At 41.9% G+C, this 121844-nt stretch overlaps 9 protein-coding genes across 11 annotated transcripts; 8 read left to right on the forward strand and 1 right to left on the reverse strand.

Moving 5' to 3' along the window:
- Positions 1–1003: 1003 nt before the first annotated feature.
- LOC138208735 (uncharacterized) lies at positions 1004–7058 on the forward strand. The gene is made up of 6 exons (XM_069166827.1): positions 1004–1187; positions 1262–1541; positions 2232–2311; positions 2415–2750; positions 2921–3178; positions 6973–7058. Exons 1-6 carry the CDS (start codon positions 1004–1006, stop codon positions 7056–7058), a joined length of 1224 nt encoding a protein of 407 aa, XP_069022928.1.
- A 2419-nt stretch (positions 7059–9477) lies between these two features.
- Positions 9478–13601, forward strand: LOC138208736 (uncharacterized). Its single transcript, XM_069166828.1, has 8 exons — positions 9478–9532; positions 10182–10415; positions 10751–10855; positions 11030–11233; positions 11337–11672; positions 11843–12191; positions 12293–12350; positions 13073–13601. Exons 1-8 carry the CDS (start codon positions 9478–9480, stop codon positions 13208–13210), a joined length of 1479 nt encoding a protein of 492 aa, XP_069022929.1. The 3' UTR covers positions 13211–13601.
- A 618-nt stretch (positions 13602–14219) lies between these two features.
- LOC138208737 (B-cell receptor CD22-like) lies at positions 14220–19180 on the forward strand. The gene is made up of 9 exons (XM_069166829.1): positions 14220–14771; positions 14856–15089; positions 15167–15271; positions 15452–15667; positions 15871–16197; positions 17123–17468; positions 17552–17609; positions 18146–18332; positions 18519–19180. The coding sequence occupies exons 1-9, from the start codon at positions 14465–14467 to the stop codon at positions 18581–18583; spliced, it is 1845 nt and encodes a 614-aa protein (XP_069022930.1). The 5' UTR covers positions 14220–14464; the 3' UTR covers positions 18584–19180.
- Positions 19181–19319: 139 nt separating this feature from the next.
- On the reverse strand, positions 19320–35222 carry pla2g6 (phospholipase A2, group VI (cytosolic, calcium-independent)). Of its 2 annotated transcripts, XM_069167239.1 has the most exons (19): positions 35182–35222; positions 34360–34580; positions 33753–33962; positions 32808–32988; positions 32413–32600; positions 31320–31416; positions 30888–31070; positions 29642–29750; positions 27556–27672; positions 26780–26870; positions 25941–26104; positions 25710–25860; positions 24107–24243; positions 23715–23792; positions 23051–23205; positions 22902–22953; positions 21465–21580; positions 21231–21304; positions 19320–20588 (listed from the first exon to the last, which is right to left on the reverse strand). In XM_069167239.1, the coding sequence occupies exons 2-19, from the start codon at positions 34572–34574 to the stop codon at positions 20444–20446; spliced, it is 2463 nt and encodes an 820-aa protein (XP_069023340.1). In that variant the 5' UTR covers positions 34575–34580; positions 35182–35222; the 3' UTR covers positions 19320–20443. The 2 variants fall into 2 exon arrangements, with proteins under 2 accessions (XP_069023340.1, XP_069023341.1); XM_069167240.1 differs by lacking the exon at positions 23715–23792.
- A 1353-nt stretch (positions 35223–36575) lies between these two features.
- On the forward strand, positions 36576–46041 carry cbx6a (chromobox homolog 6a). Its single transcript, XM_069167381.1, has 5 exons — positions 36576–36794; positions 37955–37998; positions 38194–38259; positions 38772–38838; positions 40916–46041. Exons 1-5 carry the CDS (start codon positions 36726–36728, stop codon positions 42203–42205), a joined length of 1536 nt encoding a protein of 511 aa, XP_069023482.1. The 5' UTR covers positions 36576–36725; the 3' UTR covers positions 42206–46041.
- Positions 46042–49880: 3839 nt separating this feature from the next.
- Positions 49881–62732, forward strand: nptxrb (neuronal pentraxin receptor b). 2 transcript variants are annotated; one of them, XM_069167033.1, is made up of 6 exons: positions 49881–50090; positions 50314–51050; positions 53738–54140; positions 55041–55282; positions 56695–56874; positions 58712–62732. In XM_069167033.1, the coding sequence occupies exons 2-6, from the start codon at positions 50328–50330 to the stop codon at positions 58955–58957; spliced, it is 1794 nt and encodes a 597-aa protein (XP_069023134.1). In that variant the 5' UTR covers positions 49881–50090; positions 50314–50327; the 3' UTR covers positions 58958–62732. The 2 variants fall into 2 exon arrangements, with proteins under 2 accessions (XP_069023134.1, XP_069023135.1); XM_069167034.1 differs by lacking the exon at positions 49881–50090 and adding an exon at positions 50131–50226.
- An 8020-nt stretch (positions 62733–70752) lies between these two features.
- Positions 70753–74834, forward strand: LOC138209470 (dynein axonemal light chain 4). Its single transcript, XM_069168077.1, has 4 exons — positions 70753–70843; positions 71295–71375; positions 73454–73537; positions 73767–74834. The coding sequence occupies exons 2-4, from the start codon at positions 71304–71306 to the stop codon at positions 73929–73931; spliced, it is 321 nt and encodes a 106-aa protein (XP_069024178.1). The 5' UTR covers positions 70753–70843; positions 71295–71303; the 3' UTR covers positions 73932–74834.
- A 10582-nt stretch (positions 74835–85416) lies between these two features.
- LOC138209097 (extracellular serine/threonine protein kinase FAM20C-like) lies at positions 85417–118544 on the forward strand. Its single transcript, XM_069167458.1, has 11 exons — positions 85417–85716; positions 85789–85922; positions 87587–87762; positions 89059–89137; positions 89368–89460; positions 89663–89778; positions 89965–90145; positions 90275–90384; positions 116866–116947; positions 117067–117126; positions 117481–118544. Exons 1-11 carry the CDS (start codon positions 85417–85419, stop codon positions 117728–117730), a joined length of 1581 nt encoding a protein of 526 aa, XP_069023559.1. The 3' UTR covers positions 117731–118544.
- LOC138208646 (dynein heavy chain domain-containing protein 1) lies at positions 92104–116538 on the forward strand. Its single transcript, XM_069166708.1, has 43 exons — positions 92104–92511; positions 92926–93123; positions 93228–93431; positions 93556–93666; positions 93869–94022; positions 94191–94442; positions 94807–94950; positions 95416–95572; positions 95805–95956; positions 96071–96314; positions 96556–96713; positions 97397–97522; positions 97691–97967; positions 98111–98238; positions 98693–98891; positions 98979–99070; positions 99184–99391; positions 99550–99675; positions 99801–99898; positions 99994–103147; positions 103239–103359; positions 103455–103614; positions 103717–103999; positions 104096–105644; positions 105774–105879; positions 107360–107474; positions 107578–107764; positions 108104–108206; positions 108505–108633; positions 108879–109070; positions 109255–109674; positions 109761–110184; positions 110536–110634; positions 110731–110907; positions 111725–111903; positions 112264–113280; positions 113365–113539; positions 113659–113742; positions 114088–114304; positions 114404–114495; positions 114572–114721; positions 115230–115852; positions 115983–116538. Exons 1-43 carry the CDS (start codon positions 92141–92143, stop codon positions 116409–116411), a joined length of 13584 nt encoding a protein of 4527 aa, XP_069022809.1. The 5' UTR covers positions 92104–92140; the 3' UTR covers positions 116412–116538.
- Positions 118545–121844: the final 3300 nt, after the last annotated feature.

Genomic DNA, 121844 nt, shown 5'->3' on the forward strand with positions numbered 1-121844 from the left:
TCCTCTATTTTTCCTCACTCAAGTGTTTCTGTCTTAACAGAAGTCAAAACTAATTATCTTCACGTAGACAAATACGACAGTAAAGTTTGGTTTAAATAACTCTAAACAAATATGGCATCATAAGTTAGTCCTTTTTCACATACAACCTGCACTGTAGCGTGAAACTGCTCACAGACAAAACAAAGCGCGCACACACACACACACACACACACACACACACACACACACACACACACACACACACACACACACACACACACACACACACACACACACATTGTGACCTTGTCTTGCTTGCAGAAGCTTCCCGCTTTGTCAAAAATGTTATGACTGGGCAGACACATACACAAACGTCTTTTTTCATGTCGAAGTTCATTAGCTATCATAGTGAACAAACAACAACTTAAAGAGGAAGGGATTATGTTGCAACGAAGCTGCATTATGTGTCAATCAACGGAACATTAACCAACAGTCATTTCTGTCCTCCAAACCATTCACCTTTCTGTATGCTTGTAGATATACTGTTAAAGCTGGACTATAACAGTCATGTTGCTGGCTGACCTTCGACAAGTGCTTCTGGGTTTCATCCTCTACATCTCAGGTATGAGTCATTATTTATGCTTTATTACATAAGGATAGTAATAACTTCATAAGATAACTGTATATACTCTGGTATTTCAACGAAGTAGGTGAGTCAATAGAAAATGTAAATTATTAGAAATGGATATAAAAAAAAAACTGATATAAGTTGACAGCACATTACATGTCTGAAGATGATCACTTCCTCGTAATAAAGTACAGTTTAGTATCATTATTCAGGGATTTATGACGGAAAGGTAAAAAAAAAGAAATTTAAATCTGTTTGCTCATGAAAGTTTCTGTTGAAGGGGTGAATGCAGCAGCCATCGTCTGTGCTTTAAAAGGCTCTACAGTGGATCTGCCCTGCTCAGCTCAACCTACCACTTCTAGCAACAAATGGTACACTTTAGACTGGAATGGACCCATGTCTGTTCAGAATGAGTTCCCTGCAGATGGACAACGTGTAACGTACAACACAGCTGAAGAGAATCAACCAAATTTAACAATCAATGATCTCAGAGAGACTGATGCAAGCTATTACTGCTGTAGGAGGACTGCAGACCAACCAGATCGCTGTTGGCTCAATTATATTAAACTCCTCGTTACAGGTACAGTGGATTTCAATAATTTATTACTTTAAAAATGACATCATTCTATAAATTCTCATCCATCATCTTCTCAGACCTGCAGGTAAAAGTGTTTCCCACCACTGAGGGACTGACAGTAACACTGATGTGCAGCACCAGCTGTCCTCTGACTGGAAAGCCTGCAGCCTTCATCTGGTACAAGAACAGAGAGTTTCTCTATGAGGACTGGTCTCCCTGGTACCAAGAGCTGGTCAGCAGTGAGGAGGCAGTCAGATACTCCTGTGCTATCAAAGGCTACGAGGAGCTCAGAGCCCCTGAAGTCTCCGTGGGTGAGTGTCAATGTTCATCAATGTTACAAAACCTGTACCTGAACCAGTGTGTAGGATTTAGTGGATTACAACCAACTGAACACCGGTCGCCTCACCCAGCTCTTCAAAGCTTGGAAGAGAAGCGATGGACACCACAGAACTCACAAAAAATGTGAAAGGCTCTTTCAAGAGCAAGTGTTTGTTTTTTCTAGACTGAGCTACGGTAGAAACATGCTGGGGCTTCATGTCGGGTTCTGTGGAAGAGGACATGCTCCTGATGTAGGAAATATAAAGGACTCATTCTAAGGTCATGAAAACAACAATGTTTAGTTTGAATCTTGTTTTATTTTGTCCAGATTCTGTCTCTTCGACCTGCTTCAGTGTGACCTATGCTAAAGGGAGAATGTGTTCTTACAAGCGGCCATCAGTAGATGAGTCCTGCTCCATCAAGTTTCCCAGAGGTGAAGCTTCCACTGTACAAAAACATCTTCCAACACACCTTTAAAGTCATATTTGGTCATTTTATTATTTTTCTTCTTTCTTTCTAAGCTTAAATATATATACACATTATATAAGGTGTGCTAAGATAACTATATGTCACAGTGACTGATGGTAACTCTCTTTCCTCAATAGCGCTACATGTTCAAAGGACTCCTTCGAACAAATATGTCATACTGACCTGTAACATCAGCTGTCCTCTGACTGACACTCGAACTGCCTTAACGTGGTACAAAAATGGATTTTATTATTACAACAGTCAAAGTATTCCACTCCCTTCAAATGACAGCTTCTCTTGTGCAGCTAAAGGCCTCGAGCATCATCAGTCTGCAGAAGTCTGTGAGTATCACAAAACCTATTGTTAGTTATTTTTCTTAACAATAAACTAAAGTCTAAACATTCAGGATTTTCAACAACTTTTAGTATTTTATCTTTATTTCAGGTGCTGAGGTTCAGAAATGCAGGAGTGTGAATTATGTCAGCAGGAGAATCTGTGCTCTTCAAGGCTCTTCAGTGAACATTTCCAGTAAATACTTTCACCCTGACACACAGCAGCCCACTTCTAAATCGTGGTATAAAAAAAATAGAAGTGGTAAGGAGGAGCTGGTGGAGGCTTCAGGTGATGTGGAGGACTATGATGAGAGGAATAACCACCACCACATCCTGACAATCAAAAACCTGAAGAAGAATGACTCAGCACAATACACGTTCAGACTTCAGAGAGAGGATGGAGGATTAAAAGAGTCTTTTCTCCATGGAGTCCTTTTGACTGTCACAGGTAAATCTTAACTCCTGCTCTTCATGAGCAGCACTCAGCAGACTTCACTAATTCATGTGTGAACAGGAGGACTAAGGGCTCATAGTCTGTGGTCAAGCTTCATTCAAACATGTATAATGTGTCAGACTTATAGGAGGTTGGTGATAAATATTTTTGATTCCCTCGTTCAGACCTGCAGGTGAAGTTTACTCCTTCTGCAGAGGTGACAGAGGGTCAGAGAGTCACACTGACCTGCAGCACCAGCTGTCCTCTCACTGACAACACAAACTACATTTGGTACTTCAACAGTCGACCTCTGACCCTACCAGAACACCAAAACAAACACTTGCTTCTAGACCCAGTCAGCAGTCAGCGTGCAGGAAAATACTCGTGTGCTGTCAGAACCAACAAAAACTTCAACTCAGCTGAAAAGAGTCTCACAGTCCAAAGTATGACGGGAACATCAGCCGCAGCAGCAGCTGCAGGAGTCGCAGCTCTTCTCCTGGTTGTACTGCTCGCTGTCGTCTTGTGGATTAGGTGAGCAATAACAAAGTGTGGTGGAAGGAGGGTGTGGTTAAGAGTTTTGAGGAAGGTGACCAATGTTATTAGTAAGAGTATGACGAGGCCACCTTAGGAATTTCACCTAAAGAATAATTTTTTCCCCACACAGTATCATGGTTCCGTTCCAAACAATTATTCTTTATTGTGACAAACTTCATATTCAACACAGTGGTTCCATAAAATATCATTTTAATCACCAACTACTAATAAAAGAGCCTCAACATATACAATTATTTGACGAAAGGTTCGGGGCTGCGGCTTACCAGTGGAGAGGTGGACCGTTAAAGGTGAGGATCCCAAAAAGAGGAGGCACCCCGATCACACACAAACACACCTGAGGGTTCAGAACCAGGGGTGCACCAAACCACACAGCGCACGAAGGGAGACACCAACACCAGGAGGCACCAACCCCACCACCTTAGGCCCTGCAGCTCCTACAGACACAGAGAACACAATTAACAAGGCTCCACTTCACAGAAAGAAAAATAACAAAAGAGAAAATAAACTAAGCAGACCGTCCAGCACACACTCGGCTGTTAAAGGGTGAACTGCAGGTCTGCAACGTAATACAAACCACAAAATAAGCTACACAAAGCAATATTAACTCAATTAAACAAAATACTCTTCGAAAGAAAAGTGTTAATTTCCAGGCTTAATCAGCCAAATAAACTATCCGATCAGAACAAAGATCAAACGGAAAGAAAATAAACCTGTGGCTATAAATCAGGAACAAGAGAGAAAACAAACCAAACAAAATAATTCACCTTAGCTGATTATCCAGGAGGGATGATCAGACACCCAATGTACTTATACAAAATTCCATGGTGGGCCTAAACCTCCCTTGTCAGATTACACGCACAGTTAAAAACGGCTCAAGCTAAAAGGGGTTTTCTCCATTAAAACAACACCGTGACGCTGACATGAAATAGCTTGAAGCAGGGCTGCAGTGCTGTCGAGATCAAGCAAAGCCCGGCAGACGAGCAGCATCAGGCACCGTAGACAAAGTAACGCGGGGGAAGGCAAAGCCCGGGAGGCAAAACACCCAGCAGGCAAAGCAGCAGTGTTTTTAAGAGTGAGCAGGTTAGCTGGAGCCACTTTCTGGCAAAGTTCAACGCAGACCCCGCCAAAAGTCTCCTGTGATACAGGATGAACAATGAGTTAACAGAATAATAATAATTACCACCAAAGTATATAAAACTAAAATCACCTACCGATCAGGCAACGCACAGTGGTTGGCTAGTAATGGCCTTGTGATAAGGGATAAAACAGGTCCAGAGAGTGAAAGAAGCTCCATTATGCTACGAATTCAATAACATTCAATCACTTGACTGAAATCACATCACATATTTAATTTGATGTTTATTCCCTTTATTAAACAGGAAGAAGAGGACTTCCACTCCTTGTCCTGCAACTGAAGCATCAAACAATCGAGAGCAGGTGAAGATGAAAAGTTGTAAAACGCATCTGCATTAGAAAAACATCCACTTTGCATATTTGATTTGTCCACATTTGGATTGTTATATTTTTACCAGTTGCAGTGATTTTTTTTATTGGCCTATGAATCATCAAAAGAGTAAAATCGTTACATAATGTCATGTTAGGTGTCGTGTCCTGATCAGCTGAACCCTGGTCCAGTGTATGATGACATCTCAGCTCAGCCAGAAGAGGAGGCTGAGCTTCAATATAGCAGAGTCCACTTCAGCAAAAACCACACGGATCCTCTTTATTCCAACGTACGAGCAGATCAGCCCAGAGAAGTGGAGCATGCCCAATACGCCGTCATCAACTTCAGAAACTAAGACAGCCCTGAGCGAGCATCTGCTGTCACTACAAAAGGACTCAGACTCAACTTAAATACTCAGAGTGGTACGCTGTGTTTAACACAAAAACATCCTCACACACTGCACCTGTTGTAGGTATCAAGCCTCATGTCACATATGAGTATCTCCATTTGATACACAGAGAGCAGCGGAAACAGCCGGGCTCCTAATTGCACATCTCACATTTCACATCTGGAAACAGTGGAATATATTACTGTGTACACAACAGGTGGCTGAAAAGGCAACTTGTTAGACAGACTGTACATTCTCATGCAAAGAACATGTATTGCAGTGGTGGCGCCACCTGCAGGACAGACTTCAAACTGCTAGCAGGACAAACAGGAGGGATGCATGTTATTTTGTGTCTTTATGTTTGTTAAAGCTCCAGATGTACCCGGTAGAGGGCCTCCTGTGCTCTCCATTTGAGAACTGTCCCTGATGCTGTTGGTGACGTCACCAGGAAGTTGCTTTCACGTTAAGTGATACTGTAAATCATGTGTAAAGTCATTAAGAGCACAGCAAGAGTGAATTTTAGGGGAAGAAATATAATTGAATAAGAAATTGGTTTAATTTTTTTGCCCTTGCTGTGAGGGAGAGACATGATGTCACCAACGTAAACAGTAAGGGTGTGAACAGACATGCTGAACATCATCAGTTTGTCACAAATACATTGTCACTTACTGAAACGTATGAACGTTTTTAACTCTAAAGGTGGTATACTTGAACAAAGTTTTCAAAAGGAAAATTCGATTTTTCAATCATTTTTTCAACAAAAATATAAAATTCTTCTGTGAAAAAAACATGTACACTGTTGGCCTGAGGACCAGCTTGTACCCCCTTTAACACAGTGAACTTCTTGTAGGGATTTTGCATATTTAATATTTTTTTGTATTTTTTGTCTATACAGAATTTCAGTCGACCACAAGACATAGAAAAGGTTTAAATACGAGTTGGTCTGTGACTCTGGACCATATTTCCATGTTAAATTTCTTCTGAAACGGATATCTGTCATTTGATCAGTAAAAAATTTATGTTAGCAGCAAAGTACATGTCAGCAATCGATATGATAGATAATAATGTTAGTAATCAGGTAAAGAAAAGTTTGACAGTAAAGTGAGATGAAAACTGTTATTAATTTATTGTACGGTCAGTTTGAAACTCTAAAACTCTATGAAATGCTTTCATGCTTGTATTCAGCAGTCAAGATCCTCTTCAGTTTTAAACTTGTCAAATCAATAAATTTTATCCAACAGCTTTAGTTTTGACCCATCGAGGCATAAACTCTGAAGGAATCCGGTTCTATCAGGCACTAAGACGTTCGAAGCAGATCCTTCAAGTCTTATTTGTACTATACAGTGTTTTTATCATTTTTCCTGTTTCTATTTTTATGTTCTCATGGGACCGACAGATGTACTACTACTCTAATACTCTTGATTACGTGTTTTGTGATGTATTAACAGATCTCTTAAGTTACATCTGCAGCTTTCATCTGTACATGTTTTTTGTTTCTCTTTTTAACCACAAACCAACCAGATAACACACTTTTCTGATTGCTTCACTTCCCGAAGCTCTGACTCTTATCAACATTTTAATGAATTATGTTTTTGCATTTACTTAAACACCAAAACTATGTACAAATAAAAGGAACCGCAAAAGACAAAAGTAAGATGGAGAGTTTTCCCTCAGCAATGTCATTGTTTCCTAACCGCCTGAGCGGTAGTGAGAAATATTTCAGAGCAGTCATGAAACAGTTTGTTTAGAAGAGCAACAGAAAAGTTGCTAATTTGACATAAGTTAGTTATTTAGGTTTGAGGACTTCTGGGTGTCCTTGTTAACATCTACTGACACAAACAATCTTTTAGGCCTCAAAGTGCGGCTGTATCCAGCAGAGGTGGCCGAGGGTCAGAGTCACACTGACCTGCAGCACCGGCTGTCCTCTTTCTGGTAACACAACCTACCTTTGGTACTGTAACAGTCAACTTATGACCCTGCTGCATAGCCAAAACAAGTACCTGGTTCTAGAGCCAGTCAGCAGCCAGCATGCAGGAAACTACTCTTGTGCTGTTGGAAACAACAGAAACGGCTCCAGTTAAAAGACTCTTACTGTGTAAAGTGTGAAAAGGAACCTCAGCTGCAGCAGCTGCAGGAGTCGGTGCTGCTCTCCTGAGCATCACACCTGCCGTTGTCCTCTTCTGGATCAGGTGGGCAACACTGGGTTCTATTGCAGATCAAAGACAATCAATTTCTTATCTGAATCACTATTTCATCTATACTTATCAGTTTATTTTACTAAACCGGAGGAGAACGTCAAGTCAGTCTGAAGAAACTGAAGCAACAGACCCTATATTATAGAGCAGGTTAAGACCAAAAGTTATTGCACAACATTGAAGTCATAATTTCAGGTCCTGACTGCCTTAAGTGGCCAAAAGATCACTACACGCTGTGAGTACAGTGCAAACAAAAACCCAGACATTTAGGATGCTTCTGCTGCATTTGAAAAACTCTCCCACACACATCCTGCGTTCCTTCAGCTGGAGTGACGCTTTAACACAAACATCATTCTACTGACTCAGAAGCAAACCGAGCCACGAGTTATATGAATCCTATTTTTCAATTCAGGATGTAAAATGTCCTCTCCAACAGTGCATATTCCACAGCTACATTATTTTCCCAAAACACTACTAGGCCAATCAGCCATGTGACATCATCACTGATACAATTGTTCTGACCTAATATCTGGCTATAAAAGCTGCTAGAAACTTCACAGTAGTTTTTACTTTAAATACTGATTGAGGCTGTGAACTATCAGTTACTCCTGCCAATGTGCCATGGTATATTTAAATGCCTGTAAAGACACGCCGCCGTTACCTAAGCTGCGAACAGGATTTATGAGATGTGGTGTGATAAAGTTGCCAAAGAGAGAACACACGCAATTTTATCAAATGTATTTATTGTTAAACTGTAGATTCTGGGAACCTTGTGCACGGCTGGGACACTGGGTTGTTCCTTTTGTTCTCCCTGGGAACAAACAAATAGACAAGTGCAGTGAGTAACTGATTGAACAGGCTGATTGCAATAATATCTAATTAGTTATGTGGCAGAACAACAGAGTATATATTGCCAAGCTAAAGATACAAATTTGCTTTAAATATTGCAATAACGTACCTCTATCTGTTTCCTCTTAGCAGGGTGTTTGGGCACCCATTTATAGTTCAAGGAAGTACCAACCACAAGAAGCGGGTAGGGGGGTGTCGAAATATGTGTTGCTCTGTTTATTTATGGAATTATGTATTGATGGTTTCCCAAATTTATAGGGACCGTAAATATTCGTAAATTATTATTGTCATCTTTCGATTGGTGAAATGATGTAAATATTGATTGTACATATGAATTGTTGATATATATACTTACCTTTAGATGGCATGTCTGGGCCAATTAGAGTAATCAGGTGCATATAAGGAGCTCAGCTGTTTGTGGGACTTTATGGTGATGGCAAACCTCTGTTGTGGTGGTTTAATGTAAAAATAAATTAAGCTTCATCTGAAACCCCTTCTGCCCTCCAGATCTGCTCATTTTTCATGTTGCTGGAAGACATTCAACATGTGCTTCTGGGTTTCATCCTCTACATCTCAGGTATGAGTCATTATTTATGCTTTATTACATAAGGATAGTGATGATGATACCATATTACAATGACAGGCATGAGAGTCAAATTATAGAAAAGCTTAACTGAAAATTTCACTTGCAAATGGAGAAAAGAAAATGATTGAAATTACATGACATGTCTGTGGATGATCACTTCCTCATGAAGTACAGTTTATTATCAATATTCAGGAAATAATAATAGGAAGGTAAACATTCTTTTATCTCAGAGAGACTGATGCAAGCTCTAATGGCTTTTACTGGACTTTACTGAGTCACGTTAAAACAGTGTCAGGCTTATAATGGCCTGCTAGTCCTACATGATGCTTCAGCTTTTCAGATGCTAATCTGCATTAAGAGCTGTGATCCATTTTACATTCAAACAAAGCGCACACGCACACACACACACACACACACACACACACACACACACACACACACACACACACACACACATGGTGATCTTGTCTTGCTTGCAGAAGCTTCCCGCTTTGTCAAAAATGTTATGACTGGGCAGACACATACACAAACGTCTTTTTTCATGTCGAAGTTCATTAGATATTATAGTGAACAAACAACAACTTAAAGAGGAAGGGATTATGTTGCAACGAAGCTGCATTATGTGTCAATCAACGGAACATTAACCAACAGTCATTTCTGTCCTCCAAACCATTCACCTTTCTGTATGCTTGTAGATATACTGTTAAAGCTGGACTATAACAGTCATGTTGCTGGCTGACCTTCGACAAGTGCTTCTGGGTTTCATCCTCTACATCTCAGGTATGAGTCATTATTTATGCTTTATTACATAAGGATAGTAATAACTTCATAAGATAATTGTATATACTCTGGTATTTCAACGAAGTAAGTGAGTCAATAGAAAATGTAAATTATTAGAAATGGATAAAAAAAAAAAGATATAAGTTGACAGCACATTACATGTCTGAAGATGATCACTTCCTCGTATAAAGTACAGTTTAGTATCATTATTCAGGGATTTATGACGGAAAGGTAAAAAAAAGAAATTTAAATCTGTTTGCTCATGAAAGTTTCTGTTGAAGGGGCAGCAGCCATCGTCTGTGCTTTAAAAGGCTCTACAGTGGATCTGCCCTGCTCAGCTCAACCTACCACTTCTAGCAACAAATGGTACACTTTAGACTGGAATGGACCCATGTCTGTTCAGAATGAACTCCCTGCAGATGGACAACGTGTAACGTACAACACAGCTGAAGAGAATCAACCAAATTTAACAATCAATGATCTCAGAGAGACTGATGCAAGGTATTACTGCTGTAGGGGGACTGCAGACCAACCAGATCGCTGTTGGGTCAATTATATTAAACTCCTCGTTACAGGTACAGTGGATTTCAATAATTTATTACTTTAAAAATGACATCATTCTATAAATTCTCATCCATCATCTTCTCAGACCTGCAGGTAAAAGTGTTTCCCACCACTGAGGGACTGACAGTAACACTGATGTGCAGCACCAGCTGTCCTCTGACTGAAAAGCCTGCAGCCTTCATCTGGTACAAGAACAGAGAGTTTCTCTATGAGGACTGGTCTCCCTGGTACCAAGAGCTGGTCAGCAGTGAGGAGGCAGTCAGATACTCCTGTGCTATCAAAGGCCACGAGGAGCTCAGAGCCCCTGAAGTCTCCGTGGGTGAGTGTCAATGTTCATCAATGTTACAAAACCTGTACCTGAACCAGTGTGTAGGATTTAGTGGATTACAACCAACTGAACACCGGTCGCCTCACCCAGCTCTTCAAAGCTTGGAAGAGAAGCGATGGACACCACAGAACTCACAAAAAATGTGAAAGGCTCTTTCAAGAGCAAGTGTTTGTTTTTTCTAGACTGAGCTACGGTAGAAACATACTGGGGCTTCATGTCGGGTTCTGTGGAAGAGGACATGCTCCTGATGTAGGAAATATAAAGGACTCATTCTAAGGTCATGAAAACAACAATGTTTAGTTTGAATCTTGTTTTATTTTGTCCAGATTCTGTCTCTTCGACCTGCTTCAGTGTGACCTATGCTAAAGGGAGAATGTGTTCTTACAAGCGGCCATCAGTAGATGAGTCCTGCTCCATCAAGTTTCCCAGAGGTGAAGCTTCCACTGTACAAAAACATCTCCCAACACACCTTTAAAGTCATATTTGGTCATTTTATTAATTTTTTCATCTTTCTTTCTAAGCTTAAATATATATACACATTATATAAGGTGTGCTAAGATAACTATATGTCACAGTGACTGATGGTAACTCTCTTTCCTCAATAGCGCTACATGTTCAAAGGACTCCTTCGAACAAACATGTCAAACTGACCTGTAACATCAGCTGTCCTCTGACTGACACTCGAACTGCCTTAACGTGGTACAAAAACGGATTTCATTATTCCAAGAGTCGAAGTATTCCACTCCCTTCAAATGACAGCTTCTCTTGTGCAGCTAAAGGCCTCGAGCATCATCAGTCTGCAGAAGTCTGTGAGTATCACAAAACCTATTGTTAGTTATTTTTCTTAACAATAAACTAAAGTCTAAACATTCAGGATATTCAACAACTTTTAGTATTTTATCTTTATTTCAGGTGCTGAGGTTCAGAAATGCAGGAGTGTGAATTATGTCAGCAGGAGAATCTGTGCTCTTCAAGGCTCTTCAGTGAACATTTCCAGTAAATACTTTCACCCTGACACACAGCAGCCCACTTCTAAATCGTGGTATAAAAAAAATAGAAGTGGTAAGGAGGAGCTGGTGGAGGCTTCAGGTGATGTGGAGGACTATGATGAGAGGAATAACCACCACCACATCCTGACAATCAAAAACCTGAAGAAGAATGACTCAGCACAATACACGTTCAGACTTCAGAGAGAGGATGGAGGATTAAAAGAGTCTTTTCTCCATGGAGTCCTTTTGACTGTCACAGGTAAATCTTAACTCCTGCTCTTCATGAGCAGCACTCAGCAGACTTCACTAATTCATGTGTGAACAGGAGGACTAAGGGCTCATAGTCTGTGGTCAAGCTTCATTCAAACATGTATAATGTGTCAGACTTATAGGAGGTTGGTGATAAATATTTTTGATTCCCTCGTTCAGACCTGCAGGTGAAGTTTACTCCTTCTGCAGAGGTGACAGAGGGTCAGAGAGTCACACTGACCTGCAGCACCAGCTGTCCTCTCACTGACAACACAAACTACATTTGGTACTTCAACAGTCGACCTCTGACCCTACCAGAACACCAAAACAAACACTTGCTTCTAGACCCAGTCAGCAGCCAGCGTGCAGGAAATTACTCGTGTGCTGTCAGAACCAACAAAAACTTCAACTCAGCTGAAAAGAGTCTCACAGTCCAAAGTATGACGGGAACATCAGCCGCAGCAGCAGCTGCAGGAGTCGCAGCTCTTCTCCTGGTCATCACACCTCTTGTTGTCTTCTTTTGGATCAGGTGAGTATCATGATTCTGTGTTTCAAAGCAACAACATTCAAACTTTGATTCAAAATCTCTAACTAGTTTAAATAATAATTCTTTATTTTTTTCTGAATCAGGAGAAAGAGGACTTTGGGTCAACCTTCAGGAACTGAAACATCAGACAATGTGCATCAGGTACAAAACAGGATTCAGACACTCATGCTGCATCAGAAAAACTTGACACTCATCTATTCTGTTTCTCTTCAGATGTAATGATTATTTATTTCCTGTCAGGACAGAAGCTTCAACTTGTGCCTTCTGCTTTTTCCTGTCACTCAAATTATAACCTCTCATAGCTCTCTCTTTAAGTTTGCTCACCCTGAACACCTGGTTCTATTAAACTCCTCCATGATTTCTCTCAGAGTTGTATTTGTATTGAAACACATCTATATCATGACTATCACTGTGAAGCCACATCAAGAACTACTGTTATTATGTTTTGACAACTTAACACCTGCATATTATCTGATTTTTGTCATGCTGCAGTCAACATTTGGGAGCTGTTTCTTTTTAATAATGATAGGTTAATATCTGCCATTTGTAATTTACTTGATATCAACCAGTCATGTTAATCACCACTGAAAGAAAATAAGTTTCTCCCTGGCTTCAACTACATTTAACAGTTGGTACAATTAAATCACATTTTCTAAATCCAGTATGAGTGACTCCATATATATATATATATTTTTTTTTAATAGGGCTAAAAGATGAAAGCAGTTGTAAAACACTTCAATCAATACACTTAAAAAAGTTTCCTAAACCCTTTCAGTTGAGATTGAGTTGTATTTTATAATGCTCTTCAAGGATAAGCCAAACCTGACTGCAATATAGTAAAATTATTTGTCTCTTCTCCTCAGTTCAACCTTGAGCCCATGTATGAGAACGTGTCAGCTCAATTAGCAGAGCAGGATGACCACCACTACAGCAGACTCCACTTCCCTGAGAACCACACAGCTGATATCTACTCCACCATTGAGCCACTGCCTTCAATCTAAAAGAGGAAACAATTGTTGCCATAGCAATTTGCAAAGGACCCTTCCGTCTGATATGTTCAGATATGAAGAATAAAATTAATATCAGAGCAGGATCAAGTGTAATGTGCAGTGCAAACTCAAGTTCAAGCCTGCATTTATCTTTTTAATGTAACGGCAAACTTTACTGTCTGATCTGGCAGACCTCACTGTTCATGTTTCTGCCAGTTTATTGCAGAAACATGCCAATAAACTGGAGCGCTCTCGGGCACATGTTCAGAAAAGAGCTAAAAGCAGGTAGAGCACAGCATGTAATGTTGCATCAAAAGAAGGTTTTGAAAGCCAATTATGTAAGCCACATTATTTCCATATCAAGCAATATGATGTGGTGATATTATTAAGACCCACTCATCAGTAGGTGGACAAAATAACATATTGTAAATAAATAGACAAGTTTTTAGAATCTGCATGATTTTTATGAGGACATTTTGCTGCTTGTTTTGATGGTTTCATTCAAGACAGAATTCAGGTTTAGAAACCTTTCAGTTTTGAATTGGATTGATTGTTGTTTGTTTGATGGCGAGTGAATCGGCGTCTCAACCAGCGATTGTTACACGTTAAATGAAAATATTTTTTAAACATGAAAGGAAGCAACATGGCATTAATCTGTGTTAACAAAACACAGCACAAACCACAATGAGCTGCAAACTCACCACTGACAGCTTCACATAGTATTACATATATTTATTCAGCACTACATACGTAGATTCGGCAAATGACATCTCTTATTTGATAAAACAATCATGAGGAAGGAAGTCATTTCTGTGGTTGAAGCTGTGTGCAGCTGCTCAAACACACTTACACTGATGAATCAATCATTCTGCCTTCAGCCTTTCCTTTGTAAGAGGACTGCTGCTGATTTTGACCATTCATTCAAGTTTCATAAAATGTCAAATCATAGTCAACTTTTTGATTAGAAGCTGAAGTCTACAACAGCCATGTTCTTGGCAGCAGCTGGATTTGTGTTTGTGGGTTTCATTCTCTACATCTCAGGTATGAATGATTTATTTTCTTCTCTATATTAACGGAAAACTGTGAAAACACGTTTTTTTCTCTGTATTTTATGAGTTTAAGTGTAGATAATAGTTACAAAGTGAATCAAATACAGTTTTGGTATGACGGTACGAGTGTGAGATCCTTGCCAGTATCGTATCATCATCATTTCATAGTACATTAGTATGGAGAGGAATGTGACGAAAATAGTATGAATGCTTGCTAATGACATCTTCTGTTAAAGGGACTCACAACCAGCGGGACTGCATCTGTGCCTTAAAAGGGTCATCAGTTAATCTGTCCTGCTCAGCTCAACATCCCGGTTCAAGCAAGAATTGGTGCACTGTCCACAGGTCCAAGACTGATCACTCTCTGGATGGAAATCATGGAAAGTACAGCATATCAGAAGAGACTAACTTCACTCTGACGGTCAGTGATCAAACAGAGAGGGATGAACGTTTTTACTGCTGCAGAAAACCTACTGCCACACCAGAAGACTGCAGACAAGGCAGTATTCATCTCCATGTTGCAGGTACAGTGGCCGTCACAAATGTATCACCAGGTGATTACAATAATAATCCATGCATAATACTATTTCTATTAACCATCATCACAGACCTGCAGGTAAAAGTGTTTCCCACCACCGAGGGACTGACAGTAACACTGATGTGCAGCACCAGCTGTCCTCTGACTGAAAAGCCTGCAGCCTTCATCTGGTACAAGAACAGAGAGTTTCTCTATGAGGACTGGTCTCCCTGGTACCAAGAGCTGGTCAGCGGTGAGGAGGCAGTCAGATACTCCTGTGCTATCAAAGGCTACGAGGAGCTCAGAGCCCCTGAAGTCTCCGTGGGTGAGTGACAATCATGAACTCATCATCATTAAAATCAGTGTTCACCAGTTAATGAACTAAACGCCTGTTTTGTCCAGGCGAGGTCACACCGGTCTGCTTCAGTGTGACATACGCCAAAGGGAGACGGTGTTCTTACAAACAGACATCATTAGATGAGTCCTGCTCCATCACATATCCCAGAGGTGATGTTTTCACAGACATGTACACTCCTCTCACCTCTAACAGTACATCATCTACTGACATGCAGTCCTACATATTCTGTCTGAAAGTCAGTATTTAATAATGTATTCGCAGTGTATCAAATCATATCTAAATGACATGGCAGAAATGAACTGTTGAAAAATATCTTCATCTCCCAACAGAAATACATGTTCAACAGACTGCTGCTGACATATCACTTTCTGTCAGACTGGCCTGTATCACCAGCTGTAACATGACTCTGATTCCCTTCACATGGTATAAGAACACACACATACAAAGACAGCATGAGGAACAGCAGATTTCTGTTCCGGAAACGATTGCAAACAGCTTCTCTTGTGCTGTGCAAGGTCTTGAGGATCTGCGCTCTGCTGACTTCTGTGAGTGTAAACCAACTGATGGTCTGTTAATAAAGGGAACATTTGTTTTAACGGTCTGCAATAGCTGATGAGAAATCTGATTATTTTAATACTGTATGGTTAAAAAAAAACTATTCATATGGCAAACATGTTGAAGGCTGGCTCGTCCCAATTTTAAATATCTATGTCTAATTAGTTTCAGTTGCCGTTCATTTGTATTCCAGGTGTTGAGGATGGGAACTGCTGGAGCGTGAATTATGTCAGCAGGAGAATCTGTGCCTTCGAGGGCTCCTCTGTAAACATCTCTAGTGAATACTGGCATCCTCCCAACAAGCAGCCAGAGTCCAAACTTTGGTATAAAGAAAAGGGAAATGCTGATGAGGTACAGGTGACTGACAACACAGGGGATGTGAGATATCATGACAACATGAGGAACCAACACACCCTCAGATTAAAAAATGTAAAGGAGAGTGACTCAGCAGAATACAAGTTTCGTATTAAAAAAGCCAGCAAACGATGGAGACAGTCTGGAGTTACTCTGATTGTCACAGGTAATTATAACTTGTGGCCCCGTCTTTATGTGCGAGCAGCAGACAGTAGACTATACTTCGGAAAACTTCCAACTGCGTACACGTCATGGTCACGTTCTCCATACAGAGTACATTATTCAAGGTTTCTTATTTTCTGATGTGGGTATTTTGAAAAGTGAAAAGCTGATACTGTGTTCAGTCCAGAGTCGATTCAGTTCACTCCTTCACAAGACATTGTCGGTATTTGAACTCATATTCACGTTTCAGCATGAAATACCTGAGGTTTAAATGCTTCTTGAACAGACGGGCCTCAAACCAGTTATGTAACATCTGTCACGTTTAAGATGTTGCACTTTTTCCGCCCTACCAATGAGGCCAAACACTTGACACAATGTGAAGAGCCATCATTCAACTATGTTTTAGTGTCTTACATGTGAAATAAGACGTCAAATGGATACACAAACAGATCCCGATCGATGACGCAATCCTTAACCTTGTTAAGAAGATTAACTGATTCAAGTTAATGTCCCAACTGACCAGAACAAGAAGCCTTGCATTCAGTCTACAGCCTCACTCATTGTTTCACACTTTGCATGTTGCTTGTTGTGATAATATACCGTACAAGAGCCAGAAAGATAAGAAAATGTGTCACGCCAACCATTCAAACTAGAATCAATGGTTGGGCTTACATGATTCCATCACACAAGCCTACCGCTCCTGTCTTGCAGTCAAAGTTTGTTTCTATTATCCGTTAAACTGAAAAGTAGGAAGTGCTGTAGTTTAATGTGCCTAATCGTACCTTTCTGAAATGTGGCAGATCAGTAAAAACTTCCTTGTAACAGTGATATGTGTTGTATTGAAAAACAGACAACTAACCCTGTTTTGTTGTTATTTTTTTGTAATGTATGAGAACTCTAATTGTGCTGACCAATCTATCATCTACCAGGCCTGAGAGTGAAGATAACTCCTTCTGCAGAGGTGACAGAGGGTCAGAGAGTCACACTGACCTGCAGCACCAGCTGTCCTCTCACTGACAACACAAACTACATTTGGTACTTCAACAGTCGACCTCTGACCCTGCCAGAACACCAAAACAAACACTTGCTTCTAGACCCAGTCAGCAGCCAGCGTGCAGGAAATTACTCGTGTGCTGTCAGAACCAACAAAAACTTCAGCTCGACTGAAAAGAGTCTCACTGTTCACAGTATCCCAGGAAAATGGGAACCAGCTGCTGCAGGAGTTTCTGCAGCTCTTCTGGTTTTAATACTTCTTGCTGTCTTCTTGTGGATGAGGTGAGCATCACCGTGCTCTGTCACACACACTAATTCACACAAAGTTCCTCCTGACTTTATTAATCACTATTTTTACTAACCAGAAAAAAGAAGACTTCCAGCCAATCCTTCAGAAATGAAACAATGGACAACTTGGAGCAGGTAACAAAAATAATTTAAGTTCTGCTGCAATCAGGTATGATTAGTTCCAATTCATTATTATTATACTTCTGTCTCAATAAATCATAGCATTGTTCTGCCCGACCACTGTTAAAGATTTTCTCACAGGTTCTTAATGGTAAATGCTGTTTATGGTCGAGCAACACAGAAATAGGTTGTTCCAGAAGTTCCATCGGTTCTACAGTTTGCAGTGTAAAACATAAATATTGTTCTACGGCAGCTTTTATTAAAACACGACATACAACCACTCGTTCACCACTTCTATGATGAAATTTACTTCATAAAAGTCTGTAAAATCTCCTGCAGAATTAGGTTTTCCCTGGACAATTTATCTTTGAATTGTATTAACATACTAGCTCACATATTTATAACTCTTCTAGAAGTACTCGAGCCACATAGCAGCTGCTATGTTGTGCCGACCCTCCCACCCAGTTAAAACCAGTTGATATTGCTTTTCTTAGATTGTATCAGTGACACGGTGCACATTAAAATAACGTAATTCCTTCTGTTTCTGTCAGATAAATTCTGTTCCTGAGTGCAACGACATCTCAGCTCAACCAACAGAGCAGGAACTTCATTACAGCCAAGTCCATTTCTCACAGAACCAGACAGTTCCTCTGTACTCCAACGTCCAGCCACTTCAGTCCCAAGAACAAGAGTGCACCGCCTATGCTGTTGTCTCGTTTAGGTCCAACACAACCCCGAGTAAGCATTCATTTTAAGAATTATGTAGCTTATTACAGGTTGTATGATACCTTGGACAAAGTTGAAGGAACTACAGATTGCGCACTTCCTTGAAGGTTTTCAAAATGGTTCTTTGTTATATGTTTGAAATACTTTGCAGCATGTTTAAACCTCATTACATGAATGCATTCTCATCTCTACGTTTAGGCTCAATGACCAGACAGTGGAAAACAGCAAACCAAACACCGGCCAATGTGACGGACAGAACGTAGAAGGTCTTCCCGTCTTGTCTTGTTTTCCAGAGCAGCTAATGTCAACTACTTCCATTTTCTAACAACATTCATTAAGACAGTGACCACGGTGTTGTGAGCAGCGAACCTGAACTAGACCTTTTTCACGGCAGACAGACTAGACACGGTGTATATTGCACAGGTGTGTTGATGATGGTTCAGTTCATTTAAGCGTTCTACAGAAAGTCATGACAGTGAACCAGCATGCATGAGAGCGAGAGCTCCCGCAAGCGGAACGCAGCCGTCAGCAGCACTTCCTCTGCAATGAACCTATTGCTCATATTGGTCTCCTTAAATGGCCACGAGGGGTTTCTATAATGCTTGATCTGCTTTTAATACTACGCATACTTTATTATGAACGTACTGCCATGACGTGAAGATATATCCCTTATACAAATAATGCAATGTTTTTAACAAATATTATTTTCTGCATCTTAAATGACCACCAAAGAAAATACAGATCTGCTTCAGCATCAACATAAACAATGTATTCTGATCTTCCCCTCAATTGAATAAAAAGCAGTGAAAAGATATAAGAAGACTGTTTATTTTTTTATGTTTGTTGTGTTTATTAATACCTTTGAATAAAGCTCACTCTTATAGTCTACTTCTCCTCTGACTTTTTTAATGGCCACATTTTTTGTATCAATAAAATATATTCTATAATAGTCTATAATCTTTGATTAAATAAACTATGGGAAAAAATATCATCGATACATTTTAGGTCAATAATTATATATTTTATTACCATACAAGTATACACTTAATTAATCCAGATTAAAAAAAAACAATAGAAAAGTATTTGTTGCCTCCTGTTAATATTGTGCAAGTAGCAGCTGGTCTTCTGTTCCTTTATTCTTCAAGTAAGTTGATCATTCAAGTTCACTTCCGACTCCAGTTGTAATAGTACATGTTAAGTATGCGTTCAAGACATTTTCACAGCAGACTCAGTGATTGAGTCTACAAGGTGCAAACAATTTATCGACAGGTGTGTGAGGCTAAATGTTGCGACTAATCAGTATAAATAACTTAAAAGGGCAGGAAAATGTGTTGTGAAAAGAAGAAAGGAAACGGTACAAATACGGGTCAGTGACACATAAGGCAGAAGTGGTTCATCATCACCATCACCCAAGCTGCACTACAGTATAATGTAGGCTTTCTGGTGGTATTGCAGACTCCCTTTGATGATTATGGTCTGAGGGAAAATAAAATGCCGCTATCTTACGTGTCTTTGTAGCTGAATGGATAAAAAAAAAAAAGAAAAAAGGAACAAGTAAAGAAGGAATGAAGAGAAGAGTCACAGTTTCATCCCATCCAGTCAGAAATGGATTCAAACAAGTTTGGACTCTATTTGTTACCCAACATAAGTGGAGAGAGGGAGGATGGCAGTTAGCTGACACAGCCGCAGTCGCTGTGTACGCTACATTTTGTTAAAACCACTTCCTTCTCCATTTCTCGAGTGGTCAGACCAAAGAAGACCAGATTTAATATCTCCTTCACTGGTTTCTACACAACCAGTAAACTTGATGAACCACAGTCGTGACAAGATCAGTGATAAGGTCACATCATGCTACATGACTTGCTTTTCAATAGGCGAAAGGAAGTTTCCTGTCTTAGTCTTCAGTTTCCATCTTGGTTCACACGCTTGCTGATGTGTACTTACATTTAAGTGTAAATCATTTTTAAAGAGAAAGCACACGCCAACATAGACATTACAGTCTAGAAGAAGACACATGGCTCAAAAATATGAGTGCCTCGTCCAACCACTCTTGACTCCCTGTTGCCGTCTCCATCTCTTCTCCTCCCATCTTCGCAGCCTCTCCTCATGGTTTTCTTGTGTTCTTATTTGTTCAGGAGCAGTTTTGCCAGAGACTGGAGGACCTCCCTCTTCTCATACAGGTACATCTGGGTTTCCCACAGCATGTCTACCAGGACCGCGTCGCTCACCTCGTCCAGCATCACCTCCTGTGACAGCTGGGGACTCAGTCTGCGCAAAATACAACAAACACACTGACTGTAAGAGGTTTCACAGCAGGGACAAACTTAAAAAAAATAGTTGAAACAAAATGAGTGTATGAAAGGCTGCACAATGGTGTTTTAATGAAAAGGTTTTACATATATTTACCTTGTAATTTCACTTAAAAAGGTTGAGATAATGGGCTGAATAGGGCTTAATGACACAGAATAATGTATCCTTCAAAAACTTTTGTTTTAGCCGAGTCAGGCACTACCAAGATAGAAACCGTCTAGAAATACAGTCTATCTGGGGATTAAACTGCAGTCGTGTCTTGTTTAGGCCGGGCACTTCCTAGACAACTTTTCTGAATCAATGCGTCAACATGCCTCTAAAAGACTGACTCGCAGCACGTTTGACTCCAGTGTTCCCAACCTCATCCAGCACACTGACGACTAGTAGGTAGTCTCACTGTAACTAATATCGTCGCTCGCACCCGAATGTTTACTCGTTGCGACATGCAGGGTTTACTGACACCAGTCAGCTCGCAAAATGTCTTACATAAAACTCGTGTTTTGAAAAACGGCACAGGAAGTGTGATGAATAAGAGACATTACAAAAAGTGGGCTGAGAAAAGATACTTCGCCAGAAAAAGGATGTTCATAGTCAGCTGACCTGTGGTAGATGGTGTCGATCATTTCACACCAGGCTCTGGCCCTGTCCACTGCACAGCCGTCAGAATCTGTACACTGTTCATTCACAGAGGATTTTGAAGAAAAATATGAGTAAACATTTAAAAAAAAAAAAAAGTGGAAGTGACAACTCTGGCTGAATGAATGGGATCAAAACATTGTTTGGACAGTAGAAAATGATGGTCACTGATTGAAATACAAAAAGTGGTGTACTCACGCAGTCCACCAGCATTTTGCCCAGCTCCTTTGCTCCCACAAAGCTCTTGGCCAGCTCCAGAGGGTTGGAGGGCCGGAAAACATCCACAGAGCTCACCACCACCTGAGGAGGTTTACCTGGAGACACACAAGGAGCACATGAACACAACCAAAGTGTATAACCAGTGGTGGCTCTGCAGGAAGAGACAAATAACTGTCTACACACAGCGACTTTCCATCTCAAAATAAGTGTGAATTACTGTAAATACGCTGTATCCTGCTGACACCCTGGGTTAACATCATCCATGAGATGACATACGACAACTTATGGCTGTTCCATGGCACATTTAATCAGAAATAAAAACCCTGACAGAAAGTGTCAGAGACTGAAAGACGGTTTTATTATATATTATATAAAGTGTATATGTATAAACACACAGGACTGTTCATCAGGGTTGTGGAATATTGAACCTGACATTTAAGCCAACTGCTGCGTTGGTTAGCAACATAAACTGAGATAAACCGAGTTCAGTTGGCGCCCAGTTGAGTGTAACTTTATCTCAAAGTGTTCATATGATTGTGTTTGTTTGAAAGAATGCAAAATGGCAATAATTGAATTCCCTGTTTTTCCAGGCGGGACACACGGTTCAGATACTGGCACTGACCACCACGATCGTCCCGGGCAGTGGCAGATTTTAGTTGACTCATTTCTTGTGTTATTCTACACAGAGCCTTTCCACTGCAGTTAATGGCTCACCACTGCCCCCTTTTGGTACCAAGTATTTTTCTGAAATTCCTTTTCCACTTCAGATGGTAATCCCTGAACGCAGTGACGACACATGAAACTGTTGTGACATTATCTTCAAACCGACAGACAGAAACAGTGGAGGAAATGGAGGAGAGGCTGTTCTGGATTCTCCGTATGCGGCTGTTTGTCAAGCAGAGGAACGTCTGCAGCTCCTTAATTGACCACAGTTTGGTTTTGCAGGTTGCCGTTAATGGGGTTTTCCAGTGAATAAAATAAATTGCGGCTGCTATAGTAGCTTGGATGGTTAACAATGGCGGGTTGGTGCAGGATGCAGACCCATGTTGCGACGCTGTGATTGTGATGATTCTTTGACCAATCAGTGGTCCGCAATGTTTTCAAGTCACATTTTAGTGTCAGCTCAGCTCGCTTGGAACCTCAATGACGGTGATACTAAAAATAGCACCGGGTATTGTCCACAACTTTTGTCCAAAGTGAGTCGAGTCGTGCTGATACCGGCCGTGGGAAAGTGGACTTTAGGCACTGTTAGCCTTTATTACTTATATACCTTATAGTTATTGCTCAGTTGTTTTTATTCTCATGTTGTTATCTTATCTCATCCACATACATTATGTGCACAGGCATAATAAAAAAAACGAATATACAAGCAGTCAATGGATACACAACACATTCAGACACATTTAAATGACTTACCTGTTCCAAGAGAAACAACTATATCCAGCTTCTTGATGTCCTCCTTGAGGCCCTGAGAGAAACGGATAAATAAATCATCTAATAAACAATAAAGGACTTACTAATCCATTTAGGTTAGTAGTTTAATGTGCACTTAATGCAAGACCTACCTCTGCTTTCAAGGCCTTGTTGTATTGATGGATTTCTGACATGGCGTCTAGAGTCGGGTTATTGGCCAGCAGCCCTCCATCCAGAAAGCGGCCCATTGGTCGGAAGTAGGTTGGAGCAGCTCCGCTGGAGCGAGCGGCTCTCCACACTAGTTGCTCTGATGTAAAGACGAGGATTTGAGGGTTTAAGACTGCAGGTTTTTTTCAAATAGCGCAAGAGGAAAAAACATATTTATCAATGAGATAAGCCAGATGCAGATTTCAGTACTTCCCAATGGTATATCCCGAAACAATAATTCCACGTGGTTTTTATTAAGACTCTGGGAAGAAGCATGATATGAATGGAAGGGTTAACAAAATAAAAGGGTTTGTTTATTTAATTCTTTGCTAAGATTGACATCCAGTATGAGACGACGAGCTCCCAAACTACAGTTGTTAGCAGCCGTGAAGTGTTAAGGTGCTGAACTGAAATGCACATTGTGGACAAGAAAGAGTATTTAAAACTAAAAATGTTAAACTTTTTAATTCCATCTAAGGTGTGTTTTTGGAGAAAATTAGTTTTACTGACTTTAGTTACACACACACACACACACACGCACGCACACACGCACACACACACACACACACACACACACACACACACACACACACACATACGTCCACACACCTTCATCTGGCACCTTTCTATGCTTTCTGGGTGGCTCCTCTGTGTATCCTACTATCAACACATCCTCATCCTCCCATCCTGTAACAACAACATGGCAGCTGGCACTCAACACAACACAACACAACACAACACAGAACAACACAGAACAACACAATCAGACTTCCTACTGAATGTGATGACATGCCAACTCTGCGTTCACCCACAACCATTTTCAGGTTTCACTGCCTGAATAAACCAAAAACGTGGTTACCACATCCCGCAATTTAAAACCTGCAGTTTCTGAAAACGTCTTACTTTGCCGGCACACAGTGGTATGATCAGTGCGCGCCACTCGCCCTCTCTGGTATTAAAAGACTAGTGCAATAGGTCACAGTGGGTAACAGCTGAAGTACCTTGTGGGATGGTGAGAGGCTTGAACGTAGCAGTGGTGGCATATGGAGGCTCTCTGCGGACGGACGGAGGGTTGTAGTTCCTGAAGATGTGCAGCTCGCCTGGATGTCTGTCTGCCAGAACGCTGGTCACCATCACCCTGTGCAGAAAGAAATAAAGGAGGGGAAAGTGAAAAGCGTAATAGTTAGAGAGAGGAGCGTCGGTTGGTTCAGCATTTGTGTTCATGCTAAAGAAGCTTGATGAGAAATTCTCTTTAAAACCTGAAAACAAGCAACAAATGACACAAAAATGATTTTCAGAATCGGAAAAAATTGTATTAACATTTTTTGAAGTTTGTCAGCAGGATTGCCCCAATTTTCAAGAAACTTTGTGGAATTGTGTCGCATGAATTGAGGAGGAACCCATTCATGTGTGGAGCAGGTTTGAATCACAGGGGTGGATCCACAAACTATTTTTTACATTCATTGTGAAATAGAGCATCTGGCCTCCCAAATTCCATCCATGTTAGTAGTCGGGATCTTGTGTGTCACATTGGACATCACAGTCACCGTGATGTTTCACTTTCCGTTGCGGACGCGCTTTGCTGCTGTTCACAGCGTTCATCCTCGCTCATATAGCTTCGCTCATCTACACAAAACCTCTTTGTGCGGCAGCTGGGCAGCTGATTTCAACTTGTAACACTCATGCAAAATCCTTTGCTAACCTTAAACTTAAATGTGCTATTTCAGTTCCATTTGCTTAACAAGGCTTCTCTGTCTCTCTCTCTCCCTCTGCTTCTCCTTCTGTCTCCTGATCAGTGTGACAGATGTTTAGTTTTTCCTCTGCCTCCTTCAGCGATATTTTGTTTGTCATAAAAGTAAACTTTTTGCAACATTGGAGACGGGGCTCGCTTAATTGGAAGTGCAGCTCCACACCATGGAAAACAACCCATTAGCTGTGGTAGCTGATCAAGACGCTATTAACCGGTGCGGGCCGACCAAATGATTCCCCTGTTAGCCGGCTGGGTAACAGTATGAAGGAAGCAAGGCCCTAAACAGAAGCCTGCGGTAACCAGTCCAGACCGATGGCCGCCTGCCTCTTGAGTCTGGTTCTTTTGGAGGTTTCTTCCTGTTAAAAGGTCTTTTTTTTTTCTTTCCACTGTCACCAAATGCTTGTTCAGGTTGGAATTGTTGGATTTCTCTCCATAATATTGTAGTCTCACCTTTAGCGCCTTGAGGTGACTGAAACTGAACATAACTGACCTAAATTAGACTGAAAAACCCAGCAGATTGAAGGAAAGTTCATAGGTGACAAATAATAAACCATCCTAGAAATATGATGACTTTGTACTTGCTCAAACTTAACACAGAAAGCGAGTCGTTTTGGGTAGTTTAGTCATTTTCCCCCAGTTTTGCTCAGCAGGTTAGAATCAGGTCAAATTTCCAAAAGGCTGACCAATCATAGCAAAGCAGAGGGATATTTAAAACTGGTTGATGACATTGCTACCAACAAGAAACACAGAACAAAATACACAAATTGCCTCCTGCCTACAAAAGACTACTTTACAGGAAAGCATTGGCTATAAACAGCCTGCTGACAAGTGTCACATGTTGACGTCACAGTTACCTGGGGTATCGGACGTCTGTCATCTTGGTGTGTTCTCCAAATTCTTTCTTCAGGAAGTCCTCCAGCGGTGCTGATTCGTAGGGTCTTGATCCCTTGAACACCTGCTCCTTCATCCTAAAGTACAGGCAGCGCAGGTACTCCATGGACTTACCTACACACAAAAGAAAGTTTCATTGTTGTTCTGATCCGTTATAGGAACGCTGAGAAGTGTAAAAGAAAACGCGACCACACCGTGGACGATAGCGAGGGCCAGGATGCCCCCGGTGCTCGTGCCGGCCACCCAGTCGAAGAGCTCTCTGATGGGTCGACCTGCTTCTCTCTCCAGAGCGATCAACATCTGGATCAGCACAAGGCCTTTAATGCCTCCACCATCCAGACACAGCAGTCTGTCTATCCTGCAGCACAGGAAAGACAACAAAAAAAAATGTTGTCTCCAAAACTGTAATAATCATATAAAACATACAAATAAAATGATACAAAAAAAATATTTTGTGCCAGGGAAAGGGATTAATCCTATATTCCGTTTTACAAAAGAAAGAATGCCTTCCCCTTAAATCAAGGTTTTGTACCTTAACAACCTCTTCATCTTAAAATGATATATTTACAGCAAACATGACAAACTGGAGATACGTTTATGGTTATTACATCAATTACAAGTGAACCGGACACATGTGCCAGCTCTATGTCTATGAACGGACTCACAGTGTTTCAATTAAATAAGATGATGCAATATAGCCTGTTAATTATTGTACACCTGTCATACTGATATTTCAAACCACTGTTGTATTTCAAAATTTTAAATTTCCATTAAATATACATGTTTTAAAAAGTGAACAAATTCTACAAATTACCTGTGTAAATCAGTACAAACCAATATAAGTAAATAAATATCTATATAAATCATTAAATCTAAATAATATTAAATATAAATGTGTATAAAAATGAATGTATAAAATGTGTAGAAATCACTTAAACAAATCTGACAGCTCTCTCATTTCCAAATACAAAGAGGACATACAAATATTCTTTGATCTCCTCCCCTTCTAATAATTTTCATATAGTCCACTCACTTCTTTTTCTCCATTTTGAGGCCGTCCACTTCAGATCTGCCTCTACTCATTGCACCGATTGCAGCGCCCACAGACATGATGTCATCAAACCCTGTGAGCCAATCACATGACACATCATCAAATGAATGCATGAAGGACAGAAAAGGAAAGCGGTCACTGGGGTTTCTGATAGCCACATGGGAGTTTTACAAGGAGCAACTCGTGATGGTTTCACAACATCTATAAACACACACATTTCCTTTATTCATCGCTATCATTACACATCACCGCAGACACTCTCTGCCACAGTATGCTGCAAATGGAAAAGGTTTGGGGAGCACGGCAATGCTGCCTCATCAAACTTTTTTGGATCATTGTTGACATGATCAAAATAAAATCCCACCTTCCTGCTCAGGTTTCATTCATTAACATTCTTCAAACTCCTGATTTGAAGTTTTCCAACAGCACTTTGAACTGAAAACATGTTAATCTGTTGAAGATAGTCTTTACACTTTGTAATAAAAGTCATTTCTTACATTATGTTTCAGATTAATTGAAACGGTCCTAAATTAGCACAAATTTTCAGGATTTGCAAAATATGAAATAAATGAATTAAAAATAATGCAGTTATGAGGAAAAAGGAGACATTTAAGTGGAAAACAAACAAACAGAGAACAGTGATATAATTCCTGTAACCTTGAAAGACGTAAAGCTCAAAGGACCTCCTGGTGAAATAAAAGTAGAATAGAAACCAACTCAAATGTGAAGAAGAGGCAGGTGGGGGACGATGGTGTTACCTATGCCTGGAGGCTTGGCCATGGTGGAGATGGGAGGAGGACTGCCGGGGGAGGGAGGGAGGCAGCGCTGGACTCCTACACTACACAGCATGTCCAGCAGTATCTTTCTATTAGAACCTTTCATGTTTAACACACACACACACACACACACACACACACACACACACACACAAGCAAGCCAGCGTGTTAGACATGCACACACAGCAGGAAGAGCTCAAGATGAACAGAGAGAGAGAGAGAGAGAGAGAGAGAGAGAGAGAGAGAGAGAGAGAGAGAGAGAGAGAGAGAGGGAGAGAGGGAGAGAGAGGGAGGGAGAGAGAGGAGGAGAGAACATCTGTAAGCTCTTAGCGATTATCATGCATTTTCAAAATGAATACATAACAGCAGACTTAAATTACCACTATTTCTGCTTCTAGGCATCCAGTGAAAGGTTTCATAAACAACCTATTAATGTGCAAACAACAAATATGCTCATGCGATAAGCCTGTTTGAACAGGAAGTAAAAAGTCAGGAGTAACAATGTTCAGGTCTTTTTATAAGTATTCAAACTAGAGGTTAAAAATATTTTGGCCTTTAAAATGCTCTTCTTTTTAACAGGTGGATTATATTGCTGTCTGTGGTAAAGTCTCAGGTGGAAACACTCTGACAGAGAATCTAGGACAGGGGTGTCAAACATACGGCCTGGGGGCCGGATCCGGCCCGCCAGGGGGTCCGGCTCGGCCCGCCGGATGACTTTGCTAAGTGTGAAAATTACAGAAAGACATAAATTGCATTTCTATGAGAATATGGAGGTTTATGAGTACAAACGTTTTGTAATTGTTTTTTTTAATCGATCCAGTAATTGCTTCAGAAACAGCGTAAATGTGACGTCTGCTCCGGAGGGAGAAGCTGCTGCTCGCTTTGTGACCCGTTAAATCTGCAGAGGAGAGCCGGGGCAGATAAACAGTGGACTGATGTCTGAGATTTTGCTCTTTATGTTTCTAGTTTATTGTAGAAAGACCTTTAAAATAGGGTTTATCATCCAAAAACCGTCACCAATGATTTAAACATAGAGAAATATTGTCGTTATGAATGCGTTATTATGCTATGATTTTACTGGTCTGGCCCACTTGAGATGAAAGTGGGCAGTATGTGGCCCCTTAACTAAAGTGAGTTTGACACCCCTGATCTAGGGCATCATTTGGATGGGCTTTTTGTCACGGCACTACAGATGAGAAATTTATTGTGACAAGGAAGCAGTTTGAATGTCACTACCACAACTGTAGGCCGACAGTTATTGGTCAGAATAATACAAAAAAAAAACTGTAAAGCAACAAACTATGACATTCAAACAATGTTTTATCACTGACACTGTGTACGTTATGAACTTGTGAAGTGAAGGGGCGATGCGAACACTGTACTGACAATCATTTGCTTTATTAACGGATAAAAGGACATTTTCAAATACCACTCACTTGTATTACTGCCCTCCACTATGGAGAACGTGAACATGACAGTAGGGAGTGAAAAGATTAAATAACAGTAATTAAGTATTTTTTTGAACAATTTAGAGACCAGAGAGTGGCTTTCATTTTTATGTATTTTAGTATCTTTCCCACTTTTTTACACTCTCTGAGGATCAATTAAGTCTTGTCTTGTATAATATTACTCTTTAAGGCAGTTAAATATTTCTTATTATACCTTTAAAAAAGGAGTAATGACAGCTCATTGAGCCTCTTAACATTTGTAAAACAATGTAGTCGTTGCATAAAACATTTAAAATATTAATAATTGGCACTGAGGACGGCTTAAAGTGGATTATTTTGTCTAGAATCTCTTGTTAAATACCTCCGTGTGCTCACACAGACGCTCTACAATCTACAGAGGAACACATGCTTTGAAGGAGGACTACATGAGATCAAACAGGTTGGTTAGGTCAGCCACATTTAAAGCTCCCCCCTCCCTCCCTCTCTCCCTCTCCCTCTCTCTCTCCCTCCCTCTCCCTCCCTCTCCCTCCCTCTCCCTCTCTCCCTCTCCCTCCCTCCCTCCCTCCCTCTCTCCCCCCTCCCTCTCCCTCTCCCTCCCTCGCTCCCTCCCTCCCTCTCACCTTTGCTGCTGCGAGCAGCGATGAGTCCGGGCGTTTCTCCCAGGTCGTTGTGGATCTCCACGTCAGCCCCGAACACAATCAGAGCTTTGATCAAGTCCATGTGGTCCATCTGATGAACAGAGTCACACAAAGTGGTCAATATCATTATCTTAAAACCATACGTGTTGTGATTTCGGTTTTTGGATGGATCTATTTCCATTCTGAAGGAGTCACATATCATTGCATAGTTTTTCTGCATTGAGAAAGAACCGAGTTGAGCAGCTCTGTCAAATAACAGCATTTTCTTCTCAGCATTTCCCTCTCTTGCTGCGTTACAACCACTTAGTAAACCCCTTTTTTAATGAAGCGTGTTCAAAAAGTTGAGAGACGGCTCCCGGTGCGCTCCAACAGAGTGCAGCACAGCGATGTGACCTGGCATTGTTTTTTAATCATATTTGTTGTATCTTATATATAGATGTATGTTTCTTCTATTGCTTTTATCTGTGTGAAGCGTACTGAATTGGCCCTGTGTATGAAATGTGCTGCACAAATAAAACTGCTCGCTTGTGGGTTAGAGACTTCTGCATTTTCAATTGTGTGCTGTGAGCGGGAGCGTTGAGATGTTGGAGCCGCAGTTCCACAGTACAGATAGTTTGCAGTGAATGTTTTCCCTCAGAGCATCACAGTGGAACTCGTTGTTGACAGTCTGAGCCTGGTGGACAGATTAACAGCGCACAACCCCCCCCCCCCCCCCCCCCCCCCCCCCCCCGCAAATACCAAAGAAAAGCCAGCTGGCGGCTCCTGACCTGACGCCCTTTCTTCGGTCTTGGACAGTGACATTCTGCCCCTCTTGAAACACAAATGTCGCTCAAAGCACCTCGCCTGGCTCACTGTTTCATTGAAGTGGATTTTCGAAAGCATTTCTCTGATGCTGACTTCTGGAGTTTGGCACAAATGTCTCTGCTCAAGTCAATGATGAAATCGTAAAATGTGCACGAACCAGCGTCCACAAAAACTTGCGTAACTCAGGTGCTGATGTTGATCACGTGATTAAACTTGGAAAACTTGTTCGCGAAGGTCGTTGCTTCTTCCTGCACTGCGCACATCGCTGCACTGTAAGTCATACACAACAGTTGTTTTTGTTTTTTCGATCGGCCCTCCAATATCATCACTCTTTCATTTCTCCGACATTTTGCAAATCAGTAAGAGATTACTTCTTCCACTTGAAAACACGAGACTAACAATACGCTGTGTCTTCTACACGCACCTTCATCGCTAGGTGCAGGGCTGTGTTCCCATGCTGGCCCTTCAGGTTGGCATTCCCCCCGTGGGTGAGCAACACCATGGCCGCCTCGAAGCGGCCCCTCTGGGTCAAAATGTGGAGGGCGCTCTCCCCGGTCTTGCTGAGGTAGTTCACTTCACAGCCGTGCTCCAGCAGCATACAACACATCTGGCACAGAGAGAGCAAGACAGCAAACATGAAGTTAGTCTTTGACGCTTTGCTAATCTTTCAACAGCTGAGCCTTTATGAGGGATTAAAGGTTTTTCGATGTTGCACAGACTCCAAGTGTTTTCTGACAGAGGTCATCCATTTAGGTTTCATCAAAGCCTTTTTCTCTGGATGTATCCTCTCACAATGCAAACATGTGATTCAAACAGCTTCTCATAACCACTAAACACAGGATGTAATGTTTGTAACCTCAGAGGTTTTGGCCCAGTGAAGAGGCGTCCCGCCATACAAAGAGTCCTCAGCCTGGAGCTGACCTGGGTCTGCTTTAAGGATCTCCTCCACACAGCTGACACACAAACACACAACAAAAACACATTTACCATCGAATACATATCAACAGAAGCAGATCATTTAAAATCATTCAGCACAGTTTTTCTCATGTACGATGTCAGTTTCAGTAACCCTTATAAAAGGCCACAGTTTATTTGGGTTTTACTTTTTGTGTGTGTGTGTGTTTGTACAAAGTGTTCCATGTCTTAAAAAGCACCATTAAATGATTTTGTAACAACCTCTACAGTTTCCCTCCCTCAGCATTACTCATTTCAGCAAAATGAAACAACTCACAAAAAATACACTCACTGGCATTTCCAGATTAGGCCCCTTTTTAATTTTATTTTATTCTATCAAGTATTAATTACTGCTCTTGTACATCCATCTGTCATTTTGGCTTAATACCATACCATACCATTGTATCTACTTGGTCTTGTTTTTAGCATAAATAGATCATTTAGTGCTTTCTCAGGCAGATCAGTTCACTAAATTCAATTAAATATCACCTTCCTTGAATTAAATATGCGTTTTGACCTACCTATGTCCTATTTCAAGATGAGTCACCTTCTTTCAAACCAGTATGAAGTCATTTCCACTTGAATTAGTGATTCACTCTCTTCTTCCTTGGCCTTCAGTTTTCTAGTGGGCGAAAGTTAATAATTCAAAACTATTTAATTAAGAACTTTTACTAATAATTAGTTATTTCACTGATTACTGTGCTGTAGAAAGTCTGATCTCAAATAATTTGATCTATAAACCAGCATTAATATTTAGACTGGAACCAGCTTATTTTAAGATTTCTTGTCAAAGTAGAACTAACCAGCTGCATGGACAGATAATTTCACTGGTATTAAGTCGTTATCTCTTCAAAGTCCGTGTGTGGTCCTTGTATTTGGGCCAAGATGTTGATCAGTGGAAGAGTGGAAACGGTTCCTTTCTTCAACACCGTGCCGCTTGAGGAAAACACACCAAAACTGTTCTGTAGCTAAATCTTAGCGCTCGTCCCTCTCACCCCTTCTCGCTGTACTTCATGGCGCTGTGGATGGGGTAGCCTGCACCACCAATGACATCACACTTGGCCCCGCCCTCCAACAGTGCTTTGACGGCCTCCATGCGGCCCAAACGGCACGCCACGTGCAGCGGCGTCTCCCCGTTGTCATTCAGCTCGTTCACCCCCGAGCACAGTCGAGAGCACAGAACCTGCAAGAGGAGAGAGGAGAGCGGGAACATGATGTTCATACGCAGTTCGGAGGATCTAATCAGTTGAGTTTTAAAAACAGTTAAAAAATGGTGTTATGATAAATTCCAGATGAATCAGATGAAACGAGACTGATGTATTGTTTTCCATCTGAATAGAGCATCAACCTTCACACGTGTAACTGAGACTTCACCCCGGCTGAGTCTCACCTGGACGATGACTGGAGACTCCTGCTTGGAGGCGCAGTGCATGGGTGTGTCTCCGTTGCGGTCTCTGATATCGGTACGAGCCTGGCTCTCTTCCAGCAGCTCCTTTACGCACGCCAAGTCGCCTCGCTCGCACGCCAGGTGCAGCGGCGTCTGACCTGATGCATTGCGAGCGTTGATCTGACTGAAGGCGGAAAGACGACAGGTGGTTTTATCTTTGGGAGCTCTGCACGTTTTGCCATAAAACTAATTTTCTTAAGTATAAAGCAGGTTTCAAATCATTTCCCTCTTTCTAGGCAGCAATAAATTTCCGATCGTGTCAGTATAAAAACTGGCTTGCAGAACTTTAGTTTTTTTGGCCACCTTATCTTATCATGCTGTGGTAATGTGATTAAAACAAGGACAGCTTTGAAAAATCGTTGTGCCTTTTAACTCATTCCAGCATAAACTTTTTAACTTTACTTGGAAATTCCTTTTCATGATGTCTGTTCCCTCTTTGTGTCGTTTATATTAAGTGTCCCCACAACACGAGGCTGCCTCAGAGACTTTTGACAAAAATTATAGCAATTAAATGTCCACTGTGATAGATTCACTGTCTCAAGTAGCTTTTACATGTAATAATACGTTTCTTATTATACTGAACTAATGTGAATAAAAAAAACAACTGCTGCATGGAAAAAGCTGTTTATATAAATCAGTCATACATAATTAATAGTATTTGTTACCCTTTATGCATTTAGCTGGCACTCATACTGACTGCTCACACTTCTATAGAAGAGGCTTATACATCCTTATCCTGTCCTCACTCAGTTGTATATAATGCAAATATATATATAAATATGAAGTCATACAACTTCATATAAAACTGATTCAATTAATAATCAACAAGAATAACTTGCAGGTTCACTAAGTCTGACCCACCGCTGGGTAAAACTCAACATGTCCTACCTCTGGACAAAGTTGTGTTTGAGACACTCTCTCAGACTCGTCTCCACGGCGATGTGGGCGGAGCTCCAGTCCGGGTGGTTGCGGATGCAGTCCACGATTGGCTGCACCGTCTCGGCTTTCAGAGGAAGTGTCTCGTAGAAGGGTCGCAGTTTGAGGGCGAACTGCGGGAACCAGTTCATGGCATCCTCCTCTGACACCACCTGAAAGAGCCTTCAGGCAGTCCAGCGGGTACAGAGTCAAGTTTCACTGGAGATACTACCTATAGTACCAAAAACTCTGGTAAAACTACTGCAAATGACAGGTTAGTTAACTAAGAATAAGAATAACTTACTTTTTGCCACTTGGAAAGATAATTACAAAGAGCTGTGAGCCTCAGAGTGTGTTTTATTTCTTGTATTTGGTTTCCTTGTCTATCAAAAAGTTCCTTTTGTTCATTCAATGTCACTATTTACATTACTTTCTACTTGTTGTAATTTACAGACTTCAAAAAAAAAGGTGCATCTTAAAATATGACATCTGCACCTTTGACACTAGTTTGGCGGCTGTATTGCACTACGAATGGCACGTATTATCACACCGCTCTCCCGTTGATGTGATCAACACTGACCTCAGCACAACAGTCGGTGTCTCTGGGCACATGAGGAGACAGTCCCACGACTGACACTGGGTGTTTTTGTACAGGACCAGGCGGCCCTCCTCTTTCAGCAGGACTTTGCCCGCTCCTCCGTAGTCGGACAGCGGCGCATCTCTGACCCGGTAAGGGTTGGTGAAGAGGGTTGACACGGAGGACACGGTGTCCAACAGCCGGCCCAGGAACTGCATTGTCACCTGAAATCACAGAGATGTGGAAAGACTGAAACAGCAGCACAGATAAAACACGCAGTCATGTTTATGGGATTGTTGGGATTGTTGTCAACATTGATGAATGATTCATTTTACCCCCAGGACGGGATGCAACCACTCAAGAAGAGCAACACGACTACTAACCCCGACATTGTGTGTTACAGCTGCTGACAGTTTCTACTTGTGGGTTCCTGCTCTGTCAAAAACAACTTAACGTTATACTATTATTATTATTATTATTATTATTATTATTATTATTATTACACGTGAGGCTAACAGCTGCCAACTCCCCCCTCCCTGTTAAACTCCCAGACCTTCTTGTGTCTGTGATAACCGATAACAAACACGTGTCTCCGTTCATGCTGCTCACGAGTTTCAAGTTATCCTCAATCAACTCGACACGATAGCGGCGCTAAAAACAACAACAACAACAACCCTGATACTGTCAGCGAAACACGCAGTCAGTTTATGCTTTTAACATAAACACCTCAAACTATTTACAGATACAACATTTAGCTTCCCGTCAGCTGATCGCATTAAGTGGTGTAAATATAAAAGCGGCCCGCCGCTGTCTGTCCGAGCTCACCTGCTAGCTGCTCTGCGACGTCGGCCTGACTTCTGACAGCGACGTCAACAATCGCGTCCCGCAACCAACCTTGCTTGCAGATCTTGATTGGCGTGAGCTGGACCAATCAGAGCTCAGGTACGAGATACTTGCTACGTATAAAGGGTGGGACATAACGCTATTGAAGATCGTTTTCTTGTCGATCAAAGACCTTCGTAATTACGTCATCAATTTAGTGGAGCTGCTACGTCATCTTTATTTTAAAACATATTTTCCACTGAGCAACTCGAGAACAATTAAAAATGATAAATAAATAAGTTAGATTTGAGAAAAGAAATTAAAATTGTAGTGACGGTTTTTTTTTTACAGGCACATTAAACATTAAATGAATGGCTCAGTAATTTAGATTTTTAGTTATAAATCAGTCTTTGGTTCAAAAGCCATTGTAAAACACCAATAATACACATGAATGTGTCCCTCATAGTATTTATAGTTTAAGATATGTAAAAGCAGCAACACTACTTATCCCATTTTACTTTACTTACATACATGTTATCCTAGAATATCAAAGTAAGAAGCATCATAAAATCTGATTTTACGTTTTGTGTGTCATATCAAGTCTCCAAAAAAATAGTGGGTCAATATAGTGTAAGAAAAATCTATCGAAGTAAAATATTCAGTCTTAGGAATTAGAGCAGAAATAATAGAAGTAGCTTGAACCCGCAAAATTAAAGTTCATGTAGGCCGACAACAAAACTGCATTGAAGCGAAGTAATCAAACTCAGCCATGAGAACATTATGCAAACTCCAAAATGCCATCCCATCCAAGGTTAGGCCCAATTTTATTTGATTGTCATTTTAAGTCAAAAGCTCCGTTAAATAAAGGTTCACTGAGCTTTATTCTTACAAGATGAGGACTTTCTGGTGTGTACTCATGGGCAGACCGGGACATTGATTGTGCACTGGCCCCACTCTCCCTTTCTAATCCAGCTTCTGAATGCCCAAGCACCACATATGATGCTACGATGCTATTTTTTTTATTATTTTTTTTTTTTTACATGTCGTGGTGGGAAAAATGTAAATATTGATGGTGAAGTAAAATTTTGCAGCCTCTTTTTCATGGTCCTGGGATTGTTGGTGTCTCTCTGTAACACAGGTTAGTGTTATAAGCAACACCTGGGCTTTGTGGTATAATAAAAAAAAAAATCTCAATAAAGTAAATACGAAATAATAAAATTAAATGAATAAAATAGTACAAATATGATGCAGAATGACAGAGATGGTTAAATGCTGAAAGCAGCGCGAGTTTTTTTTTTTAATTTAATTTTTTTTTTTTTTATTCGCATCCTCGTGAATGTCTTCATCGTTGCCAGGGCGACCGAGGGGGCTGACCCCGGCCACGTGACAGAGAGCAGCGCTGGCCGCGCCGCTGCTGTGAAGTGTTGTGCATATGTGTGCGCTGCCTCCTCGCACAGTTTGGCTGTGGTCGACCCGAGCGAGTCAGCGGAGCTCGTCGTCTGGAGAAGAGACGTACAGAGACAGGTAGTTTCGGTCGGGTATGAAACATGGAGTCCTCGGCGACGGGAGATCGCATTTTCGCCGCGGAAGCCGTCCTGAAACGGCGCGTTCGCAAGGTGAGCCACAGCCGCCACCGTCCCGCGTATTTTCTGTTTTTTTTTTTTTTTTTTTTTTTTTTTTTTTCCTTTTTTTTTTTTTTTTTACTGCGTGCAGATGTTTGGCGGCGGTCAGCACGGCGGAGCGCTGCTCCGGTCCAAAGGCTCCGGGTTGTCTGCTTTGCACCTAATGCAACGCTACGGAGGCCTTTATTACTGTGCTAGCCGGAGTTAGCTGGAAGCTACCGAGCGGAGTCTCCCAGACATGGCTCGTATGTTCCCACAGGGCAATAAAAAAAAAACAAAAAAACACAACAACAGCGACACAAAGAAGGGGCGAGTTGCAAAAGAACAAGGCAGCCCAGCCGATGGGGCTTGTGCTATGAAATGGAGGGGCCTGATTTCGTTGCCAGCTAATGGCAGCCGACGCTATACGGTCACAGTGTGCAGTTTTTGCAGCTTGTGAACGAGGTGCACATTAAAGGCTGCTGGAGACTGTTGCTTTCTTCTGCAGGCTGCAGACACGGTTCCCCAAACATTATGTACTGCTCGCACTCGTGTGCTGTTATTGAGGAAAATGAGCTTCCTTCATCAGCTACGGCCGATGAAGGATTTCTAATAGGTTTTTTTTATTTTTTTATTATCGTATATCACCAGTGTTGTAAAGCTCGTATCTGTGGTAGAGACCCTAATAACTGATAAAGGAGTCTGGCACACACACAAGCAAGGCCCATCAGGCCTCCAGTTACTTCTGGACAACTCAGAGTTGCAGCCACTTCTTGTAAAATGTTTGCGATCCAAAAACAAATGTAGGTCTCAGGGGGGAAAAAAGTGCTCCTTCTGTCCTTGGTGGATCAGTGAAGTGTCCCCCTGTCAAATGGGAAGAAATCCAGCTGCAACATAATTCCCTTGTTGGAATCTAATTAACTTCCAACATGACGTTTATTAGACTGATATAGAGCCTGGAGGATCACCAGGACAGAAGCAGGATTAAATTGCTGTTGTTTTGCTTTTCGTGACAAACGTGAATGTTGTTTTTGTTCCTATTTGTTGTGTAAAGGACAGACGATCCTTGTGGAAAGCTGCAAGTGTGTTTTAAGTGATTTAATTTTTATTTTTTTTTAATCTCTGTTCTCACATGATCTCTTTTTGGTAATCCACCATCTGTGTTTTTCTTGTAGGGAAGAATTGAATACCTGGTCAAATGGAAAGGATGGGCAATGAAGTAAGTGCTACTCTTAATGGAAATATCACAACCCTCAAGGTCTTTAAAGTGAAGCATCTGCCAGTGTTGGTTTTAATGTGCTTACTTTCTACTGAAAATGTGGATTAAATCAGATTTGGAGCTAAACTCATTTGTGCTAAATGGTGTCCTTTTGTTGGGTGTTTTTTTTCTCCTTGTTGCTCCGTCCTTGTTCAGGCACAGCACGTGGGAGCCAGAGGAGAATATTCTGGACGACAGGCTGATTTTGGGTTTCGAGCAAAAGTGAGTAAAAGCAGCTCATTCGGACCTCAATGTATCAAGGGTTTGTCATCAAATGGTTAAAGCCGGTCTGTTCATTTTGTTCATTGTCACATGTCCTTATTTCCCACGAATCTTTAATGTAAGTGTTAACTCCAACTTTCACCTCCACTGTTAGTGTCTTTACATTCCTCCTCCTCCTCCTCCTCCTCCTCTTCTTCTCTATCTGATTGTAAAAAGTCTGTGTGAGCTGAACCTCCTTTTGTCTGTTGCCAAGCCACTTGAAAGCCTTGTGCTGCTCAGAGATGTTTACAGGAAACTTAATGGACACGAGAAGACAGAGAATCTGTTCAGACGTGGCTTCAGATGCTCTCTGTGCCCGCTTGCTCTACTTTCCCACAGCTTTCATCGCTGTCATTTCTTTCAGTTCGTTTTATTTGCTCTAGTTGTCTCGTTCTTTTTTTAGTCCGTCTTGACTTTTCTTGTCTGCGCTGTTGTAACTGTCATTGTCTTTTTTTGTCGTCTTTCTTTTTTAGGGAACGGGAAAGAGAAATTCATGGGCCAAAGAAACGGGGACCAAAACCCAAAAACTTTGTTAAAAAGGTACATTGTTTTGATGTTTGTTTTAATGTCTCTGCCGAGAAATGAGCTCCCGTGTTTAATAACTGGCTAAAATCATAAAGTCATTCAATGAATTTGACCAAACCTCAAATACAGTAACTACCTTTGTTCGGGCTGCAGCACCTTCCAGGGGAGCAGAACGGTCTGTTTGTGGTTTCTATGAATAAGGTTAACCTACTTGAAGCAGGCCGTCTTGTCTGTCTGAAGTTTATTTGACTTTTCTGCCTCACAACATTCATCAATCTGCGTGTCTTGTCTTTAGAAAGTAACATGAAAAAAAGTCGGCGCCGCAGTGATGTATTCATTCTGTGCTACTTTCGTTTGTACAAATGAGCCCGGAGCGGCCTCAATGCGGTCAGATAGGTGTTAAAGCCAACGACCTTTGGCCATAGAAAAGTCCTTCTGGGGCTTTAAATAGTTTGGCAACAATATCAAACACGGGCCATGTTTTTGTCATGCAGCCAGTCACAATCAGAGCTGTGTATTGAGCTGCACAAGCCCTTTTAGGATTTATTAGATTAGCAACAACAACTACAGCAACAATAGAGGGATCTATCACATTGATCGAAATTGATTAGAATAATGTATGGAAAGGTTCTCCTCGTAAGCATTGATTTGGCGACTTTTAGATCAAAAGACTATTTTAAAACTAAAACGAGGGTAAATATCAGTTCATTTTGGCTGCAAAGGGTTCAGTTTTACTACATTAGTTGCATGGCGACATTTATCTCCACAGCATTTGAATGACTATACGTGACTCTTAGCCTGTTCACACCTGGCATTAACGTCCCGGGTGATCCGATTACAAGCGGTCAACTGAAAGTAAATGTGTTTAGTTTATTAACTCTGCTTCTGACAGGGACCATGTACAAAATCAGTTCCTTTCAAAAAGAGGAAAGATTGTTTGTACCAGATTCAGCTATTTAATTTCCATCTGGGCGGGTTAGAAGAAGTAATAAAACAAAGAGCAAAACTTTATCTCTACTGCAAATGGACTAACAGCCTATTGATACCCATGCAGCTGTACACAGACACACAACAAAGACACACTGCATAAATAGTTGGTCAAAAGTTCAAACCAATGCTGATAAGTCTGGTGTGTGAACTCGCCCAAGAAGCATTAAGTACACATCGAAACCCCATCTGTCAGATTCAGAAGTGGTCTTTGGTCACATACCTTTAGCAGTGTGAGCGCAGATGCAACTGACCAACTACTCAGCTAATGTTCTCTAAATGTGGACTAGAAATATCCAATAGAAAAAATGTCCTGAAGGATTCTGCCGAGCGCAGCTGAAAAATTACAAAAAGTCGGAGAGATTTGTGTTTACTGAATGGCTGTTTACCTGACGCTTAATTCACCAAACCCTCTGGGTTTAGTGTATTTATGTATTTATTTGATCTTATCTTGTCTGCAATTTCTAACGCACATCAGACCCACAGCTTTAGAAGAACCCCTGCCTGCTTTCACAGTTCATGCGTCCACCGCAGCGCAGAGCCTGACCCTCTCAGACCTGCTGCAATAATCCAATAATCTGAACCTCACCTGACGTGATCGGGTCCCGCTTGACGGGTCAGCTTGTGATTAACAAACTTGAGTATTCAGACATTTACAAATATGAAATACATTATAAATTTGTAATAGATGGCACATTAAAATGAGCCTCCAGAGAACAAAGAGGTGTCATTTTGGTGAGTGCCTGTTAGCCTCAACTCCTCTCTCCTCACGTTTTTTTTTTTTTTTTTTTTTTTTTGTACGTGTTCACGTTTATTTACATGATTCATGAAGTGAGATCCAATCACAACGGGTCACATGATATTACCAGCTATGACAAACAACACAGTTAATACAGTCCACTCGCGATCGGATCACTCGTGTCTGAACAGGCTCCCGGGTCTAACTCCATTATGAGGTTCATTCCTCCAAAACTCTTCAATGGGTTCTCATTTTTTTTAATCAAAAGTTTGTAGTGACCTTGAGATCTTTTGTCTCACACCGACACTGGAAACAAAGTCGGTTATTCTACAAAAGCATTTTTCATCAATTTCTAATTTCCCTCAGGCTCGTGGTCGGAAAGGAGAGAGCAGCACCCGTGCCTCAAGCAGCCGCCAGAACACTTCGTGCTCCTCGTCGTCCACCTCCAGCCGAGCAGCTCCCTCCTCTGCCACACCTCATCAGTTACCGTCGTCGTCCTCCTCCTCCTCCTCCTCCTCCTCCTCCTCAGCTGTGGCGCCCTCTCCTAAACTCAACTCCCTCGCTGCCACCCACAAGCTGAAGAAAGACATCCACCGTTGCCACCGGATGTCCAGGCGCCCTCTGCCTCGCTCCGACCCCATGGGGCCCACCTTCTCCAACCCTGGTGGCTTCCCCTCCCGCATGCACGTCTCCCCCTTCTCTGAGACCGTCCGCATCCTGAACCGTAGAGTTAAACCCCGGGAGGTCAAGAGAGGTCGGATTATCCTCAACCTGAAGGTCATCGACAAACCGGGGAGGGGCGGCACCGCTGCAGGCGGTAGGAATATTACAGCGGGACGCCAAAACATCCCCTCCCGGAATCGCATCATCGGGAAGAAGGGAGAGGCCCCCTACAAACCTTTCCAGCCTCCTCTGAAGATGCTGGGGTTCCCGATGTACGGGAAGCCGTTCGGGCTGCAGTGCGGAGGCCCCGTGTCTTTTCAGTCCCACCCGGGCTCCTGTTCCAGCACTCGAGCCAGGGACAGCCGCACCACCTCCTCCCAGTACCAGTCACCTCCCTTTCCTTCCAGCTCCAGTAGATCTCAAGGAAAATCTCCCACCAAAGCCACGGCTGCACAGTCTCCCAGAGCCTCACCCTCCAGCAAGGACCCCAAGTCCAGTAAACCTCACACAGAGACCCAGAAGGGCCACAGTGCCAAGCTATCAGCTCCTGCCCCGTCCTCCGATGCAAACCCAGCGGCGTCAGCGTTCCCCCTCCTCCCATCCTCTCCCTCCTCTTCCTTGGAAGAGGAAGAGGAGGAGGATGCCCCGGACCGTTCGACACCCTCGGAGGGAAGCAGGAAAAGTCTTCGCCAACGCAAGGCTAAACGCCAGTTGCCCTTCACGCCTCCCTCGGTCTCTCCCGGGGACCAAACCTCAGCCGCTGCTGAGCCCAAGAGGGTGCCCGCTGAGGGCGACCCCAACTGGCACCCTGAAATGGCACCGAGCTGCAAGGATGTAGTGGTGACCGACGTGACCACCAACCTCGTCACCGTCACCATAAAAGAGTTCCCCTCCCCGGCCTCCTGCCCCGCCTCGCCTTCTTCTAACCCTGAAAGCTCCTCCTCCCCTCCTCCTGTCGCCCCCTCCGACAACGCCTCCCCAGTGAAGCCATAGGAGATCACGTTACGAAGTTGAATGATGATAGAAAAAAATATGCCAGTGTTGCCACTTCATCCCTCTCCTACTTTTACCTAAAGGGTATGTCCATACGTGTGAAATGTACCTTCACGCCGCCCAGCCATTGAATAGTTCAAAGAGCTTTTTTTTTTTTTTTTTTTTAAAGATGAAATGTATGAATTCGAAGAAGGGGGCAGCTAATACGCCCCCTTGTCATTCAAATTGCCATATAGTGTCCACTTGCACAGCACTGACTGTCTGAAGCAGACCGAGATGGAGACGTTTTCTCTCACTTGCTTCAGACATGCTGAGTTCAGCTTGTTTGGTGCAATATACAATTTTTTTCCTAAAAGTGGAACCGTCACCCATCTGGTGTTTGGGGTGAACTTTTATCAAGCACACCTGTACGTGACAGAAACACAGTGTTGCGATGCTTCCTCCGCTGCGCCGGCTGTTACCGGCGGCCTATTTCCTGACCCATTAGTCTCATTGGAAGTCCAGCTTGTTAACGATAAATGAGGTGATGCGTTTTTGCACTTAACAAAGTTGGACTCTCGGGTGTCAACACGGCGAGGTAAACGCAATGCACTTGACTGCATCAAAAACACCAACCTATTCTACGTAGATCATCAATTTCCCAAGGCCTTCTCCTCTTTCCCTCTTGAACGCACACGCATATACCAGTACGAGGAAGTATTTATATGCACGCACAACCTTAAAAGCTGCAAACGAAAATACAAAAACGGAAGGTTTGTTTTAAGTTATTGCTGTCCTTGCAGTCTCTCCTTACTTGCCTTGTTTCCTTCACAAACCAACCACCATCTTCGACTCCGTAACGTCCACCAAGACTCTAAACTGGCCTGCAGCTCATTGTGGGATTTTGCCAGAATCGCGCCGCATATAACTTCTCAACCAGTCAAGGTCTCGAAGGTCCATGAGCCGAACACAGTTGAGGCTAAAGCCACCAATAAAGTGCAGCTATAAATAGCAGTTAGTTGAAACTGTGAACTACTTGGCTGGTGTTTCCAGCATGTGGAACATGAAGCCAGGCGGGTTTTGGGTCCCAAAGATCAACAGGGACCGGTCACTTTGTCTGTTTACCTTCCACGTAGGCAGGTGGAACAAACCTTTTGGATGTTACCAGTTAGTCCTTCAGCGATAGAAACTCTTTGTTAGTACGTTCTCAAGTCGTGTCAATAGAAGTGGTTTATGTAGCACGGTTCACAGCGTCTTCTTGCTGCTCACGGGGCCAGTGCAGGAACCGGAGGACACTCGTTCTTCGGTCCCGTGGGGGACCTGGAGTCTGCTCACGCCTGGCAATAACACGCGTCCCGGACGACCCGATCACACGCGGTCAGCTGAAAGTACGGGTGCAAAGACACCGAAGAGGCTTTGAGATTTGACCTGCTCGGATGGACACGTCCTTTCCGTTTGGACCGTGTCGAAGGATCCACCTGCTCAACTGATGTCCTGGGATTAAGCAATATTAAAGGAAGAGAAAAGAGTATCCCGCGTGATTCTGCTGGCGCAAGCCGAGCTCGCGGCCATAAAGCAGCTGTTAAGTGAATCAAATCCAGCTGTTTACCCGATGCTTCTTTCACCCAAACGTGTTTGGAGTCCAGCATGTCGAAGTGAGATCCGATCATACGTGGTCACGCGTGATAATGCCGGGTGTGATCAGACGTCCGTGCAGCGGTCTGCTTGAGATCGGATCACATGTTCACAGCATGTCTGGACGCGGCCCGACATTCACATCCACTTTGCTCCGTGATTGGCCAACAGTGCAGAGGTGAGGAAGGAGCAAGGGATTGAACTTCTCTGTCTCTCCGTCTTCTTGCATACATGGCACAAAGATTGTGTGTTGTTGTTGTTGTTGTTGCTGTTGTTGTTGTTGTTATTATTATTATTATTATTATGCAGTTGCATGTTGCAGGTTCACCACTTGTCAATCATCGCCCATCCTGAAGGAAGACGTAAAACTCATTGTTTTTCATTTCCAGTTGTCTTTGTGAAGTCATCGGAGTAGCTTTGTTTCCGGCTCCTATTTTAGACACCGGGTTGTTGTTGTTGTTGTTTTTGTTTTTGTTTTTTTCTAGACTACACTGTGCCCTTGAGTACACGCAGAGAAATGATGAGGAATTAGACCCAAGGACACCTTGACGTTTCTCTCTCAAACAGGAAAAGCATCCTCTCACGCTGCTGGTTTCTCTGAGGGGACGTAGCTGAAAGACAAACGGTTTGGTCTGTGGCTGATAAACGTATCTTTCCTGAACCTCTGGCTGCTCTACGAGGTGACGGTCGACCATTTTACCTTCAATCATTAGCAAACACGTCTCTGTGCTCTCTTTCGGTGGAATCATATTCCAGTCAGATGGCGTCATTTCGCCTGCCGGTTAGAAAAGATGCTCGACCTCGGATAGTTTGATCCCCTGCCCTTCGTCTTCTTGACCGAGAACCTTTTTCAGCAAACTCCCTGAAAAGCTTGGAAGTGATCAGAGTTGTCGGGTTTTTTTTTTTTACCTTCACGTGCGTCAAAAGTACTTAAAAGGAACCCTTTTATACGCGGGTTCTTTTTCTCTGGTGCTGGCTGCTCTGTGTAGACCTTCCCAGACCTTGGCTCCAACTGTGGTTGTATCTATGTGTCAGAATATAAAAAAAAAAAAACCTTCCGCATGTGTTGCCTTATAGCTGCTCCGTTCACCCTCAGCTGCACTTCCGGCGATGTTTACCTCGTCTCACTTGGCTCAGCTGGAGAAAATATGACTAAACCGTGACTTTAGCTTGGTAACTTCTAACTGTTTCTCTTGACGAGGATGACGTCGCCTCTTCTCCTGTCATGTTACTGGATGGTCCTAGTTGTTGTCAATACTGTTTCAATACTGTTTCAATACTCTCATAGGTTACACATGGGAAGATTTATTCCAAAATGACACATCCATTATATGAAGAAAAGACGCTAATGATATGGTCTCCAGCTCAAATTTCAATTCAGCTATTTTCGATCATTTACGAGTCAAAGTGAAAACGCAGTCGGACTTGTCCTGTATTTTCCAGAAACCTGGTAAACTAAAGGATTATTTTCTTCTTCAAATGGATAAATGGTAGTTATGGAATAGATGTTTTCATCTACTATATCTTTAATATCTCTAAGTGGTGGGTAGAAGTGACAGTTGGTAGATGTGTAAGGTATTAGGCTGCTAAGCGATGTTTTTCCTTCTTTTTCTTTCTCATATGGGGTAGCACAACTCAACTTAGTGGCCTATCTTTCAACCAAATAGGGCTCTTGATTTTATCGTTTGATTGTTTTTGAAGTCTTTTTTCCCCCCTTTTGAATCGTTTGACATTTCTATGTGATGTATTTTGATGTGCTAGATTTATTTGGCACTAATTGGAAAATAAAGGAAGGATCCTAGTTTGGATAAAGCTTAATGAATTTTAAAAAAAAATGTTTTTCATTTGTACTGTACTTTAATACTTTTTTTGAAATATGCATTCAAATTTCAATGTGATGCTGTTTATTTGAACGCCATTTTTGTAATAGTCCAACATGGGTTTGATCAGAAGGAAAAGCTGATCCGACTGATATTTACGTGTCAAGACTGCAGTTTTGTCTGGTTTTATGCTAATATGAATTCTGTACATTGTATTGATGGTGATGAAGATGAGGTGGAGGATGATGATGACGACATTGTAATGTATCTGAAATTATGAAGCATGTTTTGCAAACCCTTATTGTACAGATGATGTATTCAGTGTCATGTTACCTGTTACTGTTGTTGCTTTCTGTGTGTTTTCTTGTACAAGGCTTTTAATTAAAAGCTCTTTCAAAAGCAGTTGGCCTTGTTTTGCTTTTTTACTTGTTGAATCATTTTTATTAATTCTGCTGAGACTGTTTGAATGCAAGAAGCAGAAAATTGACCTTTAGATAGATATATAGATTGACCTTTTGACCTGCCTGGAAGCATGACCGCTAGAGATGTCAGAGAAAATAGTGGGGAAGCAGGAGAGAAATTTTGAGGGAAAGCTCTGCATAATGAAACAAATCAAGGACTGGATGTGATAGATTTTTTTTCAATTAACTAATTTAGTATCAAATGTTTCCTTGGAATTTGATTGATTTCACTGGCTAGACCTCCTTACACACAAAGCGTATGCTCTTTTTGATTCTGTGTTGGTTAAATTAGTGAAATATTCGCTCATATACTTGGTCATAATCGAGACTATTAAGTGACTTTTGTGTTTGTGACGGCCTTTCATTAAATCAGATAATTACTCATTTAATACACTGCATGTTAATTCTCACTTTTGTGTTTTTTTCAATTGTATTAATCTAAACTTTTCTTTCTACCTTCAGTTGCCAGAACTGCAGAATTAGGTGATAATTATACATTTCACGTGACGGTCTTTAGATCAATTATTGATATCAAATATTGTTTATTGCAACTTTAACTTTGTTGGGACCAATATTTTTTTTTGCCGCTCCGTACTTCTGTACTCCGAATTTCCTCATCATCATGTAGAAGGAGACCACAACTATTTGCAGGGATGACAAGCTGTGACTGGCGACAGGCTTTCCTCTAAAAACTACTGCTACTGTTCCTGCTTCAGCCATCCACGGAGCACACGCAATTCCCAAGTATCCCACAGAGAGGCGCTGTTGAGCCGCTTTAGTGCGTTCAGCCTATCAGAGCAGCACCGTGCTCTGATTTCAGAGGAATTGTGAGGGCTGAGGTGATATTGAGGTCATCACGCCTGGTTATTCATCTCTCCGTGTTTTGATGTTGAGATGAATACCTACATGTAGTTCAAACATCTTCATTCTCGTCCACAGGCAGTGTTTTATTTATTCGTCTACCGTTCAGACTGTTGGATGTATAATAGAGAGACAGAGACGTGATACATATGTAGTCTCTCTTTCCTCCCCTGGCAGGAAACCACTGAGCTCATGAGCCGGATGGAACTAAAATAGTCGTTGCGGTTTGATACGAGTGGCAGACGTCTGTTTATGGGAGTGTGTGTATTTCCGCGCGCTGGATCAGTCACCTCTGGAGATTAAAACTCAATCTGAGCTGCTGGTCGCTGCACTGAAGCCTGACTGAACTGGTGTTCAGGCTCCCGGCTGTGGTGGATAATCCATCTTCATTTAAAGCCAATCGAAATATTTCCACCTGCTGTTTTATCCGTACGATTTGACTTGAGGGCGGAAATGTACACTTAGTTCTTTAATTGTAGCAATTTATAGCTGTTGAAGTGTCACTTTTACAACACAGATAACTTGTGAATGTTCAAATGAATAATACCTCATGTTTTAGCGCACACAGAGCAATCAACAGTATACAGTGTAGGAGTCCTTGCACGAGAGATAAAGTGAGAACAGACTGACGAAAGAAGAGCCAGAAAACGGTCTTTTCCGCTTTGTAAACATTACAGCCTATTCACTGAAAAAAAAAAAAAACGTTAGAAATTAAATGCCTGAAACTGAATGACACAATTTTGTTTCACAAGGTTAATTTACAGTAAAACACTCCTGCTAAATCAAAGACAGATGAAACCTTAACTCAAAAATGTTCATGAAATGTGGCTATCATACAAGGACAATGAATCAGAGAATCTGAGGCAGAGAGAGAGATAGATAGATAGATAGATAGATAGATAGACAGACAGACAGACAGACAGATAGATAGATAGATAGATAGATAGATAGATAGATAGATAGATAGATAGATAGATAGATAGATAGATAGATAGATAGATAGATAGATAGATAGATAGATAGACAGATAGATAGATAGATAGATAGATAGATAGATAGATAGATAGATAGATAGACAGACAGACAGACAGACAGACAGACAGACAGACAGACAGACAGACAGACAGACAGACAGACAGACAGACAGACAGATAGATAGATAGATAGATAGATAGATAGATAGATAGATAGATAGATAGATAGATAGACAGATAGATAGATTTACGTTATTGATCACACAAGGAAAATTTGTCACAGCAGCAGAATAATCAACAATTAGTCAAGAGTTACAATAAAATCGCTGCAGATCTGCAGAAAAAACACTGAATTTTGAATAAAGATGAACAACATGAAGAACAGTAATCTTATCTGCACCAACAGGTGCCTCAACTACAGCGTAAAATGCATTGCAGTTCGAAGACATGCTGTGTTTATTATTTGCTTGTCTGCCTTGCTGGTGTAGCTCTAAGGACGGTAGTGACGGCCAACACTTTGTCCAGACTGAAACACGTCACAAGTATTGAATAGATTGACATGGATTTTGGTATAATTGTCGTCCCCCGAGGATGTCAGCTAATGATTTTGGTGAACGCTTGAATGTTCACCAACACCACCAGCAGCAGGCCAAAGTGTTCGGTGAATTAACATAACATTTAGAGTCCAGTAAAGCCAAAACATTCATGGTTTCCAGAGGTTACATCCTACATGTTTTGGTACCAACTTCACCGTCCTCATCAGAGAAAAGATTTAGTTTGTTGGTCTAGTTTACAGAGCTGTAGTCAACCAGAAATATCTTTTTGGTCTGTTGTTGTCACCCAAAGTTGTCGTAAAGTATTTTGGGAAATGTAGGCCACAAAGTGAAAGTTATAGGCTGATGCAAAGTTCACTAACAAATACATTTTGGTCACTTTATCACGAAGCAATGACGACGATTCATGAGGTTGAAAATCTAAGGTTGGATCTTTCCTTTAATCTTTTGCCAACTGGCAGACTGACGTCTCTGGCCGGCCTCAGACCATCTCCTATATGAACCAGAAAAGACCCATCCTCGTTCCATGTCTCCGTTTCATTTGGCCTCATATCAAGAGCAAACTTTCCCAAAGTAGTTTATCCAGCCAGGGAAGAAAAGCTTCTGAGTGAGAATGTTTGCTGAAGAAAGCCTCCGAGGACTATGTGTCAGGCTTGGATCATTTCTGCTGGCATCACTGGTGAGTTTTAGTTTTTGTGCTGCCTCTTCCTCCTACTCAGTCCAAAAAACCTTGAGGTCCTACATTTTTATGTTTTCTCTTCCTCTTCTTCTGTGTGCTTTTTGTTCTTCTAAAGCTCACTATAAACTGACAGAAGGACCTATTTGTCATCACGTCTTATTGTCACGTCTTTTTAAATACATGCGGGCTGCATGACAAAAGACATGTGACTTTCCAGGCATGCGAATTGTGGCATAACATGTAGTAGTGTGGACTGTGATAGCTGAAGTGAGGGTGTTCACTACCCATCGGTGGGCGTTGGTCATCCTTTCTCAAGAAAGATTGGATTTAACTTATTTTTATTTTCTTGTTTTTGTGACACTTTATCATCAAAATATTTATTTCTAAACCAAAATGTGTCAATTTGTCAAAATGTCTTTATTTATGTTTTTCTAAACCACATCAAAACACTGCAGTGCACTCAATCACACACAAATGCCACATTTTATGCTTTACTCTTTTCACTCACCATCTTCTGTCTCTTTACCCCCCCCCCCCTACTCCTCCCTCCCACACACACACACACACACACACGCACACGCACACACACACACACACACACACACACACACACACACACACGCACACGCACACACACACACACACACACACACACAGACACACGTATTGATCCATCACCGCCTTGTTTGTTCGCGCTGCTGCCGGAGCTTCACCTCTGCTCCGACTGACGCATGCCCGCAGCCTCTCGCTCCTCCTCTCCCAGCGGTCTCCATGGTAACGGACGGGAGGAGAGCAGCTTAGCAACACGAAGACGGAGGAGAGGGAGCATCTCCGGTCCAGACAGCGCGGTGCCATCGATATTAGACGGTGGACAAGAAGACAACAGCAGCGTCCTTGGCGAAGCGCCGCGAATCTGCTTTACGTAAGTGCCACATTTCACCTCAAACTGCAGCGTTGTCAGTTATTAGGAGATGTCAGACTGAGACTCCTGTTCATCAACTAAATCGTGATTGTATTGGGGGTCTGGTCTGCAGTCTTCCCGCATGCTGCTGTACGAGGTGATGCTTTGTGTTTCAAACAAAGACATTTTGCAGAGCAGGTTTCTGTGTCTCAACTGTTTTCTGACCTGTAATCTTTTTCTTCAGTCTTCACAGTCATAATGAAGTTCGTGGTGGTGCTTGTGGGAGCGGGCACTCTGGCCTTCCTTGGCGCCGTCATCTGCATCATCGCCAGCGTTTATCCCCGAAAACGCGCCGCGCCTCTCAACGACAACGGCACCCTGACATCGGAGACGCTGCTTCAGCCCCTGGAGTCGGGGTCGGTGGCTCACGCCGGGTCGCTGGGCGCTCTGCACGGCTCCGAGTCCTACGACGGAGGGAACGGACTCGGCGGCATCAGCCTGGAGATGCCCACTCTGAACGAGCTTAATCTCGGGGAGGAGACGGGAGGAGGGTCGGCAAAACAGTTCAGCTTCAGCCGACTGATCTGCACTCCTGTACCGGTCGGAGAATGCAAGACCAAAGACCTGAGGCAGCGGCGGGGCCAGCAGCAGGCGGATGAGCCGCTGTACGGAGCGGGTGATAAGGACCTCCGGACCACCGCGGAGGATCTACGGCAGATGGTCTTGCAGCAGAACGATCAGATCCTCATGGACCAGAGGACCATCCGGGAGCTGACCGGGAAGCTAAGCGAGTGTGAGAGCGGCCTGGAGGACGAGCAGAGCGTCCCGGAGAGGAGCATCGGCGTCTGGAGCGGAAACCGCCGCGTCATGGCCGGGGATGATGTGAGCTCTTCCGCCGCGGCGCAGCTGCAGACGGCGCGAGCCGTGGAGGAGCTGGCCAGGGCCATCATGGACCTCAAGGACCGCATTGAGAAACTCGAGGTAAGCAGAGAGATTGAGCACAGGCTCTACAAACTTTGGCAAAACCTGTTGTTCTTGCTGTTTACCCTCCTGTTTGAGTTTTGTTTGACTGCAGGACATTTGGACAGACACCAAAATTATTCTTTGGCAAGGTGAGTCACTGTTGTCCAGTCTAAATTAGGCCCATTTCTGGTCCATTTAACAGACACTTGGCCCAATAGGTTGATATCCACTGTGCAGTTTAATGCTTCTTTGGTAAAAGTGAATCATCCTGTCAGAATGAACCAAAGTTAGAAGCTTTAGAGGTGAAGTGGCACCGCTCTGCTGCATCATACCAATAATGGCAGAGTCAGTATGTAGTCAGTGGCCTCTCTCTTTCTCTAACTCCTTCCCTCCCCGTCTTTATTCTTCACTCCCTCTTTTATCTTCACCTCGCCTCTCCTCTGACAAGTGACTCGTGACACACAGGCACCTCTCGTGTCTTTTGCGCACGCTCCCCACGGACCCATGGGAAATCTTTCCACCTGCTGGCCCTCACACCCCTCCCCCTCCCCCTCCCCCTCCCCCCCCTCCCCCTCCCCCTCCCTCCCATCTTGTCAGGCGCCTCTACCCTCTACCTCCGCATCCAACAGCAGGATGGAGACATAAATAAAAGATGAAGCTGCTGGACAGAAAAGGAGGTGGTGGTGGTGGTGGGAGGCTCCATGTGTGTGTGTGTGTGTGTGTGTGTGTGTGTGCGCGTGTGTGTGCTGAGATTGAGATGTACTTTTTTACACACACACACACACGCACACACACACACACACACACACACACACACACACACACACACACTCACTACTGCATCACTGCCAGCCCTTTCCGAGCACAGTCAGTTACAAGGTTGACACCGTCACTGTGAATGTATATTGTGGCCATCCAGCTCTGAGTCCTGCCTCAGCAACCTACTTGATATTAAATATTGCCCTCGCAGGCATCTCATCCACAATAACATCTCTCTCTCTCTCTCTCTCTCTCTCTCTCTCTCTCTCTCTCTCTCTCTCTCTCTCTCTCTCTTATTCTTGACTGCTGCTTCACAAACCTTATTTTTTTCCAACTTAAGCTCTGCATACTAACACTGCCGCTGCTTGGGCGACTACAGCAGCTCTCACTTGTGCCACTTTATTATTTTACTGCTTGTGCTGCAGTTTAATTTCAGCTTGATACCACTACAATAACTAACATGAATAGTAGCCACGTTTATGCTGCAATAAAGACAGCAATGGACTTTACTCATTGCCTTTATGTTACACTTCTTCAAGTCTTCTTGGGTGTTACCAGCCCACAACGAAGAAACACAAAAATTCACACAGACGGAGGATTACTGAGAACATTTTATTACACTGTGATGCTCCTGTTTCTGCCTTTTTCAACATGTGTTGACCAGATTATATTATATTGATCCCATCTCGACCAAATACTAGTCAATCAATATTTATCGGCATTACCCAATTGTCTTTCCTTTACCAACATGAGGCAAAATAAACAATCTTTATACAAAATTTTACAAATCAATATGATTATTGGTGATGGACACCTAGACAACAGAGCAAAATTATGTTGTTTTAACAGCTTTTAATTTAATCTTGAGAAAGAAAGACTCTGCACAAATAGATCTAATTCAACTATTTAATTACAAAATTAAGCTTCCGATATTCAGACATGGATCAAAGCAAATGTTTGACAACTCGGGAATGGAAACCTTATAATGATATCAAATAAAGTGCACGTGAAAAACTCCCAAAGTCCAAATATGCGGGAAGCCCCACATATGTGCCATAATCGAAAAGCTGAAGAGGAATCAATAATGAATCAATAATACTGAAAATATTCATCAAAAGTAAAAAAAAAAGTGTTACACATTTTTGGCCCTATAGTGCACCGTTTGCATTGAGCTTGGCTACTACTTCTATTACTACTTTGTACAATAAAAACACATCTGATAAGTAAAAAATACCACATATCAAGAATGCCTAAACTCCCTCCAACAAGCCACTATTACAACTACCAAAATGAATCGTGTTGCTACAGAAATGCTAATTTAATTTTTCTGAGTTCATCCACTACAACAAGAAATGTTACCCTCAAGCGGAATACTAGTCGTTGCCTAAAGATGACAGTACAAAACACGATAAAAACACCAAAGTCACCTTGGATTAATGTTTATCGAAGAACCCCACAGCTCAAATAAGACAAAGGCTCTCAGGCTATATGGTGCAGCAGTATTTTGAGCTTCACATCAACATGCTCACAATGATGAAGTTTACAGGATCACCTCACCCTCAGAGTGGTGATCCACAGTTGTTGAAATATTTCACAAAAAAACTAAAAATTTCATAGTAGAAAAGTCAGTGCATTCATCCCCTGGGGACCTTAAATATCACAGAAATTTATTTGGAACTACATGTTGGAAGGTTTCAGTCTGGGCTTTAGTGGATCAACTACTATTCTTTTTTAATCTCTAAAAAGAAGATATTTTTTGGATCACCAGAACCTTTAAAACGGGCACTATTGAAGCAACAACTGAACACAGTTTTTTTTTTTTTTTTATCCTTGCTGCTAGATCTCTTAAAACAGAAAGTTGCTGATTTCCTCCGACATGTTCTCTCTGTTTATCTTTCTTCGTCAACACTGACACAGACTTTATTCTCTTCACTTCCACTCTGCAGGCAGAGATAGGTCCTGCTGCCTTGAACCTCACCGACTCATCCTCGGGTACAAGTAGCAGCAGCAGCAGCAGCAGTAACACTGGAAGCAGCAGCTCGACCGGCAACACCGGCAAGGCTCCATCTCCACCCACCGGCAGCGCTTCCTCCCCACCTGCAGGGGCTGCCCCAGGGGGCCGCCGTCCCGCTTCCCCGGCCTCACCCGCCCCCAGGCCTCCCACCAAGGTTTCCCCCGGGCGTGGAAAGGGCACCTGGAGGGTGGAGGACCTGGAAGGGGAGCTTGAGAGGAAGATAAAGATGCTGGAGAAGGAGCGACAGGCCATGAGGAAGGACACTCAGGGCCAACACGAGAAGATCAACCAGGGTATCGACACCGTCAACCACCGCGTCACTGAGCTGGAACACAGTGAGTCTGGGGGAGGAAGGGGAGGAAGAGGATGAGGGTACAGACAGAGGGTGGTGGCTGAATCAATGAGAGAAGGCATGTGGGGATAAAGTCATTGCAAGGGGTGGTAAATAATTGCATCATCAAGCTGATGTGCAGGAGAGCTTTGCAAGTGGGTGAACTGGGTCATTGCAGAAGCAGCGAACACACTGTAGATTAAAATAAGATGATTAATGAGTACTGAAGTTGTAGGAGCTGAAACTAAAAACAATACAGGCAAAAAAAAAAGACATGGAAACTCAATTATCTGCTACTTTTACTTGTAAACTTTGAACGATTTAACCTCATTCTTTGTGAGTGACTGTTATTTTATGTTTGTTAGAAATGTATTTTGGAAGCGTTACATTGATATCGAAAGGTCAACTTTCCTGGAGATTTCCCTTGATAAAAACTAAACTACTGGAAAAAGAAGTCAAAGGTGTTTGACGGATAGAACGAGTAGGAAGAGTGGAAGTCTGGAGGCGAGACTGAGAGTTTGCAAGGTGCCAAGAGGAAGGTTAATGAGGAAAGAAAAAGCACTTCTCCATTCTCTTTTTAGCTTTGTCATTCTCCCAACCTTCCCCAACTGTCGCTCCATCTCCGCTTTAAGAGCTGCAGTGTGGCCTCGAGTTAGAGAGGCTGATCATTAAGTGTAACAGTTGAGCTCTTGCCGGGCACTGAGTGTGTGTGTGTGTGTGTGTGTGTCTCTGTTTGTGCGGGCACACACACACCGCCAGGGACAAGTAAGGAGAGAAACAGTGTCCTTCTCTAAATTGGCCATTAACGCATCGTCCTTCGCCATTTTCTCTCTCCTCTTGCCTTCTATCTCCAACTCTCTGTCTGACTGCATTTCTTTATTTCCTTGATCTTGTGTATCCAAAGCTCTAACGGAGCCGTCGTTCCCCGATGGCTTCGTCCTCTCCTTCCCCATGCGGACCAACTACATGTACGGCCTGGTCAGAAAAGAGATAACAGAGATGTATGCCTTCACTGCCTGTGCATGGCTCAAGGCCAAAGAAGGGGGCATCGGGACCCCATTCTCTTACTCTGTGCCGGGGCAGCCCAACGAGCTGGTGCTGCTACAGGGAGTCCACAATCCTGTGGAGCTGCTAATCAATGACAAGGTATGACGGCTTGTCACGCCTAACAGTTGTTTTTTAATTCTCATGGGCTGGGGACTGAAAATGACTCACAGGGAGACAGATTTAGAAAAGCTGGACAGAGTTAAGTGCAATCAAAAACATTTTATGAGGAAATTAATTGTTTCCTAATTATTTAAATGAAATAGCCTGCCAAGGAAATCCTTATTAGCTTATGATGATTATGATAATTGATGGCTTACTTTCATCATCTGATTAAAATGAGTGATGCAAACATACTATTAGTGGTGAAAAACTAAAACATTTACTGCTATCAACAAATGTTTTAGTCAATAGGATGTGATTCACAGTCCATACTAGGTTTAGGTTTGGTACTCTGAAGGCTGAGGTGTACGATTCCCCCTCTAACACCCATTTAATGAGTAGTACGTAGGGTTAAAGACTGGTGGACCCAAATAGAGAACACACAGCAGGTTGTAGAATATCAAGCGATCTTTAATTATCAAGATGCAGCTTCAGAGTTATAAAAAACCCAACAATCTAACAAAACACAGGCAAGATATAACCTGGAAACTTTAATACTGGAAAACAGAGACACCGGGTATTACGCAAGAATAAAAAAACTGATGGTATACGTACAGAGGAGGTTGAGTGGAAACAAGTGAGTGGAGAAGCGGCGAAGATCAGGTGGAGCAATAGGCTGAGATGGCAAAACGGAAACAGGTCAGAGTGGCTGGACTAAAGAAGCAAAAGCCAGGATGAAAGGAAATCAAAATGAATGGAAAGCTAGAGGGCAGAAAAAACTAAATCGTGGCAAAGAAACAAAGAAACAAAACAAAAAAACACTTTGTGAGAGGTAAAACTGAAACAGATGGTGACCTTGAACCACACCAATAAATTCTTAAAACTACCAAAAAGAAATCAACAAATAAAAGCATAAAAATCACAAAGGAACTGAATGTTTCATTTGGAGCAGTGATGTACCAAAAAAAACAAATCAATAGCAAATGACACGTGCATCTGCTCTTTTTCAGAATAGTATAAAAGAGTATAAAAGGCACTGAGGTGCAAGAAAAAGCCATGTCCTGTGTTTATTTGTTCCACTTATAGTGGTGGGACTCACAACAAACATTCGTCATTGAGGAGACACGACAAAGAGGCAAGCTTTTTGCGGCTGTGCATCAGTGTTTACTTTTTTATAATGTTTATGAATATAGTTCTGATGGCAGAGAGGAGTAGAGGTTTGCTGTCATGCCAGGAAGGTTGTCCATATAAGGTGTAGTTTGGCTGAAAGAAACCATCAGTGTATCTGAATCTCTCATCCAATACTCAATCATAATTAAAGCTTGATGTGTCATATGTTAGTGAATTTGAAATGTCCCAATAACTTTGTAACAACAGGCCTGACAACAACCATTGTATTCTCTGACCTGTAGGTGGCACAGCTGCCGCTGTCCCTACCGCAGGATGAGTGGCAGCACATCTGTGTCAGCTGGACCCTGAGGGATGGGGTGTGGAAGGCCTACCAGGGGGGCAAGATGAAGGGGAGAGGAGAGGGACTGGCTGCCTGGCATCCCATCAAACCAGGGGGAGTCCTCATACTGGGACAGGAACAGGTGAGACGGATGGATGGATGGATGGATGGATGGATGGATGGATGGATGGATGGATGGATGGATGGATGGATAGATGGATGGATGGATGGATGGATGGATGGATGGATGGATGGATGGATGGATGGATGGACGGACGAATGGATGGATGGAATGACAGCACGATGGGCAGATGGGTGGATAGAAAGATAGGTGGTTGAATGGAAGGATGATTGGTCGGTGGAAAGACAGCTCAATGGACAGGTGGATGGGTGAATGGATAGATAAGCAAACAGCTGGAGGAAACATGGATGGTGGACAGATGACACATGGATAAACAGGGGGGAGCTATTTTAAATGACCATCATTAGCTTTTCACACATGAACAGACAGAGACCTAATGGTGTTTATGCACACACTGGGTTGCCTGTCCTCCTCATTAGCAAGCCAACTGCATTACATAACCCTTATTAAATCTGACTTTATCCTTTCTCCCCTGTGTTAAAAGAACAACCCAAAGCTCATTCCACAGCCTTTGTTCTTGCATAAAGGATAAAAAGCAGTAAGATGATGCACTGACGCAACAAGACTTAATTTAATGGATAGTTCTTAGAAAAGCAAGTATTATATTAATCTCCATTGAGGATAACTGATGAATTGATGTTACGTGGATGTGTTGACTAGATTTTATGTGAAAAATCCCACTACATCTCCCTCACAAGGGTGCTCTGGGAATAAAGATTTATAATCTTTTATCAGAGTAATCATCTAAACACAATGTTTCTGTGTGTAGCTTAAGTTTATGCTCTAGTGTCATCATTATTGAACCAGGAAAGATGACCACAGTAGTGGACTGTTCCTATTATAGCCCTTAACTGAGTACCAGAACGTCCTCTGAACCAAACTCTCAGGTACTAAAAGATATTTCTGCACATTTCCACTTCACTAGAAAACCCATGAAGGCGATCAAAAAGTCCTGAGACTGCTTCTGTTGCACTCAGACAGAGTGCAGCATAGTGGTGTGCATGAGCATGTGGAAGCCTTGACCTTTCTGAGTAAGTGTTCCAAGGTACACATCGCTTGATCAACATCGTGGACATGAGCAGGAAGAGCACATAAAGTTTTGTGCCAAACTCAAGAAATTGGCAACAGAGAACCTTGACAATGAAACAATGAGCCAGGCGAGTTGTTTTGAATGGTGTACACATTTCAAGAGGGCCAAAACCTCCCTGCCCGAGACTGGAGAAGGCGAATCAAGGGGGGGGGGGGGGCAGGGCAGGGGCAGGAGGGTTTTCTTTGAGATTGGTAGGATTGAGCATCATGAATTTGTCCCCCAGGGTCAGACTGTCAACACAGAAGTCTCCTTTGAACTTCTGTGGTATCTGAGCAGAGACATCTGGTGCAAGTAACCTGAACTGTAGTGGGATGGCACTTGGGTTTTCTAACATAACAACGTGCCCACTTACACACAAGCTTCTTACCTGCATCAACAGGTCGCTCCCCACCTCCACTAGTAATCAGATTTGGCTCCCTGCGACTTCTCTCTGTTTCCCCAAAATTTGAAGCAAAATTAGATGTGTGTGTTTTCTGCTCAAGTTTCCGGTCCATGGTAAAATCACAAATGTGCACATACCAGTGATCCCTGTGCTGTGCTCCCTTCGCACACAACAGGAAGAGTCTTGAACTTTTTAATCGCCCCTCGTTGTTTAATAGACTGATAACAGATTCAAAACATTTTTTTATGGAACACACAGCACAACAAAACAGTTCCAACGTAATCCAAGAAGACCTCGGTCTCTTGGGTCCTCATGTTATCACTCTGACGTCCAACCCTCTGTTTGTGCTCACTCTTCTACCCAAGGATACGTTGGGCGGTCGTTTCGATGCATCCCAGGCCCTGGTCGGGGAGCTCTCCCAGTTCAACCTCTGGGACCGGGTGCTGAAGCATCAGGAGGTGGCGGCTCTGGCCGAGTGCAGCTCCGCAGCATTGGGCAACATCGCCCCCTGGACCGACCATGATGTGGACGTCTACGGCGGTGCCACCAAGGAGTCCATGGACCCGTGCCACGCTGCCCAGAGATCCAGCCCCTCCAGCCCCAAACAGTGAAGGGTGACATCGGCCACGGGCGGTCCTGTTTGATAGGTCAATTTAGGAGTCGATTCAGGAGTTTTGAGGCATATCAAATTTGAGTTTACAGTATATTAGCTTGTTGGGGGAAGGGAAGCTTGCTGGTGGACTGAAAGGTGGCGCTATTAAGTCGTTAAGAGTGGTGTATCTGTTTTGTTCCTTGTGTTGGTGTCCACGCTCGTGTGTTTACTTCTGCAGTGAGATACAGTGAGTTTAGTCACAGAATCACCTTAGTGGAGGCTGCATGGTGGTTCAACTTCTGGCATGAACAGTTTTAATGGAGACTCATAGATTAACGATGGTATCTGGCTAAATACTGGGCTTGTTAAGCACACATGATTATTCAGGCAGGGGGATTGGATGGATGCGAATGCTGTCACGGAATGAGCCTTTAATGATGCCATATCTAAGGGTTTGTTAATTTTACAACACAGTGACACAAAGTTCTGTCTTCTCTCATCTTCCAGTTGGTTGTGTTAAATGCTACAACGGTGACATGCTTTTGTGGAAATATTGATTTTTATCACTCAATGGGAAACAAAATGAGTTTTTTTCATTTTTAGCTGTATATGATCCTGTTGATTCATGTCGGTGTGCTCTTAAGTTTTATATATTGCATACGATGATTTGGTAAAACAGTGGACTTATAAATGTGTAATGTGTAATGTACCTCTGCTAATGTACCAGTCTGCTCCCCCTGCTGCAGCCTCTCACTCTTCACACTCCCGCAAAACAAGGTTGCAGCATTTTGGTTTGCAGCTTAGACGAGGCAGCTCTCTCCACTGACCTATCAAATAAACACTATATGTCGAACTAAGCGCCAATCAGACATCGATCAATCAAAACTGTGCTGCCCCTGAATGTAAAGCAGATGGAATATAAGTGTGTTTGCATGAGTGTTTTCAGCAAAGTCACATCTCCTGTCACTGGAAACTCGAAATGTGATAATTAATACAGTGTTTGTGTCTTCAGACAACCTTACAACTCACAGATGTCTTTTTTGGTGAATCACAACCTCACAGACTGAGAGGGAAGAGGATGAGGTGGATTGATTCCATGATGACCACTGTGCACTTAACAACTGGCTCTGTACAGAAGAGTGATATCAGAAGAATGAGTTCAACCAACTGTTTAGTTTCAATTTGGAGGCAGCACACGCAGAAGTACGTGGATCTGTTATCATTATGGGACCATAAACTCAAGCTTCTGTCGTCCTTTTAGCAAACTAAAGAATAACAAAACAAATAGAGAACAAATTATGCATTTGTAGAGCAGCATCAGTTCAAGTCTGGTGCCATTCTTTTGTCATGATGTTCTCAATTAATTAAATGTGTTGGAAACAGCAGCAGTGACAATTTATTTCTGTTTCCTTTGATTTAAAAGCATCTGGTTCCACATTTATATCATGCAAGCTAATGTATGAGAAAGAGCCTCCATTTGCACATGTAATAAAGAGACAGAGAATTACACAACCAGATATACTTAAATGATTTGGAATCCCCAAATTTGCCACATGGGTGTTGATGTAAACTGTATTTATTAATACTTATACTCTTTCTAACAGCATAATTAAGACCTATAAACTATAGAAACTATGGTTTCACATTAAACATCAGTGTAACTGAAAGGGGTGAACTGTTAAAACATCGGGACAACAGTTATAGTGAACAATGGAGTTTCATCGAGCTCACACGAGTCTGCTGCTACGGGTTTAGCCTGTAAAATCCATCACCTTCTAGTGTGATGCTCTGTGCGCCCCTATCAGTGTGCTTCGTGAAATGATAATATTTATCAGATGCTTAGGATTTGATTGGCATGTTTGTTGGTACCAACATGACAAATGGGATGTGCTTCATGTTCACAGTGGACATCACAGGAATTGAAGGTAGCGCAAGCCACTCCACTAACATTGTATCCAGTCAACACTGTGCAGCAAAATGAACTGTGGTGAAGATACAGTCAGTGCTTCTGTTCACTTATTACCTCAAGACATCAGTCCCACATATACGATTTGACACTGTGTTGTAAAGTGCCTGCTAGGGCTAACATGCCCGCTAAAAAAATGGTCAAATGTTTTTCATGTTTTCCTCTTCTTTTTTGTCTTCTTCTTCTTCTTCTTCTTCTTCTTCTTCTTCTTCTTCTTCTTCTTCTTCTTCTTCTTCTTCTTCTTCTTCTCTGTCACTTTCTCTCTCTCTTGTTTTTGGTTGTTGATGGCTGTGACGGTGTTATGCTTGTCCTTATTTGCATCTTCATGGATCTTCTATGATATTGTGAAATAGATGGATAAAAACTAATAAAAATGGTTATGACAACATGTCTGAAGTTGTGAAATGAAAATGACATCAAAGAGTGTGTGAAACGTGTGTGTAGTTTATTTGGACATTTTTTTGACTTTTTACATGTCAGTTCATCCGAATTAAAACCTCAGCTAATGGAAATGCATTGAGATTTTCATGACCCTCACACACACACACACACACACACACACACACACACACACACACACACACACACACACACACACACACACACACACACACACACACACACACTCCTGTCAGATTAATTTACCTCTGACTTGGGTGTGTGTGTGTGTGTGTGTGTGTGTCAGACAAGTCAGAGGTAAATTAATCTGACAGGAGTGTGTGTGTTTACATGGAGACGGCATTCAGCAACATAGAAAGCCTGAACTTTGATGTAGACATAATAGATTACTCATAAATATAACTAAGACCAGGTTGATTCGTGACTGCTGATCTACCCACACACTCAACATTCCTTCGGCTCTGCTGAACTGTGAGCGGATGTGTAACCTCCCACTGATAACTACTTGTCTCACTTAAGCTCTGTTTCCTCTCTTTTCCTCAGATACATAATTGTAGTTTTATGAGCAAACAAAGTCCTTGCTTTTTTAGCATTAAAGCTACTTGTAAAAATTACACAGCTATAACTTCTGCTGTTACTGACTGCTAATGGGCATCCTTTCTCTCTGAGCCCTGATTGGCCAGGGAACAGCTGCCCATATTGCTGCTTTGGTGGAAGGAACCAAATACAAACAAATCGTAACTCAATTGATTTTCTCAGGAGTTTCTTTCATCTGTCTTTTGGATTAAAAGGTTATTTTGTTGGTATTTAGCAGCGATAAGACCTTCACTGCATGTTTGTTGCCATAACTACAGAAACAAGTAGTATGTATGAGTGGTTTTCCAGGATTAGTGGAAGAATTGGATTCCAGGATGGAAGAAATACAGATTGGTGGTCAATAGGAGGCCTGACAATATTACTACATAATCAACTTGAGAATTGTTTCCATACATCTGTAAAAAACAGCTGGATGAAACAGAAATGTCATATTTCCATCACTGTTTCCGCATTGTTTTCTGTCGTTTGAGGTTTGACCGGTGCTGTTTTAATGATGTAATTTCTTTGTGCCCCTTTCTCTGCTGAGGAACACAAAAAGACAACAAAACTACGAAAAACCAGGCTGTGAGGATGCTGGCCTCTCTCCCCTCTTTGCCCCATGAAGTCTGAACTTTTACACTATGCACCTGTATTTGCACTACATTGGACTTATTTATATTGCAGTTAAACATCACTGTGGTTGTTGTCTGTAATATTGTTTTTTTGTTACTTATTTATACTTTTCTTGTTTTATCTTTTTATTTTGCACACCGTGGGACTGCGAGAAACAATATTTCGATCTCTCTGTATGTCTTGTACATATGGTGGATTGACAATAAAGTTGATTTCACAATTTTTTGTATGGAAATATTCATCATGTCTTTGTTCAAATGGAACTCGTGAGCTCTTGGTTATAACATGGAAGTCGTGTGCACTGTCTGCTTGACGTTCAAGTGTGTAAGTCGTAAAAACACTTTTGCTCGGCAACGGCAACGTGGACGGCATCTAGAAACCACAGAGGAAAACAATTTAGCATGCTAAAAGGCAGATGACGTAATGCAGGAAATGCAAAGGCACAGAAGGAAAACATGAGGCCGTTGGAAAGATCAACATTCCCCTCAGACGTAGGCTATTATCTAAGTTATGAAGACAAACTAAAATTGCAATGAACTTCCATGGCCTCTGCCAGTTCTGGAAACGTCAGCAAACACGTCACAACTCGTTAACTCGAGGCTCATAGAAAATCTTTAGTTCTGATGTTGTGAATACCACTTGAGGGAGGCGTTCATATGAATCCTTCTCATGTACACAGCAAATACGATCCCATTTGAACACAGCACAAGTTTCCGAATCAGCAGTCCTTTGAGGACCAACTGACAGAGATGGGCATGGTTCAGATGTGGTGACAACAGGAAGCATCAGTTCCTTCAGAAGCAACAATGATCTACTTGGTTGAAATTAGCCCATGGTAGACAAATGGTTCATGTCGTCACTGGAGTGTGTTTAGCAAACAGACAGAGGAGCCTAAGCGGCACAAAAAAACCACAGGATCAAACATAAAGGGGACTTTCATGTATTCTGGCGAGAGTGTGATCGGTGGAGGCAGAGTGGAGACTGGAGGTGGATGAAAGCTGAGGGGAACTCCGGTGGTGTAAGGCAGGCCGAGCAGAGTGGGAGTGAAGGCAGACGAGTGATTGGCGTGGGATGAAAAGAAGACTGCAGGAGATAAAGCTGACATGAATAAGCAGCTCCTGGACACAGGGAAACAAATGTTTGTAAGAGCTTGAGGAATATTCCTCAGATACACCTCAAGTATCCAAGAACACGTACTGGCTGACTGAACGATGCGGTGGAGAGATTGGCTGAAGAACCAAAGTATTTAAGCTGAGGAGTCTTGATTAGGTTATTGCCTGCAGGTGTGCCTCTGTGGATCAGGTGAGGTAATCGAGAGCAGGTGAGACGGAGCCGAGACCTACAGGCAGAAACACGAAAGCGCCAGTCCACACAAACATGCTCTGCGTTCCAAAACCCCTACAATCATACTATTTACTGTACCAGGAAAAGATTGAGTATGTCCCAATACGGATGTGAAATGCAGAATGCCAAATATACCAGGATTACCTGCTACATCTGTATTTTGCACTATACAGACCCACAATCTGATCCACAACCCTCTGTGGAAGTGGAATCCGTCACATCAACTGAGCAGCCGAGAGAGTTGGTGGTGCTACTGCCCAGCCCAGTATGAAGAAGGCATTAAAAAGAAGTGTAACTAAATTGCCTTCTTTTTCCTTTTCCTTTTTCTTTTTCCTTCAGATGTTGGATCACAAAGGATATGACCAAGAGGGTCAAAGTTCAAGGAACCTTTTTATGTCTGAGGACTGAGGAGTAAGGGTAGCTGCAGTACAGACTGAAAGTAAAAAGAAAAAACAGGAAAGACAAGGGAGAGATGGAAAAGAGAGCCCACTCAGGCTCAGTAACTATCATACCAGTCACCTGCCAATTATGTTTTCAAGGTGCCTGCTCATTTTTAAAGTGTTTGGATGGTTCTGTATAACAAACCATGTTGCTCCTCAGGTTAACCTTGAGGTTGACATTTGTGGCTTCAACGTAAATCTCTCAAAACCTGTTGGTTAAAGTGAATTGAAATTTGGTAGGCTATACACATTCATGTCCCCTTTAACTGTAAAACCTTGACGAACCTCTGGCTTTCAATCAATTCAAAATGAAACTAGTCCAGTTTTGTAGCTTATGACTAACTGCAAACCTAATGACTTTCCCATCAGCTTAAGCTATATGTTGGGTTTAATTATCAAATATGCTAAATATAAGCAATCATATAGCTGCTAAACATGAGCCTGTTAGCAATGACAAATAGAAGTATGTTTGGGGACGTGTCCAGTTTGATTGACAGGCCTGTGGTGCAGTCAAGTTTCCAGTAAAAAAAAAAAAAAAAAAAAAGGCAACAGTCAAAATGTCAGATTTAAGGCTTCCAAACAGCAGTTCACAAACCAGTGGGTGACGTCATGGTGGGCTGGGACCTCACAGCCGCCACAAGGATGGCTGGAATATGAAGCACATTTTAAAAGCAAAGATATTCATCCTATTTGTACCATAATGTGGCCTTTTGCACTATCGATAGTTCTAAAAACTAGATCATGTTGAAAGTTGTGACGAGACTGATTTGGAACCAGGCGGATCAATCATCATGTGTTAACCATGCCAATAATGTATGAAGTTAAACTGACCTCTCACATGAGACTGCTGCTGTCACTTCATACAAACTCTGTCTTTGGAACTTATTGCAGTCAGCTTAGCAACCTTCAGATGCACACACCTTCAAATACTGGCTGTGATTCAGCATGAAAAAAAAACTCTCAGTCTGGATTTCCCTTGAAAATATGATAAATTAGGAGTCTTTGTAGATCTTTGCAGAATCAAGCAACACTGGTATGAGGATAATAATTGTGGGGTTATAAATTTGCTTCACTTTCTGTCTGAACAGTCTTGTTAGCAGTGAAACAGTCTCTGACGACTCTTCGACAAAGATTTACAACTCAGATGTTTGTGTGAAGCACAACAATCTAATTCAAGAAGTCACAAGAGTGAGTGAGTCAGTTAGCGAGGCACCAGCCAATCACTCAGCTGGAGAATCAGGCAGTCTGTGAGTCATTCAGTCAGTGAATATTTTTCTTCACAGTTTTTTTCTGATTCCTGGCTCCATCTTTGTGTTGATGTCACCTCTGTCATAGCTTGTTAGCAGAGTCACATGGGGTCTTCCTCACCCCCTCCCCAACAATCTGCTTCCTCCGCTGCTGAATTATAGATAGGGTTTCATTACCTCTCTCTGAGGGAGGCATTTTATTATGAAAACTTTCATGTGTCCCACCATCCACCCGCACCTACTCAAATATGAATTTTTTACACCCGATCTTCACCCATTTTTCTCATCCCCTGCAGCACAGACAGAGAGGATGAGGGTGTCAGCCTTCCTCATGACTATGGAAATAGATTGCAAATGGATTTTTATTGTCATTGTAACTCATCGCTTCATTGCTGCAAGCTCTGCAGTCAAGCACTGCGTTCCTGTAATTTCACTGTCGATCAGTCCTTCACATCTTCCATTGTCCAAACCATTTTCTCTTTCTTTATCAAGCCTGCATGACTCTTCGTTTGTGTTGAACTCTGCATTGTCTCATATTTACCGCTGAATATTCACAAAGCGCTTTCTCCTCTTGATGGATACCACCACCTCCTCTCTTTTATCTGCCTATTCGTCTCTTGGCATTTTTGCACCTTGTCAAAAACACCTCCATCTCCTTCTCTCCATCCCTCTGCTCTTTGCTTTGACATTTTTATTTCAGCTTTTACCCACCAGCCCTCTGGCACTGTTCTGTGTGAGTTTCTCACCTGGGTATGAAATGACTGGCCCCCCTCTGTTAGTATTTTTTAAGAAGCTGTTTTTTTACACTTGATCTAAGACAAGTGCACTCAGTATTCATGTTGAATACAAAATTCAAACGTATATACTTCATCGACCATTTTACGTAACTATCATTTTGTGCATACAACCCAACAAACCAAAACTAATGATTTAAGGTGTTCCCTCCAAATGTAACATACATTAATATCCTTTTGTTTTATAATTGTCTTTTTTGTTTGTCATTTGTCTTTCACTTTACTCTTTTCTTCTTGTGTCTTTTTCAGATTTCAGATGATTTCAGTTAATTAAATTGAATCATCAAACAGCCTACAAATGCTGTCTTACAGATATTTCTCCAAATACCCATTAAACAAGACAGAACACAGTTAAAATCCTATTTTCTTACTGTGAGTGATAGCCATGATTTATTAAAGGCTTTCTGAATTATTACCCTCTTGCGTGCCTCAGATGTCTTCAACTCAAACTGTTTGATCCCCAAACTGAAGAGCACTAAGGAAAAACATTTACACACCCGAGCAGCACTGCCGGCAGACAGTTTTTGACACAGTTTAATCATATTTAAAAAAAGGCAAAGAAAAACAAAACAACAACAATAAAAATACAAGTAAAACAAACCTCAGCATGAAAGAACATAAATATTAAAGGTTCAGTGTGTATTTAGGGGGATCTATTGGCAGAAATGGAATATCATATTCAACATTTTGTTTTCATTTGTGTATAAGAATGATGATATACTATACTACTACTACTACTACTAATAATAATAAACTTTATTTGTATAGCACCTTTCATCCAAGAAATGCAGCTCAAAGGGCTTTACAGCAAGAAAATGACATGCAGTGTTTCACATAAAAAAGGAACATTTAAAAATATTGAAAATAAATGAGATGCATAAGAACAGATTAAATGCATAAGAAAAAGATTAAATGCATAAAATTAAACACAAATAGAGTTAAAATATAAAATAAGCGATATGCATTTTAAAGGCGCGGTAGTTCAAGTGCAGTCAGTGCAAGAGAGCTCCGGGAGTAACTAGTTAAAGGCTAATGTAAAGAGATATGTTTTGAGCTTTCTTTTAAAAGTATTTACAGAGATAGCTTCCCTGATATCTGCAGGTAGTTTGTTCCACAGCTTTGGAGCGTAGCTGACAAAAGCTGAATCCCTAATTTTCTTTTGGCTGTTGCTGAGAACCTCCAATAAACCAGCAGCAGATGACCTCAGTGTTCTTGAAGGCTCATAAGTAACCAGAGAGTTAGAGATGTAACTCGGTCCGAGCCCATTCAGAGCTTTGTATGAGGAGGAGGACCTTAAAGTCAATCCAGTGTCTCACAGGCAGCCAGTGCAGAGCAGCCAGAACTGGACTGATGTGTTCTCTCCTCTTGGTTCTGGTTAATACTCGAGCTGCAGAGTTTTGGATGAGCTGAAGTCTCCATGTTGTTTTCTTTGTGAAGCCAATAAAAAGTGCATTTCAGTAGTCTAGTCAGCTAGAAATGAAGGCATGAATCAAGTTTTCGGCATCTGTCTGATTTATAAACGAAACATAGAAACATTGGCGATATTTCTAAGGTTGGAAAAATACATTTCCGTCACCTTATTAATGTGGGACTTGAAACTTAGATCTGAGTCTAAGGTTGCACCCAGACTAGTTACCTCTGCTCGTACCCACGGAGTTGCTCAAGATCATTTTCTGCGATTTCTCTCTTTTTTGGGGGTGGGTGGGACTAGGAGGATTTCTGTTTTATCCTTGTTTAACATTAGGAAATTATTGCTCATCCATTTATTGATTGCTAAAAGATATTCAGTGATGGAGTGCATAGCTGCATCATCATTTGGTTCAGCGGTGATGTACAGTTGTGTATCATCTGCATAACTATGAAAACAAACATTGTGCTGTTTCAGTGCTGTTTCAGTGCTCTGAAGGCTGACTGAAACTCCCCCAGGATGTTGTTTTCTTTAAGAAAGGAGTTTATTTGCACTGAAACTACCTAACTAAGTGAATATATATAATTACCTGAAACTGCAAATCGTGTTTTTCGTGAGCTTAGAATGAGCCCTTTTGTGGCCTCCATAAATGATCTTAGAGTTGGAAGGGAGATGATGGGGAGATATTCAGTTGGTTGCAGTTAACCCACCACTCATGCAACTGAGTTATAAACACTGGTCTTTAAATAAATGGTTTCAGCTATAATGATGTATTTTTGTCAACAAGTTCAAACACACTTTATATGGACTGAATCATGCACCTAATCATGCTCCCATTTCAGTCGACCCATCGCCAATAACAACTGAGCAAACTCATTCCACTGATGAAGACTGTGGGATATGATGGAAAGGTTCATTAAAACCTATTAAATGGACCTTGAGTTGGGATTGTGCTGTCAAACTGCACATATCTGGCTCTCAAACTGATGTTGTAACCCAACTGGGTCAATTAGGCTGATCAAAGACTTTTCCAGACCATTTCATAACATAATGCGCTGCTGTGCAATTACTTAATGGCTCAGTATTCCTGTGAGCCAACACACTACTCAGTGAAGAGGATTAAGAGGAGGTGAGATGAGGTGAGGGGTGAACCGTCAGAGCATACCATATTTTTTCTTCTTGACTCCAGTATGAAAAGGGTGAGGTGACGAGGACAGAAGAGGGAGAGGAGAAGGACAAAGATTATCATGCGATCGGATTTCTTGGCTCTTTAGGGGATTGATTGCTGATCCACTTTAATCCACGAGGGAGTCACTGTTTCAGAGACCAAATTCAGGCAGATGTTCGTGGTGGTATTATTCAGGCAGGGTTATCCCAGCGGCCGTTCGGAGGCTAAATGAACAACGCAGAGTAACAGATGAAATTTGTACGCAGAGACTCTGCAGCTATCTCACTTTTAAAGCTTTGTGTATTTCTCTGAGCGTGGGTTTGGGTTTATGTCTGCTCTGTGTGTGCGTGTGTGTAGAGCAGACTGACAATTCTGGGTCAAAACTCTCCACCTGGGGATTCCACCCAGATGTTTCCAGCTGCATATGGGTCAGAGACAGTAAGAAGGCTGATTAGGAAGGATATAAAAAGGTTTTACTCACAGCCAGTCTAATACAACAGTGGTGGTATTTCAGAACAGACAGTTAAACAGTGGTGACATTAACTTACTCAAGTATTGTACATAAATATAAACTTTTACTGAAACTTCAGTTTGATGCTACTTTGTAGTCCACCACGTGACAAGTATTGTATATTTCACTCAATAATTCACAATTTGACACCTGTACAAATCAAGATTTTACACACAACACATTGTCTTATAAATATTGCATTGTTATAGTATAGAATAGATAATAAAGAAATACAATTAATTTGACTTGACAACATTGACATTAAATTACTTTGTAGTAAATACTGCTTATGTTAATGTAAAAAACTGTATTATGCCACTGACAGGAATAAGTATGCATGAGTAATTTTTCTGCCAACTCTTTTGTACTTTTAGTTAAATAACATTTTGAATGCAGGAGTTTCACTTATAATGGAGTCTTATTTTTAAAGATATAGAAAGAAAGAACGAAAGGAAAAGATAGATAGATAGATAGATAGATAGATAGATAGATAGATAGATAGATAGATAGATAGATAGATAGATAGATAGATAGATAGATAGATAGATAGAAAGATAGATAGATAGATAGATAGATAGATAGATAGATAGAAAGATAGATAGATAGATAGATAGATAGATAGATAGATAGATAGAAAGATAGATAGATAGATAGATAGATAGATAGATAGATAGATAGATAGATAGATAGATAGATAGAAAGATAGATAGATAGATAGATAGATAGAAAGATAGATAGATAGATAGATAGATAGATAGATAGATAGATAGATAGAAAGATAGATAGATAGATAGATAGATAGATAGATAGATAGATAGATAGAAAGATAGATAGATAGATAGAAAGATAGATAGATAGATAGATAGATAGATAGATAGATAGATAGAAAGATAGATAGATAGATAGATAGATAGATAGATAGATAGATAGAAAGATAGATAGATAGATAGATAGATAGATAGATAGATAGATAGATAGATAGATAGATAGAAAGATAGATAGATAGATAGATAGATAGATAGATAGATAGATAGATGGATAGATAGATAGATAGATAGATAGATAGATAGATAGATAGATAGAAAGATAGATAGATAGATAGATAGATAGATAGATAGAAAGATAGATAGATAGATAGAAAGATAGATAGATAGATAGATAGATAGATAGATAGATAGATAGATAGATAGATAGATAGATAGATAGATAGATAGATAGATAGATAGACTGGTCGTGGCCGTCTCGTAAAAGGGGACGGTTTACGATGACGTCATTTGATTGTCAGCCGTTCAACCAATAGAAACGACGCAGGGTAGTGGTGGGCGGGGTTCCCCTGTGCGGATGTCTCTCGTTTAAAATGTCTCCTTAACAACCGAACAGGGAGTCAAACAACAGAAGTTTTCGCCAGACAAACGCTTCGTAAGTAACTCACCTCCGTGTCACTCAGCACTTATTAAGTATCGACGGCACTCTGTAACTCGCGATATTACGACGGTTGATCAGAATAAGTTCACTTCGGGGTAGAAAACATCCAACCGGTAGCATCAGCTGTTTGCTCTGAAAAAACAAGCTAAGCTAATTAGCTCGCCGGTAGACCTGGTTCTCCAGAAACCCGACGCGCTCACACGCGGCCCGGTACGCGTGATAATCTGCCGACACGGTTTAAAGGAGGAACCGTCCGTTTCGGTGACAGTTAGTAGTCGCCGCTAGCTAATAATGTCGTCCAACCTGGTCTCCAGTCGGGTGTTACAGCGTTAGCCGCAGATGGGAGCGAGCAGAGCCGCTCTCCTGAACCGACCCTCGGTCATCAGCGTCTCCGACCGGCTTCGGTTCAAGCACGTCCACGTGTACAACATGTCACGTTTTGCAGGGAGTCGGGATGGCCGGGACTGGCGAGGGAAAGAAAGAAGAGGCCGACTACAAGAGACTGCACAGCTTCCCTCTCATCAGGGTAGGAGAGCTCCGTCCCCTTCACAACAACAACATCAACAACATCATCAACAACAACAACATCAACATTAACATCAACATCAACAACATCATCAACAACAACATTAACAACAACATCAACATCATCAACAACATCAACAACAACAATATCAACATTAACATCAACAACATCAACAACAACATCAACATTAACAACAACATCAACAACATCATCAACATCAACATTAACATCATCATCAACATCAACAACATCATCAACAACAACATCAACAACATTAACATCAACATCATCAACATCAACAACAACATCATCAACAACATCATCAACATTAACATTAACAACATCAACAACAACATCATCAACATCATCAACATTAACAACATCAACAACAACATCATCAACATTAACAACATCAACAACATTAACAACAACATCATCAACATCAACAACAACAAAAACATCAACAACATCAACAACAACAAAAACATCAACATCAACAACAATGTCATCAACATCATCAACAACAACAAAAACATCAACATCAACAACAAAAACATCAACAACAACATCAACAACAACATCATCAACAACAACATCAACAACATCATCAACATCATCAACAACATCAACGAGCTGCTGACTTTAGTGGGCTCAGTTTGAATGAGCAAACTGAACCTGAACTGCAGGTGTTTTGTGACTGAATCTGAATTTTTGGGGACGAAAGACATAAAATGTTCAAGCAAAAACAAAATTGAGTGACTTGAAGTGACTGTTGGGCTTTTTGGAAATATTAAAAAAAAAAAAAAAGCATCCCTGTTACACATTTTAGAGGCGAGCTGAAAGGATTAGTCGCTGTTAAACACACGGTTTCCACAATAATGGTTTTATGACCGCTCTGTAACTTTAGTGTGTGTGTGTGTGTGTATTTATTCTACATATTCCCACATCTCGTAGTTGCCCGTTACAAATTGTGACTTTCGATCATTGACAAGCAAACGCACGTCTTTGAAGGGATCACCGACACATAATACAAGTCGGGCTTCTTGGGAGTTGAATGAATTTACCTTAAAGTGTTGTCTTCCTGTGAGGAAACAAGAGGACACGGGCCGTCAGTCATGACCCAGCGTGGTATTTGAGTGTGTGTCTTCTCTACACACACTTTGTAACATACGACACACACACAGACGTACAGTAGAGGGGTAAAGGAAAACCTCTTTCAAGTGGCACAAACATGAAGTTATCTCTTCTGTAAGATGAGTAAACTGCAGCACAGAGCCGGTAGGCAGCGTTGCACTGTTTTCATTGACTGCTGTAGTGTGAAATGAACCTCATCGCAAGTACATTTCTCATTGTTTCAGCTAATGTGTCTACAGTTGCACATTTGGTCAGAGCACGCTGACTCAGCACCGCCGCCGCCGACGGTGTTACACCATTCGTGTAAAGTTCTCATGAGGATGAATCTGTGGCAGGAACGAGCTGGTTTATCTGACGTGTTGTCTGACTACAGTGTGAATGGGCAGATCACAAAGCCGGCCGTCCGACGGCTGTTTTCCACTGGATACGATGGCGTCGCGTTCCTGGTCGATGCTTGGTGCTCCATCAGACTCGCTGCAGACGCTTTGCTGATGATGCGTGTTCAGTTTTTACAGGAACAGAACGGAGATCCCGGCAAACTACACGGAGCAGAACAGCCGGGCAGGAAGTCGGACAGAAGAAAGCACAGAGCATCTGCTCATTTTTCCAAATAGAGCACCATGTGCAGACTCTCGATTGTATGTTACGTCGATGTCTGAAGAGCAAGAGAGAGCAATTCAGATTTTGAGATGTACTTCCTGGTCACTACCTTGTCTGTGCGACGCATTTAACGACCAACAGGCATTAAGTGATGCCCTGTCGTTTATGTGTTACACTTTACATAAAACACACTTTAAGGCTTCGACTGGGTTTTTGAAATTTATAGTACGTTATCGTCAATGTCTAAAGTCTGTATGTTTATTTCTTGTTTGTCTGTAGCTGTCCGACATACCGTGTGTGTCATCGAGCCAGATGCAGACCCCTAACAGTTTCTTTGTCCTCAGCACACAGACATGCCAGAAGAAATGAGGGTTGAGACCATGGAGCTGTGTGTTACAGCCTGTGAAAAGTTTGCCACCAACAATGAGGTATGTATATTGTGCTCTCAGTCTTTGATATTTATTAGCAAGAATATTCAGAAATACATTTTTGCTTCCACGCCGTGCCGACAGTAACGGCTTCTGTCGGGGATTAAAACACTCTCCGAAGTGTGTCAGGACTTTGACCTGAATCCCAACACCAAGTTCATATTGTTGTTAATCAAACTTTTTTTTGTTGTTTTTGTTGTTTTGTTTTTGTCCTTGCCGACTTTCCTAGAGTGCAGCCAAGATGATCAAAGAGTCCATGGACAAGAAATTTGGCAGCTCGTGGCACGTTGTGATCGGTGAAGGCTTCGGCTTCGAGGTCACGCATGAAGTGAAGAACCTGCTCTACATGTTCTTCGGAGGGAGTCTGGCCGTGTGTGTGTGGAAGTGCTCGTAGCACCTCCTCGCCGTCCTTCCTTGCCTCTGACGTGGTCACTGGGCCGGCAATGAACACCAGCTACCAGCCAGACGCTGGTTCCACTTTGTTTGCCGCAGGTTGGTTTGTCCTCACTACCAGCCTCGGTGGCAGATAAGTTCTTGTTCAGTTTTAACACGTAGTTGGCAGGGAGAACCGTTGAAAGGGAATTATGAGTGTCACTTTGGCTGGTAGGCATTAAAATAGCTTCTTGCCTTGCCTGTCACTATTCTTTTTCTTTGTTTTTCAACCCTCCATCCATCACTCCGGTCCTCTCCATGAACAACGTCCTGAACATTTGTGAGCGTGCATGTGCAGGCAAGTTCAACTTTAACAAAACACTACAGCCAGCCCGGGTCTCCAAAGTCCTTTATCCTCATTCCTCTTCAGGGAGTGCGTGTGCGTGTGTGTGTGTGTGTGTGTGTGTGTGTGTGAGTGAGTTTATATGTTTGTGTGTGCTGGACACACACAGCTTTTTTGAAATATCATCACACCGTCACCTTCAGAAACACGAAGCCGTCCTCGCCATCCGTACCTTTTCACACGTGTCTTTCTCTCTCCGACCGCACTAGTCTTTCAATAAAATTTTTAATATTTTTTATGTGTACATATTTTGATGCGACTTGAAGAACTTCTTTTTGAAGACCAGTGTCATCTTCTTACAACTACAGGCTCAGGGTCTCCTGAGCCAAACACAAAGTCCAATCCACCTTTTCTCCTTTTAAAGGTGTTTGTGATAATCCCTAATAATATCACCCCACTGGGTGATTATAGCAATGTGATTGTTTCATGTTGGTTGTTGGTTCATGTTTTAATGATCCAGTGCAATGGACCATTATGTGTGAACTGACCTGATTGTACAATAAACTGAAATGTGGTGAAATAGGAACTAAAAATGTTCTGCCTTCGTTCTTCATAATGTTTGTTTGTGACTGAAGTGTTCGAGTTACAGCGAATACACGTCAGACTGTTTTAGGTCATATTTATGAACCCAGTGGGGGAAACAAACAGCTTCCCAGGAAGAGGCGATCTGTGGTGAGTGGAGAGCTTATTTTGTGTAAAATGTGTAATACACCCAACAGTCCTCTAGAGGATACTCTGTGTGGACATGAAAAGTAAGGGTGGATTTTAAAGGTCTCTGACACAACATTCGACGAACGCCCTTTGGTCACGACCATCGAAATCACAGAAGTTCCGGACAAAAATGTGTGTAACTCAGGAACTGATCAAGAGACAAAATATGTAACTCTTACTCATTGGGGTTATAGTTTCCTCCTGCTGCTTGCACGTCATGGTGCTGTGCACCGTTGCCGTGCAACAGAGGCAGTCTGTGAACTTTTTGATCCATGTATGGGTGAGCGGGGTCAGTTGGACAGACAAACACAGGACTTTCACCTGGAGGTATGTTTTCAAGTTTGAGAAAGCATAAAAATACTTATTTTAACCCAAACCATGATCTTTTCCTAAATCTAACGCTGGCTTTTTGCTGCCTAAACCGATGGCACCTTAATTTTCAGGCTCTGTGAGGCAAAAACAGAACCCAGACATGGTATAGTATCGTGGGCTGATGAGTTTATGACGAGCATTAGTGTGATAACGAGTTGAAGGGTTGTGATTTGTCCTGGAAAACAATTATGCCACTACAGAGACAGTGGAGACTGCAGCAGCATTGCTAAGAGTTAAATGACATTTCTTTCTCATGTATCCATAACAATTTAATTGGAATGACTGGTTATAAAAAAAAGAAAGTATATGCTTCACACAGAATGACATGTTAGAAGCCTTTTGCACACTGTTTTGGAACAGAAGATCCACAGAGGAGGAGACAAACAAAGATGCTTTAAAAAAAAAATACCCGACAAAGGTTTCTGATCACAAGGAAATAAAAAACAGTGAATGATGGAGTGTTCAGGACTCGTCAGACTGGATGATGAAGACTGAATATGACAGCCTGTCTCTGAGACACTGCGGGTGAGTTGGAAAGATGCTTCTTCACTTTTTCAATGTTATTTCTCCTCCATAGGCACTTGATACATTTAAAGACTTTCGGAAACTCAGTTTTTGCTCAAAAGTCCTTTAAGAGTTCCTTTTTGAAACCCACGCTCGGATTGTTCTGCTCTTTGCTTTCAGTGAGGGATGCTGCAGTTCATATAATATATATATATATATATATAAATGTGCAGAGATGGTGTGTTAAGACTTTAATGTGAGTTTTTAGAAGCTGAAAAGGAACCGTGTGACACGTGTCTGCCTCAGAGAAGGACCTCTCGTAAGAAAGCGTCCCGTGCAGAGAGCAGACAGCACTGTGACCCGTCGGTGGAGGCAGGGTGGCGGCCGTTATTGCTAAATTTGCAGAATCTGGCAGCTTGTGTTTGTGTACCCAAAACAACATGACCCCACATCAGGTCAGTCTGCCCTCCGGCCTCACAAATACAACAACCGCTGCCAACACGTCCTCGCACCACTTACCTTTCGTTCACTGCTGTATTTCTAACTTGTGACAATATTAGTAAATTTCCCCACTGTGGGATTAACAAAGTCAAATCTAATATCCTCACCGTACGCAGGAAATAATTCATTTCTTCTGTCTTGTGTGTCCCCTGATGGTTGAGTAACTAACTGGAACATCAAGATTAGAAATGAAAGAACACATGATTATAATGTTCTGTGTGTCCTTTTGCTGTCTCTGATGTCTCTGGAGAGGCTTTGTCCAGAGTGTCCTCCCACCTCAAAGTCCGTTCACTATCACTTGTCAAAAAAAATTTCAGGTTTCCAAGAGAAAATCCCAACTAGAGGATCTATTTGATTTGGGAACCAATTTTATAGGATAAAATCCAATAGAACATATCTTCTAATATTTATATTATTTTTCCTCTATTTTCTTTACAAAATACACCTAATTATGAAGTATTTTGCTGAAATGCCAGAAATCTTAACATTTTCTTCTGTCGGCTAAAAGAAACCACGTTCAATATACAAGCTTAATAAAAGTTAAGTAAAATTATGCTAAAGAGTTGCTAAGTTTTAAATATTGTTGCAAAAGTCGTCGTGTCGCACCTCTTAAGTTTTTAACTTGTTCAGTTTAATCATACTTCATTGCATATTTATAAATCATTGGACAATGTTCATGCTCCTGCTTCAATTCCTTGATATTTTCCAGCGTTGCTACAACTGTTTGTATCGCTTCATCTAGCTCACCCGCCGCCGAAAACATGTGGTGTGAGTTAACGCAGCGGACATGATTCATTTTAAAATAAGTTTTGGAAGGAAAGGACAAAACAAATCCGTTCTCAGGATTTGCATGTGGAGAAACAGTCCCTGTTTGACTGTCACTGACTGAAGAATCCTTCTTTTTCATTTCTCCAACAACAAAAGGATAAACATCTAAACTTAATGGCACGAGCTGGATTTGAGAGGACTACATCTGGATTTGCTTCGATTGATGGCATCACAATACACTTGATAGCTTTCACCTGGATTTACCGGCTTGGCCTATTTCATGTGGAAGAGCCTGCAATTATTGAAACAGTTGCTCGGATTAATCCGATGGGTCTTGTGTCAGTAAACACGGTGCCACCCTGTGATGCACCTCATTCATTATTGACCCCAGACACTCTTTATATATCTCCTCCCTGTCCTTGTGTCTCCTCGACGTTGTTAAATATTCATCAAGACAGCCGTGGAGTCACACTAAAGACTCGGTTTGCTCAGTTTCAACACTGAAAAGCTTTCCCCAGAGCAGCGGAAGAAGGCTAATTATCCTGCAAGAGGCTCTTTGGAGCTTTTACTGAAGTTACATTTATCTGGGGAAAATGTTAAATGTCATTCACACATCTCCATAATAGCGCACACATGATCTGCATACTGTTTTTTTCACTGCTGATGTTAACAGTCTCTTGTCTCTTTTACAAAATTGCTTGTTTATTGCAGTTTCTAAGGGCCAACTTCAGAGATTTCCCGGGTTCAGTTAAGTCGAGCACACCTGAGTTTCTGCAGATGGTACTCTTTTCTGTTTGTTTAGCTATGACTGTTTTCGTTTGAAATGTGCATTCTTTGAACATTTTTGGCAACCTTTTCTCCTCATGAAGTTATTTGGGAGAATGATCTGGACCTTCAAATTTTTCAGTTTGGTCTGAACCAAATCAGCATGTGTGAAAGGTGCTTTAGACCGCGGTCCGGACCAAAGATCCTACATTTTGATCAACAAGAAACGGGTGGTCTCAATCTGGATCTAACTGAACCATGGTCCGGACTTTTGGACCAATTACAGGAAGTTGAGATAGGCTACCGTCACCCATTAGACAACAGAAAAAGAAAAAGTTCTGTAAAATAAGTCAAAACAAGTAGAGCATGTGGAGGACGCAAAATATTTAATAATTTGATCGGAAAACTAAATCAAATGTCAACTTGAAAACACACATAGAAATCCAGAAATGTATATCTTATTTTCTGATAGTAAATTAAGTGCTGGTAGCAATTCCATAATAATAATAATGGTACAGTGGCATTGAAATTAATCTGTTCATTAATTTGACTTCATTCAAACAGGAAAAACTGCTGGACAAATTGACAACACACTGACATCAGACGCACACCCGTCTGCAAACCAATCAATCACAAGAGGTAGATGCAGCTCTTGTAGGTGATGACAACAGGATGCAGATATGTCATGCAAAGTTCTTTGGTGCACTCGCTAAATTGCAATGTGAAACAAAACTAACCAGATCAAATGTTTACAACGGAGGGAACCCTTTCAGGTGTGAAAAAAGTCTCAAAACAATGATCTGAAAGACACCAAACACAGACCTCACGGAGAATCTTGATGATCTTTGTATGTGTGTTGCCAATTTGCCGAAAACATTGCAGCGTCAGGTTCTTCTTGTCTTCTTCTATTTGTATTTGTTGCAAACAAGTCATAGTTGCTGCAGCTGGCGGTGCATTAGCTTCCCTGAGGACACAGATGTCATGTATTTTCTCTTTTGAATTTTGGAACCGGCAGTGCAGTTTTCATTTTAATATTTAAAGTTGTTCTAGATAGCACACATAATGGATCTCTAAAGGCATTCAGCGTATTTTTTTATAGACCCAATGCCGTTCAAATTTATTATTTTCTGGCTCTTACAAAAGAGAAAATGCATAACAAATAAATCAATTGATTTCACAACATAACTGACAAAAGTTTGTGGAGAAAAGTCTTAGAATGTTAGTTTTTTTAGGTTTTACCATAAATGTCGTACGGAAGTGGTGATGTATGTTGTCAAAGCTTTCATATATCTGGTTACTGCAGCAGCAGGTGGAAAGTTGGCTTTTATTGACATGGAACTACTGACAATTAGTTCTGAAACTGTTGATGTTGAACCTTAAACTGTTTTGTGCCATCACCGTGTCCTCATTCGAAGCATCGCTGTGATGGAAAGGCTCTGTGCTGTATCTTAGCAACCTCCTTCCCACCTGTGATGATGAGTGGAAGTTTAGAGTTTCCCTCTGTGTGTGTGCGTGTGTGTGTGTGTGTGTGTGTGAGATGTCAGACGAGGTAAAAAAGCAAAAGGAATCCTTTGGAGGCTGAAAATAAAGTGACTGACAACTCACAGAATTCAATAGTTGACACGGGAAAATAAGTGATCGAGAAAATATGGATATTTGAGAGTTTAATGAGTGAAAATTTGCAGATTTCAACATTTGTTCAAAGACACAGAGAGTTAGAGGGTGGAGGAGTGAGAGAAGAGCACGCCAGGCGGCTAAAAGTAAGAGACGGACGGCGACAGAGGACAGAAGTAGAGAGCGGGGGGGATGAATCTTTCATCTCAACATCGCCAGTGGGCTTTTCTTTCTTATTGAGAAATGAGAAACACAATTTAATATTAATATGAGTGTGTGTGTGTGTGTGTGTGTGTGTGTGTCTTTCTGCAAGTGTGTGCGTGAGGCAGCTCCCACTTTGACCATCACTCGCAGTGGCTGTGCATTTCATCAGCTCATCTCCAAGCAGAAATAAAAGGGGAACCATGAGTTTTGGGAAAATGGAGGAGGTCGGAGAATTGAAATAAGAGGGAAGAGATAGAGGGGATAAAACACGGGTGAGTGGATGTGCAGATCAAATCTAAAACGGCTTGTTTATAATACATCAGTGAGCGACAGAGAAAAAAAAAAGAGTCACCCAGCGAAAAGTAAAAAGGCCCAGAAGGCTTAGCTGAAGTCAGAAAAACAAAATATCAGAGGGCGAGATGTGAAACTGACAGCTGTGACGCTGCTTGCATTTCTTATCATTGTTTTCTCCCATTTCCTTGAGAAGGTTTTGCAATTTTTTTCAGCAAAGTAAGTAAGTGAAGAAACTACAAATCACAACTTGATAGTGGTTTCGGGCTCCTGAGTCAAGAAATACGATGTGCACTTTAATTTTAGATGGTGCTGGCCTCCTTGAAAATCATATGAAATATAAAACAGTTTTACAAGCTGCAAGGCTGAACAAGGATGGTACCACAGTTCAATAAGCAGGAGGACAAGGATCCGCAGGAAGTTTAATTTAAACAAGCCACAGTTCCATGAGCTGTATAATTCGAGTCATAGCAACATCCGAAAAAAAACAACCCTCCTCTCAGCTCCTCTTAGCTTTTTTTTTTTTTGCTTTTATATTAATCATCCATGGCTTTCATGAGCGGCATTTCAAATTTATTGCATTCTGTTCTCATTCCAGGGCGTCAAATACTGCCGTTATTTCTCAGCCCGCCGTCGTCTCGGAGATACACACAAGGTACCTCAGGTTTGCATGAAAACAACGTGCTTAGGCTTAGAAGGAGATCATAGTGTTGGTAATCCCCCAAAACTCAATGTGACAAAGCCACATATACCTAAAACTACTTGGTTAGGGTTTGGAAAAGCTCATGGTTTGGCTTAAATTTGACTTACATACCTCATGTTATTTTACGTACGTTGCTTGAATAAATTAATGCGGACTTTTGCTCTCTGAAGTTGAACAGTGGTCTCTTGGGTGAAAAGCATGTCCTGTGTTTCTTCCATCCAACCATCCCCAACCTCCTCCTTGTGCAGACTTTATCACTCTTTATCCACTTCATCACTTGACCTTGGTCTTCGACCCTGGTCGTCACAGTGCCGACGCCAGTGTGCTTGTCTCTTTGACACCACCATCTTGGACAAAACAGCTTAGCAAACTATTTGACGTCCTGGGAATGAGAAGCAGCTGGTTCATCATCACTATCATCTTTTATTACAGTTTCCTGGCTCACCGGCGTAGTTTGTAGTTTGTGTGCGAACGTGGACACATTTTGTATTACAACATTATGTCCCAGCAGGAGCCTCTCACTTTTGGAGTGATGAAAGAGTTCAACATTGCGGGTAATTAGAGGGGAGAAAGCATCAAAATGCTGAACTGTCAACTCTGAAGACAGAATATTAATTTTACAACACATACCGAGGAGCAAGTCAGGTCTACGATGTCAAATAAATTGTTAACGGTTATAGGAGTGTCAGATTAAAGAGGTCAGAACTGCCACTTTGTATTTTCAAACACTACCTGTGCAAATGTCAGGCAGTACTGATACCGGCACTTAGTATGCACTATATGGAGACACGCAGAACAAAGCAGTGGTGGAGGAAATATAAACATCTTCTTTACTTGAACAGTACCAATACGGTAATGTAAAAATTAATCCGTTGCAACTTAAAGTACCGCATGAAAAATCCTACTCAAAGCACAAATATCAGCAGCAAAGTGTAATTAAAGCACTAAAGTAACTAATTTGGTCCCTCTGACTGATATACTCTTATTATGAATAGTTAAGTATCAGTGAGTGTGTTTTATAAAATGGCCAACATAGGTTGAGGTTTAAGGGTTCATACCAGACTTGAGATGTTTTCACAGGCTGTGACTTCTCGGCTCTGCATTCGCTTCGTGTTTTCTTCACTTTGTTCTGTGTATTTTAGAGTCATTTAATTGCTGAACTCTTTCGCTGCTCCTTTAGAGAGGCTTTTTCTTACAAGTGTGTGAGCCAGCCTGTCTCTACCACTCTTCCAGGCTAAAACAAGTGACGTGTAATCTGTTCCTCAAACAACAAGGACTAAAATACTGCAGTGAAAACAGCCACAGACAATTTAATTACAGCTTTTGGCTTTATTTAAAAATGCATTCACAGGCAAATGTAATTCACTTCAACCAAACCGTATTGGACAGTTTATAACATGTTTACAGTATATGGCTGCCTGGTTCTGAACACCCTCATCATCATAACACTCAATGAAGGACATCTTTTTAACAGAAGAGTCTCTGGCACTCGACTGGTCTGCCACGGAGCCACGAAGCGGATTGTGAATGCTCAACATCTTACTTTGGTGACTGTGACAACAACAAAGTTACTCTTTTTAGCCATGCCAGCACATGCACAGCTCTGGTGATGGTGAAGGATCCAGACTGAAATATCTCAACAACTGTTGGCTGGATTGCCCTGAAATTTGGTGAAGAATCTTAACTGTGCGTTTGCATACAGCACGAGCTGAATTTTAGACTGTGTCTGCGTGAGTTCAGAAAGTTTTAACTTGAGTAAAAAAATGTATCTTCGTATCCCGGGGATTTATGAATCTATAATATAAATACACAAAGACAGGAGAAAGAAAGGAGCTGCTGGTGGGTTCTCAGATCAGTGAGGCAGAGCTGAACACAGACACACACAGGCTTGCATAGACAACACACATGATCTGTTGCTTCCAGCTGCTGGAGCACTTGTACACCTGGTACTGGGGCTGTTTGGTGAAGCCTGGTGCAAACCAGACCCAAATTCACTGCATTAACATGGGTCTCGTGACAGCGAAGAAGGGGCGCGACAAACGCGTTTAACCACCGACACTTGTTGCTGGTTGGTCCGCCGTTCAGAGTGGCTGTGCAAACGCTAATACGAGCCGAGTTCCCAGACTGGATTCAGAGCAAAGAAAACCGAAGCTGTGAGCGACTCGTCCGGGAGTTTAATTTACGCTGACAACCCAAAAGCCTGACTCCATTTTTTCTGGATGCATGTTAATTACACTGATTTTCATCGTGCTATCATCATGTTAAAAAATAAATAAATACCTGCAAAACCCACGAGACTTCCCCATCAGCTTTAGCTGCATTTGTTTTTTTTATACTAATTAGCTAAAGTAAGCATGGTAACAGTAACTACTGGTGTTAGCATCTCAGTCATCATGCCTTGTGTCTTCAATCTGTTATTCATCTGTAATTTATTGCCCAAATTCAAACCCAGTTGTTGCCCATCTAACTGCAAAAACATTCTTTGAAAACCAGAAATAAACTTTCACCTTCACTTATTAATGACATTTTTTTTTCTCCCTTTGACTCATTCTGTGATCTGGCAGCCGAAATATTGCCGAGCCTATTTTTCAGAGACATAGACTGAGTGTCTCTCATTAAAAGAGACTCATTCTTTAAGAAAATGTGTTCTTCACACATGCAAAAATATAATTTTGGCCCTGCAGCCTTCAGCAACATTCAATCCCATTGTGCTTTTTACAATGTGCATTTTTTTTCTTAATTTGCATTTAGCTCATGTTGTTATCCCAATGTCAATGTTTAATGAGTGCAAATGAATAATACATGAATATGAATAAATAATACCACCTATGAAAATACAGGAATAAAATTGGAACTAAATCTATTTAATCTAATGTGAAATAATCGGATATACAGCAGATGAGTCACGCTGTCATTTATCATCAATACTACACAGTTGGGTGTGACACATTTGGCACGTGGATTGCTATGCGTGAACACACACATATACAACAGAGACTTTAAAATGGCATACTTCACAGGAACAGCGGATCCTGCGGGTCTCTATGAGGCCCGAGGTGCCTGAATCAAAGTCTCGCTGCCAATGCACACGCAGAATATGAAACATCTGTCTCGCCCACCGCCTGGGTGAGAAGCCTGCTTCCATGATATCTCTAGACGACTGAAGATAAATCACTGTGCATCCGTATATGGCATATTTACATTTCCAAACAACACGCTCGTCAGTGCTATGTGCCTCTATTCATAGTCTAAAAGTATTTTTTTTTAAGGTAAAAGCATTTAGGTATCCTGGCTCCACATCTCTGAATCACACCATGCAGCAACCGAGGCACAAATATCCGCTTTTGATACTGTTATTAAAGAGTCTCGCATGATGAAATATTGTACTATCGTATGACATCTCTGCTCTGATTAGACTTTTGTGTGTCTGTATGGTTTGGACAGACGTGTACAGACTTGACAACCAATAATTGTCTACCTGATTCTTCATCTCTACATTGTTATCAGAGGGGCAACTCAAGTGATGTCCTACAGAGGAAAGAGCTAATCTCAAAACCCATATCGCCAAAAGCGTGTAATACACCAGTCGGTCCTTGGCCTGAAAAAAACAACATCACATGGATATGGTTAGGCATCAAAATTACCCTACAAAGACTTTTGCAATTTTGTAAGTTATACTTCCGTCATACATGCGTCTACTTGTCACGCAGAGGCGAGGCAAAACGTGACACTTAAACGGCATCCTTTATTACATGCTCTGGTGTGATACTGGTAAGTGTTGAAATCAAGAACGGAGGTCATTGTACAGCAGTATTGCTAAGTTTTCTCCATGAAAACAAAATCTGGTTTCGTATCGATTTACTCTGAACTGCATCTTTAAAATCCTGATTTCAAATTCAAGCTGTGATCAGTACTGAGAGGATCGCTGTCTTTTTCTTCCCACACTCGATGTAGAGTGCAGATTGTTGGGTGGTCAGGTTTGGTGGGTGGTGACCTTTCTAGAGTTGTGTGTACTAAATGATTTCCTTGCCATACACGTAATGCATATTCACATTTATTGTGTTTCCTTACTCTTGTAGGAGTGTCAGAGTCAAGAGTGAACCCAAACAAAGCCAGACAAATGCAGAATGAAGAAAAAGGGCAGAGTTTAAAAGAGATAAGTAAACACATTGATTTGTGTTCAGATCACTTTAACCTGGCACCATTCCCCACCTGAACTGGGTAGCATGTGGAGGAAAGTGCAAACAACTGGGTGAAGGCTTACTGGACACTGGACAGAGTCTCTTCTTATTCCACTGGGAAAAACAGCAACAACAAGTGAGAGGTGTCAGGAAACATTTAAAAGGTAGGACAGTGTGTGTACATTGGTTTTTGCTTTTCTATCCAAATCTAACCTGATTTGTGCATTGACTAAAGTAAATGGAGAACAAGGTCAGCTGAGGAATGGAACATGTAGGAGTGTACGGACTCAGATTCTATTCAAAAAGCCTCTTTACCAAGACCATGTTTTTCAATATGTCCTCTAAGGTTTGTTTGATGCTGGTACTTTCCTTTTGTTTTACACCATTAAACCAACATATTTTGTACAAATCTTTCATACCGCATTTTTCATTCCCTTTTCTTCCCTTCATGCTTTTGCTTCTCTGACCCCCTCCCTGTCTTTTCAGTTGGATGATGTGGCGTATGTGCCGTCGCTCCAGGACAATCTGTCTGTCCTTGGCCTTCATCACTGTTTTCCTCCACCTCCTCCTGGCGCTTGTCTCGCTTTCCATTTACCACCAGCCCTGTGACCCCCCGCAGACACCCAGGACACACATCCTGCGAGACCTGGCACGCACCAACTCCATCTCCGCGGGGGTCAGAGGTCTAGCTGAGCCACCAACCGATAACGCACAAAGACATTCTTCCAATAAAGATGCCAAAAAGGATGCCAAAGGTCATGTGCAAACACTTTCTGACAAAGGCCTGTCAGTGAAAAATGTCTCACTCAACATGGCAACCATCGCGGGTCGTTTCGGCTCCAACCGAGCTGAACTTTTAAAGTCTGACTTGTCAAAGCTGGAGGCACTGTTTGACCATCCCCTGTATAACATACTCAGCCCTGCTGTCCCTGAGGACGACTGGCTGCTGAAAGTGAAACCAAAGCTCAAGGCCAGTGAGAAGAGCTCCATGATGTGGTCAGTATGCAGTTAATGTACAAAAGACTGTGCATGCGACTGTTTGTGTAAAATCTTTCCTTTGAGCCTCCTTCAGCATCAAAAAGTACCTCCTCAAAACCACTTGTCTCCACCAAACCTACTTAGTTTTGCTTTATTTAACTACTTTCATCATATGTCAGATCATGTTCAATTCTATATAAAGAAATAAAAGCTGTGAGTTAACACAGAATTTACAGCTTGAAGTGTAATTCTGGTGATATTCGACTTACATATTCCTCTGAAAAACATCAGAAGATTTTCACCAGATGGATCAGCCGAGGAGCAGCCTCGGTCTCCTGCTGTCGTGGATGGTTTATACTCATGACAGTGTTGCTGCTTCAGGTTTCTGTGGTTTCTTTTTAGGTGTGTGCAGCTTCTTCAAAAGTGTCAACAAAACTATACAAGCGGGCCACGGGATCATTTAAAATTCCCCTCCCCAATGTAATTTTTATTGCGGCTGCACTTAATAAGTCCTGTTTAATTTGACAACTATTTTTAACATTAATATATTATCATTTGGTTGATTTATTGATATAGAAAACTGCAAATTCTTATATTTGACACACAGGAATCAGTGATTTTTCCCTTCATATGCAGCTTCATAAAGTTATCAAAATTGTTCCCAATTATTTTCACTCTGCACAACATTTTTTATGCAATTTTTGAATGCAGTTTTCTCAGTAATGAGATCAGGTAAATAATCACATGAATCCTGGGGAGTTATATTGTAGTTATGCTCCCTTAGAAAGCTCTGAGATTCAAGGAGGTGTTTTTTTTCTAATCAAAGATGTTATTCATTTCAGATCTTTTCATAAACTAAACCACTTTTTTTAAAACCTACCCGGCACATGGTTTTTCATGCCAAGGCTGAAGCAAAATATGACACTGACAGTATTCTTTATTGGACTGTGTTTTAAATGCTTTGGTGGGTTGTGGGAACCCATATTTCACAAATTTCTTCAAATTAGATTTTGTCAGTCAAAGGTCAACAGTGCAAAACAAAATAATCAGTTTTTTGCATAAAGTTATCCAATTTGCTAAAAACAAATTATTGGTGAACAATACACAGACCACTGTGGGCTGTAGACAACGCCAACACAACAAATATGTTCCCTTTGCAATTGGAGCTCCCAACTCACATGTGGCTTTCGCTACAGACAAAAACTCTCTTTGATACTCTAGCAAGAAAAACAACAAAACACCCCCTGAACTCTCTGCCTATCGCAGACGCGCTACAGTATCTCACGTGGGTCAGTGTCTCCAGTGACTAAAATGACTGACGGGCTTCACTTCTTATGCTTATAACATGTTCAATGGCACTCAATTGAACCAACATTTCAAAACCAACATGTTACCCAGTCCATTACAATAGACTGGAAAAATCTCCGCCGTCACCTCTTTCTGTTTCAATCTTTTCAGAGGTAGGGAGAGCGGGTTGCCCATATTCTCAGGGTTGGTAGTTTGATCACTGGCTCTTCCTGGTTGCTGTTGCAAGACCCCATGTTGCTCCCAATCAGCAGGCCATGGCCTTGCATGAGATTCTGTGTGTGTGAATGGAGGCTAATTGTAAAATGGTTTGCTTGTTAAAGGTAGAAAGGCGGTATGTAAGTGCTGTTTATTTACCAAATGCAGTCTGTTTCCAGGGTGAGTGCTAGCCAGGAAGGCTACGAGGATATCCAGTGGAACAGCAGCAGTACCAGCCACCCTCCGTGGCTGCGCTTCCACCTGGGCATCAACCGCCGGCAGCTCTACCCCCATCGTGACCCCAACATGGAGGCTCTGACTCAGCAGCTTGCCACGCACCGCATCGTCAGTGCAGGTGGGACACGCAGCTTCTGATTTGGGTTTGGGGGGGATAAAGAGCAGAAATGTTGTGATTGTGCGACACCTGAGGTTCAGGGCTGGACATTCAAATGTGGATTCACTTTGAAGTTCTCCTGAAATGAAAGCAACTGTGAAGCTTTGAGGGCCCTCGGAGGCTCAGCAGACTATGGGCAGGAATACATGAGCCACTGGTAGAGCAAACTTCTTGGCGTCAGTCAATCATGCGGGTTTCTTTGCATTTGAAGTTATTCACTATTTTCTCTCAGTAAGGTTTTGGAGGACTTTGAGGATGGCAGTAAAAAAACTTTAGTGGTTCCAGTTAGGTTTGATTTACAAGTGAATAATAAAATGAAACTGTGTTGCTTTGCTTTTGCGCAGCCTCTTTGGCCAAAAGTCACCATTACTGGATAATAACATTAAAACCACTGACAGGTACATTTTTGAGTGTAACACAACAGCCCAACAATAAATTCTCCTTTCCTGTTTGTAGTTATCCAATCTGATTAAAAGCTGTGTTAATTTATTCTAAAATAGATTTGATTTGTGTGAATGTTTAACTGTAACTGGCTTTACTGAGAGGTGTTACTTATTCTGTAAACCACATGAACTCAAATGGAGGGGCCAAAATATTGGGAACACCTCTCATAACAAAGTACAGTTCAACAGCAGTATATCTATATGTAGATATGTGAAATAAACAGGAAAATCCAAATGCAAATTTGAAAGCACTCTCAGATTCTTTGTGCCTTTGTAACTTCAGTTCAGTGTCACTTACGTTTACATTAGTCAGATTTCTTAAGAGCAGATGAACCTTTCAGAAAAAAAAGACTGAAGAGAAGTAACCATATGCACAGAAAAAAGGATGATTGTTAAGGAGCTGTGGCTTAATCTTCTTAACTCCTGATATATAAATGTTTAGTAAGACGTTTAAAAAAAAAAAGAAGACAGTATGCACAGCTAGATAAAATGATAATAAAACTACATTGCACAGCGTAATGTGAATAATAATTCCTCTAGCATATTGTAGCCAATAATAGTGCTATGTTATCCAATGAAGGCTGATATTTACTCAAATAATACCCTCCAAATATAGCATAAGCCACGTGTGTACACAGCACGAGAGCAATAAAAATAGTGCTGTCTGTGCACAAACTGTGCAAATTCTTGGTGATGACGCTGTTACATTGTGCGTGTGTGTTTGAGTGCCACATTAATGGTGTTTGTTCTGCAGCATGCTGCTGCACGCTTTGTGCTTTGTTGCTATGGTAACATTCTGGGTACTGTTTTTCAGTGCAGAAGTCTGGGGGGACGCAACTGAAGCTGGTGATGTCGTTTCCCAACTATGGCCAAGCCATGTTCAAACCTATGAAGTAGGTTGCACACGGAAAAACAAAACACAGTGATTAGATCACAGAGTGGGATTTTTAAGTTTTCAGACAGCTGAGAAATGTGTTGTTTACATAAATACTACGAGGAAAAGTAAACCCCCAGATGTAGATTAGAGGTAGATTAGTGCCACCTTTAGTTGAACGAAATAGACTTTCTATGGTGTACATCTGATGTGAAAGAATGTATTTGTAACTTTGCTCTTCTCTGACAGGCAGCAGAGAGATGAAGAGACCGACTACAACCTCTACTACTTCTCTGACTTTGAGAGACACAATGCAGAGATCGCAGCTTTTCACCTGGACAGGTCCATTTTTTTTTTTATCCAAGAAAACTACAGCACAGCACAGCGAGCACCACGAGTGGCATTGTGGCTAAAAATGGCCACATAATGAATATGTGTTATGTAACATTGTATTAGATTTGTTTTTCTCCTCCCTCTCTGTCCTACTCTTTTATATCTGAACGACTCTGTCTTCGTCTCATACTGTCTCTGACTCTCTCTGCAGGATTTTGGGTTACAGGAGAATCCCCCCTGTGGTTGGGAGGCTGGTGGATGTGGTCAAGGAGATCAAACACGTCACGACCGACCGCAGGCTGGCCCGAACCTTCTTCAACTCCCCTGGTACCGGCAACACACTCCTAATTTATTCATTTGCCCTGCTTTCAATGCCATTGCATGTCAACTGATTATGAATCTATGAATATTCTTCTCATAAAACCTCTTTGATGCCAATTTTTTTCTCTCCCCTCATTCACATGCCTCTTTTGTTGTTGTTGTCCTTCTCTGTGCTCCTCTGGCGCCCCCTAGTGGGGAATGTGTGCTTCTACGGCCAGTGTTCCTACTACTGCTCAACAGAGCATGCAGTGTGTGGCCGACCTCGGGGCCTGGAGGCCTCCTTGGCTGTCATGCTGCCAGATCCCACCCTAGCGGCCCGCAGGAGCTGGAGATCCCCATGGAGGCGCTCCTACAGCCGCAGCAAGCTGGCAAAGTTAGTGCATTCAGGCACAGAGGTCTTTGTATAATCCTCTTTGCTGGGTAGCTAATTTCAAAGCTGATAAATCAGCGGGTCGTCCTGCTGACTTTTGTCTTAGAGGACTTGAACGTGTGTCCGTTTCAGGTGGAAGACAGAACCTGACTACTGTTCGACGGTGAAGAAGACCTCGCCGTACGACCAAGGCACACGACTGGTGGACTTCATAGATCTGGTCATACTGGACTTCCTGATGAGTATGTTTATTGTGTCAGATTTCCAAAAGAGGGATTTCTTGTTCGTCTGTGGCAAACTGTAAACTTTCTTGACACTCTGAAGTGGTATGCAGTAAGGAGAGCTGATGGCATTGTTATTGTCACAGAAAGGGGTTGAGTAGTTTGGGCTTCTTAATAAAACCATTTCGATTGGTACATTTTTCATAGCAGACATCTTGACATGCCACAGCAGAAAAAAAAAAACACACACACATGCATTGTGGGCCTGATTTTCTACTTGCTGACAGTTATTTGGAAATCGCAGACAAAACCCCCAGATCAACTCCCTCAGTGTTTACAAATCAGCCATCAATCGCCATGTGGGACTGTGAAAAGATGAGGAACTTGCAGACGCCCGAAAGATATGAAGCAGGGTAAACATTGGGACCTGTTGGGGAGTCAAAATTCAGGATTGTGAAAACTGTTGTGACCCGTTGTGCAGTGTCCTTCCTCCTGGTGACACGTCTCCTGATTTTAGAGGAGTGTGTCAACAACAACAACAACAACAACTTCAAGATTCGTGATCACAAGACAGCTCTGAAAGTCATCTGGTGTGTCGGTGGCAGTAGGCCAGGTTGTTTCTGCCGTGACACCTGCAGGTGCTTTATAGGCACCTGCAGGATCAGCCATCATTCATTTGATTTATCTCACCTGTGTGTGTGTGTATACAACGTCCACATGTTATTGCATCGAATGTGCACTGACACGTGAACACGTACATATTCTGGGACACTCGTCACTATTAACCACACTTCTTAACAAGCTGTATTAGACAGAAATGCTTGAAAGGTTGAAGGTTAAGAGCAGTTTAAGCCGGTCATACTCGACCTTCCGCAGCAGACAGCTGTTACTGCTCGTTACCGCGGCAACGAGCCGTCGCCCGCGGCAACGAGCCGTTGCCCGTGGTTACAGCTGACAACTTCTTCTCCGTCAGGTAAGAAAGTCCCCGAAAGTTTGTTTCTTGACGCAGTTAACTAGCTAGTCGTTTTAAAAGTACGTATTGAGCTTCAGGACAAGACGCTGGCGTCTGAAGTTCAGCAGGAAGAACACGTGTTCAACCTCAGCGTCGGTTCACCGGTTTCCCGAGTTAACTTCAACAAAGTTAGCACAACTTGCTAACTGGGCAGTACCGCAGTAGTTCCGGGACTGATGTTAAGTTAATGTTAATAAAGAGTAAAAAAAAAAACAACAACAACACCTTATTTAGTTTATTACGTTCATGTTTACGTAGAAATGGTCTTCAGGTGAAAACAAGCCATGTTGGTGTTTGGTTGTTCAGGGTGTGTTTTACATTTGATCTGGAGACTCTTTTACTCACGTTTTAAAGTCTCTGAAAGTGAGTGACTGAACGAGGATGGTACTCAATTAGATACTGTTTTCATCTCATCCAAATGGAAGCTGCATCATATTTAGATGAGAGAAAATACTTGTTTCTATTCAGTCGCTTCCTTGAAAACTGCTCAGAAAAGAGTCTCCTCATGTTGTTCAACTCCTCAGAGTCTCCTGGTAGTTTCGTTTCTATATTAAGTTTTAAAATCCAGCCTTGTTTGTGTAACATAGCGAGTTAACAATACATGTTAAATACTGTAGCATTATACAGTATTCAGGCTGAATTAACACATTTGTTTTGGGTTTTTTTTCTCTCCAGATTTTCCTGTGTAAGTCCTAATGTAGACTGGCAAAGACAGATTTTGTGATCCCCAAACCCGCTGATGTTATACGTAGAGACATAAGCAGCATGTTCGCTGCCTCTTCAAAGGAAAGATCCCATGTTGGGTCTTCTCAGACTTGTGGCAAAGACATTACAAGGCCCGGATCCAAGGTTAAGAAAAAGGCCCATTCTCCAGAGGTGAGTCTTCCTCCTCTGTGCCCGGAGCCGTCTCGCCTGTCGACACCCTGTGCGGCCAGGCCTCTGTTCAGAGATACCTCCATCCTCAAGAGTGAGCGCCCCGACAGACCTTTAACAGTGCTGGATCTACCTGGTCTCGTCGCCCATGTGCAACCCCTGAGAGCCATAGGTCACACAAAATGGACAGAGGGACCTCGACTGATGGCCTCGGCGTCAGGGACCGACATCCCTGTCAGAACTACTCCGTCGACAGCACAGAGGTAGACAATGATAATCATTTCTGAGGTTTGATTTTGGCTTAATACACACATACTATGTGATTTGGGCATGACTGCCATTCCTGATTTAGTTTATGTGAACTGTTGTTGTTATTTATGACATAAATACAATACAGTTGTCACACTCCATCAGAAAATAATGAATATGATGGACATGTGATGGTCTAGGTGAGTCTTAGAAGGCACTTTTGACACAATGCCTGTTGGAAATAAATATTTCACAGACAAAATGTTATACCTGTATATTATAGGAACTCTGTCACCCTGTCTGATGTTTTTATTTAGTTCCCAAAGGTACATAAAGCTGACAGATTTAGCTTTCAACATTTACTCCTCAAGCTTTTTGAACCCCGGAGGAATTTCTTTGTTGTTTATGTTCTGTTATTGTTCTGTCAGTTTTACAGAGAAAGATGAATCAATAAAAGTCCCAACGTGTAAGGACAAAAAGATAATGATCCTGAAAGATGGGAAAGCAGCCGACCCAAATACATTTCCTCTCAGTGGCGCAGAGCTTGTACAAATCTTAGCCCAGAAACGACACCTGGGAGACTCTGAGGTTTATTACCTGAAAGAAGTGGATGGGGATGCTTACAGGTAAAGTTCAATGAGGATCATCATCACCACGACATTTTTTGTCATGTAGTAACATCCTGCAAACAGGTAAGATATGAAATGTCACATGTCTACTTTTTTCATAGACCTTATGACCTGCGAGTGGTCCATCCCAGTGAAGCTGGTTCTGAACACTACATCTTCACCCCTAGTATTGTACTACATGTGACAGAGGCAGGTTATGGTGGACTTGTCAGTGTGGCCCAGTGGTACAGAGAGCATGTCCTGTGGACAGCCTTGCAGAAAGTCCCTTTTTTCAGGGACTTCAGACTGCTGAAAACGTTTGCCCGGTAATAAATATTCACTGTGCTTTATGCCTTGTTCACCAATTACTTATAACTAATATATATAACTGTCCTGTTTTTTTTTAAACTTCTTATTTTACCTCTATTGTGTTTTTTTTTTGTGTGCCAGGTGGCATAAAAACATACATAACATCTGTTTTCAGCGCAAGTGTAAGAATCTTCAGGATGTGCTGCTTATGGCTGTACCTCAATTCAGAAATGCTCTTCATGTGTTCACCAGGTGAGTTCATGCTCACCTCACAGTCACAGCACTAATAGTGCCTGACCAATGTCAAGTGATACGTTATGGTTTAATACTTCAGGAACAAGCAGGCCCGACAGTGGTTTCAGATTTCTTTAGTGATTGGATCTGACTTTGAGATAAAGTCTGGGAATGATGTTCAGCTTCAGATTATTCAGTAATAATACTGTATGTTTTACAGAGTAATTGAAGAGCTAAAAGAGACACACTGGATGCCTCTTGACTCTAAAACCTATACATTGTTGGAATTCAAGAATCTACTGATAACCAAGAATCAAGAGTGTCTGCAGATTCTGGAGAAGTTATCGCAGTATCACACTGTCATCCTGAATACGGTATTTCCTTTTGTTTTTGTCACTGTTGCAACCTCTAACCTTTCTAAAGAGTAATTTAGAAGATCAATTACTGAGCAACTTTGGGAATTTTTCATGACTATAATTTAAACTAAAAAAGAAGTCCGCCATTTTCTGGAATCATCTTCAAAGATACTTTTATTTTCTCAGGTGAAAGAAGGGAGCTATAAAATACACCAGGAGCTGCAGCGACACCTTAAACTTGCTCGAAGACCAAACAGAAGCAATGAACCTATTCACCTGCTCCTGGCTCACCGGCACAAGCTGAAGAAAGAGTTGGCCCGCTCTGAAAGCAACTTGCAGAAACTGGGAAGATTCGCAGCACTTGTCCATCAAATGATTGTGCAGAGTCTCGTCACAATCATCCGACAAGATGCCATTTCTTTTCTCCATCTTCTAAAGGTGTCAAGAGAACATTCATGAACTCTATTAATGGAGCAGTGACCCACTACGGTCACATAGACCTTTCTGCCAGGAAAGATTTGTTGATTTAAGGCAGAAGAGCCTGAACATTTTTGTCTTTAACACATTAATTGGTATTTTTCAATGGTTTTGAAACATTTTTTAAAACATTTGTTTCCAATAGAGAACTGTAACAACCTGTTCTTAAGCTAACCAGAAGAGATAGAAAAATAAACCTGAAATTACCATTTAAAACACAGCTGCTACATAGAATAATAAAGGAAGCATCATTTAAAGCAAACTGACAATGACTTAAATCTATATTTAATGAAATGATTCCTATAAATGTACTTTTGTTTGTTAGAGGAGGACATCTCAGCAGTGCTGTCTCTTCCAAACTGAGCTGTGTTTCAGTGGCAACAGTCAGCTGACTGTGGATCCACCAACACTTCTGTTCCAGGAAGCAGTGAGTGAAGCCCTCCTGACCGCTGGCAGCTCTATCGTTCAGGTAATTTCCACATTTCCACAGCTGCACTTGTTGAACATCACAGTATGTTTCAATTGTTGGCCCTTGATAGTTTTAGTGTCACCGGAAATGTGCCTCATATTTTTGTCATCTGGTCATGGTGAAAAAAAATTATAATGCCATATTTCACTTTTGCAATTCATTATCTAAGCATTCCTTAAAAAGGGGTTTGTATGAATAAAATGACTGGATTAAAACATTTTGAGTGAGAATCTCCAAGAGGTTAATTTGCACCGATGTAAAAACTGATATTAAAGTGATATTGAATACAGCATCGGTAGGAAAATCCAACAGTTATGGATTCATGATGGATTAATCATTATTTCCATTTCATCATGTAAATCTTTTTATGATTATATAATATTATATCTGTTTAATGAAGCAGTGAATTTACAAATTAATGAAGGAATTTATCACCACACTCATGACACCTTCCTTCCCTGGTAGATGTGTGACAGTCATGGATTCTTCCTGGAGATCAGCAACAGTGTGTTCAGCTCTACTCAGGATTTAAAGTCTGACTCCAGCGATACGGAGCGCTCTATAATCACAGGTTTGAAATTAAAACATTTTACTGTTCTGATTCTGTCTAATTTGAGCTTCTGCTGATGGAAACCCGCAGTGTTTGAATGAAAATGTGCCTGAGTCTGGTCTAAATATGTCTGTTGAATGAAAACAGCCAATAAACAGAATATGTTCTGATACCAGAAATTATGTCAAGATCTGATTCATTATGGTTTTGTCATTTATTCCTTTTGAAGACATATTAAAAAAAAAAAAAAATTCATTCCTAGGAGAGAAAAACATTGATGGGATGATTGGTGGATTACTCATAGATACGTCAGCTCGCTGGCTGCTTCTGCCTAATGAGACTTCTCAGATGGTGCACGGCTGCTACTGTCCTCTCTCCAAAGCACAACTCGAGTGGCAGATAAGCATCAACGATGTTACGAAACATGTTGTGAAAGAGCAGGCTAACATCATGCAGGCAAGACTGTCACTTCCAAATCCAATTCGAGCTGATGATAATGCGCAACCAGTAATTGTGTAAAATAATTTGCACACCCGTGACCTGAAGTCATTTTCACTGATGTCTGGACAGGAAGCTGAATTAGAAATCCAGCAGCTGTGTGAGACCTATGGATGGTTGGAGGACGTCCATTTGTTTATTAGTCAGTGGGGTCAAGCCTCTTTGGAATCCATGAAGGGTCAGCCGGCTCTACTGTATGACGAGCACATTAAGAAGGTGCGACACTGGGCTGAAAGAATCAACGCAGCTGACTCATCAATCTTTACCTCCAACCAACTGTTCATCATCCACTTCATCCATGTCAAGGAAACTCAAGGTATGTCTGCATTGTTTGGAAGTTAAAACTCATCTCCAGTATGAACTGAAGACTTGAATTCCTATTCAAGAACCCTTCTTTGGTCAAATCAACACATGCTCAAACCTCAAAGAAAGACTTTTTAATGGTTTTAGAAAGTTATAAATCGCCTCTATGGTCTGTTAATGGGTTGAAAAATCTATTGCTTACTTTCTGGTCTTTCCGATAAATGCTCTTCTCCTCTTTGTATTTGTTTCTCTAGTGCAGCAGCTGAGGCTCATTGAGGAGGACTTGTTCAAGCAGCTAGTTGAACAGAAAAAGCTGCTCTCAGAGAGCCTCACATCAGACTTGGAGAGGGCTACTGATGAACACAAGAAGGAACCGCCAGACTTACATGACTTCTCAATATACGCTCTCAGGGTACGGAAACTCTTTAAAATGACATTTGCATGAAAAAAAGTCAAATAGAAAAAAAACAAATAATGTACAGAAAAGGTAGACAGCTGGTAATGCAAAAGAAATGATACAGCTCAAAGGGTATGAGAAAGATCTCATAAAAGACAATACAGGTTTTCTGTGTTTCACCTTAACAAGCAGGAGCTTTCAGATCCTCTTGAGGCTCCTCTTTTGGTCACACATTCACTTGAACTGAATTATTCATCCCAAACACTCCCTGCCTTGTCAGAGAAAATGTGTTCTGAATATAGATTCCATTATCCAAGAATAACAGGTGATACTCAGCGCATTAAGGTCTCCAGTGCTGTTGTTTGAAAGTGCACAAGTGAAAAGCTCTATAGTGCATACTTGAGCATTCCCATTAGTAAGTACTCTAGTGTGATGATTAGTTGTTATGGTATATTTGAATTAACATACTCAATCAGCCTGTTGGTATTAAAAGGTGTCTTAGTCCTGTTAAATGTTTGATTGTATTAAATAGTCTATGGGACATGAATCTCCCCGAGTACTGAGCTTTTTCATCTCTAAACATCAACATTTGAAGGTACATTCTTTTGGCCCCTGAAACCTTTGGGATTGGATTGGATATATTTTAGATCACTGGTGTGAAAACTGAACAAAAAAACAAATGTTTCTTCTCTCCGTAGGTGAGGGAGTCTGTGAAAACGTTGGCTGACACTCAGAAACGTTTGGAGTACATTCTCTCCCTCCGTGACACCATTTGCGTGAACTATAGGAAGATGACAGAGGACGAGCTCACTTTGGAAGAAAAGGTCTGCAGGCAAACAAGTGAAAATGAGGCCATAAATAACCCCATTATACTGTAGTTGTACACGTCAGTGTTGTGCATAGTTTCTGAACATCACAGCTGTTTTGATCAGATCTCAGTTGGCTATTTTTTCACTGCACTGTTTGTGCTTCTTTTTGTGTTCTATATTTAGATGCTGGCTTTGTGGAATTCCTTTATTCCCCTCTTGAAGCAAGCAGATAGCCTCGTGCGCCACCGCCTTCCTTTTATGGCTGACGCATTGGACACAATGTTCTCATTTTTGGTCTGTGATTTTAAAAGTATGATCTCTAATGCTACATCGGGACCCTTCCTTGACCCGTGCCAGAACGCCACAGAGATGCTCTCCAAACTGAAATACATGTGCTTACGTGTGCACTCTCTCCATGCAAAGATTGAACAACTTCACAGGACAAGTCAAAACATGCAAGGTGAGGGGATGTAAATTGTTGCTATACACTCCAGGCTTAAAATATGTTATTTTACTTTTTTTTTTGTACTTTTGGCTTTAATCACTGCTAGATTGAACAAAAAGAAAATTAATCAGTCAGATTGTTCTGTTGCCTCCCAACAGAGAACACAATGGATTTGACCATTTTGACAACAGATGTTCAGAAGGTCGTCGCCCGTAAAGAGTTGTGGGAGCTGATAACTGTGCACAATACATGGCTGGAAGAATGGAAACAGCTCCATCTTAGTGAGGTAACATGTCAAACCTTCCCCGTTTTTGCTTCATGACAATTTGATTAAATATGTTTGGCATTGAGGCAATGATTTGTATGCATTCATGGGGATGATACATTCACAAATTAGTTTAAATGAAATGGGCTCTCATCTTTATTATTTGCCTTTTTTTATTCCTTTGGGACAAAGAAGTAGATGAATGCATGGTTACTGACAAACACAGTACACCTGATAATACATTACATACATAGATTAAACTTGATGCTCTGATGGATGTGTTAAGAATGTGCATCGTTGTAAAATTTTGAATGTTTTGTGGTTATAACAACCCCTGAGCTATTGCCTGGGTGATCTTAATTAACTCGTGTCATTTTATTTCATGTCAAAAAGGAGAACTTTCTTTCTCTTCATCTGTTTGCTGATCTGTCAGCTTTATTGGGACCACTAATAATTTGAAGTGTCTTCCTGTCAGGTTGTGATGTCACAAGCTCAGGAGAACATCGCTAAGTGGAGGGAGCAGGTTGAATCTTTGAAAAATACCATACCTACCCATGATGCAGTGCTGCAGGAGACTTTAGGGATCCTGGAAAGCTTAAGCCATCAGCTTGTAGTCATGGCCAAGCTGCAGAGCCCCACACTTAAAGAAAAACACTGGAGAGTTATTTTCCAAGGTGAGAGGCTCTCCCCATGTTGAATTATATGCGTACTTTGTTAGCTACGGAGTATTTAAAATGATCAAAATGTATTCTGTCTGGCAGACATGGGCCTACAGTATGTCCCAGAGAAGAAAGTGACTGTTGGTGATCTCATGTCTCGACAACTCGACCTTCACCAGAAAGTAATAAACAAGGTGAGTACAGGAGAGAAGTTATATCCAGAGCATGTTGTTGAAACATTTGCTTGTGAAAACAGGCTCAATAAACAACTGACTTGAGACACTTTCCGCATCTTTTCCTCTGTCAGATATGCAGAGACGCACAAACAGAGTGTTACATGGAGCAGACCTTTCTAAAGCTTTGTCAGAGATGGGAAGACCGACTCTTTCACTTGGATGAATTCACTCTCCCTGTTTGGCAGCACTGTGAGCCAAAAAATGAATTAACAGAGAAAGAGAAGCTAAATGTTCCAACTTTCAGTCAGCGCTGTGACGATGTTCTGTTCACCGTCACCGGTGAGACCAAACAACAACCTAGCAAATGAATCATGTTGATGTCGTCACTGCTACAGTCACTGTTATTCTTACTTTGGCTCCCCTACTAGGAGGAAAATGTATACAAGCAATATCTTCCTCACATATTTCTGGGGTTTGCCATGTGTTTTCTCACTCAGGTCTGGAATCCATCTGTGCTGAGCTAGAGAACGATTTGATGACTCTATCAACCATGTTGGAGTCTCCATACAGTGTTGAGTTTCGCCTGCAGTTGGAGGATTGGATTCAATCACTGAAAGAACTGGGTAAAGCAGTACATAGAGTAGTAATAAGAAATATTTTGTATTTCTTCTCAAGCACAGAAAGAAATTGAACAGACTTGCAAGAATGCAGTGCACTGATTTTTCTCTTTTCCTTTAAATATTTATAGTGAAGCTGCTGGATTTATTTGAAAGATACCAGCAAATGTGGGCTTTCCTGTCTAAGGTGTTTTGTGAAACATCCATCAGTGATCAAAGAGTGGATCTTGTATGTTACTGCACCATTACAAACAAACAGGCTTTAATTTTGATGTAAGTTTAAATGTTAGATTAATGTGAACTTTCTTTTGTATTTTTCTACAGCTGAAGCGTTTTCAACCAGTTGATGAGACATTCAAGGAAATATGGCACTCTATATCAACTCATCCTCATGTTTTGAACTTTGTTTCCACCACGACAAACGACAGATTTCATGGAAATGACCTTTACCAGATTCTCTTTGATGATTTGTCTACAATGGAAGTAATTTCCAACCAGATGGCGGATCTCCTTGATGCCATCCGTAAACGGTGTCCGAGACTGTGGTTCTTGAGTGACAGGGAAGTGATGCAGTTACTCTCTTTTAATCCACCACCTTTTACACTGCAGCCCTTTGTATGCAAATGCTTTAAAGGGGTTCGTGGTCTTGAAATGGACTCTGAAAAGCCATCAAAAACAGAAGATGGAAACAGCTGTGAGGCTACGTCTGAACGCCGCATACAGATGAAGGTGCTCGGTGTTTTTGGCGGCCTCCAGGAACACTTTGCCTTTCTGTCTCCATTGAAACCAAACCTTGACGCCTTGGTTTGGCTTTGTGGTTTTGAGAAACAGTTGATGTCCACCATGGAACAGCTCATTAAACAATGTGCTGCTGTACGAAAGCAGCTTGAACCGTCCTGTGAGGATTTGGCATGTGACAAGAAAGTTAGAAAAATCCGGCGCAACGATGCTGACATGATGAAACATGGACAACCTGCACTGGAGCTACTTTCTCAATATCCTCTCCAGTGTCTCCTGGTGGCTGAGGAGGCAGTGTGGTGCAGTGTTGTTCCACAAGCTTTCCAAGAATCGAATCCAGTGAAGCTGAGCCACATGAAAGCATACAACTCTGCAAAACTAAAAAACCTTGGCAATTGTATAAGGGATGGATTCACAGAGTCTAAAAGGGAATCTCTGGTTTCCAAGTACACAACGATGTGTCTGGGTGCTTTAGTGCAGATGACAATGAAACATGGACAACAACTATCTCGACTCACGAATGTATCGTGTGAGCTGGAATCGTCTTTTGAGTGGCTGAGTTTGATGAAGTATCACGTAAACTCAGAAGATCTGAATCTGAAAGGCAGAGATGATCCATCGTGTTATGTGGATGTTTTGGGCCATCGATACGAATATGGCTTTGAGTATTCTGGTCCAGAAGATTTGATGATGGCGCATACACCTTCCACAGATCAGGCCAGACTGGGAATTCTCCTTGCTCTGAAAAGCTACAGATGTATGTTTGTGAGTGGGCCTTCCATGTCTGGAAAGAAAACGGCTGTGGTCCATTTAGGAAAAGCGATGGGACGACAGGTTGTCGTTGTACAGTGTTACCCAAACATGACCCCTGGTGTTGTTCAGCAGATGCTGCTGGGTGCTCTCCAGACGGGTGCATGGCTTCTGCTCACCTCTGTGGACTTCCTAACACAAGGTGTCCTGTCGTTACTGGGACAACATCTAGCAGACATACACCAGTCTTTCTCTGAGTTAAGAAGTAATCAGAACCAGAGAATAAATGAGGAACCAGAGGATAAAACTGCTGATTGGGTCACAGGTTGCACAAAGGTTGTTGATCCAGAATTCCACATGGTACTTGGAGGGAAAAGCATCTCTACCAGCCTGAGCTATGGATGTGTTCTCATCTCGTCAAAACCTTATTCATCCAAGATTCCAGAGAGTCTGCGATTTGCAACCAGACCCGTCTCCTTAACACACCCAGACTACAGGATTATTGCAGAAGTAATGCTGACCTCCATCGGTTTTGCAGATGCCATGCCGTTAAGTCAGCGTCTGGTGTCCCTCATCAGTCTGGCCAAAGATTCCCTCTGCTTACCTGATCTTTTCACAGATGATCAGTGCTGCTATCTCATTCTCTTGCAAAAGATCATCTCTTCTTCTCAAATACACTTCGAACAAACTGTAAAGCAACGAAAAATTACAAAGGAGGCTAAAGGACCAGCTGCAGAAAACACTGACCTTACAAACTCAACAAATTTGCCTGTCCGCCTTTTTGAGGAGGATGGAAAAGAAACTGAGAAGCTTTCAAAGCTACGCACTTCTCATTTGGTAGTTATACAGAGTTTAATGGAAGAGACAGCCATTGTCAAAGCGATTCTTTCTGTCGTGACACCTGAGCACAAGAGAAACTCCCAGTTCTACAGCCTTTTCAAGGACGCGTTCCCTATATCGTGTCAGTTTCCACTTTTCCAACAATATACCGCAGAAGCAGAAAAGAACCAGCTTCGAGATGCACTTACAAAAGAATTACAACAAAAGCAGTTTTATTGTGACACAGAAATTATTTGCAGTGCTCTTACACTCTACCAGACCATGGAATCCTCTCAGGCATGTATGCTCATAGGCCTCTCCGGTAGTGGAAAGACCACCTGTTACAAGTCTCTAGCTGGAGCATTCAATAATCTGGCTGCCAAGGCAGTGCAATATGGATGCGAAAATGACAATATGATTAAAAGAGATACTCCACAGGCAGACCCACAGATCTCTGCTTCAAACTGGAGCTTTGTTGACACTTTGGTCTTATTCCCTAATGCCATGACCCACGATGAGATGTTTGGCTGCTTCTGTGGAAAGAGAGGATGGCAAGATGGAGCTGTTGCAAAGGTGCTGAGAGATGCTGAACGCCGTGAAGGCAAGTGTGCTGAAGTCTGCAACAATAAGAAGAAAAGTGACGAGACATCAATAGTGACGTGGCTGGTAATGGATGGGGAGCCTGTGGGGCTGCCTGGCTGGTTAGATTACATAACCACACTGTGTAATTCTCAGGATCCATTTCTGTCTCTGGCATCAGGTGAAACACTGCTATCTCGACCACACCTCAAGGTACTGATGGAGATCACTGACTTACGAGAGGCGAGTCCGTCTGCAGTGACCCGCTGCAGCCTTGTTTATTTCACTGGTACTGATTTGTGGAAAGCTGTGTGGAAGAGCGAAATGGATGTTCTCTCTTTTGAACACAAACTGGATCAAGGAATCGTAAAATTGTGGAATCACCTGGCTGACGATCTTTTCTCGAGCACACTTAGTTTTCTTGGGCAGGAGGCTTTAACGTCTGCAGTCCATGTTGAAAGAGGAACTTCCAGAAGCACCACGTACGGACTGCAAGAAATCATGTCATTTGTTCGGATCCTGCGGGCACTCCTACAACATTTTGGGAAGGAAGGAGAAAAATCTGAGGGAATACCACAAATAGACAAAAGAGGTATAACAATTACTCATAGACATAGAAGCTTGTGAGAGTGTTTGTAGTTCTGTCACTTTTATTAAAACTGCATGATTTACTATCCCACCAGGTATACCTGCACACGGAGCAAACACACCAGGCACAGAGGCCCCAAGTAAACCGGAGCTGCTCACCAGGAACCTTTTTCTTGTGGCTTATATTTGGGGATTTGGTGGACATCTGCATTCTCGGTATAGAAATCCCCCAAATATGCAATATTCGTAAATAGTTGCTTTTAATACTAATATCTGTAACCAATGTTCTTCATATTCTGTTTCTACTGCAGCCATTGGCCACAGTTTGACTTGTTAGTCCGCCGAGTGCTGTTTACTTGCAGGTACAAAATTGTGGTTCCAGATGAAGAGAGCGTATTTGAGCACTTTTTTAGCATCGACATTACAGTGTTCCCCAAGAACACACTGTTGACCAACTCCATCATTGCCAAGGTTTGTCCTAATTGTTGTACTTTTTATTGTGAAAATACATTATATGTGGTAATCACTAAATTTAAATATTTCATCTTACTTGTCTTACATGTATTTTAAAAGAATGAGAAATACAGGTATCTTCTGACACTCATGTTGGAGGCAAACCAGCCAGTGTTGCTTGCAGGCGATCCCGGTTCTGGAAAAACCACCCTGTGCAAAATTTTGCAATGTTTTTACAAGCCACACATTCACCTACCAGCCAGTCCTCTCCTGAGCTCCAGAGACCTGCGCACCATACTAAACAGCATCAGCTTCCAGAAGAACTGCGGAGATGCTGTAGGTTCTATGAAAACACAGCCTAGCCTATATCTGTTTGTGGATGATCTGCATGAAGCCCCCTGTGGTGAGTAAGGAAATTTAGCCTCCTATCACTATCGTGAATGAATTTAAATCAGATTTTTTTTTTCATAATGTGAATGTGTATCAATCCTCTTGATAGATGTCTTTGGGAAGGCGTCAATGGCTCTCGAGACACTACGGCAGAGTATTTCAAAGGGAGAGGTTCTAACATTTGACACCTTCAAATCCTGGAGATCTGGAACCATCACCTACATGGCTACATGTTGTGTCTCTGGTTTGGGAAATCGCCACAATAATGTGATATCGTCACGGCTCTCACGACTGTTCTCTGTCTTTGTGCTCCCCGGTCTATCTGTCGACATCATCTTGTCTATCCATTCTCCTTGGTTAAACATGTGGCTCGGAGGAATGCCACTTAAGCACAGTGTTGCGGAAATGTCAAATTGTATCATCACTGCGACTAAAAATCTGTATCATGCAGTATGTGACAAGTTTCAGCCCACTATGCAGAGGCCCTATTTTATATTCTCCCATCGTGACCTTCAGAAGGTGTTTCGGGGGATGAGCCTGTGCCAGTCTGACATCTCAAACACAGGGACCATCCAGAAAAAGGAGAATTCAGAGTCAGGCTTCCCTCCAGTCCCACCTGGGCCTCTAACATCAGCTCGTAACATCATACATCTCTGGATGCATGAATGCATGCGCACTTTCAGTGATCGGTTATGCTCAGATGATGAAAGACAAACTCTTGTGTCACTAATAGCCAAGACAGCAGCAACACACTATGGAAGTAAACTGGTTGATGAAACCCACCCTGACATCTTAGACGGGTCACTCACTGCCACAAGCCTTGCCGTTCACGCAGTACCCATTGACACAACATGTACCTGCCAATCAACAGGTGAGACTGCAGACACTCTAAATCTGCCTCAAGAGCCAAAACCAGCTGGCCAGTCGGAGCTGAAGAAAGCACATACGTTGACTGAACCTTCCTCTGTGTCTGGAAACATTTGCTTAGAGGAGGAAATCCTAAAAACTCACCATCTGCAACCTCTGATTCTTCAGCACATGGAGGACATAATGGCGAGGCTTATATACGGTCCTGACCTCACTGAAGCCCGGAAGTCTACGAATCAGCAATACGATTTTAAATGTAGTTCTTATCTGGAGCAGGACTTTGATGTACTACTGCACGAGATGATAGCACTCATGGGCAGTAAGGAGGAAGATGAAGGACAGAAAGTTGATAATGACTGTAACATTCCAACCAGGTACATGGTACACAGACAGGGACTGAGTCAGCTGACACATATCCTCCGGGCTTTGCTCCTACCAGGAGGTCACGGAGTGCTGATTGGCTCAGACAGAGGAACCGGCCGCAAAACCACTGTGCGTTTGGCTGCTCATCTCGCAGGCTGTCAGTTGATGGAGTTACATTCAGGTAATGAGAACAAGTTGCATGAAATCTTGAAAGAAGCTGGGAATCAAACCAGAGTGGGTGGAGTTAACGTCATCATACTGGTGCATGAGGACATCAGTCAGCCTGCCAGAGAACAGTTACTGGTGGCGATGGCCCAGAGAGTTTACCCGGCGCTCCACACAGAGGACCAGCTGACGAACCTCGTTTGTGAAGTGACACCTGTGAAATACTCAAGAAAATACCTCAGGGACAACTGGATGCTTGAGAAGTAAGATTATCTATCACTCATAATGCTAGAATTCTGTTGGCTAGTTGTGTTGTCACGACTCAACCACATGATTTGGTAGGTCACGTGTTTACATTGTAAACCACATTGGGTCTGATTCTTTTCTTAAAGGTTCTTGAGCCAAGTCCACAAAAATGTCCATGTGTTCCTGCTGATGCCTCTAACAATACCAGACAGCAGTGAAACACCTGCCAACAATGAAACCCAAAGATGGACTGTAAGTATTTTCATTGAATTACTATATAGGCCATTAAAATGGTGTCGTAACACCATACTCGACAACAAAACTGACATTTTTCAATTCACCTTCATAAAAGAAAACAAAAAAAAAAATCTAACAAAAATAGCAACAACCCTTGAAGGAGGCACAGGACCAGGGGTTTGGGTGTAATTTCTAAGGGTGGAGAGCAGTTTCTCAGTTGTGATTCTGAAAGAATCACATTTCAGAATCCAAATCCCATATCAGGCCAACATCTGATGGCGGCACTGAAATCAACCGTAAGCAGAACTTATCTCCTACTTAAAAACCAACAGGCTTAATACTACTGGTAACTTCATCTGTTATCTTATTATCATGACATCAAACTAAATGTTCACACAGTTCAGGAAGATCTGCAACATGCAGCACAAGTAATCCGCCCAAATCAGAGTCGTCTCGTTGTCAGGCAAGAAATCACCTAAAAAGTAAAAAGCCACACTGGAATCAGTGTTTCACATGTGGGGAGGGGATGGATGAGGCACCAACATCACAGGAGTCAGGATCTGGGCTTTAAAACATGCATTTTCAGTCATATCAGTCCCTCCAGGAAATCTTGTGATCGCAGTAATTAATGCAAATGCAACAAATCTCCGCCATAAATGGGGGGGATCTTGAAACTTTGCAGTAATTGTTTGCGCAATAAATATTCTCCATAGGATGTTCTGCAGAAGGTATTACAGCACAAAGTAAACATTTACAAACCAAAGGTATTTTATCAACATACATAACTTTCACAGCAAAGAAGGCTCTTCAACTTCTCCTCTCATCATCAAAACAAACCACATGCTGGTTGACAGGAAAAGGCAGGAAGTGACGGGGTTTCTGGGAAATGTGGTTTTCTCATGAGATGGTTTCCCCAGATCATACATTTAAAGTTTTATAGTGACTATTTCATAATTATTATGAATTACTGAATGTTGAATAGAATGTTTGACACAGCTTTGATTGTCTTGCCCATACATATAAAATACAGCAGCCAAACTAAAAAGTCTCTTTAAACACCAGACAGAATGTTGCGATTCTTCAGAGGAAATTACATATGTCTTTTTTACTTTCACTGAAAATGAAGATGCAGCAACAGTTGTGGTTCATCCTGAGCATTGCCTGTTAGTGCCAAATAATTTCAGTGGATAAACTTGAAATATGCATCCAATATCCCACCTGTTAACTGTGCAGAAAAGCTGTTAGATTAATATCACATTCAGGTAGGATTGCAATGACGAATCAGAAGGTACTGATCATGAAGTTACTTCTGCTACACTACATGCAGAAGTTGCACACATCCCCTCTCTTAGGGGTCAGCATGAGACAGCCAAAACACAAATAACAGAATCAATGTGCACCACATTTGGATTTTAGACCATGGTCTTTTGAATACACAGTTGTGCATATTCACTGCACCATTCAGGATGTAATTTTGTCTCTTTTTATGATCCAGGCGCAGATGGCTAAGGCCCTGAGGCTGAGCTGCTGCGTGGAGGTGTACAAGCCGTGGTCCAACCATTCTCTGGTGGAAGTTGCTGCTCAATGCCTCAAAACCATCACTAGTAAAAGTAAGTCAACACTCACTTTGTTTTAACCACTGTTTATCGGCAGTGCTTTTTTTTTTCCGAGACTCTACAAAGACATTTCCTTTTTGCTTTTCTTTTTATGAAGTGACTCTACAGGCCTCAGAGGCCAGCCTGACCGTGGCCATGGCAGGAATCCATCAGTCTGCATGTCAGTATGCTTCTGTCCGTCTGAGAGCTCACCCGTTCAACCCCAGGACTTATATGGAGTTCATGTCACACTTTGGTTGCCTGTGCAACCACCTGCACAAGCAGTGGCAGAGCAAAATCAACAGGTAGTTCTTTTTAAGCCAGTAAGGTTGATTTTTGTCCTCTTTTCCTGCCTGTATCTCCAGGATTTCCCATCCTGATGAGCACGTACCAACACATATTTATGACGATATGTCTCTGAGCTAGTGTTATCTGATGTTGACCCTAAAATATACTTACAGAAAACACAAACGTGTTGGATACACTGTAATTTATCATCCTGTCCAACACAGCTGCAACACAAATTGAACACAGTAACCATTCCAGTGGACTGTACAGATCTAAATGATATTTTCTTGACACCCTATTATGTGTAAAATAGAAATACACATGCCTGTCTGCAATTGTACAATTTTCTTTTTCAGACTTGCCAGTGTTTTGTCTCATCTGCATGTCCTGAAAAACACAGCTTTCCAGCTTAAACAGTACTTAATGAAACTGCAAAAGAAATTTGCTGAGACGCAGGAGGTAATGTATGCTGAATGCTCTGTAAGTCTTTCACGAGAGGTTGTTTTTCACAGTCAAAAAGGATCGAAACAACTTTCAGAGGCTTAAAGATGCTGAAGAATCGACTGTGATCCAAGGAATAGTGTTGATTTTAAACTAAGAAACTCTTAAACAATATATTTTTTAAAGAATCAATCATTTTAAAGTAATCCTGTATGTGTAGCCTTCAGTTGAATATTCAGTGCTGTAACATATTTGTGAAAATTACTTATTTAGACATCCTCATGAAGGGTATGTCTCCCTCCTCTGTATCCTGCAGCTTGAGAAAGAGCTCCTCAGAGTTGTAGATGATCTCAAGAAGCTGTTTCAGGACGCCTGTGACGAATGTGCACTCGAAGAGAAGAAACTTCGTTACATTGAAGAGCAGATTGATATTGCCGAGATACAGGTAAGCTGTTTTTCTTTGTCTCTAAATGTACACATCCAAAATCCTGTAAATACTATACATCATATACTTAGAAGAAGCAACACACATTTGTGAACAGATTTCATTATTTATTTGACCTAATTAGCATTTATATTATCCCATCTGAGGTTGTTTGTTCGGGTATGTGTCGGCTAGTCACATCCTGTAAAACACTTCAGAACATAATTTAATAGAAATGTGACCAAAAAAAATACTTTTTTCCCCAGATGGAACCTCTGTTCATGGCCTGCCGCAACCTTCTTAAGTGTTTGAATGCATCTGACCTGGAGGAGGTGCGCCACTACAGAGATCCACCTGACGGAGTGGTGAAAATCATGGATGCCATTTGTTTGCTGTTTGATCGACCACCTGGCTGGGAGAGTGCTAAACAACTACTTGGGCAAGTCAACTTTTTCCAGGTGTGTGAACAAATATGTTTTCAGTGCATTAAATAAATAAAGTATTACATGCAAGCTAACAGGGTTCTGAAGTTGAGTCATCTTTAATCATCATCATTACTTTGGCACTGTGTTTTGAGTTCTTTATAAATTGAGAGGCTGTTTTGGTGCTTGCTCTCTTGCTAATATATCTTCTTTTTCCCAGGAGCTGGAATTTTTTGACCGCTACAGCCTGACGGATGAGCAGCTGCAGCAGCTTGGAGAGATAGTTCACAGTCCCCTGTTTGTACCAGAGTTTGTGCGAGAGATCAGTAAGGCCTGCGAGTCCCTGTGCCGATGGGTCCAGGCTGTGTATGAGTGCTGCTGTCTGCGGCACCAACTGCTGGTCAAGCAGCAGTGGGAGATGCTGGCTGTACAGGTGCGAGGTCGATGGGACCGGGCCGAGGAGCGCAAGAAGCAGGCATGGCGTCGTCTACAGGATGCTATGCTTCAGCTGCAGTTAGTACAAAAGGACCTGGAGGAGCAACTGATAGAACTGAACAAAACTGAGATCTTAGAGAAAGAAGCTGCGGCTGCTGACAGGCTGGTGGAGCGACATGTCAGAGATTGGAGCGCTGCTGCTCAGGTAGACTTTGAGCACAGTGCATGCCACATTTTGTACTTGTTTTTAGGACATTTTATCATCTTCAATTTTCTCTGTTTCCCCTTCAGGAGGCAGAGTTATGTGATCGAAACGTAGCAGGTGATGCCCTTATCCTGGCTGCGACCATCTCATATCTCGGCCCCTTTGGGCCTGATGTACGCAGCGAACTGCTGAGCAAGTGGAGGGAGCTATGTCAGACAGGAAGCATCGACATAAACCCTGAGGACCCCAGAACCTCCCTGTTCACACACTCAGGCTCTGCACCTCTTTCGGCCTCTCCTGGTTTTCCCATCCCCGTGACTGAGAGGCCGCAGCTGCCTCTGTGTCAGACATTAGGGATGAATGAACGGCAGCTTGAAGACACTCGATCTGCCACACTGATGGTTAAGTTGTTGCTGTGGGGCTCCAAAGGTACCTGTGTCCAGCACTGGCCTCTCCTGGCAGACTCCCAGCAACATCTGGAGATAAGCTCTCAAAATGGGCTCATCTCAGGTTGGTCCTTTGATTCAGAACATGTGGTTTCCTTTTACCTTATAAAATATTAGAAATTAATGACTGAAGTCATCAATACTTCTTTTTTGTCAGAGCAGATGTGACAGATCCTCAGACTATTCACTTTACTGTGATCATATTACCTGACTGAACAAGTATTATGAGGAGAAACAAAGAGAATTAATGTAGGAATTATATACTGCATCTTTATATCTTTATTTTGTATGCAGAGCCTTGTTCATTTTTATGTTGCGATCTAGTGTCGTTGTAAAGGATAACATCTAATCCATCTATTGTAAAACTGTTTTGAAAATATTTCAAACCAGACCCTGATAAATGTCTGCTCTACAGGAGAGAACGCAAAGCCTGAGAAGGAGACCGAGTTTGGGATGGTGGTTTGTGTGGATGATCCAGAGCTGCTGAACAAGCTGAACCAGGCTGCTGAGAAAGGTGAATTAGTATGCACTACGCCAAAGAAAAAGACATGCTATTTCAAACTTACGTGTTTTTTCAGGCTTATACTCATTGTTATGTTTTGTTCTCCAGGTTTGAGAGTCCTGGTTACTCATGTGGAACGTACAGTCCCGACTCCTCAGTTTTTGGACAAATTGTCACGCCCTGCTGGATGTTGCTTCCCAGGATTAAAGCAGCCTCTTCGGCCGGACCACCCTGACTTCTGCCTCTATATCAACACCCATCTGCCTGTCAGACTGCTTAGGAGAGGTAAGAATGATTAGCACAGTTCTCTTACCTGACATTTTCCTTTCACGAGACTTGTAGGCTGAGTTCCTTAATGATCCCAGTACAACAACGCAATTTTTATATAGTGCCAAATCACAACACAGGTTATTTCATGACACTTAACACATTAAAGTCCTTACAGTGGAACTTTACAACATTAAACAGAGAAATCATTCAAGTCTCCAAAATGTTCATGTGGGAAAATGTGAACTGTGTAAGTGGGCGGGGCTTCTTCTACTGTTGTGGGTCTGTGTGTCAGAAATTACAGATGATCTTAAAAACATATTCATATTTATATACCCAGAGGAGGTTTTGGTAAAACAAACAGCAGGTAGACAGCCGACGTTCCTCTTCAGTAAACAGCTGCTTTAGAGCCAACAGTTCAGATTACAGTTTGCAAGTAAATCTCTCCTCGTTTCTGTTCAGTTCAGCTGCTGAATTTGGAAGAATCATGTGGGATACTTTTTTTTTATTGGATAATAATTATATTGCTTATTCATAGGACGTCAGCTGATGAGTCAGTCCTTCGGTGTGACTCAGGACACAACATACTGCTACTGTAAAAGACCCAAGTGAACCAGAGCACCTCTGAATGGCGTCTGAGCGATCGTATCTCAGGGAATCTTCAATGTGTACGTTCACACCTGTACTTAGAGCTGTCCGCTTGTGATCGGACGCGAGATGCATTTTAATGCAGGTGTGAACAGGACCGAAGTGAACTCAACACTCTCGTTGAACTGACCCCTTCTTAACGTATCGTAAAGTAGTCTCTGAAGGTGTCTTATCTCTCGTTCCACAGAGATCCATGCATCCATCTTGGCTCAGGTACATGTGGTCGATCTCTCCCTGAGCTCAGAAGAGATCCAGGAGCTGATGCTGACACAGCTGCTGCAGTCTGAGTGTCGAGAGCTGCTGATTCAACAAGCGCGGCTCCAGAATTACAATCAGTTGCTGAAGGAGAAACTGGCTGCAGAAGAGGTGACTAGACCAGCCTTTAGTATCATAATAAGATAACACTGTTTGTGTTATGCGCCTGAATCACTCTCTTAATTCGAGCACCATGTGGTTGCAAAAGCATGCATTTCACAAGTTTTTGAGTCCGGTTGACATTCGGTTTGTGTGCTGTGTAAACGTTATTGTTTAAGGGCTCTGTATACCAATTGTGGATCAAATTGAGGAGGGCCATTTGTATTTTGTAGGCTGGCACTTTGAATTTAACTTATGCCCTTAAATTACATTATAGCAGAATTCAGTGCTATAAATATATAAAGTATAAAGTATAATAAAGTGATAAATAGTTTGCTGTACATTTGTTTACTCTAAACAATCTCATCATAGGATGCTTTGATGGACTACATCCTGCAGTCGGACACTTTGCTGCTGCAAGACCCCAATTTTGTCCCTCGTGTGGCTGCTTGTCAAGATGTAATGGAGAAAGTGCAAGCTGAGGTCAAACAGCTGAGTGAGGAGCTGGAGCACCACAAGTCCATGCTGGCTGTTCCCCGACAGTTAATACGGCTGACTGCTGCCCTCTACCAGGCACTGCAGGCCGTGTCCCGTCTCTCTCCTGCCTACTACTTCTCCCTAAGTGGCTTCATCACAGTGATGCAAGCTGCTTTCACTGTAAAGGGCAGGCCATTAATAACATGTGAAAGTGGGAAAGAGCCAGGGAGCACAATAGCAGAGATCATGAATACGATGGTCGTCCGGCTGCTGGTACAGTACAGGCCGTGTCTCTTTAAGAGCCACGCTGCTGTTCTAAAGCTGTTGGTGTCTTTGGCTCTGCTCCAGCACAACCAGCTTTGCTCTGAGGCCGAGAGGTCGGCCTTCCTCAGGGGCCTCGAAGACATTGAACCCTCTGCAACCAAAGTAAAAAAACCCGCCTCTCCTCCCACTGTTTCTCCACCCAGCTGGGTATCCCCTCATATCCACTCTGAGCTTGTCTGCTTGGAAAGAATCGCCTGCTTCAGAGGGCTGATTGATTCACTCGCCACCTCCCCTGTACAGTGGCAGGAGTACCTTCACTTCCCTTCCTCAACTGTGGCAGGACCTGTTCCCTGCCGCTCACACTCCCATCTCTCATTCCTGCAGCGGGCTCTCCTCTGGAAGACCATGCTGCCAAACTGCCTGGAAGAACTAGCTGATCTCATATACGCCTGCCACCTCTGCCCGTCAGAGACAGGAGCGACTGAGATCCCTCATGCTGGGAACCCAGAGGCCCTCTCAAGATATCTTGTCAAACATGAGGGACCCATCATTCTTACGCTGCCCAATCTAAGAGGAGACGAGCGGACAAGCATCCAGCCTCTTTATTTAATCAACCAACTGGCCCGCTGTGTAGCAGAAACAAAAGAGGTGACCACACACACACCGTTGTTGTTGTTGTTGTTTCAACTTGTAATGCAGTGCTTGATGTTTGTTTTAATCAATATGTTTTAGGTTCAGGTTAAAGTCATTTCTTTTGGGACACAGTGTGACAGCAAGCTCATCCTTTCAATGCTGAACAAAGCCGTAAATGACGGCCACTGGTTGGTTTTTAACAACTGTCATCTGTTGGAACAATGGGATGATAAAGTGGTGGCTCACCTCAGTCAGGTGATTTCCTCTTCCAAAGGTGTGTGGCCCATTAACAATCAGTTAAAATACACGTGTACCATTTGTTGTCATTAACAAATGCTTGCAGCTCAAATTACATCTCAGTCTCTTTATTTGTGTATTTACCTGCTTTTATAGCTGCCACAGACGAGCAACTCCGGATTCACCCGTGCTTCCGATTGTGGTTTATAACTCAAGAAAATGCATCTCACTCCATAGCAGGTAGATCTACTACGTACTACATTGCAATTACTGCTCTACGTAAGTCTTCCTTTCTAGGTCAGCAGTCCAATCAGTATTTACTGTTCCCCTGGTACCAAGCTCTTAATATTGTTCAATGCAGAGTGTCAGTCTGATCCATTACCTTTCACATTAATAATATACTCAGCACATTAGTATATCCAGGTTTCTGTTAATGCAACCTCACAATCTTTTGTGATCTATTTCTGAAATGCAGGGCTGTCTGATAGTGATTGGAGTTACTGACTCATTTATAATCCTGGTTTTGCTCTTTTTGTAATAATTATGATGATTTTGATGATGATTATAACCTTTATCATCAAACAGCTGCAGTGCGAATGTGTGCCCTGCCTCTGGTCTGTGACTCCGCCCACGACCTGAAGGAGGAGCTGAGCTGGTCTTTGGGACAGGAGGTGTCCGTCACTCAGTCACCGTCACGGTCAGGCGTCGGCATGGAGTTGCTCCTACGCTGTGCAATCTTCCACTCCGTCCTGCTTCAGAGACAGAACTATACATGTGCAGGCCAGGGAAGAGTTTATCACTGGTGAGGAAATGGGTTCACATACTGTAAACTGTTAATCATGGAGGGTAGCAGTGTTGCAAAAATATTTGTCATTTTTTGTGATTTCTCTCTTTTTTGAAGGAGTCAGGAGGACCTCCTTGCTTTAGTGGATGCACACATTTGCACTGCCAGTCTCTGCCATGACCAAGTTAAGGTTTTGCAATATATAGCAGGTGAGGCAACATTAAAGGTCAAATGGTCTCACTCAATTACTGAACACTTTAACTGTGTTGTACTTCCTGTTCTCAGTGAATCTGGTGCATGGTGGCCACGTGATGGACTCTGCAGATTTGGAGGTGGTGGAGAGTGTTGCCAAGACTTGCTTCAGCAAAGTGTCACCCTTGTCGGGCAGTGGGCCACACCTCATTTCAAATATAATCAGAAAAGCTGGCCACTATGGTAACAAACCAACTTTTTCTTAATACGCTGCACAGCATCCAATTTAAATGACGTGACAATATTAACAGACAATGAATACATTTTAGACGTATACAAGGGGCAATCAAAAAGTTCAGAGACTGTCGCACACAAACAAACTGAAGCACTGTGGCACGCAACTTCAGCACCTGAGTTACACACCTTTTTGTGAGCAGTGGTGCGTGTGCAATTCCCCTTCAACTTAAGCTTAAGTTCTTAAATTCGCCTTTCCTACAGAGAAAGGTACATTAGTACTGCACCAAAATGAGGCTACATTCTTAAGTTGATACAGGCAAGTAGTAAGGAGGAAATGCATCAAAGCCAGTGTTTGTGTGTGTGTGTGTGTGTGTGTGTGTGTGTGTGTGTGTGTGTGTGTGTGTGTGTGTGTGTGTGTGTGTGTGTGTGTGTGTGTGTGTGTGTGTGTGTGTGTGTTTGTTGACTGTTCTCTGTGTACATGTAAAATATTGATTTGTGTATTTTATGTCCTCAGATTTGTCAGGGCTGTTGCGGGTTTTGGATCCAGGTCTTTGGGATTCAGCAGTCATCAGTGACCCTGTTATGTTGGGCTTCAGTGTGGATATGGCAGCTGAGATAATCAAGATCAAGAGCCACAACCTGAACAGACTCCTGCAGGCCTCCCAAACCCCTGTGGGAACATTATGGAGCTTCAGCTCCAAACCGAACCAGCTTGCCGTACTGCCATCCTACAGCCAAGCTCGAGACCAACTGCGGGCTCTGGAGAGTTACCTCTCACGCAAGAAAGACGGCACAGTTTCAAATGCCGGAGGCGTTTCTCACCATCCCCTACGTGACTTCTTCCAAGCTGAGTGGGATGATCTAGTTGATTTGGTGTCCTTGCTCCTCTCGCTGCTCCAACAGCCTGTTCAATACATGCTGACCTTCGCTTCCTTCCACGAGCTCGCTGACTTGTCTCGCTTGGAGAGGAGGGCAGAGTTGCTCGGCGTTTATCTCTGGCACCACAGTGCTTCAGACCCACCGAGTGCCTATCGACTGTCTGCTTTCAAAAATGCCACCGGCTTCCTGGTGGCGGTAATGAGAGATGCTGCTCAGATAAATCATAAATATATCAGTGACATAATGCTGCATTTCCAGGTAAATCATAAAATGAAATTACATTAAAATGAACTTTTAAATTTGGAACTCAGTCGATAGAACGAGTTTATTTCTCCAAACATGTACACTTCATTCAGGATGTGAACTTATTGTGTTATCGTCTCTCCAGGTTCTGTGTGATCACACATACCCGGCCTCACTTCCTCTGGGAACTGTGTATTTATGTGGTCTGGAGCTGAAAGGAGCATCGTGGGATACACAGCTAGCAGCCCTACAGGACACACACTCCTCTCAGCAGTGTTCACTGCCGCTTCTTTGTGTCAAAGCTAAAGTCAGGAGCACTGACACTGCTCTAGACGCCTCGTGTTGCAAAAGTTCATATCTGACAGATACCAGCAATGTTCAAGTAGCAGGCGTCTCCCCATCGACTGGCCCTCAGTTACCTGTCTACCACTGCCCGCTCTATCTGGATGAAGAGCAGCGGAGTGGAAGCCGGGCACTGGCTGATGTTAACATTATCACAAAGGTTCCCCTTCATGCCAAACTAAATCCTGTTTTGTGTAGTTTGAGAAGGGTGAGGCTCGTGAGTACACTCTGACTGTATTGCTGCTTTCACCTGCTGTGATGAATCGAACTGATGCAGAAGTACATCAGTAATCAGAAATCTTGTATACAGCATTTCATTAGGATTGATGCTCATATCAGTTTGTGAACCTTTGAATAAATTTGCAATTACACTATAACGTCTGTTTATTTCTTGTATTTTTGTAACTTTTGAAATTTGTTTTTTTATTCAAATTGTACACACTATCATAATGTCTTAATATCTAACTGATCCTGCCTGAAAGAGTGGAAAGTTCATGTCTGAATAAAATGTGACTCGGTCTGTTGATGTGATGTCAGAACAGATTCAGAGGAATCTGAATGTTTCGCACCACCTCTAGATGGTTTTTTTTGTACAGGGTATTCATAACATATTTACACAGAATGTAAAATAACTTGTTTAATGGAAAAGCAGACGAGTAACCAAATGCTTCTCGCTCGTCGTCTAGGTAACATGGACAGGCACCACTACGAAACGTTTGAGAAGTTTGGCAACAATACTTTTCTCCTGCACCTCGACAATGGGAGGGCGTGAGTAGTTCTCTTCTGTTTTTGTGTGTGTTACGTATACTTGTCAGAGTTGTCTTAAAGTAGCATTAAAGCAGTAGGTTTGTCTGTTTGGGACTAAACTGGATCCGTCCTCACTGCAGATTCGGCCGTCACTCCAAAGATGAGCCGTCTATCTTGGCTCCACTGGAACAGTGCTGCAGGTACAAACATGTCTTCTTGAAATTGCACCTGTGTTTGTTAAAGTCTCTACTTTCTAATCTTTAGATTAATTTAGTAACTTGTAAAGGTATGTAATTGAGCAAAAGCCAGGTTATCACTGATCATTTTTGTTGCCACTATGTTGTCAAAAATGTATTAGAATATCACAGAAAAATCATAAAGAAAATCTGATATTGCCTAAAAAAAGATGTTCCTTGTTGTTGGTGTTCAAGAACTCGAGAAGCCCCCAAATTCCAACCTCACCATCTTCACCCGGTTGTCTTGTCTTATTTTCATAATTTCTCCCTTCCTAACTTTTTTTTCCTTTCTCCCCGTATCTTTTTCTCTTCCTCCAGGATCCGTCGCTCCACTTGGCAACACCTGCGTCTCCTGTCGCTGCCTGAGTATCGTCTTAGTGATGTCATGAGGGCCTCACTTTCCCGTGATCCCCTTCACAGAGTGGCCCCACTGCTGGCGGAGCCTCACCTCGCTGCTCTCAATCGACGTTTGAAAACTGTGCTCGAGACTGTAAGTCGTTGCCTAAAGCAACAGAGAGGGGATGGTGGTGGTGGAGAGGTCATCTATGATGACCTTGCTTTTATTTGAAAGAAATGGCCACTCCTTCTGTGGAGTGAAGCCTCACACCTGTGATATGATACCTGTATTTATGATTACACTAGCTTCTGCAAAGTTATAGCCGGAGTTAATGCCAAACACAAAGTCACAAAAACCTAAATTGTATCTTGATGTATTCCAAGTTACAGTAAAACAGCATGTATAAGCAGGGCACAAGGTGATGAGGAGGTGCTGAAGTTTAAAAACCCTCTTTTGTAAATGCATATCACACAGTATACCATATATACGAAAACATTTCCCCTTGTGGGATTAATAAAGTAACTATCTATCTACTGTATCTGTACATTTTAGCGAATGTAATGCAGTGGTGTAATCAGAAACGGGAAATAGTTTTTCTGATGTCAGTATACAAAAAAACTAAATTAGAGTTGTGCCAATTGGCTCCATCTGACTGACTCAGCTGTTGAGGAACAGTCTCCAACAATCTGCAACTGACTCTTCTCACTAATTTAAAGCTGTCGGTTTTCAATCCCTTTTTCATCTGACAATCCTGACAAGTGCTCTGTGCAGTCTGACAAAACCCCATATCTCCATTCTCCATAAAAAGCCTTGCTCAGTGCACCCAGTGTGTCTCACGTCCAGCTGCGTTGCTCTTTGTTGGGGCCCTTTGCCTAAACACCGGGTGTATTTTTCCTGCAGGTGCTATTTTCAGAGGATTGAACATTCAGTGTTAAAATGGAAATGATGTCAAAATTCTACTATATTTCGTAATGTTCAAGAAATTATAAATGACAAAAAAACTGGTCTGTTACAGGTTCAACTTTTTTGTGTCTGAGTACATATTAATGTAGGGGATTTTTGATTACATGTTTGAGATGCAGGTTTGTCTGACTTGTGATGAACAATAATACTTAAGTTTTAGTTTTATCATTTGTTTTTTCTTTTTGCCTTGTTGTAATGATTCTCCTCAATATTACCAAAGTACTTTAACTGTGCTCACCTGTAGCCTTCTGTTTCAAATGTGGCTTACAGAAACTGTGGCCTTTTTTAATATCTAAATAAATTGTTGTGTTGACACTGACTAAACAAGTAAAATACATGATGAATTAATCACAACAAATGTCCAAAACAGAATAGAAGTGACTCATAAACACAAACTGAAAAGAAGGAAGGAAAAAACAATGTTTTTATTTTCCTTTCTTTCTTAATGGAGTCATTTGGGTTTGTGAACACGCAACAATGCAAATGAAAATGTTTTGGTCTCAGATCCTGAACTTTGATAAAATTGTCATTTAAATTATTCATGGTAATCATCTGTTAATAATGAAAAGAGCCTCTGGTGGAATAATTTAGTGTGGTTAAAAAAAAAAAAAAACATCTGAAGCAACATAATCATTTTGAATCACACCTTTAATGCACATTGTTTCAAGAATTTGTCTGTGTCTCATCACGTACTTCTGGTAGTACACTTACATGTAGTACACTTACATGTAGGACACTTATTTGTGTCATGTGGGAATTTCAACAGGGTTGTATTGTCTCAAATCCAACATATCTGCTGGCTTTGTTTTTGGTTATTTTACCAAAAAACTTGTTTTGAACATGTTTTCGTTCCCTCTGTTTCGCACACACAATGAACATACTAATCGCTTCGATCCAACAACAGTATACTGGTACTTAATGAAGAAAAAATACTTTGTGTGGACGTGTACACTTTGTATTTGTATAGTGTGCAGCAGCTGCAGCTTTCTCTTGAGAACTTGAGGTCCCTCTCTTTCCGCTACGTAGCCATGATGGTGTGAGTACCCTACTCAAGATACTCAAAGTGCACTACATGTCTTCATACTTGATCATTTGAATGCAGTCAAAAGTACGCGATTTGAGGCAGTCTGTGTCTTCAATTTATCTTTCTCATGTTTTTGATTGACTTCGAGAGTCAGAGACTGTAGTTTTCATTTGGGTTCAATATGTTGGTCAATTCACATGATTCTTAATCTTTAAGGTCTCCGGGACGGTTGTGGAGGTGTTTAAATTAACAAGATTAAAATAATTGATCACGTGGAGGATTCTATGGACTTCACCTAAATCCACCTAAAACCTTCGTAAAGGTTCGGATTGACCCAGTAAAATTAGACAACTGATTTACTAAGTTTGTTCAAGGGTAAACTTTGAAGGTTGCTGGAATCAGACAAGGAGAAGAAAGAAAAAAAGGAGCAGCGGAAAACAGAGTTCAAGTTCTCAGGCGTGATCCAAAAAACAGGCAGAACACAAAACAGAGGAATGCAGGACTGTGCCAGCATGACGTTACAACAGTCTGGCAAAGTGTGTGGTGGACTACTTAGAGGCTAATGAGCAGAGTGGGAACAGGTGAGCTGAAGGGCGGAGAAGATCGGGTGATGCAGCAGGCGGGTAAAAAGGGCAGGTGGGCGGGGCTTAACTGAAAAGACATGAGAGCAGAAGAGAACAGAAACTAAGGGAAGGAAATCTGGTAAAAACTGTGACAGTGGTTCTGAGCTGCTCTCTCTCTCACACACAAATATCCCCGAAACAAAAATAAACAAGTACACACAAACACACACACACACACACACACAGATAGCAGAGGGGAGTGGAGGTTGTATTTTACTCAAGCTGACCACAATATCCATACTTTCAAGCAGAGCTGTCGCAAAAAAAGGGGGTTTGACTCCTAAACAGATTAATAACCATTAATCTATTTGTTGAACAGAGGGAGTGATATATATGTATATATATTATTTACATTGTCTTGGTGTGTGATAGATTTGCAGCATATTGCCTGGTGTGAGAGTCGTCTTCTCGTAGTGTTTGAACTGTGAAGAGCACGTGGTCCTCTTGGTTTTATAAGTAATGTTTTCTAACTGCATTTAAGTACTCAGTATGTAATGTTGAGGTCCTCCCTTTAGGTGTGAGTCTACATCACAGCTTGTTGAGCAGCTGGCTGTCCTGCGTCTCCTTTCCTTTCAGGGCTCCAATCAATAATTCACCTGGCCCGGTCATATCGATGGCACCTACTCCCTTTTCTGTTCCCTGCACTTTGCTTGCTCGCTCTTTCCATGAAAACTGCTGATGACAAGGGGGTAAAGGAGGTCATTACTGAATGACTGCTACAGGTAGTGAGAGAGAGGAAAGCCCTGTCATTCCATCAGAGCGTTGTTATCAGTCTCTGGACCAACAGCAGCAGTGGGACTGCAGCGAAGGTGACTTTCACTGCCCTCAGACGCTGATATAAACAGGACCCGAGGAAACTTGAGTTTGAATGGGAATACAGACTTTTTACAGAAGTTTATTCTCTCCCTGAAAATCTTTTTTCAAGGCTTTTTTTTTTTTTTCAGCTGAATTTAAGATTATCTCTGAAAGTGGTCACAATGTCGGGAGTGAGTAGTGACCAGCTGCACAAATCAACTTTAACCGTCTACTCGGTGAGTTTATTTTGTGTCATTTTGCTCGACTTATGGTTTATATCCATGGTGTGGAAACATAGCTGTTAGTATATGGGAGGAAGAATAATGATGTACATCATATTTAAACATGGCCTGGAGGTAAGTATCAACGCAGACTTTTGCTCTGTGCGCTGTGTTTAGTCACACCTGAATTCATAGCTGGGTTTCTTTGGTGTGTTGCTCGGTTTCTATTGTGTTTGTTGGTTACTGTAGAACCTGATGGAGCACTTCAACCCCGGCCTTCAGAAGCTCGTTGCTCTGGGAAACAGCTACGTTAAGGCTTTCCAAGGTGAGCGACTGTGTGGAGTGTGTTACACTTTTTTGATGTTGTAAAAACAGCATGGTGGCCCAAATATTCGATATGACAGAGATAAAATATGGAATAGCACAGTGGGTGTTGCAGTATTTTGTTCTTACTTGTTTGTTCATACCAGCAACGTTAAAAGAACAGGATGTTACATTGATCGTTGAGATCAAGATTGAGACCTTAATAAGTAACTATAAAACATTAAAAAAAAAAATGATCACAACATTGTAAATACGCTTCATTTGTAGCACTGACATTTCACTGAGTTTGTATTGAGTTACAGGCTTGAATGAAGTTTGTCGATAAAATATCGGAACGTGTATATATGAGTGTGTTTATGAGTTAGTTTAGAGCAGAACCTTTTGTGTTGTGTCAC

This window comes from Embiotoca jacksoni, unplaced genomic scaffold (assembly GCF_022577435.1).
Source record: "Embiotoca jacksoni isolate LCO1_2020_lvr unplaced genomic scaffold, fEmbJac1.0.p SCAF_4, whole genome shotgun sequence".
Taxonomy (NCBI): Eukaryota; Metazoa; Chordata; class Actinopteri; family Embiotocidae; genus Embiotoca; species Embiotoca jacksoni.

Bases quoted from the DNA above. Each gene is read 5' to 3' on its own strand.
- nptxrb (XM_069167033.1), top strand. From the start codon at position 50,328: ATGAAGTTCGTGGTGGTGCTTGTGGGAGCGGGCACTCTGGCCTTCCTT. The intron at 51,051-53,737 runs GTAAGCAGAGAG...TCCACTCTGCAG, and splicing joins ACCGCATTGAGAAACTCGAG to GCAGAGATAGGTCCTGCTGC. The intron at 55,283-56,694 runs GTATGACGGCTT...TCTGACCTGTAG, and splicing joins AGCTGCTAATCAATGACAAG to GTGGCACAGCTGCCGCTGTC.
- LOC138208646 (XM_069166708.1), top strand. From the start codon at position 92,141: ATGTTCGCTGCCTCTTCAAAGGAAAGATCCCATGTTGGGTCTTCTCAG. The intron at 107,475-107,577 runs GTAAGTCAACAC...CTTTTTATGAAG, and splicing joins CAAAACCATCACTAGTAAAA to TGACTCTACAGGCCTCAGAG. The intron at 114,305-114,403 runs GTGAGGAAATGG...TCTTTTTTGAAG, and splicing joins CAGGGAAGAGTTTATCACTG to GAGTCAGGAGGACCTCCTTG.
- cbx6a (XM_069167381.1), top strand. From the start codon at position 36,726: ATGGAGTCCTCGGCGACGGGAGATCGCATTTTCGCCGCGGAAGCCGTC. The intron at 37,999-38,193 runs GTAAGTGCTACT...GTCCTTGTTCAG, and splicing joins TGGAAAGGATGGGCAATGAA to GCACAGCACGTGGGAGCCAG. The intron at 38,260-38,771 runs GTGAGTAAAAGC...TTTCTTTTTTAG, and splicing joins ATTTTGGGTTTCGAGCAAAA to GGAACGGGAAAGAGAAATTC.
- LOC138208735 (XM_069166827.1), top strand. From the start codon at position 1,004: ATGTCTGTTCAGAATGAGTTCCCTGCAGATGGACAACGTGTAACGTAC. The intron at 1,188-1,261 runs GTACAGTGGATT...TCATCTTCTCAG, and splicing joins TATTAAACTCCTCGTTACAG to ACCTGCAGGTAAAAGTGTTT. The intron at 3,179-6,972 runs GTATGACGGGAA...ACAATCTTTTAG, and splicing joins AAAGAGTCTCACAGTCCAAA to GCCTCAAAGTGCGGCTGTAT.
- LOC138209470 (XM_069168077.1), top strand. From the start codon at position 71,304: ATGGCCGGGACTGGCGAGGGAAAGAAAGAAGAGGCCGACTACAAGAGA. The intron at 71,376-73,453 runs GTAGGAGAGCTC...CTTTGTCCTCAG, and splicing joins ACAGCTTCCCTCTCATCAGG to CACACAGACATGCCAGAAGA. The intron at 73,538-73,766 runs GTATGTATATTG...CGACTTTCCTAG, and splicing joins AGTTTGCCACCAACAATGAG to AGTGCAGCCAAGATGATCAA.
- LOC138208737 (XM_069166829.1), top strand. From the start codon at position 14,465: ATGACATCTTCTGTTAAAGGGACTCACAACCAGCGGGACTGCATCTGT. The intron at 14,772-14,855 runs GTACAGTGGCCG...CCATCATCACAG, and splicing joins TATTCATCTCCATGTTGCAG to ACCTGCAGGTAAAAGTGTTT. The intron at 17,610-18,145 runs GTAACAAAAATA...TGTTTCTGTCAG, and splicing joins CAATGGACAACTTGGAGCAG to ATAAATTCTGTTCCTGAGTG.
- LOC138209097 (XM_069167458.1), top strand. From the start codon at position 85,417: ATGATGTGGCGTATGTGCCGTCGCTCCAGGACAATCTGTCTGTCCTTG. The intron at 90,385-116,865 runs GTATGTTTATTG...CTCGTCGTCTAG, and splicing joins CATACTGGACTTCCTGATGA to GTAACATGGACAGGCACCAC. The intron at 116,948-117,066 runs GTGAGTAGTTCT...TCCTCACTGCAG, and splicing joins CACCTCGACAATGGGAGGGC to ATTCGGCCGTCACTCCAAAG.
- pla2g6 (XM_069167239.1), bottom strand. From the start codon at position 34,574: ATGCAGTTCCTGGGCCGGCTGTTGGACACCGTGTCCTCCGTGTCAACC. The intron at 31,417-32,412 runs GTGAGAGGGACG...TTTGTGTGTCAG, and splicing joins ATGAAGTACAGCGAGAAGGG to CTGTGTGGAGGAGATCCTTA. The intron at 20,589-21,230 runs GTCAGCTGACTA...TATTTTGCGCAG, and splicing joins ATCGACACCATCTACCACAG to ACTGAGTCCCCAGCTGTCAC.
- LOC138208736 (XM_069166828.1), top strand. From the start codon at position 9,478: ATGTTGCTGGCTGACCTTCGACAAGTGCTTCTGGGTTTCATCCTCTAC. The intron at 10,416-10,750 runs GTGAGTGTCAAT...TATTTTGTCCAG, and splicing joins AGCCCCTGAAGTCTCCGTGG to ATTCTGTCTCTTCGACCTGC. The intron at 11,673-11,842 runs GTAAATCTTAAC...TCCCTCGTTCAG, and splicing joins AGTCCTTTTGACTGTCACAG to ACCTGCAGGTGAAGTTTACT.